General features: G+C 44.7%; 7 protein-coding genes across 23 annotated transcripts; 5 read left to right on the top strand and 2 right to left on the bottom strand.

The window, feature by feature from the left end:
* The first annotated feature begins 27,685 nt into the window (after window positions 1–27,685).
* agtr1b (angiotensin II receptor, type 1b) lies at window positions 27,686–75,267 on the top strand. Of its 9 annotated transcripts, XM_061266177.1 has the most exons (5): window positions 27,696–27,737; window positions 27,815–27,856; window positions 28,079–28,197; window positions 41,911–42,014; window positions 73,521–75,267. In XM_061266177.1, exon 5 carries the CDS (start codon window positions 73,596–73,598, stop codon window positions 74,688–74,690), a length of 1,095 nt encoding a protein of 364 aa, XP_061122161.1. In that variant the 5' UTR covers window positions 27,696–27,737; window positions 27,815–27,856; window positions 28,079–28,197; window positions 41,911–42,014; window positions 73,521–73,595; the 3' UTR covers window positions 74,691–75,267. The 9 variants fall into 9 exon arrangements, 7 of the variants coding, with proteins under 7 accessions (XP_061122158.1, XP_061122161.1, XP_061122159.1 ...); XM_061266174.1 differs by having other exon boundaries at window positions 27,686–27,737; window positions 27,815–28,197; XM_061266175.1 differs by having other exon boundaries at window positions 27,702–27,856.
* Window positions 75,268–75,465: 198 nt separating this feature from the next.
* On the top strand, window positions 75,466–78,364 carry cpb1 (carboxypeptidase B1 (tissue)). The gene is made up of 11 exons (XM_061265777.1): window positions 75,466–75,536; window positions 75,891–75,966; window positions 76,038–76,162; window positions 76,246–76,345; window positions 76,417–76,518; window positions 76,589–76,693; window positions 76,762–76,872; window positions 76,935–77,025; window positions 77,099–77,301; window positions 77,758–77,842; window positions 77,967–78,364. Exons 1-11 carry the CDS (start codon window positions 75,472–75,474, stop codon window positions 78,152–78,154), a joined length of 1,251 nt encoding a protein of 416 aa, XP_061121761.1. The 5' UTR covers window positions 75,466–75,471; the 3' UTR covers window positions 78,155–78,364.
* A 2,002-nt stretch (window positions 78,365–80,366) lies between these two features.
* Window positions 80,367–90,456, top strand: gyg1b (glycogenin 1b). 5 transcript variants are annotated; one of them, XM_061265656.1, is made up of 8 exons: window positions 80,367–80,528; window positions 81,619–81,754; window positions 81,827–82,001; window positions 82,064–82,226; window positions 86,096–86,222; window positions 89,440–89,639; window positions 89,769–89,801; window positions 89,963–90,456. In XM_061265656.1, exons 1-8 carry the CDS (start codon window positions 80,522–80,524, stop codon window positions 90,052–90,054), a joined length of 933 nt encoding a protein of 310 aa, XP_061121640.1. In that variant the 5' UTR covers window positions 80,367–80,521; the 3' UTR covers window positions 90,055–90,456. The 5 variants fall into 5 exon arrangements, with proteins under 5 accessions (XP_061121640.1, XP_061121638.1, XP_061121636.1 ...); XM_061265654.1 differs by having other exon boundaries at window positions 89,440–89,644; XM_061265652.1 differs by having other exon boundaries at window positions 89,440–89,646; window positions 89,738–89,801.
* A 19,143-nt stretch (window positions 90,457–109,599) lies between these two features.
* Window positions 109,600–119,201, bottom strand: LOC133143498 (zinc finger CCHC domain-containing protein 12-like). The gene is made up of 2 exons (XM_061265424.1): window positions 119,091–119,201; window positions 109,600–114,662 (listed from the first exon to the last, which is right to left on the bottom strand). Exon 2 carries the CDS (start codon window positions 113,567–113,569, stop codon window positions 112,112–112,114), a length of 1,458 nt encoding a protein of 485 aa, XP_061121408.1. The 5' UTR covers window positions 113,570–114,662; window positions 119,091–119,201; the 3' UTR covers window positions 109,600–112,111.
* Window positions 116,796–119,536, top strand: LOC133143501 (clusterin-associated protein 1 homolog). The gene is made up of 11 exons (XM_061265432.1): window positions 116,796–116,911; window positions 117,035–117,119; window positions 117,213–117,392; window positions 117,477–117,572; window positions 117,648–117,731; window positions 117,802–117,935; window positions 118,028–118,166; window positions 118,304–118,370; window positions 118,447–118,545; window positions 118,942–118,982; window positions 119,098–119,536. Exons 1-11 carry the CDS (start codon window positions 116,811–116,813, stop codon window positions 119,242–119,244), a joined length of 1,173 nt encoding a protein of 390 aa, XP_061121416.1. The 5' UTR covers window positions 116,796–116,810; the 3' UTR covers window positions 119,245–119,536.
* Window positions 119,537–119,602: 66 nt separating this feature from the next.
* bdh1 (3-hydroxybutyrate dehydrogenase, type 1) lies at window positions 119,603–124,228 on the top strand. 2 transcript variants are annotated; one of them, XM_061265429.1, is made up of 5 exons: window positions 119,603–119,838; window positions 120,133–120,243; window positions 120,407–120,548; window positions 120,619–120,771; window positions 121,100–124,228. In XM_061265429.1, exons 1-5 carry the CDS (start codon window positions 119,626–119,628, stop codon window positions 121,558–121,560), a joined length of 1,080 nt encoding a protein of 359 aa, XP_061121413.1. In that variant the 5' UTR covers window positions 119,603–119,625; the 3' UTR covers window positions 121,561–124,228. The 2 variants fall into 2 exon arrangements, with proteins under 2 accessions (XP_061121413.1, XP_061121415.1); XM_061265431.1 differs by lacking the exon at window positions 120,133–120,243.
* Window positions 122,452–139,705, bottom strand: nck1b (NCK adaptor protein 1b). 4 transcript variants are annotated; one of them, XM_061265426.1, is made up of 4 exons: window positions 139,449–139,705; window positions 130,657–130,898; window positions 125,100–125,845; window positions 122,452–125,026 (listed from the first exon to the last, which is right to left on the bottom strand). In XM_061265426.1, exons 2-4 carry the CDS (start codon window positions 130,880–130,882, stop codon window positions 124,826–124,828), a joined length of 1,173 nt encoding a protein of 390 aa, XP_061121410.1. In that variant the 5' UTR covers window positions 130,883–130,898; window positions 139,449–139,705; the 3' UTR covers window positions 122,452–124,825. The 4 variants fall into 4 exon arrangements, with proteins under 4 accessions (XP_061121410.1, XP_061121409.1, XP_061121412.1 ...); XM_061265425.1 differs by having other exon boundaries at window positions 139,453–139,704; XM_061265428.1 differs by lacking the exon at window positions 139,449–139,705 and adding an exon at window positions 127,208–127,283 and having other exon boundaries at window positions 130,657–130,871.
* Between the last annotated feature and the right edge of the window lie 3,056 nt (window positions 139,706–142,761).

The raw sequence follows: 142,761 nt of genomic DNA, 5'->3' as shown, positions 1-142,761 counted from the left end.
AGTGGTTTGATAGCAAATGAAAAAAGTGTTGAAGTGATTTTGAAACATGTTTATATAGAGGCTTAAAACGGCTTCATCTGCAAGTCCTGAGTCATAATTTGGTCAATAACGGCTCTTTGATGGATCGTTTCGAACATAACCGCACATACTATATAATCTTGCCCTTCTCAGACGTTAGCATTAAGGTCAAACAATGGATCCTAGACACATTTATTTTCCCTTCCACCTCAATTACCCCCTCTATGGTGACACAGCCATTTTTTAAGGCTGCACAGGCCCGGTATCGCTTAATATTGATGTGTTAATCAGCCACATACTACAGTCAATAGCCATTACAATGAAAAGTGCATAATTTTTCTGCACGTTCTTATTTGCAACACATGTAGTCCTCCCCCAAAAACAAATAAGCTGGAATTGTCCCAGTGGTATGATCCAAAAACACATGGCCGTTTGTTACCTGAAATTTGCATTGATTAATCTCTAAGTGCGGCGGTGACGTGCTGATTGCCTCAAGTGCGGGATACGGGAAATCTACTCGCAAAGGCACTTGGTTAGTTCAAACGAACAGTACTAGATTAAAAATAAATCAATGGAGTTCAAGTGTTTGCGACTAATATCGGACTGTCTTCGGAGTCACCCGTATTTGTTGTATCTGACGTTAAAACTAGACAGGAAGAATGTCTGACAATGATCTTTTTAATTGACTACATTTACTGTATCCAATATAAAGAGTGGCAGTTTTTCTTTGATATACACAAAAACAAGATTGGCATGGAAAGAGGACGTTTTGAACATTCGGAGAACTTTTCTAGAGTTAGTCAACAGATGAGTCACAGATGTAAGTGTGTAGACAAAGTGTATTCATTTCAGGTGGTAAACAGTCGTCAGGGAGCACCGGACTGTTATTGAGTTGTGGCCCCTGGCGGAGGATTGATCCACTTCAGTCCAGCAGCGGGGAGGCGGGGAGCTATGGAGGGGCTCAGCGGGGCTCCAAATCAATAAGGTTAATAGATGTGGGGGCCACGCAGTCAGAGGTGCGTGGTCTGGCATTTTCGGCGGCAATGAGGAAAATTCCCGATGACGAGGTGTCTCTTTTGGAGGCTGCATTAACGTCACTCTGATTACCTGCCGGCCAGGATGTCACATGTAGCGCTGCCCAGCCCCCCAGCCCTTGGCCATTAACCGGAATTAGCTTTCCAAGGGGACCCTTCAGACAGAAGACTAACTTGCCTCCTCTTCATCGGCTGTCCATTGAGAACAAATTGCCAGCGCCCACCCTTTTTCCCGACTCCATTCTTTGCACCTTGATTTCTATAATGCCAACAGCTTCATAATCACTTGATGAGTAATTTCCTCTCATTTGGCATTTGGAGAGTAAGATTTCATTAAGAAGTTGCCCCTCCTTTCCCACAAAAAGCATGAGCAGAGGATGGAAAAAAATAACGGCATCTGGACTTGCATGAAATACAAAGAATAACACAGCAAGGAGAAGAAATAGAAGCTAGGCTACCACCAACGGATAATCGTAGAGATGCTTTCATTGGTGCGCATACATTGCTTAAAGCTTTACTGGTGCAACACCTACAATTAGCCCCGCACCTGCATCGCACCAAATTTAAGTGTGCAAGCAGGAGTCATGCTAGCTCAGCACCCAAACAAAATACTGAAGTCATTTGCAATAAAAGTGTCGCCCCCTGATTCTGCACCCCACCCCCTCCCCCAAAGGCCCCTTTGCATAGGAAATCAGTTGTCTGTGCCTTGGTGGACACCATGCCGAGTGAGCTCCCATGGAAATGAGTTTTGGCATTGTTGTGGAGAGGCACTCCCCCAATAATAAATTGAGGAGGATTAAGGGAGAAGAATGTAATAAAAGGATAGTCATTTCATCATGGCAGACTTTTTTTTTTTTTTTGGAGGGGGGAGGGTTGAGGTTGTGGGAGATTTAATGGATAATCAGCATTTGGTTTATTTCCATAATATGCTTTACAATCTGCTTCTTTGAGCTTAGGTTGGTCAATTTGGGAGGGGGAAAAAATTATATTATAAAATGTTTGGTATTGGAGAGACGAGGGACATATTAAAGACATCTAAGTGAGTTGTTAAACCGTTACGGTGTTTGGAGATTACCGAGCATCAATCGAAAGGCTTTGAAGAGTATGTTTAAGAGCCTTGCATGTTGTCACTTTGAGAAAGAAAAAAAAAGGAATCAACGGAAGGCACCTCAAGTGGCCGTTTGAATATTTCAGGTCTGATCTCGGTGCCAACATTTCATGTGGAAGCCATGCGGCAGTTGTTTGTTTAGTCCTGATTGGAAACGCGTCATGCTTTGGATTGGCAGGCTAGCAGCAGGTGACTGTGACCGGCACTTTGAAGTTCCCGAACCCTTATTGATCCGCCGCATATCCCTGAAAATCAAAGGCGACCTCAAAGGCATAGCTAAACTCTTAAAGAGGCATCAAGCACCAAAAAAAGGGCACCAGCGACAGTGTGAACAAGCAAAGCAGGTGGTCGGCTGCCGGTTAGGGCCATCACCCCGACGACCCCGTCAACGACACACACAGACAGACTGCCCAGGGCTCCTATTTTAATGTCGTACAGCAGGGAGGGTCTTGCTTGACTGACACTCGTCTTTCATCAGCGCAGGAAACCAACTGGACTGAAACGTTGAAATTATGTCTCAACACTTTGGACACTGGATTTTCACCACAGGTCCCAAGGCCATTTACAAGTGATGCAATATCGACTACACTGCGTAACAAAGGGGGTGAGGGGGGACAGATGGTCATAGGTGGATGGTGTCCTTTCTTGGTGACAGGCAACAGTGTACAGAAATAAAGGCTCCTCTTTCAATGAATCCACTATGGGCACGATTGATGGTGCTAAAACAACGGGGAGAAGGCGGGGTTGCCGCATTTGGCACGTCTCTATAAGGAAGTGTAAGACAAATCCGCTCTGCCTTCCGCATCCAGTCTGCCATCTGATCCATGGCCGTCCTCTCTGCTCTCCTTGGCTGACTTATTGAAGGTGTGTTCTGGGACCAGCAGGGGGTCGTGAGACTGCCACACCAGCTCACTGTTGGATTTCCCTTTTGCGTGCATCGGTGGCCCTTTATTTTTTTTGCCTCCCTCTCTCGTGCCACAACACGGGGTCGAGTTGGCGTGGGGCTGATTTAACTTATTCACCGCAGTGCGTTGCCACTAGCCACATGCCTGCCAGCCCAGAGAACCAAACACAACGCTAAGTGCTCCTGAAATGAGGAGGCATAATGCTTCTACGAGCTGATTCAGAAATATTCTTTTTTTTTATTATGCAGAGAGAGAATGGGGTGATGTGTTGATTTATGCTGAGTCCTGAGGTCTATTATCTCACAACTGCAAATGTTTATCTAACGCTTTTTCATATTATTCCCACATGAGGTTTGGATGCAATTTAACTCGTTTTGTGAGATTTGTCAACTGACAAAGTGTTCCAGTATTTAATGGCTCATAGGAATGATGGGCTTGGTAATTGATTTGTTGGTTGTTAAAGGGGAAGCCAACCCCACTAGGTTCTTTGTAATAAGTTCTGTGCAGCCAAACTAGTCGAAATAGTGTTTTGATTATTGTTTTGTTTATGGAATATGAATAAGACCGAAAAAAATCCACCTGTTTTTATCCATCTCAGGGGGGGGCGGCCAAGTCTCAGGTCAATGGTTGTAAAATGTTTCTCACTCCAAATCAATTTGCCAAGCATTCTTACTATCCTACGAGGTATTAGCATAATATCGCAAGCACTAAATCTTTATTTTTATGCTTTTATACGGACTTTATAAGGCACCCGTTTTTGGTTAGAGTTCAACAACACAATATTGTGAGTTAACATTGGCCAATCGTCTCCTCCGCTTTGATGTGTGTGATCCATGTCATGTAATTAAAAGAGAGCTTTTGGAAGAAGGGATACGCCTTAATTGGCATCTTTTCAGAAATTGTTCTCGAGTGAAGGGTAAAAAAAAAAGAACGAGAATAGAAGCTGAACTTCAATTTTGACATATTTGTATACCCCAACAGACTTGAGTCACAGTTCTTCAGTGTGGGACAATTGAGGGTGTTTAAGAAGAAAAAAAAAGCTTGTGAAAAAGTCTGCTGCCTGTGGCCAAAAGAATGAACTATGGCAGACTGGAGATTGTGAATAGGCCCTTTTACAGGTCACAGAATCCATTCACAAGCCTGACATTGTTATTATCCGACTGTCATAGATGGGCCTAATTAATATTCCTATCGTAGGCCTTCAACAAAACATCCATCCATCCATCCATCGTCTTCCGCTTATCCGGGGTCGGGTTGCGGGGGCAGCAGCTTCAGGAGGGACTCCCAGACTTCCCTCTCCCCAGCCACTTCATCTAGCTCATCCCGGGGGATCCCCAGGCCAGCTGAGAGACATAGTCTCTCCAGCGCGTCCTGGGTCATCCCCGGGGTCTCCTACCGGTGGGACATGCCCGGAACACCTCCCCAGGGAGGCGTCCAGGAGGCATCCTGATGAGATGCCCGAGCCACCTCATCTGGCTCCTCTCAACGTGGAGGAGTAGCGACTCTACTCCGAGTCCCTCCCGGATGACCGAACTTCTCACCCTATCTCTAAGGGAGAGCCCGGACATCCTGCGGAGAAAACTCATTTCGGCTGCTTGTATCCGGGATCTCGTTCTTTCGGTCACAACCCATAGCTCGTGACCATAGGCGAGGGTAGGAGCGTAAATCGACCGGTAAATTGAGAGCTTTGCCTTTTGGCTCAGCTCTCTCTTTACCACGACGGACCGGTACAGAGTCCGCATTACTGCCGATGCTGCACCGATTCGCCTGTCGATCTCGCGCTCCATCCTCCCCTCACTCGTGAACAAGACCCCAAGATACTTAAAATCCTCCACTTGGGGCAGGATGTCATCCCCGATCCGGAGAGGGCATTCCACCCTTTTCCGATCGAGGACCATGGACTCGGATTTGGAGGTGCTGACTCTCATCCCGACCGCTTCACACTCGGCTGCGAACCGCTCCAGTGAGAGCTGGAGATCAGGGCCTGAAGAAGCCAACAGCACCACGTTGTCTGCAAAAAGCAGAGACCCGATGCTGAGGTCCCCAAACCGGACACCCTCAACGCCTTGGCTGTGCCTAGAAATTCTGTCCATACAAATTATGAACGGAATCAGTGACAAAGGGCAGCCTTGGCGGAGTCCAACCCTCACTGGGAACGAATCCGACTTACTGCCGGAAATGCGGACCAAACTCTGGCATCGGTGATACAGGGACCGAACCGCCCTTATCAGTTGGCTCGGTACCCCGTACTCCCGAAGCACCCCCCACAGAACCTCCTGAGGGACACGGTCGAACGCCTTCTCCAAGTCCACAAAACACATGTGGACTGGTTGGGCGAACTCCCATGCACCCTCGAGGATCCTGCTGAGGGTGAAGAGCTGGTCCACTGTTCCACGGCCAGGACGAAAGCCACACTGTTCCTCCTGAGTCCGAGGTTCGATCTCCCGACGGACCCTCCTCTCCAGCACCCCTGAATAGACCTTACCCCAATCTGCCAATCCAGAGGCACTGTCCCCGATGTCCACGCGATGTTGTAGAGACGTGTCAGCCGTGACAGCCCCACAACATCCAGAGCCCTTAAGAAATCCGGGCGGATCTCATCCACCCCCGGGGCCTTGCCACCGAGGAGTTTTTTAACTACCTCAGTGACTTCGACCCCAGAGATTGGAAAGTCCGCCTCAGAGTCCCCAGGCCCTGCTTCCGCAATGGAAGGCGTGTAGGTGGAATTGAGGAGGTCTTCGAAGTATTCTCCCCACCGACACACGACGTCCCGAGTCGAGGTCAGCAGCACGCCATCTCCACTGTAAACAGTGTTGATGTTGCACTGCTTCCCCCTCCTGAGACGCTGGATGGTGGACCAGAATTTCCTCGAAGCCGTCCGGAAGTCATTTTCCATGGCCTCGCCAAACTCCTCCCACGCCCGGGTTTTTCCCTCAGCAACCGCCAAAGCCGCGTTCCGCTTGGCCACCCGGTACCTGTCAGCTGCCTCCGGAGTCCCGCAGGCCAAAACGGCCCGATAGGACTCCTTCTTCAGCTTGACGGCATCCCTTACCGCCGGTGTCCACCAGCGGGTTCCGGGATTGCCGCGACGACAGGCACCAATAACCTTACGGCCACAGCTCCGGTCGGCCGCCTCAACAATGGAGGCGCGGAACAAGGTCCACTTGGACTCAATGTCCCCCGCCTCCCCCGGGACGTGGGAAAAGCTCTGCCGGAGGTGGGAGTTGAAGCTCTTCCTGACAGGGGATTCCGCCAGACGTTCCCAGCAGACCCTCACCGAGCGTTTGGGTCTGCCAGGTCGGACCGGCATCTTTCCCCACCATCTGAGCCAACCCACCACCAGGTGGTAATCAGTTGACAGCTCCGCCCCTCTCTTCGCCCGAGTGTCCAAAACATGCGGCCGCAAATCTGATGACACGACTACAAAGTCGATCATCGAACTGCGGCCTAGGGTGTCCTGGTGCCAAGTGCACACATGGACACCCTTATGTTTGAACATGGTGTTCATTATAGAAAATCTGTGTCGAGCACAGAAGTCCAACAATAGAACACCGCTCGGGTTTAGATCGGGGAGGCCGTTCTTCCCAATCACGCCCTTCCAGGTCTCACTGTCATTGCCCACGTGAGTATTGAAGTCACCCAGTAGAACGATGGAGTCCCCAGAAGGAGCGCTCTCCAGCACTTCCTCCAGGGACTCCAAGAAGGGTGGGTACTCTGAGCTGCCGTTTGGTGCATAGACACAAACAACAGTCAGGACCCGTCCCCCCACCCTAAGGCGGAGAGACGCTACCCTCTCGTTCACCGGGGTGAACCCCAATGTGCAGGCGCCCAGCCGGGGGGCAATAAGTATACCCACACCTGCTTGACGCCTCTCACCGTGAGCAACTCCAGTGGAAGACAGTCCAGCCCCTCTCGAGAGGGCTTGTACCAGACCCAAACTGTGTGTGGAGGCAAGTCCAACTATGTCTAGTCGGAACTTTTCTGTCTCGCACACCAGCTCGGGCTCCTTTCTAGCCAGAAAGGTGACATTCCATGTCCCAAGAGCCAGCTTCTGCAGCCGGGGATCAGACCGCCAAGGTCCCTGCCTTTGGCCGCCGCCCAGCTCGCACTGCACCCGACCCCTTTGGCCCCTCCCACAGGTGGTGAGCCCATGAAGGCCCGGCCACCAGACGCTCGCCTTCGAGCCCCGCCTCCGGGCCTGGCTCCAGAGGGGTGGCCCCGGTGACCCGCGTCCGGGCGAGGGAAAACGAGATCCATATATTTCGTTCGTCATAAGGGGCTCGTGTGAGTCGTGCTTTGTCTGGCCCCTCACCTACGACCCGTTTGCCATGGGTGACCCTACCAGGGGCATGAAGCCCCAGACAACATGGCTCCTAGGATCATAGGGGCACCCAAATCCCTCCACCACGATAAGGTGACGACTCAGGAGGGGTTCAACAAAACATTGTACGCAAAATAGCCCGCTAAATAACGTTAGCTTATTGTATCACTCTGGGAGAAATAAAGATAAAAAATAAAAATAAATAACAAATAAATAACCAGAACAGTCAATCTTATTTTGTTCATATAGACAACAAAAATATGTTTTTTTTTGATAAAAATAATGATAGTAGATATTAAAAGTGTACAAAAATAAGATTGGTTCAAGCCCAATGCAAACGTCCCATTTTTGAATGAACATATGAGCAATGTACTGTATTTCAGTAACAGATTTGTCAAAGTATGCCACAAATAAGCTTGACTGTAGCTTGTCACTTCTCAGCTCAACGTGTCAGTCCGCATGGGGAGTTTATGAGTTATGAAGCGTCTTGGCAAGGAGCACCTCGAGTCACCAGGCCAACGCGCTCACACGGCGGAAGACGGGAACGCAAATTTCCATACGATGATAAATATGCGGTATGAAATTGTCGTTGCAACGTTCTCAGCCCCGAGGCCTGGTGTTATTGCTTTATTCTATTAGTCAGTTATTACCAGCAATCACAGTCAGCCCCCCACTCCCCTTGCACACAAAGCCCCCTTTTACATTACATTTATCAGGCATTGTACAAGCGCTGAAAACATATGATGGGGTTTTGGAGGGGAGAGGAAGGTGGCGGTCGTGGTGGGGGTACAGCCAGCTGGCCCATGCTGCATCTGTTCATGAAATGGGCGGCAGTGACACCATGAGGACCACTTCCAACGTCGAGCTATCTATTCCCGGTTTGCTATTTGATGACGAGAGCTTGCCGTCGAGCCATTTTCTGCTAACGCCTCTGTGATCTAGCTAATCCTGACTGAGCACTCGGAATCGTGTTGCCCAGATGTTCAGGCTCAGTCGGCACCTGAGAGCTGCGGCCCCCGAGGCTGGCTCGCGACGTCACCGAGTAATTACCATACCGTTTTATATAATGTCGAGGCAATCACGAGGTGATAACATGCAATTAAGGCGCGATCCCCGATTTGTACAGTCTTGCATCTCCGCAGACATTAAGATAAATTGCCCATTTGAAAATGTCAAAGACCAGTACCTTAATCTGATTATTTTCAATTAATATGCATGCCCTTCTGTCTCGGAAATGCTGCACCTATCGACATTGATAAATTGAGCTCATTGTGACTGGAATCCAGGCCAGATATACTCTATTTTCTTCCGTGTCATCCATTTTACTCTGCCCTTAAACTTGCTGCTTTGATTAAATCTCGAGCACGCCAATCTGTTGTAGAACTGGTAGCAACATAGCCATTGAGAGGTGTTGGGAATTAATTGTCATGTCATTTCAGCGCCGTGTGTACTCCATTTGAGTCCTGTTGGAAGGGAGCAGGCAGCCGTGGATGACAGGTTCCAGAGAGCACGGGGGGGTTTATAGTGTCACTTAGGAGGGAAGTGGCGAAGTGGCCTGAAAAGCCGGTGAGGTCAGAATCTCCACAATCTCACCCACAGATGAGATTTGCAGTGAGAAATAAGGACAAGCGAGTCTCTGGTGACGTTAGTACAACCATCTTTGCAGTTGAATAGACATTCAGAAAGAATTTCCCCCCACTCATGTTAAAAAAAAAAAAAAAAAGCGTGAAGGCAGCGCCGTCACATTCGAGCAGATCCTTCCATCTAGCCTGAGGGAGAGCGGTGCTCAACGATTGAAGATTAAAACATCCACTGTCATTTCCTGCTCCAGTGGTTGCTTTGGCAGGGAGAGCGCCGATATGAATTGTATTTCCACCCCCTTCGAGGCTGATTATCGGGATCCGGCCTTTCAGAAGCCCCCCAATGTTTCATGGTGGTCCCAGGAACAAGCCGTCACAGAAGCAGAATCAGAGGGGTGCGGATCAGCTGGGTGTTGTATTTGTCTAAGCCATTGTTCCAGGCGGGTACAAAAGGTGAAGCATGGCTAAATCCTGACTACTTCCGTTCCAACTTTTTGTATGTGCGTTCATGCGAGCCCATTCCCTCCCATGAATCCATTTAGGTGCATTTTTCAATGTGCTTGCTGGTGTGTTTAGAAGCTCCATTTGGTCGTCTCCCTCAGCCCTTCACTGTGTTAGCAGCAGTTGGCATGGTCCGAAGTCTAGGACTGGATGATGTCTAATAGAGCCGTCAGTCAAGTGCCTGTCCAGCCGACCATACCGCGGGGTGCTAGCGTTAATGCTCCGGCAACGTGGCGTAAGCACCGTGGATGGAGTAAGGCAGTTTGTCAAAGCGCATCCAATGTGAAGGAAATGGCTTAGTGGGTTGAGCCCGGCCGGCATCACCGCTGCACGGTCGTGGCACAACAGACTTTTCTTGGGTCGACTTCCATCTAAGTGTGACTCTGCTCAAGAAGGCCATTCAAGAACAGATTTGTTCCATTCGTAACCTTGAAATGTCTTTACTCTTTACTCCCCTATTTGTAAATGGCACAACCATAAAAAGTGCAGACCATAGTGCCTATGTCAAGAATCACAAGCTCAGCAGATCTGCCGCATGATGAATTGGGTTCATCTTTGGCCCACTCTCCCAAATCTAAAGTTCTACAAAAGTCAAGCTGGTGGTTTTTTGGTAAGTCATCCTGTAAGCGTGTAGAACATCAATCTATGCCCAGAACCGGTGAAAAAAAAAAAGAATGCTGATTTTGTTAAACAGAAAAGCTTTTGTGTTCAGGAAGCCTGCAGCACGTTCAGGTAATTGGATCATTCAAACAAGGAAGTTAAGGGTGAGCAATAAAAAGTAGACCTGGAGTTTCGCCCTAATTAAATCTGAATGTCCCAGCTTTTTTTTTTTTCAAATCACTGCGGAGAGCATTTGTTTCTACACGTTCTGATCAGTCGCACGGGCTTCTCAAGGCTATTTCAGGACGGGCTCGAGCTCCGTGGGCACGCTCGTGGGCACTAGCCAATTTCTGCGTGACCTTGGAGAGTGTGAGAGCAGCACCAGTAAGAGTTGGCATGGCGCAGCTACCCCACTTTGCATCTTGGAGAGCTCAGCACGCACTTTTGCCACTTCCAGGGTTATTTTTTGCTCGTTGAAAATCCCCTAACTCTTTTCCGTGAGCGCTTTAGTTTTCATATCTAATTATTGGCATCCTGTGCAAATTGCCAGTAACACCATCAACGGATATGGTGAGCGTGGTTTTGCACAGCTTGGCGGATGAAACAGATGAGCGTATATACGGTGGCTTCTTTTCACGCCCGTCGTGTTGTTGCAAATGTATATTTTTAGCAATTTCTGACATGAAACTAAGAGTGGAGTAGGTAAAAAAAAAAAAAAGGAAAATATTTCTGCAATGGATCTTGACACTTTTTTTGAGAATGTTGCCTCAGGCGGATTGTGAGATGCTTCAGCTGTTTCCAATACAAAACTCTCCTTTAGCAAGAACAGCAGTGGAAATGCAAAGATAGCTAGCACATGTCGGAGGCTATGGATTCCGATTCGCTCGGGAGCGGCTGCTTGTTTAGAGACTCGCTGATCAAAGCGCCCCCCCCCTGAGAACGGCTCTATTAGATTTCACAGTTTCCCCCCAGGAGCTCAGAAGACAACACAAAGCATGCTTCCCTATGTCAATAAATACTAATTTTATGCTTGGATAAAGCCCCTTTTTTCCAACACAACATGTTAAAACTGATTCGATCAGATTATAAATATTTTCAGAATCAATTCCACAGATTGCACAATATAGTTTAATATAATTTTGGGTCGAATGAGATCTGGGCACGACGCCAGATGAAAGGAAAACTGGACTCGGTTCCACTCGACTGGCCGGGGAAAGTCCCCATAAAGCGTTGAATTAGATTTGATTTTTCTGACAAGAACCTCTATTTTGTGTTGGAGCTCGGGTGGGATTTTGGGTACGGGAAAAACACCTTTGATTTCCATGTTGAGGAGTGTTTGACGCGAGGTGTTATCCAGAAACCAGATAGGGGAAATGTACGCACACACAAAAAAAAAAGAAAATATATAAACTTGCCAAAGCCAGAAACCGCTTAAACGTAAATCTGCATCAACTCTTTTCATCTCGTTAGTTTAACTGATAAAAACGGTTTACCAGAGGTCTACAATTGTCTGCATCTGTGTGTTTTCCCTTTTCATTCCCCTCCCGCCCTGCCTGGCCCCGCCCAGCCTGGATGCCAAGCTAAAATCAGAGGTTAGAGCTCTAGTTCCTTGTCTGGCTGCTAAGTCGCCATGACAACAGATACGGAAAGTCTCCTGCGGAAGAAAAAGCCAGGCGACACCACATCACAGAGGCACTTTTGGAGAAGTAGAAGAAGCCGGGTTCACGCAGATGAGCCAGTCAAAGATGAGCATTTGGCGTTCTGAAAAGGAAAGCTCGAGGAAGAAGCCCCCCCCCTCCAAAAGAAAGACTACAACAGTTTTCCGCCTCACCTCAAAGTCTTGAGAGGCCTCTACTGGCTGCCAGGGGTCCTAACACATGTGTCTTAGTGGAGAAACAAAGGCATTTATTTACAGGAAGCAGCTACCGTAACATGCTAAATCCGAGCTTAGCGACGTACAGCGCGGCTTATAAACAGGTCTGCTTTCGTCACATTCCGTTGATGGATTAAATGTAAGAAGAGAAAGTCTGGAGCTTGGTGTTTAAGAGCATGTGTGTGAACACGTTCAATAAAACAGTCAAAGGCTTCACACAGCTCGCCGAACAATAAAAATCGATACCATTAAACACTTCTTTAAGGAACCTAAAGTGTTTCCCCCAGACGCCTCTGTCAGCTTCTATAAATTGTATCTTTTTACAGACACTTGTCAATAAAACATTGGGAGCATCTTAAATTCTTCATTACATCTCAGAGGAAGCGTGTTTTTGAAGGTTCCGGTAAGCGTAAGATCAATAGAGAAAAATCTCGGAAGGAGCGCAAGCGCCTTTCATGCAGCTCTAACTTGTTTCTTCCCGTCTGGGCCGCGCGTCCAATAAGAACGGTCCATGGCAAAGCGCTCCGACTGACCGCAAAGGCCCCGATCATCCGCTTCCCAAAGGCATTCCAAATCCTTCACAGGCATATAAGCAATTTTTACAGTAGTTAAGCAGAGGTGGAACTGGTTCGCATAATCTCGCTTAGACCGTCTCCACTGTCGGCCCACTGACAGATCCTGTTAAAATCCTCAGGCTGAGCTCAAGCACAAAGTGGAGTAAGCTTTTTTCTTCTTCTTCTTCTTTGTGCACTAAACACTCTGGGACGGATGGAGCAAATGCTACCGGCATCGTTGTTATCCGTAAAGCTTAAACAAGTCACGTCTCGTTTGAACGTCTTTTCCGGGAAGTAGCTAGAGTTAAGCGTCTCCGTCTATACCAAGTCAACTAGTCATTTGCATGGCTAACTTGACACTAACTGGATCCGAGGAGGCAGCTTTAATTGTTTAACCTAAAGCTGACCATGACAAAGTGGGCCTTTCACCATGTGCCAACAGACTTAGTCAACAAAGACGGGAACAAAGAATGTCGGATTTCAACTCAAATGCGTCGAATGTTTCGGATAACGTGCTGACTCCTGAGAAGACCTCTCCCCGCCCTTTCCTTACCCCTTCACCCTATCCCGCCTGATCTTCATCAAAGCAGAAGGATGGCTAATGCTTCAGATGGTAGCGCCCGTGCTAACAACCCAAAGAGGTTTAAGAATTCTTTGCAGCGACCTAAGTTCATATTCTCTTCCTCTCTCCACCTTCTTGATCACCCCCATCCCCTTCAAAAGTGCTTTTCTCTATTAAATCAGAGCTCTCAGTCTTCAACTCCCTTCCCAATCCTCACTAAGCCTGTCATTTCTGACCATTATTTACTTTAATGGGCTTCGGCTGATCCCTACGCCAAAGCCTCGGATGGGAGAATAAAGCGTCAGAGGCTAGTGGGCCCAGACGCAAGCGCGGAGCTGCCCGTAGATTAGCGACTGCAGATGGGCTTTACACGTGCTTCCTGTGAGCGGTCGTCTTGATTGAGAGGGCATAATGAGAGAGGTTGTGTCCTCACAATGGACCTCGCCGCACCTCTTGCGGCCAAAAAAAAACAGTTATCGGAACCCCTCGGCGCGCACTACCTTTACTTGCGTCACCTCCGCGAGGAATTTAGGAGTGCAGAAATGAACACAAAAGCAACTGTAAATAGGCATCAATGCCAATCCAGCATTAATTGGTTGCATTTTAAACTGGGTGTGCATTCCGGCGAGGGCCCCTTTTCTTCATTGTTGACTTGACCTGCTTCCGTTAGGAAAAAGATTAGCTAAGGCTAAAACAGTAGTCAAACAAATACTCATCTTATGTTTCTGTTCAAGGCTCAAGTGAAGATTGATCATGGATTATATTTGTGGAACTTCTCTGTTCTCACTGCGGAGTTACTGACGGTCGATCCAATACATTGACTTTCCTTCAGATTGTCCGTTGAACGTTAAAGCTACCTAGCTAGCTAGCTAATGTTGACACTCGGCGAAGGTGGAGGGGACCCCTCAGCTGCTCCCGAGGGTCAAGTTTGTGTACAAAAGTTAAAATTCACTTGCATCCAGCACTCTCTGTCTCCGGCTCGGGAAGTTTCCACACAATCGGCGGCCCCCCAATTATCCCCTTCCTCCGAGCGCCTTGCAGCAACTTTTTCTTAACTCCTTTCACTGGGCTCTTGTCAAGCCATGAAAGAAAAACTAACCACCATGTCAAGAGAAGTCTGCTGCCTAGCAACAGGGCCACGGTTGAGGTCTGATTTGTTTCAGCATTTTGAGTAATGGGGATTGACAATGTTAAGGCAGTCACAAGTGTTGTTTGCCACCAATGAAACGCAAACAAAAAAAACCCATTGTTTTTGCTAAGTATTGAGCATGATTGATGTTTTGGGCTGCACAATGGCATCATTCATTTGCCCCCTTCTGTTTTTGCCAGGATTGATGTCATATCTTTTCATGGCCGGTTAAAGGTTTGTGAAGGGCCATGAAAACGTGCAGCTTTTAGTCTCGCTTGCAGACGGCGTGTACGCATTCCTATAACTGGTGAACTTTAATGATGCCATTCAAGCCGCTCTTCATCTCACCCAGAAATAATTCAATAAGAGACTGTGGCCTTCAGAAGTCTCTGTGTCCTGTCACAATAGTGGACGGGCGCACAAAAGACAACGCCGATGCAACAAAGAGGGCGGCCTGAATGTCACCGCCTTTGATTCGTTTGTTCACTGACTTTTTTTTCTCTTGGGATTTGTTTTTTATGAGGCGCCTTCACTCTCAGCTTAACACTCCAAAAAAAGAGCTTGGATAAAACAAGTACGTTTGGTAAAGTTAAATTATTTTGATGGATACTAGAAAATACTTTGGCATGTGTAAAGTACGTCTTTCAATAAGAGTCTGCTTACATAATTTAAGATTTATTCAAGCATTAATAGCATCAAATATTGTTTTTTAATACTCATCGATAGACTTCAAGCCAAAAAATTGGCTTACTTTGCCACTGTAGGAATAAAACCATCATAAACAGAAGACCTTCAGTAATCCTACAAAATGTATTTATTCAGATAACGTGTACCGTAATTTTCGGACTATAAGTCGCTCCGGAGTAAAAGTCGCACCAGCCATAAAATGCCCCAAAAAGTGAAAAAAAAACATATATAAGTCGCTCCGGAGTATAAGTCGCATTTTGGGGGGCAATTTATTCGACAAAATCCAACACCAAGAACAGACATGAACGAGCAACAACAGGCTAAACGATACGGTATGCTAACGTGACAAACACAAACAAGGAGCTGAGAACGGGCCTGACGTAACAATCAGTTATTTTAAAAAAACTATTACATAAATAACACGTTTATAAAACCATCTGTGTCACTCCAATTCATTAAATCCATCGATCGTCCTTTGTCAACAACGCCGTGTGCCGCGCCGCAGTTCAAATTATTCCACAGGCCCATACAACAATATATAAACTATATTTTAAATAACTATTACATAAACAACAATATTATCAAACCATTTGTGTCACTCCAAATCATTAAATCCATCGATCAAATTTCTCGTCTTTTATCGATCGTCCTTTGTCAACAACCCCGTGTGCCGCGCCGCAGTTCAAATTATTCCACAGGCCCATACAACGATATATAAACTATATTTTAAATAACTATCACATTAACAACAATATTACCAAACCATTTGTGTCACTCCAAATCATTAGATCCATCGATCAAATTTCTCGTCCTTTATGTCATCCTGGTGACAGAGGATATGGCGCTTTAAAGTGTTAGTTACTTTATTTGTTTTTTTCTCTCTATTTTTCATGTTTTGAATATGTTCAAGATAAAGATATCAAAGCATGTGAAGCAGGGCTGTGGACTCGGACTCGGGGACTCGGACTCGTCGGACTCGGTCATTTTTGCCGGACTCGGACTCGGTGCTGATTTTGACCGAGTCCATCGAGTCCAACAATAAAAAAAATACGTTCAATTTTATTTTCACCATGCTGCTGAGAATGCGCGTAGGAATACTGTCCACAGCCCTGCTTGCTTGTTATGAAGACAAATTTAGTTGTTGCATGCACGCCCGCGCCCGCCTGCCTGCGTGCGTGCACGTACAAGACCCACAATGCCCCGCGCGCAGCCAAGATGGAAGAACCCGGGAGCAGCGAGAGAACAATGTTTTGCCTCTAGATTTGGGGGGGAAACAGAGCGTAAGTTACGATCAATGCGGCCACGTTGAGTTGCACTTAGGCTAATGTTTACATTATGTACCAATGTCAAGGACGATTATGTCACCCGGCTTATATCATTGATGTGTTTCGATAGTTGTGGGGTCGTCACTAATTAGTAATTAATGATTAAAACTTGAAAGTATCTGTTTATTGTATTCGTTTATATGTTTAATAAAGACAAAGCCATCACAAAACTTTTGTAATTATTTAGATTTTGATCTAAATTAGCCTTGGATAAAGACTAAGCAGTCACATGAATTAACAGAAAAAATGGACAGCCGGACTCGGACTCGGTGCAAAAATCCGACCGAGTCCACAGCCCTGATGTGAAGTGATCAACTATACTAAAAATAACATGTGAAGTGGTCAACTATACTTGTAAGTAAGTGATGTGTTAATGATCAAGTAAAAATTTGTGAAAAAAAAACATATATACGTAAGTCGCTCCTGAGTATAAGTCGCCCCCTCACCCAAACTATGAAAAAAAAAAAACGCGATTTATAGTCCGAAAATTACGGTAGTTATTCACATGGTATTTGAATCAAGATTCCAATTAGTTTCCATTTACAAAAAAAATCTAACTTTTAAACAGTTAAAAAAAAAGATCAATTACTTATACCAGAAATGTTTGCGAAGTGATTTAAATCAGTGCATAAAGATAATTAATTTTAGTTACATGAGTTAAGTTTTCAATTATTTGTATAATTTGAATACGAACAGTATTACGTATTTAACTTTAGTATTTTTTTTTTCCAGCATCACTTGAAAATAAAATGTTGAAGCATTTCTCAAATGGGATCCATCCATCACAAAGGAAAATAAGTGCAAAAATAAGGCGGTGACCTATCTGCCTTCTCCGCTCCCCTCGAGGAATACGGAGGCCGCCGAGGCATCAAACGGAGTCGACAATAAAATCAAAAGGCCCGGGAAGCAATGGTGGGCGAGTCCGTAGAGGGCCGGCCGCGGCCCAAACAGAGCTATCAAGCATTCAATCTCCATCTTGAAAGTGCCCCTCCCTGCATTTTTACTTCACACTATAGATGTATATAAAGCTTAATCTTAATATATTTCTGCTGCCCAGGGGTTAACATGGCCTCAGTGATAATACTTATCCTGGTTGGGCATGAGAGAGGAAGGAGCAGGGAAAAAAAAGAACTAATTATCTTAATTGGACGTACAAAGCCCCACTGTTCACTTTATGCGTCTCACACGTCCTTTCAAAAATGAGTTTCAATATGCGCCGGCTAATCTTTGCCGCCGCTCCGCTTTATATGTCTGTATTATCAGACACGAGTGTAATTTCATCAGTTTACATCATGGCGACCCCACCCTGCCTTGTTGGATCTTATCACATGACTGTATGGCGCAATGAAGGCACATCAATTCAAATAATAACATTCACGGATCTTCAGTTTTAAAATCACCATTTAACTGTTGGATAATTGAGGAGAAATGTGAAAATGCAAAAATTTTTAACCTTTTTCTTATCGTTGGTTACGGCCCCCGTAGCGCGCAAGACATCAATCTCCATCCAAATTCTTAATGATCATTTAATCCCAACCCTAATCTGTAACAAAGGCAATTTCCCAATATATACAAACACGGCTAAACTAGTCAAGAAGCAGCAGCAGCACAACAAACACTTCTTCTCTGCTTGTGACGTGGCATGAGAAAATCTTCCCGCGTTGATAACAAATGGCTTCTAGCACTCACGCCATCTGTCCTTAATGAGTCCATTTTCTCCCCGCGCCATTTCCATACTGTATTGTGCATCGCTGTACCGGCATTTGCATAATTGTTCAAAGATTTTGCAGCAAAATAGACATCCATGCTGAGCGGGAGTCCAAGGATGACAAAGAAAAGGAACAAGTGAAGATGTTTGGGAGTAGAAGAAAAAGAAAATCCATATTTCTCCTTTCGCTAAAGCCTCCACGGTAACCTAATCAGGAGTTGCTAATCCACATTTAAACTTTAACCTGTAGGGTGTCTCTTTGTGTTACTTAATGTAAGTAGAAAGGCAGAGGCCGGGCGACCGGGCGGCATGAATGACTAATCAGATCCATCATACATTGTGAGGGCAAATAGCGGCTCACAACGAGCGTGACTTCCAAACTTGAAATAAAACAATGGCCACGTAGGAAGAGAGGAAAAAAAGACGAATACATTAGCACTCAAAAAGAAACTTCTTAATCAGCTCAGCTATACAGAAAAACGTGGATGTTGGGTCATTGGGTAGATGGAGAGTAGGAGTAGTGGTGGTGGTGGTGGTGGTGGTGGTGGTGGTGGTGGTGGTGGTGGTCGGGGGGGGGGGGGGGGTCTACGGGCAGCTGCTAATGGAGCCAAAGCGGGAATAAAAACCGGACGGACAGGCATATTAAAACGGGAACAAATGTGTGGAACTTAATAAAAGTAATTGGAGGGAAATCTTTACACGCTCACGGGACACGCCGCCGTGACAAATGACACTCACGACAGATGACATATTAGGCTTTTAATATTTCACAAGCGGCAGCCTCAACCAACAATCGCTCATTCACCATGCTATTTATAAACGATGGCGTTTTCTATTGAAGAGGGGAACCAATTGGATTATTACAAAAAAAACATCATTTCGTCTGGCGCGATGAAAAAGCAGCGGTTAATTCAAACATACAATCTGAATATTCATAAAGGCCCTGTGGAAGGATGCATTATTTACTCGCGTCATGCAAAACACTCCAAGTCAATTACCTGTCACGAGTGGCGCATGCTAAACGGTGCAATCCACGCGAGAGATGGAGTCAAACTGTAGTTATTGCACTGGCCTCTTTTTGTGTGTGTGTGTGTGTGCCTCATTTCACAGCATTGAACGTCCACTAAGTTGCCTCCTGTGGGACGAGTTCTTAAATATGTTGTGTCAGACAAGTGACAATATGGGTGGGTCCCAGTGGGCTTTTTTGCGACTATTGTTTCAACACGCTTCAATCATAACAATTTATTCTGCTTTTATCAGCACTTAATTAGGCCCCTTTGGATATTCTTGAAACTTCATCCGCGGGGGGGGGGGGGGGGGGCATGCATCTCTTTCTATTTTATAAGATATCGGTGGCAATCGTAGCTATTTGAGGTGGTATTTAATTAGCACACTTCTAATCCAATCTTTCCAATCGCCACCATTTTCTACATACCTACGTCTTCGAGGATAATCCAAATACTACAAAAAAAAGTGTTTGTAATTCTCACTATGACCAAAAAAAAAACATTCTACGGGCTGTGCTTCTCCAAGGGTGTGAGCCCACTGGAAGACGAGCTTGTGGTCAGAGTGTAAGTCTGTGGTGTCCTGTGCTATACTTTCATGGGCTTCTTAGGGGGTCCCAAAGATCTCCCGAAGGATCTGACGCCATCTAGCGGTTCTAAAGTAGCTCTTCAATAAGCCTCCTCCCCCCTACACACACACACACACACACACACACACACACACACACACACGCACGCACACACACGCACACACACACACTCAAAAAAATTCCATCTTTTTGGAAAGAAAATGCTTGAAACAGACGACATAATGGCAGAAAACTACATTTGTAGTGTATTTGCAATGCAGGTCCAAGTACCCTGTTCCTTTTTTTTTTAATATAAATTTGTATTGACAATCCCATGACAGGTATGAGAATTGTGCGACTTTGGGTAAATAAATAAATTGTGTTTGTTAGTTCAGCCTAAGCAATTATATTTGTTTAGGTGTTTCACTAAATCCCTCCTAGTGTTCATGGCCTTAAAATCCCTTAAGAATCCGGAAAAAAGTTAAATATATGTATAGATGATGTTTATAATTTTCCTACTACATTGTACTAGAAATATAGCTTCTGATTTTGTCTAAAAATAATTCAACCTGCATTGCCACTCACTGGAAAAAAAATTAGCAGGCTAGTGTTGACAACAGCTGAGCTACAATACTGCAGTAGTTTTCTTAAAAATATTAACCAACTAGCATGCTGATAATCACACATTTTTAGATCATTTCTTTTTTTTTTTTTTTTTTTTTAGAAACTAATCCGGTACAGTTTTTGGAGGTGAGCCCCTTAACCTTAAAGTTAAAATTGAATCATAAAAGAAGCAATTTCAATAATCTTTTTTACAGCCAGTAAATCTCATTATTAGCATAATACTGTAAAATAAAGTTGTCGCTGTCACATTAGCACTTTTAGGATTCCCAATGAAGTTATCCGATCTATTTTCAATTTTTGCAGATTACGATATGTAAAGAAACAATAAGGCAGGTCGAGGCTTTTCTGCTGTAATCACGCAATTTAGCAGCGCTCCCAGGTCTCATATGACAGGCCAATTTTCACACTTATTAAGCCTCTGACACACTTGAAATAATCGTATTAGCATTTTTGGGTGAAATTAGCCCAATTTCTGTGGGGACATTGACGTAATACAAGTTGTGATGTCTCTATTGGCGCTGGGTGCCAGGCAGGCAAGGGGGTGAACGCTACCAGTCCCGCCGGCCCTCTCGCTGCTACGCATTCCTTTGGAGGCGTTCTAATCACGGATGTGGCGCTAAATCGTTTCATTTTGCTAGCTAATAAAAGACGTATGATTTTAACACGTACGGTGGCCGCCCCCCGCGGTGATGGTCGGAGGTGAATTTAAGAGCAGCGAACATCTTACCCGCGCTACCTTTAACGTGGCTGACATTTTACCTATTGGTAAACACAGCCAGTAAGTAGAAGTTGTGGTGTCGTAAGTCTCGGCGGAGAAACGAGGCCTCCGACTGCGAGCAGGCGTAAGAAGAAACGCAAAGCACTCGGCTCGTCGGCCCCCCCCCGGTGAGGAATGCACACACTGCAATTGCCTTGGAGTGGGGGTACCGCCACATCCTGGTACTTTTATCTTTAACCCTTGACCCCTGGCACATCTGGAAAGCTAGTTGGGAGTCCGACATGAGGACGTGTGCCTTTTCTGTCCCTCAACAGCGATGCTCTCGGCCAGCCCGACATTAGGCTGTGTTTAATGGCGTCGCTAACTATGAACTCCGGGATACTGACCGTTTGCGTGGAGCCGAGCATGGGACACAGATGGCGAGGGCCCACTATTGATCCTCTTGGCCGGGTAGCTTCAAGACTTGGAAGCAGATAAACATCTCAGCTGGAGCCCGACAGCTTTGATGTCGCCAGCGGACGATCTGGACACCGCGCAAAACAAGGCCAATCAAGATGTTTTGAAGTACAGACACCTTTTTCTTCTTTTCACGCCCCCTTTGGATCGACTGTTTCCAATCAGTTCTTTCCAATCAAGCTCTTTCAATGCGAGCAGGGGAAGGGGGGGGGCTGTTTGAGGGGCATATGGCAGAGCATTGGTGGGAGTTTAAAGAGCGAGACTGTGCGGGCGCGTGCGCGCGGGCCTCAAATGATTGGGACCCAGTGTTCCCTCTAATTTTTCAAGTGTCTGTGCAAACACACAAGCTCCCTGTGCACACTGCGGACCACTGTGTGCAACACCAGATTAAATAAACAAATAAATAAATAAATATTTATTGTCAATGAGAACTTTAACTTGCTCGGGGTCGGATTTTGTTTTGTGTGACAGCTCATTCCTTTTCTGTCGATCTTTTGCGCTCTCTCGCATTAATGTACCGATCCCCTGTGCCATCTTAAGTCTTTGTACAATTCCAACAGCTTTCAAATAACATTTCTGCTGAATGTGACGCTTGAGGTAGTCCAACTTCCATTCCTTCCATATTTTTCCCTCCATAAACTCGCCCGCCACTTTGGCTTCACTGCATGTTTTGCAGAGGAGACCTTTCTCATTCGAAAAAGAGAAAATCTCACCCAGTTTCACCGTTTCCTCTTGTAGTTGCACACACGCCGACAGCCATCCAATCTTAAAAGAACTGCTGCATCTCTTATTTATTTTGGCTTGGTGAGTGGATGTGTCGCTTATCATTCGTTTCGCCATGATTAGCTAATTTAGCATTTGCATTGCTTGACTCTGCCGCACTGTCGTTAGCTAGCTAACCTGCGCGGCACGGATGGGCAGGACACATATGTATGTGTCATACATATATGCAGTGTAAGTGAACCATATCATATCATTGGCTGGACACCTGTCAATTACTGATTTACACTACAAAAAGGCACAGAAAGAAAATCATTTGTCCACTTAATTAGATTACATTACGTCTAACATTAGAAATGTATCAATCAGTTTATGCTGAATTTTATTTTGTGCGCAGCCTGGAGTTTCTTGTGCGCAAAGACTGCGCGACCAGTGTGCAATTGCGCAGCTGCGCAGCTTAGAGGGAACACTGCTGGCAGCCATTTTGAATAGAGTGGGTTGGCATCCTCGACAAGCGTCCGGGATGATTAGGCTTCGGAACAAGTCGTAAAAAACTACCGTGGGCTACAATTATCAAGAACAGATCATGTTTTATCTTCAGAAAATATCTTTTGCGCTTTGTCAAAGAGAGTTTATCAACTAATAATCCCGAAAAATACTTTTTATGTTAAACAAATATTATCCAAGTCACTTAATGGCTTCCTGATACATTTAACGTCTAAGATGGGATCCTAAAGACAAAGTTGAACATACCAAAATATCTTTTTTTTTTTCAAAGTTAAAGTCTGCTCTATTGTCAATCTCTTCACATGTCAAGACACACAAAGAAACCGAAATTACGTTTCCTCTATCCCACGGTGACGAGACACAGCACACAATAGACATACAAGTAAACGCAAACGTAAACACAAAATAAAAACAAGAAGGCACAAACAATAAATACCATTTTTTCCCATGTATAATGCGCAAAATTTAACTAATTTATTGTCCTAAAATCTGGGGTGCGCATTACACATGGGTACAAAAAAAAAGGGTTTTTTTTGTTTTTTTTTATCCGGATATGATACGGAGGCCGCCATTACAGATGCGCTTTCTTTTCTGCTGTTCACTTCAAACACGCTCCATACGAACACAATGCTCTCGTATCAGACGCTTGCTCGATCACCTGCTTGTTTGCTGTCACAATGTACCCTACACAAATCCGAAACATTTCTTCGCTATCGAGTTTGCTAGCGCATGCGCAGTGATACTGACCGGCAGAATAACATCCGGTTGTTCCCAAAGATGATTTTTTTTCTCAAATAATTTTACGTTTACGGACTTAAGTAGGAGTCAAAATTTGGGTGCGTATTATACATGGGTACAGGCTTTTTTCCAGCATCAACATGCCATTTTTAGGGTACGTATTATACATGGGGGCGCATTATACATGGGAAAAACGGTAATAAGAGTGATGAATAAATAATAAATAAACAAATAACCCAATAAATAAGAGGAGAGAAAACGGAGCAAGTGTGCATACAGCAGACAGTAAGCATAGCGCAAAAGTACAGGACACTACGCAGAAAGGGGGAGAGAGTTCAGGATCCTAACAGCCTGGAGTATGAAGCTGTTGGTGAGTCTGGTGGTGCGGGAGCACAGGCTCCTGTACCTCCTCCCAGAGGGCAGAAGATCGAACAAAGAGTGAGCGGGGTGACTCACATCACTCTGCAGTATCTTTAAGTAAAAAGTCTGGCCTAATCTTCCATCCGGTCACAAAATGTGCTGGCTTTTACGGATGGAGTGATCCTCAGCAACTTCCACAGGGAATCTGTTTCCATTAGGGGGTGGGGAAGTCGGGGGTTTCCACTCGTAAATGAAATTAATGAGATTTAGAAATGGTGGCAAATGTCTTCTTACTGCTGCACTGTAAACTGAAGCTATTCACCCCAAACCATTCTCATGTATTGCAAAAAATTTATGATGTACGCATTTCTCTCACTTACTGTATACGGCGGTATCAAGGCTTTACAATCTAGCTAGGTGGGTTACTTTTGCGTGAATAAAACTGGCCAGGCATCCACTCCAAAGCGCGCGTGTGTGCGTGCGTGCAATCGAAAGCTTTCTCCATAGCACGAGAGAAGCTCGCCCTCTTCATTCCAGACTGTCCAAATTAATTTTTTAAATGACTTTCTTCAGAAAACTTTACAAGGTCTTTGAGTGATGACTTAAGGGAAATAAACCCCCACCCACCCCCACCCCCCGAAAAAAAAATCAATTGAAATGAGAGGTCACTTCATGCTAATGATGGCAAAATATATGAATTGCTGGGTTGTTTACAAGATAAATTAATAGCGTGACACCACTAGAACTTGACCTTTGAGACGGTTTGGTCCTCAGCTGTCCTTTCTGTTTTCTCGTATGAGACACAAAATGGCTAGGTGCCGCGCCAGATCAACTTGCTTGCTTGTTATTTGATAAGCTTCGGGCGCAGACATGCGCCTATTATCACCAGGAAGTGTTTGGCTGCGTAATTAGCAATCATCAGACGAGTCTCTTTGCCACAAAGGACCTTAATTTTCCTAAAGTTTGGGTGCCCTAAAGCTTTCCCCTCAACGCCGAAGAATATTTGCTCTTTATGAAATGAGACGAGTTTAATTGCTGGGCAAAAGAAACAAACTCCCCCCTCGATCACAGACGTTCTAGAATGAAGGGTAAGATCAGGCAAGCTAATTATGCTAATAAGCAATTGTTCAGCTGTGGTGGTATGTTTACTGGCTTGATGTGTTTCTTATGTTGTGTCATGAGCAGCCAGTCTTTCTTTTTTTTTTCTCAAGATGGCTACACCTGAAGGCAACAGGACTGTTCCCTCATCCATCGTACCCAAGTCATTACCCTTGGACGGGGAAGAAGATAAATACTGTTGCAGATGCTTAACTCTCTGCAAATGAGATTTTGCTAGCCAGATTTATCAAGCCTTGGCGGGGTGTTTAAGGCTCCCAAATTTGGCCCTCGGCATGATGAAATGGCAGCACATGTTTCTGAATCACACACCACCGTGTTGTTGCCAAAGGCTTGGATGATTTAGTCAACTGCTTTTGCCCCCGCCCATGTTGTGCCTTTGACATTCTCGCATTTGGGTGTGCAAAGGTGTTCCATAGTATTAGTAGTGAAGAATCCATCTAAAAATGGACTTGACTTGCGCGGGTCAGGTTAGCAACGATACGTTGAGCGGGAACGTAGCCATCTAAATCAAATTTTCTTTGGTATCGCCTGTCATCGGGCACCTTTTTTAAGGCTTCTGTTAGCCATGCGGCTGCCGAACATTGTTAAAGTGTAACGCAATAAGATCCGGTAACACTAGGTGCTCTATCAAGTGCTGCAATTTGATAGGCTGCTTAGCAAGACTGTACAAAAGATATTCAGGCGGATCTACGAAAAGATTAAATATTTCACGGTATTTCTCCGAAATCCATTGGCCCGACATCAAATCCATCCGTAGGCAGTGAATAGCCAACAGTGTTAACAGGCGCAAACTAGTTACACTGTCGGGGCCGAAGCTTTAAATCATCATAGGCGCAAATCCACGCCGTTAAAAGTTTGGCGCAGTATGTGGCGTGCACTCGCACCGAGCGCGCAGCCAGGTTGCCGATGGGAAAATTCATAGGCCGGCCATAAAATGATGTGCATGTGAACCTGTTACTGCGGAGCCTCGCTTTTTACGTGCCACGGCGGAGGGTCCCGCTGTGAAACGCCATATTTATGCTGGCATTATATGTGAAAGAATTAGGATCATAAAAACGTGCAGGCCACACAAAAGCTTTAGAACACCGACTGTTGCGTGAGGCCGACTGTTTGCGCAACTGCAGCCTACGGAGTGGAGCTCGTCTGCTTTATATCACAACCAAAACAATGTTTTCTTTGTTGCACTATTTATCCACTGTTTACAACTGGACACACAACAGAAGATGAAAGCGATGACGCTGCTGGAGGGAAAGGGGGGCGGGGGGGACCATGTACAGCTGAAAATATATCATTCAAATCTATGAACGGTTTATTTTTATCAATGCACAGCGCAGTGAACTACTTTTCTACTAGATGGCCGAAGGTGCATTTGTGGTGTGCAAGGACTGGAGTCGGGGGCGGAGTGACAAACGACGGTGCCAACGGCAGTTGTTTTAATGACATTTATAATTATTCTCATTCAACAACGGGCAGACTCTTTTCCCTTTGATGGGGATGGGCGGATCGATACCAAAATATCGATATATCGATCCAGGCTGCTCATTTTTGAGTATCGATCCTCCTAGCTAAAATATCGATACTTACAATTATTTTATTATATTTTTCCTCATTTTTTTCTGCTCCAATTTGACGACTTGCACTCATGCTAGCACTACTTTTCCTTCCGCCTGCTGCACCGGCGTGTCCTGCTCTGTTCTGCTCCCGCCCCCTTTTCTCACAAGCCAAGCCCTCCTCCGCCTCCCGTTCCAATCCAAACACAAACAAGCATTGCCACGGCGGCGGCCCAGTCCGAACGTAAGAGAAGTCTGGTTTGGAGGTATTATATTTTAGTTAATAACAACGAGGCAAGATGTGAAATATGTCACAAAACGATTAAATATTGTGGCAACACCACAAACTTAACAAAACATTTAAGTAAAATTCACCCCACGGTTCATGAAGAGCTGCAGTTGAAACGTGCCGCAGACACCAAGGCAGCGACGGAAAACCCTGCAGCCACACCGAGGCTAAGGTACCAAAGTACCTTAGAAGCAGCGTTTCAGAAAGGCAAGACATATCCAGGTATCAGGTGCTAACCAAAAATTATAAGCATTCGTGGTTGATCTGCTATTTGAAGCAATAATTACTGCGCTTTAGTCAGTCATTTATAAATAAAGTTTTCCCCTTTTCAATTTGTGGTCGAACGCCATACGTTTTATTTGTAACTCCACTTCCTATAAACAACACTAAAGTATTACAATATTAAATGTAAGTATCCAGCGGCTTTACAAATTGATAGTTTTGCTGCTCATGACGATTAAGCCCTGCATCTCTGTTGGTACCATGTCTCTTTTTACAATATACTAAAAGACAAAACTTTTTCCCAACAACAGAGAGAGAGAGAAAAAAGTAAAGAATAGCTCCTTTTAATTAAAGTTATACTATTAATATGCATCTTCCACTAATGTTTTTCTAAAAAGGTTAATAATTCATGTACATGACGTAATACTTTTTTCTACAAAATTCAATAGATGACTCTCCAAGAGCAAGAATGCCACTGCATTTAAATTGTTTTTTTTTCGGCGGGAAATTACACTTTCGGTATCGATATCGGATCGATATCGGGTATTTTGGGGCAGGAAATACTTGGTATCGGATCGAATCCAAAATCATTGGTATCGCCCATCCCTACCCTTTGAGATCCTAAACCCACTCAACCAAACAGGAAAGTCCCACACTTGTAAACTGTCCCACCGGAACTATGTAATGTGAACTTAGGTTCCGGGTGAATTATGTCAACCCACTACACATTCACCTTTTGGGACATTTGTTTGGTGCTTTTATTTTTCCTCACGGAAATTATGTAGCTTAACTCAATAAAGGTTGCAGGTAAACAACTCCAAATCCAGACACTTCTCACCCACCCATTTGTCTTTTACCTCTAGGGGGAGCTCTTACCACCCAGTAGCTAATGCATTTAAAAAAAAAAAAAGTCTCTACCACACCCCTTGGGCCTGGATAAAGCAGGAATGCATAGAGTAAGGAAGATATGGTACTTCACTGCGGACGCAATAAACGGAAATTCAATTGCAATATGAACTTTAATGTCTTAAAGCCATCCGCAGCGGACGGACACCAGAGCAACGAGTGCAAAGAGGTGAGACTCGGCGGTGCAAATCAACACTCAACTCCCTCACGCTCAGCTCCGGTCGACGGGGAGCCCCGGAGTTTCTGCAAATGAACGATCTGTCAGGAGGCTGTTTGTATCCTCTCTCCCGGTCCTTTATTTAACACTCTCACGGTTAAAAAAAAAAAAAAATGGCGGGGGGAGCTTTTTAATTAGCTGTGGACTCTTCTGTTTTAATCAACTCGCACAAAGAGTCCAGCTGTGACAGCCTTGACAGGCGAGGACTGCTGACGTTCCAACTAGTGACTTTCCTCGCGGAAGGGGGGAGAGGCGAGAATAATCGGTGAATTCTGATCGTGACAGGAAGTACGGTAAGCAAAGCAGTTGGGTTTTCATATTTTTCCATTTTTAAAGAAAAGCATTATTGTTTATACTCAAGTAAAATTTAACTAAATACACTGTGATGTAATGTGTATTACTGCCACCTATATGACCAGAGTGGAATCGCATCCTTCACGATATCCGCTTTTCAGATTTACAATAATCATTGAACGAGCTTGTTTGAAATGGTACAGGCACGAGTCAGCTATTTCTGCAGAATTAAAGTTGACATGTTTATCATATGTTTTTGCACAAACATTTACTATAGCTATGACTTAACTATTGCGCTAGTTGAACAGAAGTGAGATAACCCTACGATACAGTACACAATCTTAGGTGTAATGAAATATAAAACAAAGGATTTTGTGCCTTAGCAAGGCACCATTTTAGTTTGAATATCGTTCTTAAACGCTGCCAGCTTTTCATGTCAGACTGCAGGACGTCTCGGATCACATACAACAAACATCTTTACAACACTTCACATAATGAGCAAGTAGGGCCTGTTGGATGTTTTGGGCCTGGTCCAAGATAACCTTCATATCGGCCGCTAAATTGACTTTTGTTCATCAAAAGGATTTGAACAATAGAAAAGCAGAAGTGGAACTCATTTTGGGCCATTTGATGAGGATGCCAGGAAGCCAGTGGGATGCTTCCACTTTGAATTGATTTCTTTTCAACTCGCATCTTTTATTTACATGACAAAATGGAACAGATTGCGTCGGATATGAGGGCCAAAAAAAAAATTGGACAAATGAAAGGCGATATTTGCCAAAGACAATTAAAAATAATAAGATATGAAATGGACGGCTGTGTTGGTGTGCGGTGATTGCGCCCACTCGCTGCATCCGCCGGTGACTTTTGGATCTTTTATTACACATAGGAGAGACGCCTACTGTTAGACTGTGATGTGCAATCTGCTCTCATGCAAATACAAGAGCTTAAGAGAGCCCCCCCCCCACCCCCACACTGTACTCTCAGTGGACAACACTCATTAAACTAATTACACAACGAACGTAAAGTGAGTGGAGTGGAATGAGATATGTGATATTCACAAAAAACTTGTGCCACTGGGAGCCTTCCAGTAGAAAGAGTTTGTCGACACTGCCCACCAAAGTCACACATCAGGTTTCTCGGGAGAAAACGAGGGGTTGGGATAAATGTCGCTTACTTACAACGCCAGTTTACGTCGTCTTCTGATTGCGAATTATGAGCAAGTGGCACTAATGGAGGTTAACAAATCATCATTAGTGTCGACGTAAAGATGCGCCACTGCTGCGTGAAATCGGGGCGAGGTGAAAAAGGGCGTAAAGCTGTGTCACAACACCAGCGCAAATAACCCAAGTGGTGATATACCACGAAACTAATAAAGACGTCAATTAATTCTGTGCACGGAGAATTACCTCATTACTCTTTATACATAGCTAATAAATACATTTGCGATCTATTTATGACCTTTCATGCAGAGTAGTGTGCATGACATTTGTTCAAATATGTTTTTCCTACCAACTCTGGCTTCACTTTCCAAGCAATTGTAACCTCCTGCCACAAATATCACTTCACTCATCACTGGGTGTGCTGGAAGTGCGCCATGCATCATAATTGTTTCGCTAATGTACTATGCTAATTGACTAATTAAAACACGGGGACAAGGGTGAGATTAGAAATAAACAACCCAGGCTAAGCACGTTACTGCGGGGGCCTCCCTTTTGTTGTGTTGTTTTTTGTTTTTTGTTTTTGTTGTGACATTAGGGATGCACACTCATTCCGGCGCCTTCAGTGCATGTTCGCCCGAGGCAAAGGTTTGAAACACAATGATAACTGCTCACCATGAGACTTGCAAACATCCACGCATCAAACTGCTTGAAACAACACACCCATCACATTCATGGACTCCTACTTTACAATTACGCTGCGGTGCAACGTATGTAAAACGGGCAGTCCTGGTGTGGATTCATAGCAATAATCCAAAAACTATTTTCCCAATAAAGTTAGACATTCATACCAAAAAGGGGGCAAGTCCGTAGTTCATTCGCAGTTGAGGTCAAAAACCACAAGATGTCACCAATCACATTCTCAATGTGATGCTGAAACGGCAACTCTTCACTCTTATTAAACATGTAATACAAAATTGCTCTCAAGGTCTTGCTGTGTTCTAATTTGTTCTAATGAATACAAGCCCTGCAATGTACATACTGTACTTTATGATAATAACCTAGCCAACATTTTTTTTTTTATAACCCCTGTGTTTATTGTACAAGGACGCACTATGATGCTGGAAAAAAGCCTGTACCCATGTATAATACGCACCCAATTTTCTAAATTTATTTTTTAATTTTTTTAAGTCCTAATGATCGTCACACACGCAGGGAGGCAATGGGTCCCATTTTTATAGTCTTTGGTATGGTCTTAACTAGGCTGGATGTAATTTTTTTTTGTTGGCGTTGATTTCTCCGACTGCCCATAAAGGCACCACCGCGATCAGTGTGGACATGTGAAAAAGGCGTGCGGACGTGAAAAAGGTGGCTCTGTATGGGAGAGACGTTAAAGAGGAATAAAAACACCCTTGGAAACCAAAACTTGCCCCTCGTCGTGACTCGGAGCCGCAACAAATGTTTCGGATTTGTGTAGGGTACATTGTGACAGCAAACGAGCAGGTGATCGAGCAAGCGTCTTATACGAGAGCATTGCGGTCGTATGGAGCGTGTTTGAAGTGAACAGCAGAGACAAAAGGAACAAGGCAAAGTGTTGTGAAATAAAATATTACCTGTAATACGCATTTTGTTATTTGCTGATTGTATTAAACTATCACATTCATTGTCAGTCAAGAAGAGAAGAGGACTATTCGCATCGGATCCATAGTGCGCATGCGCAGTGATACTGCCTCGGTATGACGTCCGGTCGTCGATGGAGATTAAAAAACAAACAATAAAAACAACACACCATCAAGGATTGCACCATCGCATCAAATGATGTGTCGTCAATTCTGAATTTTACTGACCAAGTGTGTTGGGCAGGATGGCTGAATGCAATGCGCGATTGACAACAAACAAGAAGAAAGGTGATTTCAAGATTTATTTCGAGGGAGATTTGTCATGTCTCGTCCACAGTTTTGCTATGTGTCTAGGTTGCCATAGTTTCTGTTCGCGTCGCCCCTCCCTTCCTGTGTCACCTCAATCAATGTAACGTGTTTTGTATTTTAGTCCTGTCTGCCCCTCGCTCACCGTCGGATCATTGCATGTGTTACTGTCATGATGTCTGTGTGGTTTCTGTTCCTGTCTTTGGTAATGCCACCCTGTCTTTTTGTTCCACGTCTTTGTCGGTCAGTCCTGTTGTTGGTTTTGTTGTACCATGATTTTCTTAAAAAAAATAAAATAAAAAAATTAAAAAACATTTGTACCCATGTATAATGCGCACCCCAGATTTTAGGACAATAAATTAGTTAAATTTCGCACATTATACACGGAAAAAAACGTTACATTGTAGTGGGTTGACATAATTCACCCGGAACCTAAGTTCACGTGGCCGAGTTCCGGTGGGATGGTTTACACGTGTGGGAGTTTCCGGTTTGAGTAGTGTGTGTTAGGATCTCGAAGAGAAAAGAGTCGGCCCGTGGTTGAGAGAAGCAAGATATAAATGTCATTAAAACAACTGCCGTTGGCACCGTCATTTATCACTCCGCCTCCGACTCCAGTCCTTGCACACCACACTGGTGACCCTGACATCAGTCCCGCTGAGGATTCCGGGACTGAACAGAATACCGTCCGAGACGGCATGGCGCATTCCGCCGTCCTTAGGCTGCCTGAGTTTTGGGAGACTTCTGCAGCAACGTGGTTCGTACAGGCGGAGGCTCAGTTCGCCCTCCGGGGAATTACGGATGACGCCACATGCTACTACCACGTTGTCTCGGCACTCGGAAGCTCCACCGCGGCCAGAGCCGTAAGTTTCATCACTTCCCCTCCGGCCCAGGATAAATATGCAGGGCTCAAGGCTTATCTCCTCAGGATTTTTGAACTGTCGCGATCCGAACGAGCCCGGCGCCTGCTTGCTATTCAAGGCATGGGGGACAGCAAACCCTCGGTACACATGGAGATGATGTTAAACCTGCTGGGTGGGGAAGAGCCGAATTTTCTTTTCATTGAACTGTTTCTGCAACATATGCCGCCGCACGTCCAAACGGCCCTCGCAAATACGACTATTACGGAGCCGCGTGCTCTGGCAGAGGAAGCGGACCGTTTCTACTTGGCCACCCAGCGTTTCGCCCCTGGTGTGCTGGCCCCAACACGCGGCTACACGTCCCCAAGCGCTGGCGTTTCCCCTGGCAGAGGACACGCTGCAACTGACGGCCGCGCCAGCACAGGGTTGTGCTACTTCCATGCACGTTTTGGCGCCAAGGCTAGAAGGTGCCGCTCCCCTTGCAACTTCAACACGACGGGAAACGCCAAAGCCTGCGCTCAGTAGTGGCCGTGACCGCAGGCAAAAAGAACCGGCTGCTGTTCATTGAGGACTCCCTCTCTGGTCGCAGATTCCTCTGTGACACCGGTGCCCAGAGGAGCGTCCTGCCGGCTACGGTGGACGACGCCGCTGGAGGGTTGCACGGCCCGCCCTTAACATCCGCCAACGACACCCCCATCAGGACGTACGGCACAAAGACTGTGGACGTATGTTTCGGGGGTCAGCGTTTCACATGGGACTTTGTCACCGCCGACATCTCCTTCCCCCTGCTCGGCGCAGATTTTTTGTGCGCCCACGGACTGCTCGTGGATGTTAAGAACGGCCGCCTGGTGGACGCGTTAACCTTCTCCTCTTTCGCATGTGTCCGCGATGAGGGGAATTATGTGAGTCTCTCTAGTTCGCTCTCCGAGGGCGACGTGTACCAGAAACTCCTCGGGGAGTTCCCCAGCCTTACACAGCCCACTTTTGCCGCCACCACAGCTAAACATGGGGTCGAGCACCACATCGAGACCAAAGGCCCCCCCATCTACGCTAGGGCCCGACGGCTCAACCCGGAGAGACTGACGATTGCTCGGGCCGAGTTCGCCAACATGGAACGCCTTGGCATTATTCGCCGCTCTGACAGCCCGTGGGCCTCCCCACTCCACATGGTGCCTAAGCCAGACGGTGGTTGGCGCCCGTGTGGCGACTACCGCCGCCTCAATGATGCCACCACGCCCGACCGCTACCCGGTCCCCCATGTTCAGGACTTTTCGGTACATCTAGCAGGGAAGCACCTGTTCTCCAAGGTGGACCTGGTGCGGGGTTATCACCAAGTCCCAGTGCACCCTGCTGACATCCCTAAAACGGCAGTGGTGACTCCTTTCGGGCTTTTCGAGTTTCTTAGGATGCCCTTCGGTCTGAAAAATGCGGCCCAGTCCTTCCAGCGGTTGATGGACTCTGCGCTTAGGGACATGCCTTTCATCTTCGTCTACTTGGACGATGTCCTCGTCGCCAGCTCCTCGGAGGAGGAGCATGCGGCACACCTGCGGGCCCTTTTCACAAGGCTCGACCAGCATGGCCTGATAATTAACCCGGCGAAGTGCGTCTTCGGAGTGCCGTCGATCCAGTTTCTTGGGCATCTCATCGGCAGTAATGGGGCCACCCCCCTCCCGACAAAGGTGGAAGCGGTCTCCGCTTTTCCCCGCCCACGTTCGGTCCGGGGGCTCCGGGAGTTCCTTGGGATGGTTACATTCTACCACCGATTCATACGCCGGGCGGCCCATATTATGCACCCACTGTATGAGGCCCTTAAGGGTAAAACCCCCAACCAGGACATCGACTGGACCCCCGAGGGGATCAAGGCTTTCGAGGATACTAAGGCTGCGCTGTGCCAGGCCACCATGTTGGTCCACCCGTCGCCTGGAGCCCCGGTCGCCCTCACGACCGACGCATCTGACTACGCAGTTGGTGCTGTATTTGAGCAGTGGGTTGGTGGCGCCTGGCAACCGCTCGCCTTTTTCAGCCGCCAGCTGGTCCCTAGAGAGCGCAAATACAGCACATTCGACAGGGAGCTACTCGGCGTCTGGTTGGCGATCCGCCATTTCCGCTCCATCCTGGAAGGCCGTGAGTTTACGGTTTTCGTCGACCACAAACCCCTCACGTTCTCTATGTCCAAGGTGGCTGAGCCGTGGTCCGCCCGCCAGCAGCGTCAGCTGTCTTTTATCTCCGAGTACACCACAGATATCCGACACATCGCCGGCAAGTCCAACGTGGTCGCCGATTGCCTCTCTAGAGCGGTCATCCACACGGTTCAGCTGGGGCTCGACTACTCAAGTATGAGTGCTGACCAAGCCTCAGATCCTGGGATCCAGTCGCTCAGAGACTCGGACACTGGGCTGCGTCTGGAGGAGGTCGCGGTTGGCGACTCAGGTGTCAGGCTGTGGTGCGACCTCTCCACCGGCCAACCTAGACCACTTGTCCCTGCCGGCTGGCAGCGGGCTGTCTTTGAGGCGATACACGGCCTGTCCCATCCTGGCAGAAAAGCGTCCGTGAGGCTGGTGGCTCAGAAGTTCGTCTGGAAAGGGCTGAAGAGGGACGTGCGGGCCTGGGTCGACTCGTGTGTGGCTTGTCAGCGTGCGAAGGTGCACCGCCATACCAAGGCCCCGTTGGAGCCGTTCACTGTCCCCGAGAGGAGGTTCGACCACGTCAACATCGACCTTGTGGGCCCGCTCCCCCCTTCCCATGGTTTCACCTACCTCCTCACCATGGTGGACAGGACGACCCGTTGGCCTGAGGCCGTCCCCCTCTCCTCAACCTCGGCTGCTGACGTGGCCCGGGCGTTTATTGGCACATGGGTCGCGCGCTTTGGAACACCTTCAGACCTCTCCTCGGACCGGGGTGCACAGTTTACTTCCGAGATCTGGAATGTGGTTGCTGGAGGCTTGGGCGTCAAGCTGCACCGCACCACCGCTTATCACCCCCAGGCTAACGGGCTGTGCGAGCGGTTCCACCGCTCCATGAAGGCTGCTCTACGCGCCAGTCTGGTGGATGGCAACTGGGTGGACAGACTTCCCTGGGTCATGCTGGGCCTCAGGACGGCCCCTAAGGAGGACTTGCAGTCCTCGTCTGCTGAGCTCGTCTACGGCCAGGTACTACGAGTTCCTGGGGACTTCATTCCGGACGCCACAACGCCTTGGTCGGCGGCCGGGCAGCGGTCCTCCCTGCTGGAAGTTGCCGGGACGTTCGCACCTGTCCCCACGTCACGGCACTGCACCCCTGTTTCCCGGGTGCCCACCAACCTACGCTCGGCGGGTTTTGTGTTCATCCGCCACGACGCCCACCGCGGGCCGTTGCGTCCGCCTTACGACGGGCCTTTTAGGGTCTTGCAGCACGGGAGTAAGAGCATGGTCGTGGACATCGGCGGTAGGCCTGAGACTATCTCGGTTGATAGGATTAAGCCTGCCCACGTGGATGTTTCCCGGACATTGGAATTGGCGCAGGCCCCACGCCGCGGACGCCCCCCAGCGCCTCGCCCCTCCGACCTGACCGAGCCCCCGCCTGCCCGACCGACAGCGCGACCGTCCAGCCCAGCGGTCTTTCCGGCGGCGCCCCCTACCCTTGACCCCCTGCCAGCCCCTGCCACCTACACCCGCTGTGGTCGGGCTGTCGTTCCTTTCCGGCGCGGGGATTTTGACTATGGGTGAATTCTGGGGGGGCATGTGTAGTGGGTTGACATAATTCACCCGGAACCTAAGTTCACGTGGCCGAGTTCCGGTGGGATGGTTTACACGTGTGGGAGTTTCCGGTTTGAGTAGTGTGTGTTAGGATCTCGAAGAGAAAAGAGTCGGCCCGTGGTTGAGAGAAGCAAGATATAAATGTCATTAAAACAACTGCCGTTGGCACCGTCATTCATCACTCCGCCTCCGACTCCAGTCCTTGCACACCACAACATACAATTAGACAAATTGAAGAGAAGGTTGTTCTTTTAAATACATCAGAAATAAAATACTTGTATGTGTCAAGGGCCAAAATAAGCCAGCGGCTCATGAATGTTTCCACCAGGTGGCAGAGTGACGACATGGCCGTGAAAAGAGTAACAGCACTCACTAGTAGCCCAAGCAGAAGACTACAAACCATGTGGACAATTCAAGTCACACCAAAAAAAAAGCCAGATGACATAAATATCCGGCTATAGTCACAGTAAAAGTGCGGAGAATAATGTAAAGAAATTTAAACAATGCCTGGAAGTAACTGCAGTGACTAATCCACAAGCTGCTCTATTTGTGTGAGCCGTGCCGAATGTTCGTTTTCATCCTGCGTTGTGCCATGACTGCAGCCTGGTTACAAGCGCACGTAATGATCCCCGCCTGCTTGCTGACGTGCTCCACATGAGTGGACTGATGGACGTAAAGCTCGAGAAATATGGCACAGTATGGTCCTTTTCATGTGGGGACACTTTAAAAAGAAACAGAATGACGTCAACAGTGGTTTGGAGCAGATGGTGTACCCGAGTGATAGGTATAGGACACATTTCAAAAAAACACAAATGCAATGATGACCCTGGCACAAGTGTTTGACTAATTTTGGCCAACAAGCTCAAAAAATAAATCATTGAGAAATAGTTGCTCATTGGTGCTGTATTATGTGCTCAATTTAACTTCATTTTTAGTCGTGGTGCAACACAAAACACTAATAATAAATAATTAATAATAATAATTAAATAATATTTAATCAAAATATACATAAAAAAACTATGCAGTGTGTCGGAATAACAGGTGTTTAGTTTTGTACAAACTCCTGCGATGGATTAAACTGTAAAGCATACCACATCTGGATTTTTTTTGCACCCCGCTGCTCATGTGAAGTACATCTCTCAAACTAATTGCACAATAGACATGGGAAACATGCATGGGAAACAGCCTCTTGCCAACACACATGTCCCTCCCCCACCCGCCCGCCCTATCCACAAATCCAAATTTCCCAGTGGCAGGATACAAACTGAACGGTTAGTACCCAATGGTTATATCGAGTAAAAGATCACAATAAATTGTATTTGTTGTGAAGAGAAGGAAACCAAAATGTCCCTCAAGCAATAATATTGTCGTGGAATTTGCCCTGGGGAGTGTTTACGCTAAATGAAAAATGAAACATATGTTTTACAAACGACGAGTAACGACAATTGTCCTTTTGCAACCTACGTGTGTTATTGTGCTGGAAAGCGGTGTTTTGGGACATGAACACTTCTTTGGAAGTCGCTAATAATTAACACCGTGTTGCACATCCCCGGCGACGCCAATGAGTGACTATCCGTAGAAAATATAAACCTCACTTGGATAAAGATTGAAAAGCGGCATCTATACCTTCTAGTGTAAACCAGAGGACAGGCTTTGTTTTGATGAAGGCTGGCCGGTCCGCCGTGCGCTGACAAACAAATCCAGATAAGACCCCAAACTATTTGAAGCTTAGCAATAACTTGTGTCTTTCTATTGCCTTGTTAAAGCTTTTTAATGGCTCTGAATCAATGTAATGGTCAACGGCAGCGCCGCCGTCCTCGTTCAAATGCAATTAAGACAGCGACTGAGCCAAAAGGCTAATGAGGAGTATGTGCTTTGCAGAGGGGTTAGTGACGGACTCTGTGTACGAGCAGAAAAGTGATGGAGATAAGGGGGAAATGCGTGTGCGTGTAATAACAAGATCACAGGTACACTCGGGGATCAATGCAAGTCGCCGTCTCGTGTCCAACTCTCGATGGGCCTTTTAATGCAATGAAAAATGAGATGAGCGCAGTAATTCTGTTACAAGTGGCTAATGTAGCTAGGAAGATGGAACAGAGGCCGCCGCTCCCTGGGTCCCCCATCACTACCACCACCACATTTGGCGTAAGAGCTAACCTGATTAGCGCTATGCTAGCTACGAGTCCAATATCTGCGTGCATCACCCAAAGCCCATCAAAGTGGTATTACGTAAATGATCGACGCTTCTACAAAGAATGTTTCCATGACAAGGCTCATGTGACACTTTGATACCATACAACCTAAGTTCTTTCAGCGCACTTAACCATTTGGCATCAGCTGATAAAAGTGGCGTCATTTTGGAAACTTCAATCCCGTAGTGACCAAGCTAGCATGAATTTAGGAGAAAAATATTCAATGGACTAAAATGCGACATAGGAGGTTTGGGCCTGGCTACGTAACTGTCATAAAAACAGAAGCACCTGTTAACCATCACAGCCTGTTAGTTTGATTGGGTTTAAGGATCTGTTCTACGAGGTCCAACATCCCTGAAAGAGCTGACTCACTGTCAGTCCTTCAACATGCCATGAGTGCACAGGATAGTCCTTTCAAAATATTTCAACATGTTTGGGATCGAAAGTTCAATAAAGATTTTTGTAACCATTACAAGATAATTCAAGATTTTTTGGAATCTTGTTACAAAGGTCTTTGATTAATTGACTAATCCGGGAATGAGTATTTATATCAAAGGAATTCCCGACCAGAGTTTTGTTTACATGCCTGTGCATACGCATGACTCCGAGCACGAGTCAAGGTCGTGCCGCGTACCAAACGCTGATAGATGGATGCTTTCCAACACAAGCATTGCTGACCAGTTGTCCAGTTCCTCCCGACTCCCAGCTGATTAATTAGCCAGTGGAATTAGTCTATCGGCATGCTTGCAGGAGGGGACGAAAATATTTCCAGAGCTCCCCGTGCCGCCTTGTGGCGAGACACCTTCTCTACAGTAACACATTGACAGCTGTGAACCTTGAACGCACGGATGGTAAATGGTGAGCACCAACAGAAAAAAACACATTTACATCCATCTAAGGGCTAATGTTTCACACTTTGCCATGCGTTGATTGGCATGAGATTCCCCGCTGCTGCGTTATTTCCTCTGGCTCTACTTCCTCCTCCACACAGCGGGGGTGAGCTGACCCCAGAAACAAACAGTACGAGCACCGAGGTGGCCTCTTGTGATTACCACTGGGAAAAGACAGCGCAATTTATGACCAATTTAGGAGCTTAGCTCATTCTACTTTGTGATAACTATGAAATATGAGACAAAGTATTTTGCTTTTTTCCTACAATAATTAAATCAAATAGATGGTGCCAAGTGTATTAATTTTCACTGTGATGGAATATAATTGAGTTGTTTTTCTTATTTGGGAATAAATTATTCGAGATATCAGCCAAGTACAAGATAAATGGCCGTGACGACAGAGCTGCCGAGGAAAAATCCTTGCAGTGGTGCATGAAGATGTAACAGAGAAGGTGGGTAAAGTGTGTTGGACTCCAGATCAATTACTTTCAAACTATGCTTTGGATTTGAAATCGATCAGTCCTGGAAATTCTCTGCCTGGCCTCAATAATTGTCTGGTGCACCCCAGATGACCACCACAGTAGAAAAAAAACAAAGTGCTACAATATGGACCGATGGTTCTTATATTATTTTTCCCAAACTCAGAAGACCACCAAGTGGATCTAATGTGGCTCACCCTTGTGATTCACTGCAAGAAAAAAAATGAGAAAAAGCTCCTTCACTCTTATTAGACAAGAAAGGTCAGACAAGAAATTTCGTTGGACAATTGTTTTCGAATTGAAAGGTAAATACTCTGCAAGTTACATACGTCAGAACGTCATTATATGAGTACCGTTTTTTTCCTTGTATAATGTGCAAAATTTAACAAATTTATTGTCCTAAAATCTGGGGTGCGCATTATACATGGGTACAAATTTTTATTTTATTTATTTTTATTATTATTTTTTTTAAGAAAGTCATGGTACAACAAAACCAACAACAGGACTGACCGACAAAGACGTGGAACAAAAAGACAGGGTGACATTACCAAAGACAGAACAGAAACCAAACAGACATCATGACATCATCCGACGGTGAGCGAGGGGCAGACAGGACTTACTAAATACAAAACACGTTACATTGATTGAGGTGACACAGGAAGAGAGGGGCGACGCGAACAGAAACTATGGCAACCTAGACACATAGCAAAACTGGGGACGAGACATGACAAATTTCCCTCGAAATAAAACTGGAAACCACGTTTCTTCTTGTTTGTTGTCAATCGCGCATCGCATTCAGCCATCCTGCCCAACACACTTAGTCAGTAAAATTCATAATTGACGACACATCGTTTGATGCGATGGTGCAATCCTTGATGGTGTGTTATTGTCAAATATTGTTTGTTTTCTAATCTGCATCGCGGACCGGACGTCATACGGAGGCAGTATGACTGCGCATGCGCACTATGGATCCGATGCGCAGAACGGATGCGCAAGACACGTCAGCTCTATAAAGAGCGAGAGTTGTTTTCTTCCTATTAGTTTCAATTCACAGTTTAATTAGCAGTTTCAATCAGCAAATAACAAAATGCGTATTACAGGTAATATTTTATTTCACAACACTTTGCCTTGTTCCTTTCGTCTCTGCTGTTCACTTCAAACACGCTCCATACGACCGCAATGCTCTCGTATCAGACGCTTGCTCGATCACCTGCTCGTTTGCTGTCACAATGTACCCTACACAAATCAGAAACATTTGTTGCGGCTCCGAGTCACGACGAGGGGCAAGTTTTGGTTTCCAAGGGTGTTTTTATTCCTCTTCAACGTCTCTCCCATACAGAGCCGCCTTTTTCACGTCCGCACGCCTTTTTCACATGTGCGCACTGAGCGCGGTGGTGCCTTTATGGGCAGTCAGAGAAATCAACGCCAACAAAAAGAATTACATCCAGCCTAGTTAAGACCATACCAAAGACTATGAAAATGGGACCCATTGCCTCCCTGCGTGTGTGACGATCATTTGGACTTTAAAAAAAATAATAATAATAATAATAATAATAATTAAATTCTTTTTCTTTTTAAATTGGGTGCGTATTATACATGGGTACAGGCTTTTTTCCAGCATCAACATGCCATTTTTAGGGTGCGTATTATACATGGGGGCGCATTATACACGGAAAAAAACGGTATTTTTCCTAGAAGTGAAGCAATGCCAATTGTCCCAATAAAAATACAAAATGGTAGGAAGTGGCACACCCGACATCACTTTGGGTATTTAAGCAGATACATGAGGGAATTTCATTGTTCCATTACAATCATCAAAAATGTTAAAGGAAGCACAACTAAGCACAAGTTTCCCAAGCGATTGTAAACGAGTACAGTACACACACAAACACAAACATGAGTTGAGAAAAGGGAAAAGGTCACTGGGAGAGCCCGAAACAATCTCTCGACCTATTACCAGAATCAGGTCAAGTCAACTACGTGTTGACGAAAGGCAGCTTTAAAAGATGACCGGCTGGCCTATTTATTACAACAACCATGTTAACCATTATTGCCACTAATGAAGCAGTGTTTACAGTATACACCGTGCTCATGTTCAGAGGTTATTGCCTAACAGTGTTTAAAAAAAAAACAAAACAAAAAAACACATGGCTTAAATAACCAGCCACCAATTTTGACTTTTTAATGACACAAAGAATGCCCACAATAATGAAACCTAATCCAGTGTGTTATGGGGACACAATTGGGTGCATTACATGCCAGTTTTCCACAACATGGAAAACCAGACCTTATTGACACGTGACACGGCAATAAAAAAAAAAAAAAATGAGGGTCTCCTCTATTTACAGCTCTCAATCAAGCAGGGCAAATTTCATCCAGGAGGAGACTGACTAGCAACAGAACGGAGCACTGTGGTGAAAAGGAAAATGCCAAATATATCGGCTCTGTGTGATTTGTTTTCCCTTTCTTCCTAAGCTCAAGATTGTCATCAATGGGTACGACTTCAAGATAAATGGCCGTGACGACAGAGCTGCCGAGGAAAAATCCTTGCAGTGGTGCATGAAGATGTAACAGAGAAGGTGGGTAAAGTGTGTTGGACTCCAGATCAATTACTTTCAAACTATGCTTTGGATTTGAAATCGATCAGTCCTGGAAATTCTCTGAAGGGCCTCAATAATTGTCTGGTGCACCCCAGATGACCACCACAGTAGAAAAAAACAAAGTGCTACAATATGGACCGATGGTTGTTCATATATTATTTTTCCCAAACTCAGAAGACCACCAAGTGGATCTAATGTGGCTCGGCAAGCAAGCTAGAGAGGGAGATCAGCCTAAAATGAAAAATGCCTCTAGTCAAAAAGTCAAATAAATACTCGATTTGTTTAACATAGACAACAAATGAAGAAGAAGCTGTTGAGTGGATTATTAGTTGGATGATTGGCTTGTCGAGGAGTGAAGAAAAGGTTCCAAATACATCTGTCAAATCTGTTGCCGCGCCAGATGATAAACGCGTGACATAACATGGCCAGCATGGCGCGAGTCACCCACTTCCCCCGAGGACAGGCTTGTTTATGTGCTCTGGAGGGCCTCGCGGCTATTGACTTAGCTAGGCCTCCCCTGCAGAGCCTGAGAGGAAAAGACCAGAAGATATTGGCAAACACCCACGGGAACCAGAGACAACTTGAGTTTCACACGTACTTGTGCTACGCCGCAACGCTGTCATTTTATCAGGGCTGCTGAGGAAATGTACGACAAGAAACTAGCAACTGTAGGCTATCATACAGCAGTGCGCAGCACTAATGCTAGCATGTGTGCGCTTGTTTTTCTCTTTTCGAGCTGTGTAACCATCAGCCTTTCAAGGAGCCAAATTTAGCTTGTGTTTATTTTGTCCCTTAAAGCGGTGTATCCTCGTACGTTATGACAAGGATGAATTTTATTCAACTTGTTATTTGTACTATACAAAGACACTAATACTTTACAACGCAGATGCTAATGCTAATGCTTGACGTACAAAGTGCTTGATATAGATACATACCGTAAATTCCGGACTATAAACTGCACCGGACTGTAAGCCGCACCAGCTAAAATTGGGGGATATTTTAGTTTTTTTCTTATATAAGACGCACCGGACTATAAATCGCACGTGCACACGCATTTTTTTTTACAAAGAAAGACCGTTCACAGAAAGCCTTTTTAAAGTTTTAATAACATACTTTAACATGTCTTTCTAAACATTGCCTGTGACGAAGGGTTTAGAGCCCTTTGACGCAGGTCACCTAGCGTGCATTCCTACTAAAGCTCATAATAGTCACAAGCAACACAGCCAGAATAAGCAGCAGCCATAGTATAGTTTCAAAATAGTATTTTTGTTGTTGTTTTTTTCTTCAAGATACCGCAGTGTATAAAAGTGATCAAGTCATCACAAAAATCACGAAACAAAATCCTTATATAAGCCGCACCTGACTATAAACCGCAGGGTTCAAAATTTTGGAAAAAAGGCGCGGTTTATAGTCCGGAATTTACGGTATATGATTTTATTTTTTAATGTGTACTTTGCACAATCATGAAAGCAATCAGGAATCACAATCTGACCCGAGAAAGACAAAAACTGAAACCACTTTGGGAATACATGAGTAAAAATATTTGAACACTTCAATTGAAGAGCCTTTAGATTAGATTAGATTATCATTTGTTTGTTTATCATTTTATAATGGTCGTCTTGTGTACTTGAAAGATAAATGTCTTTCATAAAAGCCCGACCTCCTGCTCTATGGCAGCAACAGCTGCCGACGCAGTGACGCACGACAATTCACCCTGTTTTCAATTCAAAATGTCCCCCGCTGAAGCTCAAAGCAACTGAGGGAAGTATAAATCTCATCATTTTCAAAAAGATGGCATCACGTCCTTCGGAAACGTACGTGCAAAGGAACTGACAGACTTTCCCATCCTTCCCTTTGCGTAGATTTAAAAAGTCAATCTTGGGGAGCCCAACGTAAACAATGTGACTCTTTGGAGGCCCATAACTGGCTCTTCCCACCACCGCCCCCCCCCCCCCCCTCACCATCCACCATCTCAAGGGGGGGGCGCTTCCTGTTTGTGTAAAACATTAGTTGTCTTTCACATATCTGCAAAACAGAAGAGTGTGCAACGGCGACAGCTCAGTGGCCTAGTGGTAGAGTGTCCGCCCTGAGGCTGGAAGGTTGTGGGTTCAAACCCCGGCCGGGTCATACCAAAGACTATAAAAATGGGACCCATTGCCTCCCTGCTTGGCACTCAGCATTAAGGGTTGGAATTGGGGGGTTAGATCACCAACTGATTCCCGAGCGCGGCACCGCTGCTGCTCACTGCTCCCCTCTCCCCCAGGGGATGGATTAAAATCACACGGGGATGGGTTAAATGCAGAGGACAAATTTCACCACACCCAGGTGTGTGTGTGACGATCATTGGGACTTTAATATTTCATGGGTCAGAGACTTCCATGACGTGACACGGGTACATGTAAAATGGTATAAAATAAATGTTTAATGTTGGATTTATAAAATATTCCCCAGTAAATACTACAAAATCTTGGCCAACCGAAAATGCTTGAGATTGTAATCTCTAAGTGGTTGATTTTGCGTCATCCTGACACGGAAGAACAGGTTGAGTCACGCTAATCAAGATAGCAACGGCAACAAATATTGTCCAAGCCTTGACATGAGTCAAGTCAAGTCCGCCCTTGAGACGTGCACTACCCACGTACATACAAAACACGAGTATTGTTCCTGCCCAGTCGGAGTCCTGCACATTTTTGTTTGTTATGTCTGGCAAAAGGAGACAATTGTATTTGTGGTTACTTAGTAAATGACTGTGGAAAACTTGACCACAATCCAATTGTAATCGCATTACTCCAAAAAGAACCATTTACCAAACCTCAAATCAAACTCGCGTCAAATGATACAAGCGTCACAGAATTTATGAACCCTCCCGTACTCCAGTGGGTGGTCTTTGCGAGCAGTTGCTGTCTCTCCAAGGTATGTCTCTAACTGGATATCTTCAGACATTTAATCAAATTGATGATGTTGAATGGGCGAGGCTTCACCCCTCCTGTTGACAATTTTGCGGCGCATAATTCGAAGTCAGATTTAGTGCTGTCATTCTGCCTTGAAGCATTGCCACACTAGAAGAAGAAAAAAAGCAATAAACGCTAGCAAATATTCTTATTATGGCATTATTCTGCATAAGTTGAGTTATTGTGTTATTTTAAAAGGCTATGATGCTAACCTTGATGCTGACTTGACAACAATCTCGTCGACAAGACCAAGGAGATTGTTGTGGACTTCCGGAAGGGTCACACCCAACACCTGCCGCTGACCATCAACGGTGCTGTGGTGGAGAGAGTGAGCAGCACCAAGTTCCTGGGGGTGCACATCAGTGAGGATCTCTCCTGGTCCACCAACACCGCATCACTGGCGAAGAAAGCCCAGCGCCGCCTGTACTTCCTGCGGAAACTCAGGCGAGCGAGCGCTCCTCCGGCCGTCATGACTACATTTTACCGCGGCACCATTGAGAGCGTCCTCTCCAGCTGTATTGCTGTTTGGGGTGGCGGCTGCACTGACTACAACTTGAAGGCCCTGCAGCGCATAGTGAACACAGCTGGTAAGATTATTGGTGCTTCGCTCCCCTCCTTGAAGGACATTTACACCTCCCATCTCACCCGCAAGGCGACCACGATTGTGAGTGATGTGAGTCACCCCGCTCACTCTTTGTTTGATCTTCTGCCCTCTGGGAAGAGGTACAGGAGCCTGCGCTCCCGCACCACCAGACTCTCCAACAGCTTCATAGTCCAGGCTGTTAGGATCCGGAATTCGCACCCCCTTTCTGCGTAGCGTCCTGTACTTTGCGCTATGCTTACTGTCTGCTGCACGCACACTGGCTCAGTTTACTCCTCTTATTTATTGGGTTATTTGTTTATTATTTATTCATCACTCATTTTATTCATTTATTATTTATTGTTTGTGCCTTGTTTTTATTTTGTGTCGTCAACTTGTATGTTTATCGTGTACTGTGTCTCGTCACCGTGGGATGGAGGAAACGGAATTTCGGTTTCTTTGTGTGTCTTGACATATGAAGGGATTGATAATAAAGCTGACTTTGACTTTGACTTTATGGCATTTTTGAAATGTTAGCAAAAAGCTTGCAAATTAATTTACGAAGAAACTATGCGTTTAAATATTTATTTATTTATTTAGTTAGTTAGCTTTTTAGTTATTTATTTATTTGAATAGGGACAATGCACATTAATGAACATCAGTATAAAACCAAATATAAATGAGGGATTATAGCTGTAATTCTATACAGAAAATAAAGAACTTTATCACAATATTAAATCTTTCTGAGACAGCCCTGTATGTTTTGTGATACTTTTGAAGTAAAATTCAACTAAATCCAACGATTAAAAGAAAGCACATCATGTTTGCTTTCTTCATGTTTAGGGGGAGTTAGAATAGTGACGTTTCTTGTAAGAAATGTTGGGCAAGTTCCAAGATGAAAGTGTCAGTTGTAATATCAGACATCAGGTTCATCTACTTGCTCTTATGCGTATGTGTTCGTTCAATAGTTGAAAGTTTGATCTGGGTGAAAAAATGTTTTGACGTTGTTAGCGGGCCATTCAAAGTATTGCGTTACACTGGTGTATGATATTTATTTAGGTTGAGAGGGGTTTACACTAGATTGCTCTCATCTGAAGGGATCTGGGAATAGAATATTAAATTCAAATAGAGTGGAATTCAGTTGAAGACTAACAAATGTTATATAACGCTTGAAAATGGGAGAAATGCTTATAACGTTTCGACATTTATGGGGTTGGAAAGGGCGGTGGTGTGCAAATCAAAACATTATTCCAACGTCAAGCATATGTTGTGGCCGTGTGTAGACAAGACCACCATTGTTACTTACCTTGTCACAAGGTTTACCATAAACAGTCGGGATTGGTTAATCCGAAACTTACCTCCAAAAAAGGGGAAGCGAACATGCGGCTGTGGTAAAACATGGAATGTTCAGCAAGATTTTTTTTTTTTTTTAAGCATTTAGAAACACTATCCACAATCATAGCGATGGTATTTTAAGAATTTCTGAGGCACCAGTACAGCAAAGGAGTAAAACAATTTAGTCAGCAATAGGGATGGGTGAGTTGGCCAATTGATTTGACAAGACTTTTTTACAGTAAACTTTTAAACTGACCGAGCTGCAAATACTATTTTGTTTATGCTGCCATTAGAAAACAAGTGATTTTTTATTTCTATTTCAAGGACTGTGCATGTTTTGATTCAAGGAAACACTTATCTGTTAAAAAAAATTTAAAAAAAAATAAAATAAAGGAAATTTTTCTGCGGGAGTTGCTGCTAGGAAAAAACATGAGGGAAAACTGTCTGTGCTTGATTAGTAGTATCAAGATTCAAGAGTTTTTTATTCGCCATGTTTGAACGTGCCAAACAAGGAATTTGACTTCGATAAAACACAGCCTCTGTTCAAGTTTAGGTGACTAACAACACTCAGGACATGTGAAAAATGGCAAAAACAGTGTAGACAAATTCAAAAAAGGTGTGAAGAGCAGAATGTTATTGCACAGTAATGACTCTGAGACTCTAAGAGTGGTGTGAGTTCATCAGAGCAACAGCCTGGGGGAAGAAGCTGTCTCTGTGTCTGCTGGTTTTGGCGTACCGAGCTCTATAACGCCGTCCGGAGGGGAGTAGTTCAAACAGACTGCAACCTGGGTGAGAAGGGTCTGTAGAGATGTTCGTTGCACGTTTCCTGGTCCTGGACAGGTACAAGTCTTGGATAGATGCGAGGTTGATTCCAATGATCTTTTCTGCAGTCCTGATTGTCCGTTGCAGTCTGTGCTTGTCCTGTTTGGAGGCCGATCCAAACCAGACAGTGATGGAGGTGCAGAGGACAGACTGGATGATGGCAGTGTAGAAGGTCTTCAGAACTTCTCGCGGCAGGTTGAACTTCTTGAGCTGTCTCAGGAAGTACAGCCTCTGCTGGGCCTTCTTCCGGACAGAGTCTATGTGACCGGTCCATTTCAGGTCCCGAGAGATTGTGGTTCCCAGGAACTTGAAGGTGTCTGTGGAGAGAATAGTGTTACTGCGGATAGTGAGGGGTAAAAGTGGTGAAGGGTCTCGCCTGAAGTCCACTGTCATCTCCACGGTCTTGAGCGGGTTCAGCTCCAGGTGGTTTTGGCTGCACCAGTGGACCAGCCGCTCCACCTCTTGTCTGTACGCAGTCTCATCACCGTCCTGGATCCGATGAGAGTGGTGTCGTCTGCATACTTCAGGAGCTTCACAGGAGAGTCACCTGAGGAGAAATCATTGGTGTAGAGAAAGAAGAGCAGTGGGGAGAGGACGCACCCCTGAGGGGCTCCAGTACTGGTGGTCCGGGTGTCAGACGTGATGACCCCCAGCCTCACACGCTGTCTCCTGTTGGACAGGAAGCTGGTGAGCCACTGACAGGTGGAGGCAGGCACCGCAAGCTGGATGAGCTTCTGTTGGAGGATGTCAGGAGCGATGGTGTTGAACGCCGAGCTGAAGTCCACGAACAGGATCCTGGCGTACGTTCCTGGGGTGTCCAGGTGGTGCAGGATGTAGTGCAGTCCCATGTTGACCGCATCATCCACTGACCTGTTTGCTCGGTAGGCAAACTGGAGGGGGTCAAGCAGGGGGCCCGTGACATCCTTCAGGTGGTTCAGCACTAACCTCTCGAAAGATTTCATGACCACAGATGTCAGTGCGACAGGTCTGTAGTCATTCAAACCTGTGATGGCGGGTTTCTTGGCCACTGGAATGATGGTGGCGCTCTTGAGAGAGAAATAAAGCAAATCCCATCAGGAGAAAAAAACAAAAAGCAAAACAATGGCATTGTCACTCGCTTTTTCCGTTATCAAAATTGGATTGGCAAGATTTTAGTGCTCTTTTTTTCAAAGCCGTATCACCCAGCCTTAGACAGCTGGTTAAAAACTTCAGTTTACAAGGACACAGCATCACTCTTAACTGGACACAAAATGGTGGAAAAATGGGTTCAAGCGAAAAGTTTTCAAATGTGGAACTACAGCAGATGGTGTTTAGCATTTCAACAATGTATATAATGTGTCAAGTCTAACATAGTGAAAATGTTACAAAAAAATGCAAGTTTAAAAACTGCAAAAAAAAATGCAAGTTTAAGTTTTAATATTTATTATTAATATTTATTAATTATATTTAATTACTTGGTTATGTGTGGCTTTCTGGAAAACAATACATTTTTTAAGCTCCCCTACGATCGTCACACTTTTTCTGTTACAAACTGACGCCGGCCCCCCATCAGAGAAGGGAAAAGTTATGTGGCCCTCACAGGAAAAGGTTTGGGGACCCCTGGTCTAGGCCAAAACATGACCAAAGTTCACTAACGCCGTAATGCAAAACTTTGATTGTGCAACAGCAACAAATAAAAACAAAATTTACGTTTGGATATGTGAAGAAGAAATCTTTCTGGGGATGAGCCATTTTTCTGCCGGTGACAAAACGTCGGGTGTCATCTTTCCTTGGGCAGGTGACCGAGGGTAACGGTTTGGCATTTCGAAAAAGTGCCTCCGCTGCCGGTAATCGCCGATTTGTCGGATGGCTCGCTTAAGCGTGAATGCGGCTAATGGTGTAATAGGGGATCTGATTAGCGGGAACATGGCCGGAGTGCCGCAGCTCCAGGCGAGGTCGAGTCTCGCCCTCTTCGCCTCTTCTTCAATCAAAGTGTTTTCCAAATGGAGCCTGCAAAGTGAGATGAAAAATATCTTGGAACGTTAGTCATCACAATGGATTCCCGGCACACACAGTACAATGAATCGAATAATTATTGAATTACAGTGTCAATTCAGAAGCAAGCCCACAAGGACAAACAAAAAGAAAAGCTTCTCACAATTTTTTTCTTGACTCTGAAAAAGCGGCCATCTGTTTGGGCTCGTTGCACCCGAAGGGGTGTAAATCGGTGTTGCGGCGCAGCGCTAGCTAGCAATTGCCAAATCATCCTGGCTCCTCTGTGGAGTATTTGTTTTGTGAAGAGACCCTCTCGGAGATGCCCCACTCCATACATAACAGACATCCTGAGCCTTCTCGTGGGTCAGATCCATGTTGTTTGATAGTCCGGAGTAGGTGCGGCGGCTAATGAGGGGGATTCTTCATTGGCGGGCATAATGGAGGCCATACGAGACTCGGGAGGTGTAAATTGCTCGGTTGCCGCATTTCAGGCCCGACCTGACTAATGACAGGCATAAAGACTGAAGAGGCCTCAGGTACATGGCTTCACAAACAACTCTCCCATCTCGCCGTCACCTGTCGGCTTTGTGAGCCGATGACTCTGTCACACCTGAGTGCCGCAAAGTCGCCCGGCCGGACTTTTAAAAAGCCTGTTTGTTTTTCCTTTCTTTCCTCGTTTGTCAATACTGCCTTTGCCGCTGACGGACAACTCATCTATCACAATCCATTCATACTGTCACGGTTTCGGACGGTGCGGCCTGAGAAGCGAGGACGAATGTGACCCACTTCTCACACCTTTAGAAAGAAAAGAATGTTGTTTAGCACTGATGGATGGATGGATGGATGGATAAAATTGACACGGCCATTTTTGACCTATTCATCTATTTGTTAGCATTTCTTGTAAAGCACGTCGGAGAAAAACCCTTGATGAGTGAGTGACAACTGAATGGTTCTGGAAATATCATCAAGCGAGAGGGAAAAAAAAGTTGTGTCACGGATGGATGGTGGAGATGGAGCGAGGCGACCAAGTGCAGCTTGGACCAGGGTTTATTGCAGCAAACCCAAAAGACATACTCGGCAACTAACATAATTTACTGGCAAAATCAATAACAGGAACCGAACAGCGTCGTGAGACAAAACGGACAGAGTGGCATTCCATGACAGCAGCAACAGCATGCAATGCTCCGACAGCGAGTGGTACACAAACAGAACTTAAATACAACACAGGCAACAAGAGGCAGGTGAGCATGATTACCATTTTTTTCCGTGTATAATGTGCGAAATTTAACTAATTTATTGTCCTAAAATCTGGGGTGCGCATTATACATGGGCACAAATTAAATTTTTTTTTTTTTTTTTTTTTTAAATCATGGTACAACAAAACCAACAACAGGACTGACCGACAAAGACGTGGAACAAAAAGACAGGGTGACATTACCAAAGACAGGAACAGAAACCAAACAGACATCATGACAGTAACACATGCAATGATCCGACGGTGAGCGAGGGGCAGACAGGACTAAAATACAAAACACGTTACATTGATTGAGGTGACACAGGAAGGGAGGGGCGACCCGAACAGAAACTATGGCAACCTAGACACATAGCAAAACTGGGGACGAGACATGACAAATCTCCCTCGAAATAAAACTTGAAATCACCTTTCTTGTTTGTTGTCAATCGCGCATCGCATTCAGCCATCCTGCCCAACACACTTAGTCAGTAAAATTCATAATTGACAACACATCGTTTGATGCGATGGTGCAATCCTTGATGGTGTGTTGTTTTTATTGTTTGTTTTTTAATCTCCATCGCGGACCGGACGTCATACCGAGGCAGTATCACTGCGCATGCGCACTATGGATCCGATGCGAATAGTCCTCTTCTCTTCTTGACTGACAATGAATGTGATAGTTTAATACAATCAGCAAATAACAAAATGCGTATTACAGGTAGTATTTTATTTCACAACACTTTGCCTTGTTCCTTTCGTCTCTGCTGTTCACTTCAAACACGCTCCATACGACCGCAATGCTCTCGTATCAGACGCTTGCTCGATCACCTGCTCGTTTGCTGTCACAATGTACCCTACACAAATCCGAAACATTTGTTGCGGCTCCGAGTCACGACGAGGGGCAAGTTTTGGTTTCCAAGGGTGTTTTTATTCCTCTTCAACGTCTCTCCCATACAGAGCCACCTTTTTCACGTCCGCACGCCTTTTTCACATGTCCGCACTGATCGCGTTGGTGCCTCTACGGGCAGTTGGTGAAATCGACGCCAACAAAAAGAAATTACATCCAGCCTAGTTAAGACCATACCAAAGACTATAAAAATGGGACCCATTGCCTCCCTGCGTGTGTGACGATCATTGGGACTTAAAAAAAAAAAAAAGAAAATTGGGTGCGTATTATACATGGGTACAGGCTTTTTTCCAGCATCAACATGCCATTTTTAGGGTGCGTATTATACATGGGGGCGCATTATACACGGAAAAAAACGGTACACTAATCATGGGCACACAGGAAGGGAGGGGCGACACGAACAGAAACCATGGCAACCTACACACAGCAAAACTGGGGACGAGACATGACAAGTTGAGCAAAGAAAACTGCCCGGCTCCACCCTTATAATAGCCCCGGCCGGCCGTGAGCAAACTAGCATTGGCTGTTAATACAAAGTGATGACAGATCTTGTCACAATCAGAATGCTTGTCGCTTGTTTTGTGGAGGGGAGGGGGACGTATGGGGGGGGGCACAATTGATGAAAGTTGGGCACAAAAGAGGACCAAGTGAGGAGGGTGAAGATACTTGAAGCACTCGGGTGGGATGATTGTTCTGCGTTTGGTCTTGGCCAATGCATCTTGTCCAAACTAAGTACAGTAAAGCACAAGGATAGAAAGCGAGTTCTGCCACCAATAGTGAAGAAGAAAAAAAATGCTCTTTCAATTTAGAGTCTTCAGTGAAGCTAGGCTGCACGTTTTGGGAATGTGGTAGAACCTGGTCGCTGTTTAATGGCAAGGGATAGACAAACAATCAGTCGCACATCTGGACATGTCCACCGTTTCCATGGAGCTAACACGCATGTTTTTGGAGAGCGGGAAGAAGTCAGACCTGCGTGGTCATCAGTAGATGGCGTAGGCACATACAATCAAGCCCTTCACACATATGGAAACTTTAACATGTTTTTGGAATGTGGGAAGAAGCCGCAGCATCTGTAGAAAACGAGTTGGAGGGAAGAACTTGTAAAATACACAGTGGAAGCTGAGAGTCGGACCTGGAACCACGGCACTGTGATGCAAACGTGCTCACCACTTTTGTCCTTCCGCTTCCAAATTTACCTTCAATTCTGACCTCAATATAATTTTCTTATGCATTTTGCTTTTTAGAATCAATTTCGATTTTTTTTTTTTCGTTTACTACAACAACCCACATTTTCATGTCACATGATGACATGGAACCGCCTTGAAAGTGTAATTTACGAGCGAGTGTTGATTTCTAAAAGCCTGCAAGAAAAAGCACACTTCATATGAGAGAGAAAGTGAGTGATTAAAAGCAGACATGGAGCAAAGAGGAAGGGCTGGATGGAGAGTTGCTGTTGTGAAGGATTGTGTTTATTTGTGTGTGGGGTTGTGTGTGTGTGTGTGTGTGTGTGCGTGTGTGTGTGTGTGTGTGTGTGTGTGTGTGTGTGTGCAAGTGTGTGTAAGTGTGTGCGCGCACTCAAGAGATGGGCCAGCATAATGTGAGTGTGTAAAAGCTCCAATGTAACTCATTCATCACTTTGTGTGTGTATGCGAGAGGGAGGGGAGGGGTGGTTTGGGGGAGCAGTGTGTAGGGCCTGCGTGGGTAGGGTGGGCGGTCAGTCCGAGTTGGTGTGTGTCAGATGGTATTCCTGTTCGTCTGGCTGCGCCAGTTAAGTCGAATCAGAGGCAACCGGTGGTACACGGCACGGCGGTGGTCTCTCTCTCTTTTCCGCTCTCACAGCATCTCTTCAGGTAAAGACTGAGCTCTCTTTGATTTGAACTTTATTCATTATCAGGGGGCTACATTGAGCGACTGCTTCTTTTCCACCTGTTGTTGTTTGGTCAAGTAGTTGATGTGGAAGTAAAAGGGAGTGGAAATACCAATCCGGCCTGATGAACTCCTCACTTTCCCAGTGAGAGAGTTTTAAGAGCAAGGAAATGGAGACTAGTGTCAATAAGGGCCTCTTCTAATGTGGCTTTTAAAGGGGGTTGATGTTTTTCCACAGAGTGACTTGCTTTTTGAAGAGGACCTTGTTTGAGGCAACGTTCATGCCTAACATCATGTTTTCAAACTCTTATCGGAGTTCATGTAGAGAGACGGGCTGGGCTCTCTTGCTCGCTCAGGACCGTTACCAGTTGTGATATAATTGTGAAACAAGGACTTTAAAACAAAAAGGTCTGCGATTCATGAGAGCCAAGTGTATCGTTGTAAATGGCATTTCAATAAAAAAAAAAAAAACTGTAGTAGAGGTGCAAATTAACAACTAATTGATTCTCAAATGACGCAAGTATTTTTAGAAAATCGATTCGTCTGACCTTTAATTTAAAATTGTCCAGTAACAGTAAATTTTGTCCAATTTCTGTCGCTCTCCATGAAAGCAGACTGGTTATCTTTAATTCATCAAATCAATTCAAATATAAAAAATGGCAAACATTGTACCGTTTTTTTCCGTGTATAGTGCGCCCCCATGTATAATACGCACCCTAAAAATGGCATGCTGATGCTGGAAAAAAGCCTGTACCCATGTATAATACGCACCCAATTTTTATGAATTTTTTTTTAGATTTTTATTTTATTTATTTATTTTTTTTTAAGTCCCAATGATCGTCACACACGCAGGGAGGCAATGGGTCCCATTTTTATAGGCTTTGGTATGGTCTTAACTAGGCTGGATGTATTTTTTTTTTGTTGGCGTTCATTTCTCCGACTGCCCGTAAACGCACCACCGCGCTCCGTCCGCGCACGGGAAAGACGCGTGCGTACGTGAAAAAGGCGGCTCTGTATGGGAGAGACGTTGAAGAGGAATAAAAACACCCTTGGAAACCAAAACTTGCCCCTCGTCGTGACTCGGAGCCGCAACAAATGTTTCGGATTTGTGTAGGGTACATTGTGACAGACAGCAAACGAGCAGGTGATCGAGCAAGCCTTGTCTGATACCAGAGCATTGCGGTCGTATGGAGCGTGTTTGAAGTGAACAGCAGAGACGAAAGGAACAAGGCAATGTGTTGTGAAATAAAATATTACCTGTAATACGGATTTAGGTAGAGAACTGAACTCTCGCTCTTTATATAGCTGACGTGTCTTGCGCATCCGTTCTGTGCATCTGTAATGGCGGCCTCCGTATGATATCCGGTTTGCGTGTGTGCGCGTGTGTACGAGAGCGAGAGAGAGCGAGAGAGAGAGAGCGCGAGAGAGAACGCTCAACCGTAGCGCGCCGCCGACCGCCCAACTGCACCGCGCTGGTCGCATTATTGTGACAGAGCCGTCGCTGAAATTTAGAAGATATTTTTAAAGTCCTGATGTACTTTCTAAAATTTAAGTGGACCTCAGTGCGCACTGCGCAGGGAGCTTAGTTTGGTGCGGTCGCGCAACCGCAGCGCGCCGGGCGCTCACTGTCGCATTGCTTAAAGAGCGCCTTTGTGTTTTAGGATGAACAGCAGAGACCAAAGGAACAAGGCAGTGTTGTGAAATAAAATACTACCTGTAATACGCATTTTGTTATTTGCTGATTGAAACTGCTAATTAAACTGTGAATTGAAACTAATAGGAAGAAAACAACTCTCGCTCTTTATATAGCTGACGTGTCTTGCGCAGCCATTCTGTGCATTTTATTTCACAACACATTGTTCCATAAAGTCAACCGGTGGTACACCATGCGACCGCAATGCTCCATGCGACCGCAATGCTCTCGTATCAGACGCTTGCTCGATCACCTGCTCGTTTGCTGTCTGTCACAATGTACCCTACACAAATCCGAAACATTTGTTGCGGCTCCGAGTCACGACGAGGGGCAAGTTTTGGTTTCCAAGGGTGTTTTTATTCCTCTTCAACGTCTCTCCCATACAGAGCCGCCTTTTTCACGTCTGCACGCGTCTTTCCCGTGCGCGCACGGAGCGCGGTGGTGCGTTTACGGGCAGTCGGAGAAATCAACACCAACAAAAAAAATTACATCCAGCCTAGTTAAGACCATACCAAAGACTATAAATATGGGACCCATTGCCTCCCTGCGTGTGTGACGATCATTGGGACTTAAAAAAAAAATAAAAAAATACAAAATTATTTTTTTTTGTACCCATGTATAATGCGCACCCCAGATTTTAGGACAATAAATTAGTTAAATTTTGCGCTATACACGGAAAAAAACCGTATTTTCTGACATCTCATGGACCAAAACAGAAAAGGAATCAAATCATTTTTCTTTCTCAATCAAAATAATCTAATAATCGACAACAAATGGTCAACCGATTATTAAAATAATCTCAACCAATTATTAAAATAATCGTAGTCATCAAATGTATCAAATTTCTGAAATCAGTGATGCAAGTAAACTTTTTCTAGATGAGCCGTAGACAGTAATGAAAGGCATTTAAATAATGTACACACTTAAAAATGTCCGTCTGTCTGTCTGTCTGATATGTCTGCGTCCCAGTTCTGGGGGTTGTGGCTTCAATTTGCATGTTTCAACGGCGCTTTTAGTAGTAGTCTGGCTTCCTCCCACATTCCAAAAAACCTACATGTTAAGTTCATTTGGTTAGATCCAGTTGGACTTAGCGTCTGTGACCCGCTAGACCAAAAAAGTGGTCATCGTTTTATTTGATTTTGATTCAAAGGCTTCGTACTGTTGTTTTGAAATGTGCTCTATGAATGGATGTGAGCTTTGGATGGCGCAACATCTCTAGCCGCATTATGATGCTTATCTTGATGCTTGCTATTCCAAACCATGCAGAACTGCACTGAATCATATTGACAACACTTTGGAGTCATTTGCAGCCAATCAAAATTAACGGCGTCTTTGTCTTTTATTGGCTCTCATGGGTGAAACTGGCGTCAGCGTGTTTCGTTATTGGTTAGCATGTCTGACCCACTGTTGAGTTTGGAGGCTCTGGGGTTTTTTTTAGGGGCTGAGTGATTCTTCTAGGCCTCGAGTAACTATTTTTACCCTCCGAAAACTGATGAGCACCAAATGTAGTGACATTTTGGAGTTGGTGAGAGATGGATTTCCTCCCTCCCTACCTACCTCCCTCCCTCCCTCCGCTTTGAGACTGAAAATGAATGGCGCGTGCTCAAAGTCACCACTGAGTAATTTCGGCAAAATTACAATACAGTTCACTTGCGGTCAGATTTAGAAATCGGCAGCAAACAAAAGATGGACGATTTCACACTTGATGGGTGGCCTCCGTGAGTTGTCACCTTACCGTAGTGGATGGGTTTGCGCGACCCAATGATCCTAGGAGCCATGTTGTCTGGGGCTTCATGCCCCTGGCAGGGTCACCCATGGCAAAAGGGTCCTAGGTGAGGGGCCAAACAAAGCACGGCTCACACAAGCCTCTTATGAAGGAAAAACATAAATGGACTTCGTTTTCCCTCGCCCGGACGCGGGTCACCGGGGTCCTCCTCTCGAGCCAGGCCTGGAGGTGGGCCTCGAAGGCAAGCGTCTGGTGGCCGGGCCTTCGCCCATGGGGCCCGGCCGGGCACAGCCCGAAAAGGAAACGTGGGTCCCCCTTCCTATGGACTCACCACCTGTAAGAGGGGCCAAAGGGGTCGGGTGCAGTGTAAGCTGGGCGGCGGCCAAAGGCAGGGACCTTGGCGGTCCGATCCCCGGCTGCAGCAGCTGGCTCTTGGGACATGGAATGTCACCTCTCTGGCTGGAAAGGAACCTGAGCTGGTGTGCGAGGCAGAAAAGTTCCGACTAGACATAGTTGGACTTGCCTCCACACACAGTTTGGGTCCGGTACAAGCCCTCTCGAGAGGGGCTGGACTCTCTTCCACTCTGGTTGCCCACGGTGAGAGGCATCGAGCAGGTGTGGGTATACAACACACTAACCGACCCGCACTACTGCCTGAGCCACAGCCGCCACAGCAGCTCAGAGTAACCACGTTTTTAGAGTCCTTGGAAGAAGTGCTGGAGAGCGCTCCTGGATTTACAAACTGCACGTGTCTTGTCCGTTGAGCCATCTTTTCTTTGCAATCCAAAGTGCTTCCAAACGAATGACTTGAAGCCTAAAGGGGAGCAAATTTCCTCGTCTTTTTGGACACTAGCCATAGCACCAGCCCAGGAGCCGCGTACTAGTTGTCGACTCCCCTTTCACGTGCCTGCTCTGCTCACAACACAACAACGCCGCACGCACTGCTCCCGGAAAGAGGAAGCGAGCAACAATGAACTGGATTTCAAAATAAAGTCGCGTCTAATGTCCGAGGTCAAACACGGCGATATAAATCGATGTTTACGTTTAGCATCAATGCCAATAAATCGTAGAGCATTATATCAATTAATCGATGTGTATCGATGAATCGTTACACCCCTACTGTCAACTGATCAGCACCTGGTGGTGAGTTGGCTCAGATGGTGGGGGAAGATGCCGGTCCGACCTGGCAGGCCAAAACGTATTGTGAGGGTCTGCTGGGAACGTCTGGCAGAATCCCCTGTCAGGAAGAGCTTCAACTCCCACCTCCGGCAGAGCTTTTCCCACGTTCCGGAGGAGGCGGAGGACATTGAGTCCGAGTGGACCATGTTCCATGCCTCCATTGTTGAGGCAGCCGTAAGGTGTGGCCGTAAGATGGTTGGTTTGGCCTGCGGGACTCCGGAGGCAGCTGACAGGTACCGGATGGCCAAGCGGAACCCGGCTTCAGCGGTTGCTGAGGCAAAAACCCGGGCGTGGGAGGAGTTTGGCAAGGCCATCGAGAACTACTTCCGAACGGCTTCGAGGAAATGTTGGTCTACCATCCGGCGTCTCAGGAGGGGGAAGCCATACAGGAGGCAACGCATAAGAATGGAAATACCTTAGATCTGGTATTATCCCGAGGACTTGCAACCTCAAATATAACAGTACTGCCATACACTACTGTTTTGTCTGATCATTACTTAATAAAATTTGAAATTTTAGTTCTTTGTCAAAGACAAGAGAGCAATCAGAATTATAGCAGCCGTAATATTAACTCCATGACTGCAACTGCGCTATCGGAGTTACTGTCGCCGGCAACTGCCATATTGTCCGCATATGTCGGCTCTATTGATAATCTTACAAATGAATTCAATACGACATTGTTAAATGCCATCGACTCTGTGGCGCCGCTACGTCTGAAAACTCGGCGTAGATTGCCTACTCCGTGGTTCACAGATGAAACGCGTACGCTTAAGCAATTATGTAGAAAGCATGAGCGCAGATGGCGTTTAACCAAACTTGAGGTTTTCCATCAGGCATGGCATGACAGCCTCCTGAAATATAAAGATGCGCTTATATCTGCCATCTGCTCTGCCCTCCACTCGGCCCTCACCCACCTGGAGAGAAGGGACTCGTATGTGAGATTGCTGTTTGTGGACTTCAGTTCTGCCTTCAACACCATTGTGCCACAACGCCTCATCAGCAAACTTGACACGCTGGGCCTCAGTACCTACCTCTGCAACTGGCTACTGGACTTCCTCTGTCAGAGGCCACAGGTAGTACGTGTTGGTGACAAAATCTCCGCCAGCATCACGCTGAACACGGGGGCCCCCCAAGGCTGTGTGCTCAGTCCGCTGCTCTTCACCCTCCTGACGCATGACTGCACTGCAACCTACAGCGACAACCGTATAGTGAAGTTTGCTGACGACACGACTCTGGTGGGTCTCATCACCAAGGGAGACGAGACTCAATACAGGCTGGAGGTTGACCTTCTGACCACGTAGTGCAGGGACAACAACCTCCTGCTGAACGTCGACAAGACCAAGGAGATTGTTGTGGACTTCCGGAAGGGTCACACCCAACACCTGTGGCTGACCATCGACGGTGCTGTGGTGGAGAGAGTGAGCAGCGCCAAAATCCTGGGGGTGCACGTCAGTGAGGATCTCTCCTGGTCGACCAACACCGCATCACTGACAAAGAAAGCCCAGCGCCGCCTGTACTTCCTGCGGAAACTCAGGCGAGCGAGCGCCCCTCCGGCCGTCATGACTACATTTTACCGCGGCACCATTGAGAGCGTCCTCTCCAGCTGTATTGCTGTTTGGGGTGGCGGCTGAACTGACTACAACTTGAAAGCCCTGCAATGCATAGTGAACACGGCTGGTAAGATTATTGGTGCTTCGCTCCCCTCCTTGAAGGACACTTACACCTCCCATCTCACCCGCAAGGCAACCACGATTGTGAGTGATGTGAGTCACCCCGCTCACTCTTTGTTCGAGCTTCTGCCCTCTGGGAAGAGGTACAGAAGCCTGCGCTCCCGCACCACCAGACTCTCAAACAGCTTCATACTCCAGGCTGTCAGGATCCTGAACTCGCTTCCTCGTTCTGCGTAGCGTTCTGTACTTTTACTGTCTGTATGCACACTGGCTTTTATTCGTTGTGTTATCTATTTATTTATTATTTATTGTTATAAAAATATAATACGCACCCAATTTTTATGATTTTTTTTTTATGATTTTTTTTTATTTATTTATTTATTTTTTTTAAGTCCCAATGATCGTCACACACGCAGGGAGGCAATGGGTCCCATTTTTATAGTCTTTGGTATGGTCTTAACTAGGCTGGATGTAATTTTTTTTGTTGGCGTTGATTTCTCCGACTGCCCATAAACGCACCACCGCGCTCCGTGCGCGCACGGGAAAGAGGCGTGCGGACGTGAAAAAGGCGGCTCTGTATGGGAGAGACGTTGAAGAGGAATAAAAACACCCTTGGAAATCAAAACCTGGTGATTTCAAGTTTCATTTTGAGGGACATTTGTCACGTCTCGTCCCCAGTTTTGCTATGTGTCTAGGTTGCCATAGTTTCTGTTCGCGTCGCCCCTCTCTTCCTGTGTCACCTCAATCGATGTAACGTGTTTTGTATTTAAGTCCTGTCTGCCCCTCGCTCACCGTCAGATCATTGCATGTGTTACTGTCATGATGTCTGTTTGCTTTCTGTTCCTGTCTTTGGTAATGTCACTCTGTCTTTTTGTTCCACGACTTTGTCGGTCAGTCCTGTTGTTGGTTTTGTTTTCTAAAAAAAAAAAAAAAATTAAAAAAAAAAAAAAATTAAAAATTTTTTGTACCCATGTATAATGCGCACCCCAGATTTTAGGACAATAAATTCGTTAAATTTTGCGCACTATACACGGAAAAAAACGGTATTTGATACAGTCGCAAAGCTAACACTACGCCAGCCGACCCTCGAAAGCTCCTTCCACTCAGCTGACAAGTTCATGAAATTTTTCGCTCGAAAGATTGAATCTATTAGGGATGAGATCAAGATGACCATTCCAATCGCTCAGTCGAGACCGCAGATTACCGGCGCTGACGATCATGCAATAACCCTCTCAAATTTTAAAAGCGTGTCCCTTGAAAGGCTTACACAATTGGTTAGTGCGGCTAAACAAACAATTTACTCGACCCGCTTCCAGCCAAACTATTTAAATAATTATTTCAAATTTTAGGACCGTCCGTCTTAAATATAATTCATCTGTCTGTCTCCTCTGGGATAGTGCCAACAGCCTTTAAAACCGCTATCATTAAACCGTTACTTAAGCGATCAAATCTTGACCCGGACTGTCTCAGTAATTATAGGCCAGTTTCAAACCTCCCATTCATAGCAAAACTTCTTGAAAAAGTAGTAGCGCAGCAGCTTATTGATTACGTCAATGGTTCCCAAACTTTTGCAGGCTGGCGCCCCCTTGGCTCCCCAGTGAATTCCTAGCGGAACCCCCCCCCCCCCACACACACACACACACACAGACACATATGGAAACAAACACCTCTTTCTTGATATTTAGTATGCTGCAATTTGAAAAGAGAAAGGTTAAACACAAATGTGTATTTCACAAATAAAACCCAATTTAGTAAACCAATTTATTTTTTAGCAGTTTTAACTGTTTCAGCAACATAGAATAGTAAACAAACATTCCACCAGTAACCTTCATTGTCTCACACTTAATATTAATGGGATGGATGTGCTTGGTGCAGGGACATAAGCTTCTCAACAGCAGGCTGGAACTCACTAAGAAGAAGTCGTAGATCCCCGCGGTCAGTAATTTTCAGTCGGGTTCTTTGCTTGGAAAGAAGCAAGGCGACTGCACTGAAGCCCCGTTCTACTAAATATGATGTTGGGAAGGCAATTAAGTACATCTTGACCTTGTTCCACAGCACTTGATAGCAGTCAGAGATTTTTCTTTGTAACCAAAAATCTTGATATGACTTTTTGAACTTTGGCCTTAGCTCAATGTCATTTTGAATTGAAATCAGTTCTTCCTCTGCCACTCCAGTTTCTTCACCGTCGACATTTAGGAATTTATCACCCAGTCTGGTATTTCAAGCAATAAAATGTCCTCAAATCTCTCAGACATGTCTCTGTGCAGTTCATCCAGGTGTGTACAATACACTTGAAGGTCATCGTCTGATATGCCTTTTTCCTTATCAAATTCAGAGAGGCTTGGGAACTGGTAGATTGCATGGCGAGCTATGTTTCGTTTGAATAACTGTAACTTGGCCAGGAAGGTGGAGATAGCTGATTTGACTTTAATTAGGTTAGCCTCATTTCCCTGCAGCTGCAAATTAACTTCATTGAACTTTGTGAATATATCTGCCAAATAAGCAATGTCATGCTTCATGTTTCTTAGTTCATCACACAGAACAGAATTGGAGTCTTGGAAGAATTCAACAACTGTATCAAACAGTGAATAGAAAGGTCTCAGGCAGCTTCCCTTTGACAGCCATCTAACTTATGTGTGCAACACTAAACGTTCAAACTCTTCATCATTATCAGTGCACAGCTGTCGAAACAGTTGGGAATTGAGGGCATGTGCCTTGATTTTATTTATTGCTGTGATAACAGTACATTGATTTGTGTAGTCTACCACTCAGGTTTTTTGCGACCAGTGGATTACACAGTGCACTGTAAGTACTCCAGGTACAGCTTTTTTCAAGAAACTAATGAAGCCACGATGACGACCTACCATTGATGGTGCCCCATCTGTTGCACAAGCAAGAATGTTAGAAAGTGGGATGTCTTTCTCTTTGAAAAAATCATCAACGACACGAAATACTGACTCCCCTTTTGTGTCTGTTTCAAGCTGTCTTGCAAATAACAGCTCTTGAACCAAGCTTTCATCTTTGACGAAACGAACATAAGCAAGAAGCAAAGATCCATTGCCTGGCAGAGTGGACTCATCTAACTGTAAACTAAATTCTGTTGTCCTAAGCATGTTACACAATGTTTCTTCAATATTTTCAGCCATTTCATCTATTCTTCTCTGAACAGAGTTATCATTGAGAGGAATAGCTTTTATAATTTGGTCAGGTGACTTGTGTAGAACTGTGTGTAGAACCTCTCTTACTGCTGGTAGAATAAGCTCTTCTCCAATTGTATGAGGCTTACCAGAACTAGCAATCAGCAAAGAGATGTTGTATGATGCTCGCAAACCGTCAGTAGATTGTTGTAAAATGCTGTCAAACATATTTCCGATGGTTTTTCGTTTCCGAACGTTGTCTCGGAGTGACTAAAAATATTCCAAGTTTTTGTCTGCTTTATCAGAGTGCATTTTCTTAATGTTCCAAAAGCCTCGAAGGTTTCATAGCTTCATTTGAAAACACTCTATCACACAGTAGACACATTGGTTGCTGTTGGTTGTGTGGTGCTGCGACAAATCCATATTTCAGATATTCCACACTATATTGCCGACACTTCTTTTTTGCTTGCTGTACCAAGGCCATACTTTATTCTGGAACAAAAAAATAAAACCATGTAAAATACAGCATTTTATCGCATTTCATAAATAGGCCTAATTAAAGACAAAAATGGCAACATTGAAGGTATGAAAAGCAAGTTTACCCTCTCATGTATTCATTTTCTTCCATTTACTCACGGAAAATGGTGGCAGACGTGATCTAAGGCACGCCACCCTCGCCACCCACACAATGACACACGCATATATGCACACACACACCCACACATGCACACACAGGTAATCATTACATGGTCGCCAATAATCGATATGAATCTTTTCAACACACACCCACACATGCACACACAGGTAATCATTACGTGTTCGCCAATAATCAATATGAATCTTTTCAACACACACCCACACATGCACACACAGGTAATCATTACGTGGTCGCCAATAATCGATATGAATCTTTTCAGTCTGGTTTTAGAGCTAATCATTCCACTGAGACAGCACTTGCTAAAGTGACTAATGACCTCCTCATAGTTATAGATTCAAAGACTTCATCTGTATTGTTACTACCCGATCTTAGTGCTGCCTTCGACACTATAGACTTCGATATTTTATTAGAGCGTCTTAAAAGTTGTGTTGGTATTTCAGGGTCAGCACTAGGCTGGTTCTATTCCTATATATCAGACAGGACGCGCCGAGTGGTCCATGGCGATACGTCCTCTGAGCTCTATAATGTTACGTGTGGTGTCACACAGGGATCGGTACTCGGACCAATTCTATTTAATTTGTCGATCTTTGTCCTTTATGTAAACAACTGCCGCGCTGCTGACGCGACGTCGCACTGCTGACGCGCGAGCGCGACGCTCTTTCACTTCCGTGGATTAAAGTCGGGGGCCGGCGCTCGGCCGGGTGGCTGTCCAGGGACGGTGGATGGGGCTCGGACAATGCTTTTACGCACGCCCAGTCCTACTCTACCGAGCTGTCTTTCATCTCCGTGGATGGAAGTCGAGGGCCGGCGCTCAGCCGGGTGGCTGTCCGAGGGCGGTGGATGGGGCTCGGTCATGGCTTTTACGCACGCCCGGTCCTATTCTATGGAGCTCTTTTCCACTTCCGTGGCTGGAAGTCCACGGCGCCACATGCCTGTCAGTTTGTTTTGTTAAATAAAGAGCCGTTTACTAAACCCACGTCTTTCCTTGAACTTTGTTAACGCTACAATATAGTTATATAGTAGATCTGTGGAATAACGACGAGGCTGACGTCAGGGCGCACACGCGGCGATGTTGACAAAGGACGAGGAATTTGATGGATGGATTTAATGATTTAGAGTGCACAGATGGTTTGATAACATTATTGCTTATATACCGTTTTTTTCCGTGTATAGTGCGCAAAATTTAACTAATTTATTGTCCTAAAATCTGGGGTGCGCATTATACATGGGTACAAAAAAAAAGTAATTTTTATTTTTTTTATTTTTATTTATTTATTTTTTTTAAGTCCCAATGATCGTCACACACGCAGGGAGGCAATGGGTCCCATTTTTATAGTCTTTGGTATGGTCTTAACTAGGCTGGATGTAATTTTTTTTGTTGGCGTTGATTTCTCCGACTGCCCGTAAACGCACCACCGCGCTCCGTGCGCGCACGGGACAGCAAACGAGCAGGTGATCGAGCAAGCGTCTGATACGAGAGCATTGCGGTCGCATGGAGCGTGTTTGAAGTGAACAGCAGAGAAGAAAGGAACAAGGCAAAGTGTTGTGAAATAAAATATTACCTGTAATACGGATTTAGGTAGAGAACTGAACTCTCGCTCTTTATATAGCTGACGTGTCTTGCGCATGTTTTTTTTTCACTTTTTTGGGGCATTTTATGGCTGGTGCGACTTATACTCCGGTGCGACTTATAGTCCAAAAATTACGGTAAATATAATATTAGTTTTCAATGTTACGCGGATGACACCCAATTATATATGCCATTATCGATGACAGATCCGCGGGACTGTTGTAATCTTGAGGCATGCCTTGCGGAGATCAAGCAATGGATGTCTCTCAACTTGCTCCGTTTTAACCCAGATAAAACTGAGATGTTGATAATTAGTCCAACTCGTTATCAACACTTATTTAAAGAAACCACTATAACTACAGATAACCGTACTATCACTCAGAGCGATACTGTTACTAATCTCAGGGTATTATTTGACCAAACGCTCTCCTTTCAAAAGCACATTAAGAATATAACCAGAATTGCGTTTTTTCACCTTCGTAATATTGCTAAGATTCGTCCGATCCTCTCGTGATGCGGAAACTATATTATACATGCGTTCATCACGTCGCGCCTGGACTACTGTAATGCATTATTCTCTGGTCTTCCTAAGCATCAAAAGTCTACAGTTAGTACAAAATGCTGCTGCAAGGCTGCTCTCACGGTCAAGGAAATTTGATCACATTACCCCAATATTAGCCAACTTACATTGGCTCCCGGTCCATTTAAGATGTGACTTCAAGGTTCTTCTATTAACCTATAAATCATTGCATGGCTTAGCGCCTTCATATCTCGTCGACCTAGTTGTTCCTTATGCTCCGTCTCGTAACCTTCGTTCGGAAAACGCCAGTCTTTTAGTGACACTGAGGGCCAAGAAAATGTCTGCAGGGTCTAGACCAGGGGTGGGCAAACTTTTCGACTCGCGGGCCGAACTGGGTTCTAAATTTGGACCGGAGGGCCGAACCAGGAGCAGATGGACGTGGTGTTTGTGTGAAGTAATATAAGCGACCTGGAAAGGTCATTGCATAAAAGACTTTGGCCTTTAGTAGGTAGTAAAGCGTGGATATTCCAAACAAGTTTTTTGAAAACAAATGCATTTACAGCATTAAAAAAAAAAAAAAAAAAATCACTAAAAACCTGCTATCAGTGATTCTCATAAAATACGACACTGTTATTATGAATAAGTCTCCATCACTTCAGTGCCTGCAGGTCAGATTAATGAAAGATGTTTATTTTATGAGATCACATCAAACGGCAAACATTCTGACCAAATATATCATGATCTTGAAGAATCGGTGAAAGCATACATCCAAATAAAGTAATCAAAACGGCAACACAGTGAGGGGTATCTGAAAATCAGAGCAGAGTTTTAACTCACAAACACCTGGTAAAAGAGGCGAGGAAACGGGAAACACTTCCTTAAAGTAAGCCTTAAGAACTTTACAGATTAAGATTAGTTGCAAACAGGTGGTGCATCAATGTCCTTGAGCATCCTGCATTGTTTGAAAATGAGAATGGTCGCTAGTTTCAATCCCTGCTATGTGTACAAATCATATTCAAAATGCATTATTTTTACAACAAACTTGAGAGCCTCCCCTTCATTTTCAGTGGGAACAGTGTTGTTGGTCTCCGTCATAGTCTGGAGTAAAATTTGTTGTGGTAATTCTTAGGAGAGATCCGAGGTGTTGGTCCGTTTACCTCGATCTGTGACGGGTTGATGTTGATGTGGCTGAACGTCACGTCACGTACGTCGAGCCAAATTGGCCACTCTTTTTTAAACACTCGGCACTGTGGCCACCTTGCTTTTCCTTGGGCAACTCATTTTAATAGAAGGTTTGTGGGTGGCTTTAGAGTAAAACTGTATCTGAAAGCTCAGCGCGCGAATTACAAGAATGCTGTCGTCACAGCCCACGCTCTAATTTCGGGACTGATACAAATAGTGCGCGAGTGCGCCATGTCCGTACTACTGAGTACAACACGCACTTGAGTGTGCACCGAGCTTTCTGACACGGCTTCCGGTAGTAAATGCGCAGGCGAGCGGTTCCCCATCTACTGAGGAAACGCAGTCATTGCAGGCAAAATGACCAAAACCAATGTTTAATAATACAATTTATTCAGGGTTGGCGGGCCGGATTAAATGGTCCCGTGGGCCGGATGTGGCCCGCGGGCCGTAGTTTGCCCACCCCTGCAGAGGTCTCAAACTCCAGTCCTCGGGGGCCGCATTCCTACATGTTTTCCAAGTTTCCCTCGTTAAACACACCTGATTCAATTGATCAGTTCATCCTCACGTTCTGCAGCAGCCTGATAATTGAATCAGGTGTGTTTAACGAGGGAAACTTGGAAAACATGTAGGAATGCGGCCCCCGAGGACTGGAGTTTGAGATCCCTGGTAGAGCATGATCTATTCGAGCTCCAGAGCTTTGGAATGCCCTACCAATGGATATTAGAACTGCTACCTCACTAGAAACATTTAAGACACGTTTAAAGAGACATTTCTATTATATGGCTTTTAATTAACCTGTAGTAGCCGATTCGGCTGGAGTTTGTTTTCGTTCCCTCTTTTTGAGTTTTTCCTTGCCCTTTTGGGAGCTTAAGATCAGGGGATGCTTTGAGAATAATTGTCAATTGTTTGTCTAAGTGAAGCCCTTTGAGACTGCTCGTGATTTAGGGTTATACAAATAAACTTGACTTGACTTGACTTGACTTACAGTAGAGATGGCGTGCTGCTCGGGACGTCGTGAGTCGGTGGGAACAGTACTTCGAAGACCTCCTCAATTCCACCTACACGCCTTCCATTGTGGAAGCAGGGCCTGGAGACTCTGCGGTGGACTCTCCAATCTCTGGGGTCGAAGTCACTGAGGTATTTAAAAACTCCTCGGGGGCAAGGCCCCGGGGGTGGCTGAGATCCGCCCAGAGTTTTTAAAGGCTTTGGATGTTGTGGGGCTGTCATGACTGACACGCCTCTACAGCATTGCGTGGACAGACTTGGGAGGTGGTTCCCCTCTTTAAGAAGGGGGACCGGAGGGTGTGTTCCAACTATAGGGTAATCACACTCCTCAGCCTCCCTGGTAAGGTCTATTCAGGGGTGCTGGAGAGGAGGGTCCGTCGAGAGGTCGAACCTCGGATTCAGGAGGAGCAGTGTGGCTTTCGTCCTGGCCGTGGCGCAGTGGACCAGCTCTACACCCTCGGCAGGATCCTCGAGGGGGCATGGGAAATTGCTCAACCAGTCCACCTGTGTTTTGTGGACTTGGAGAAGGCGTTCGACCGTGTCCCTCGGGAAGTTCTGTGGAGGGTGCTTCGGGAGTACGGGGTGCCGAGCCAACTGATAAAGGCGGTTCGGTCCCTGTATCACCGATGCCAGAGTTTGGTCCGCATTTCCGGCAGTAAGTGGGATTCGTTCCCAGTGAGGGTTGGACTCCACCAAGGCTGCCCTTTGTCACCGATTCTGTTCAAAACTTTTATGGACAGAAGTTCTAGGCGCAGCATTGCGTCTCTGCTTTTTGCAGACGACGTGGTGCTGTTGGCTTCTTCATGCCGTGATCTCCAGCTCTCACTGGGGCGGTTCGCAGCAGAGTGTGAAGCAGTCGGGATGAGGGTTAGCACCTCCAAATCTGAGGCCATGGTCCTCGGTCGGAAAAGGGTGGAATGCCCTCTCCGGATTGGGGATGAGATCCTCCCCCAAGTGGAGGAGTTCAAGTATCTTGGGGTCTTGTTCACGAGTGAGGGCAGGATGGAGCGCGAGTTCGACAGGCGGATTGGTGTAGCATCGGCAGTAATGCGGACTCTTTACCAGTCCGTCGTGGTGAAGAGAGAGCTGAGCCAAAAGGCAAAGCTCTCAATTTACCAGTCGATCTACGCTCCTACCCTCACCTATCGTCACGAGCTATGGGTCGTGACCGAAAGAACGAGATCCCGGATACAAGCGGCCGAAATCAGTGTCCTCCGCAGGGTGTCCGGGCTCTCTCTTAGAGATAAGGTGAGAGCTCGGTCATCCGGGAGGGACTCAAATAAGCCGCTGCTCCTCCACGTTGAGAGGAGCCAGATGAGGTGGCTCGGGCATCTCATCAGGGTGCCTCCTGGACGCCTCCCTGGGGAGGTGTTCCGGGCATGTCCCACCGGTAGTAGACCTCGCGGATGACCCAGGACGCGCTGGAGAGACTGTCTCTCGGCTGGCCTGGGAACGCCTTGAGATCCCCCGGGATAAGCTGGATGAAGTGGCTGAGGAGAGGGAAGTCTGGGAGTCCCTTCCAAAGCTGCTGCCCCCGCGACCCGACCCCAGATAAGCGGAAGAGGATGGATGATGGATGGATGGATGGATGGATGGATGGATGGATGGATGGATGGATGGATGGATGGATGGATGGATGGATGGATGGATGGATGGATGGATGGATGGATGGATGGATGGATGGATGGATGGACGGACGGACACTGGAGAGCCAAATATTTATATCCAAACAATCCATCAGCTCTCTCTAGTGTCTAATTATTTCTCATTTTCACGACAAAAGTGAACCTTGGAAGCATGGAAACGATCAATGAGCTAGCCAGTACTATTTCGGCAATAACGCATGCACATATACTTGAATGAAGAATGCAGATGGTGTGCTGCCTTTTAAGCGGCTGTCATAGTCATTGTGTGGATGGATCCCATTGGCCCCTCAGTCACGTTTGCTTCCGTCCATTACGGGTCGGGACTTCACACCCAACTTGAAACATCACAATCTGGAATCAGATGGTTATCAACAATTGGGTTGCTGACAGGAAGTAAAGAATTCAATATAGACACAAAAGTAGATGGAAAAATACACAAATATTCAGGAAAAAGAAATATATATCCGTATATATATGTAAATGATAAAAAATAAAAAATGAGGCAACAATAAAAAATTAAATAGCAAAAAAACTTACACACAAATGCAGTGCCGGAAAAAAAATACAAAAAAAATAGGAAATATTGTGAATGTTTAATTGGGCAGCATTCTAGCACGTTTGATGGGAGCGCCCGTGAAGAGAAAGCCTACTTGATGACGGCCTACTTGATGATGGCCTGGTATCAATCATTAACTCCATCAAGCCCGCATCACGCTTGGCTGTGTGTGTGGTCAGACTCGCACACGCTACGCAGGTGGCGTGTGGAAAGCGTGTGTAAGGCGGGAGCCAATGCGCAGTCCAAGGGCAGCCTTGCATATCTCCGTTGATGGGAAGCATGTTTTTTTATTTACTCGCTCAAACCTGGGCTGTGATTTCACTTGGACACAAACTTCCCATGATCCCAGGAGGAGGTTGTTTATAAATATAGTGGATATAAAAAGTCTACACACCCGTTTAAATGCCTGGGTTTTGTCATATATTTTAAAAAATACCCCCAAAAAATATACTATATAAAAAAAAAATTTTTTTTCAAGGGGGAGAAAAACATGTCAACTTTGTTTGTAGACTTTCTCTTGCCACTGTACTGTAAGTAAAAATGTTGGCTGTCAATGGTAATTTTTTCAGGCAGTGGGTTTCTCACCCCCAACATCCTGCTATTGCTGTCTTGATTGTTTACCATAAGCCTTGCCTGACCTTTATGCTTCTTCCCTGGAGGAGGAGGATGCAGCTTCGACCTCCATGTTTGCCTTCCTGTTTTGCGGTCACCCTGGGTTTATGGCGCCCATTCTGTAATGTGTCATATCGCCATATGTCCGCCGTTAAAAAATCACCAACTTCCGAGTACCCACCTCCCGTCTGTCACACCTCGTTGTTTGCCTTGATGCACTTCCCTCATGGAAAAACACTTCGAATTCTCATAAAATCATAAACTGAGCACATGGTGGAGATTTTCAGACCTTATTTACAGAGGCGCTTATCATAAATCCCTTGTGAAACGAAAGATTCTGTCAGAAATGCCTCAAAAGTGAAATTTGAACATTTCATTAAGAACACCTGTGGCACAAACTGCTGCCTTAAAAGGAGCCACGATCGATGCTGAGACCTATACACAGTTTAAAGTTACCCCAAATAAAGTTCTGCTGTTCTAGGAGGCTTTTTATGGCCACCTGCAGCTAAACTGCTACTCTAATCATTAACAATGGAAAACAACATACTGTACAATTAAATAACAAAGCAATGACGTGCAATGCCAGGCCCCTGTGCAGAAAAGCGTGCAAGATAGCCCATCATTGTGTTGTCGTTGGCAGTGCCAAGTCGACCTGCGTAAGCCACAACCTTAACGATACGCTTGTTGTTCCTCACCAAAGTTGGGAAGATTAAATTGTTCTGATAGAATGCTGTGGAATCGGCTTCCATCACTTGTGATGAATTGTACATTACCTGAAAATGTTTATTATTATGTAAAGTTAATTATTGGACTAACATTTTTGACATGCCACTTTATTGTTGACAAGAAAAATAGCAAAGCGCTCACTCAAAAAATTCCGTTAATGGCGACTAGCATTAATATTTACTTGTGTATTATAGGAATGAATGCATAAATGTAACACTTGATTTATGTTGTCTTCACAATTATTCAATTACAAAATTTTTGAATATTTATCATTTATGATATATACAAAAAAATACAGTAATATAAAACGAACGAGCCATTGCCACTGAACTACAATATTAGCTTAGCAATACTGACCTCTTGTGGTCATAGTGAGCTGTCAAATGTCCGCTTGAGCACTTTATAAAAATGGCAATAATAATATAGTGTACACCCCACAAAAAATATATATTCATAATTTTGTTTTTAAAATTGTATTTTTGTATACTTATAATTATACTTCAGCTTGAATTTTGCCACAATACTTCACAAACGCGGATTTAGTAAGTGATCCACTGACCAATAGAGTAGGTAGTTTTTGGTGAATGAATAGATTTAACGCAAAAATGAAATAATAATCAAGATTTAGTTCCAATGTTCACATCTAGAGGGCAGTCCATTTGCACACTCAACTCTTTTTTTTTTTTTTTTGATAGAGCCGATGGGTGTTTGGGCTAAACTTTTGGTGGTAGACATTCAAAAGGCAAACAAAACTTTAAATCACTTACCCACAAAGCTGCATTTTAAAAAAAAATGGAGTTAGCCCACAACAGTGACTCATTTATTTAGTGTATGCCGCGACAATTATTTTAGGCCAACTAATGAGGCCCACAGAGCCAATAAACATAAAACCAGGTAGTTTAATATCATCTCTCTTGCCCGTACGAATGGAAGCAAAGGCTCACCACCCCCGGGCTAATTTTCCACCACACGCAGGTTTGGTTTTCTCACCGGCGGGCCAAAAAAAAAAAGTTTCCAGAGAGCCGAATCCCCGCTGTCTTGTTTGTTTAGGTGCACGCTGATTAGACGTTCTCACGCTGAGGCACGACGTATCAAGGCGAGCATTTTTCAAACGTGTCTTCTTATACCTTTTGTGCTTTAATGACGCGCTAAGCGGATCTTGAGAGCTTTAACACAGGCCGTAACGCACAGGGACCGGAAAGGAAACTAAAATCCCTGATGCTGCTTTCCTGGACATTTAAAAAAAAAATAAAAAATAAAAAAAGAACTCCGCAAGCAACATCTGCTCACCAAAGCATACAGACACATTTTATCCTATTGAGCAAGAACTGGACATTAAATTTCACATTTTATATTGCAACAATTCATTTCAAGGCAGCCTCAGTTCTCCAGCACTTTGCGCAGAAATGAAATTGTCGAATTATTAATAACGTTATCCTTCTGGGATCCACCCAGGTGGACGGACGGAATGTCGCCATTCATTAGCCTATTCATTAAATGACGAGTCGGGACGTTGAACATCTGAGTAACGATGTTCCTCAGGAGCATTTTTGGATTATACGGGCATTTGACATCTGTTTTTTTCACGCCCTCCTCTTTTAGCGAGGTAGCATAAAGCGTAAGGATGCTTTTAATGCCGGGCTCGGTAATGAGCTCGTGTGTAGGGATGAGCGCTTTTGTGTGGATTTAGCGTTTATGGGTCGTGCTGGTGCCAGAGGTGGCAATAGTACTAGCATTAAAAATAGCTTCTTTCTTTTATTGACTTGCATAGTGGTCATACTGAGAAGACAGACGGTGGGGGGCTGGACACGTTATCCAAACATCTTTCCATAATTTTTTAATGTTTATTAAAAAAAAAAAAAGAAATTATCATTGAACAAAAGACTCTGCCACTTTCTGATGTCTTTTTTTTCTTCTTCTCGTGACTTCTTTATAGGACAAGCTACAGCAACTCAAGGCCCAAGGCTTGTTTTAAAGTTCTAACAGCTGTCAGCGGAATCCAAGCGGCAAAATGGAGAACGTGACAGCAAGGACGACCAAGGAGATCAACCTGACATGCGGCATGTCCGGAAATCACAATATCATCTTCACCTTGGTGCCCATTGTGTACAGTTGCAATTTCGTCATCGGCATGGTGGGCAACTGCATGGTGGTGGCCGTCATCTACTGCTACATGAGGCTCAAGACGGTCGCCAACATCTTCGTGCTCAACCTGGCCGTTTCCGACCTGACTTTCCTCATCACGTTGCCCATGTGGGCCACATTCACCGCCACAGGCTACCACTGGCCGTTCGGTGGGTTTCTGTGCAAGACCAGCGCCGGGCTGGCCATGTTGAACTTGTACACCAGCACCTTCTTCCTCACGGCACTCAGCATCGACCGCTACCTGGCCATCGTGCACCCGGTGCGCTCACGACGCTTCCGCACGGTGGCCTACGCCCGCATCACCTTCGTGGTGGTGTGGCTGGTGGCCTTGGTCCTCAGCGTGCCCACAGCCTTGACACGGGACGTGCTCAACGTGGCCAACACCAACAACACATTGTGCGGCGTCCTGCACCCAACCTCGGAGAACCGCGAGAGGCTCAAGGGTCTCCTCCTGGCCATCAGCCTCATGAAGAGCCTGATGGGCTTCCTGGTGCCCTTCGTCATCATCATCACCTGTTACTGCCTGATCGGGCGGGCGCTGGTTGGCGCCAGGCATATCCAGAAGAGCTCGAGGTCTCGCGACGACGAGGTTCTGCGGATGCTGGCCGCCGCTGTCCTGGCGTTCTTCCTGTGTTGGATGCCGCACCAGGTCTTCCACTTGCTGCAGGTTCTCACCCAACTCATGAAGATGGAAAACTGCACCTTGGTTGAAATCATCGACACGGCCATGCCCTTCACCATCTGCCTGGCTTATCTCAACAGCTGCGTCAACCCGATCGTCTACGGGTTTGTGGGACGCAACTTCCGCAAGAACTGCAAGCGGCTGCTGCGCTGCTCGCCGTCCAGACCCACTGGGGGACACCCCAGCATCAGCTCCAAGATGAGCGCCTTGTCCTTTCGGGCCTCCGAGGCTCTGAGCCTGACTGCCCTGAAAAGCAAGGCTTCGTCCGATGGGAAGTAACAGGGGCGGGGGAGAGGGGATTACAGAGGCCGAAGAAGAAGACATTCCACGGTTGGAAATGCTGAAGCATGCTGGTCTGTCTTGATGTCCTGTAGCATGCTGGTCCATCAGTTACAAAGAAAAAAGCATTTTCCCTCCCTTGTGATCTAAGTTAGAAAGCCCAAAATAGTTACCTAAAAACAAAATGGTGGACTTCGTGTCTAATTTCTTGCATGGGTTTTTTTATTTGCATGCAGCATTTGAAGTGGGGGCCATAAGGACACGGTGTCGTCATGCTTAGAGGTCATCAAATGTTTCGTGTGTGCAGTCAGAAGTTAAAAAAATAAAATAATTTGTCAAGCGACAAATGTGGCGTCAATGTACTGTACGACAAAAATATTGAGGACGCTTTTTGGTGGTTGTACTGTCCAATGTGCTCCTCGTGGCGATGTCCAAAATATAGTTGGTTGTAACAATGTAAAAAAAAAAGTAGTAAGGGTCTGTGGTATTTAAATATGTCGATATATTGTTTTTTACCTTCTATGTGTACAGTTGTGAATATGTGAGAATATAAATAAAAATATAACATAAAAATGGATACTAATCTATCTTTCTTACTTCTTTGCTTGATTATGAAATGTGTCATCATTCCTAAAAATATCACCTTGCAAGTTTCAACACCTCGGTTGTATTAATGATTGACTTATGCATGTCGGAACTGATGACGGGGGGGGGGGGGGGGGGGGGGTCGTGCCCACGCTTATAAGAGCCTTGCAGCGGCCACGTCAGCCGACTTGCCAACATGAGAATCCTCCTGCTTTTCAGACTGGTCGCCGTGGCCCTGGCGAACGTCGCTCGCTTCGACGGGTAACGTTTCCCAATCTTCAGACAATTAAATTTTTCTTTTCCATGCCAAATACACTGAGCAAATCATACTTTTTGCTCATGCTGCATACTGTGACAAGTGGCTGCGATCCATCATGGCTGGCGCTGGCTTCTGATCCAGTTCAATTAGCCTCCCATCAACTCGGAGTATTACAATTTTCCATGCGGCGGCAAACAAGAAATTTGTCATCTTCGGGAGGTCTTCGTTACACCCCGCTGTGATGCACTTTATCATCGGTGTATCATACCGAGAGCCTTTTCTTGTATTTTGCCAAGTTTGACTGAGCTTGAAGAGTTTTCTCCGGAATAAATTCATGAATACAATTTTCCCGCCAGCGAACAAGTGCTGCGTCTGAAACCAGTTTTGGACCAACATGTGACCCTCATCAAGGACCTGGCACAGACCATCGAGGTAGACTTTCAACTCTAACGTAACTTCACGTGCCGTCCCTGTAGCTCAAGCACGATTGTCTTTTTTACTAGGTGGACTTCTGGAGACCCGAGAGCGTCGAGCTGGTGACCATCGACACGGACGTGGACATCCGTGTGCCCGCTTTGTACCAGGACATGGTGCTCATCATGTTGCTGCAAAGTGACATGGAGCATGAGTAAGATTCGGATTTAGTCGTCTTGAGAAATTCTCCCGTCAACCTAGCATTAGCATTTTTTGGCTAAATGCCTTTTCTTAAAGGGTGCTCATTGACGACCTGCAGTCTGCCGTTGAGGACCAGGCCGACAATGAGGCTTCACCCCGAAGCCACAGCTACATCAATTACAACAGCTGGGACAAGGTAAGAAGAAGTGGCATGCCTCTTTGTAGCTTCCACTTTTTTCCTCAATCTGCAATTTTTTGTTCTGTTAGGTCCAGGCATGGATTGCATCCATTTCCTCTTCCAACCCGAGTCTGATCAGCAAGCAGGTGATTGGTAACACCTTCGAGGGACGCCCCATGACTCTCCTCAAGGTCAGGCCTTTTGAGCAACAGATCTCGCCATGGAACATGATTGCATCTGACCATTTGTCTGCCACGGCAGCTCGGCAAAAAGTCCAGCTTCGCCAAGCCCGCCATCTTCATGGACTGCGGCATCCATGCCAGGGAGTGGATCTCGCCTGCTTTCTGCCAGTGGTTTGTCAAGGAGGTCCGAGCCAAAGAACCCCCCCAGTTTCAAAATGAGGGATGTTTTCCTAACCACTTTTGTGTCTTCAGGCTCTGTCCACCTACGGCAAAGATTCTCAGATGACCAATCTGCTCAACCAGATGGATGTCTACGTCCTTCCAGTCTTCAACATTGACGGCTATGACTACACCCACAAGAGCGTAAGTGCCCCCCAACCTCAAAAAAAAGATGACTGACTGTGTTTGCTCTGTATGCTTTTCAGAACAGAATGTGGAGGAAAACCCGCTCCAGGAGATCTGGATCCAGCTGCATCGGAGCCGATCCGAACAGGAACTGGAACGCCGGCTGGTGCAGTGAGTAGGATGAAAATGATGGAGACACACTTTTAGGTGTCAATGGAGACGACAATCTGGGTCTTCATTTCAGCCATCGGAGCCTCCAGCAAGCCCTGCAGCGACACCTTCTGCGGCTACAAACCCGAGTCAGAGATTGAGGTCAAGAATGTGGCCGACTTTATCCGCGCGAACAAGTCGATCATCAAGGCCTACATCACCATCCACTCATACTCGCAGCTGCTGCTCTTCCCTTACTCGTACACGTATGAGCTGGCTGCGCACCACAGCGAGCTGGTCAGTACCAAACTTCTGGCTCTCGTTTGGGAGGATCCAGTTAGTTCACACTCGCACCTCCAGTCACTAATGCTTGGCATCTTTTTGACACTTGAAAGGAGATGAAGAACAAAAGAAGTCTCGCAGATGAGGAATTTCATTTCCTGAGCGTGCCTTGATTTCATTTCCTGCCGGGTGCCGGCGCAATTTCCGTAATAATACGCTATACGTGCGTACGCGCGTGTTTTTTGCCGTTATCATCTGGATTGAGTTCATGGCTTCTCGTCCATCTTTAAATCCTAACTTGCAAGTATTTCCACTCATAAATCCAAGTGTGTGTGTTTTTTCTGATCACCAAAGTCTGTTCCAAGTCGAGGATCCCCCCCATGCAAACTTCTCCTGATCTATAATGACTGGTAGTGTAAGAAGAAAACATGCCGAATCGTGTCTTTTATTTCTCCTCCGTATTCATTGCAGCTGAAGATCGCACAGGGAGCTTCTGCCGCTCTTCGTGGTCTGTATGGAACCCGCTACACCAGTGGACCTGGAGCAGCGACCATCTGTGAGTAAAACTGACCCACCGTGAAAGGCTTGAGAGTCTAGTAACTAGTTGTCTCGGCGACCAAAACCATGCTAGGCTAACCTTAGCTTCTTTGTATACAAAGCTTCTGTTTACGTGCCCTCAGACCCCGCCGCCGGAGGCTCCGACGACTGGGCCTACGACCTGGGTGTGAAATACTCCTTCACCTTTGAGTTGCGCGACACCGGTCGTTATGGTTTCCTGCTGCCTGAGTCTCAGATTAAGCCCACGTGCGAGGAGACCATGCTAGCCGTCAAGCACATCGCTGCTTATGTGCAGAAGAACCTCTATTAAAAAAAAAAAAAAAAAAAAAAAAAGAGTGGGACCAGAGAAGCAAAGGACCCCCGCCAACAAGTTCTCCAGCCTCCCCCCCTGCCCCTGGCAACCTCTCCGCCATCTCCAGCCCCGTATCCATGGGAACGGTCACCACCCGCCATGTTTCCTTGCTGTGCTTGAGAGAATGTCAAGATGAGTGTGAACAATAAAATCAATGATCTATCCCCACGTGCTGAATCAAAGCTTTATGTGTGTATGATAATAGAGTGTCTGCTGCTTCGTCTGATGGGAGGGGGGAACAAATGTAGAATAAAACACTCATGTATAGCTAGTAAAAACAATGGGCCCACTATACAGGCTTCACTGTATTCAATTTAAAATTATATAGTTTAAAAGTCAAAGTCAAAGTCTGCTTTATTGTCAATTTCTTCACATGCCAAGACACACAAAGAAATCGAAATAACGTTCCCACTATCCCACGGTGACAAGACGTAGTACACAATATACATACAAGTAAACAACACAAAAAACAAACAAACAAGAAGGCACAAACAATGAATAAATAAGAGTGATGAATAAATAATAAATAAACAAACAACACAATAAATAAGAGGAGCAAAAATGGAGCAAGTGTGCATACAGCAGACAGTCAGAATATAGCGCAAAAGTACAGGACGCTACGCAGAAGGGGGGAGAGAGTTCAGGATCCTAACAGCCTGGAGAATGAAGCTGTTGGTGAGTCTGGTGGTGCGGGAGCGCAGGCTCCTGTACCTCTTCCCAGAGGGCAGAAGATCGAACAAAGAGTGAGCGGGGTGACTCACATGACTCACAATCGTGGTTGCCTTGCGGGTGAGATGGGAGGTGTAAATGTCCTTCAGGGAGGGGAGTGAAGCACCAATAATCTAACCAGCCGTGTTCACTATGCGCTGGAGGGCCTTCACGTTGTATTCAGTGCAGCTACCACCCCAGACAGCGATACAACTGGAGAGGACGCTCTCAATGGTGCCACGGTAGAATGTAGTCATGACGGCCGGAGGAGCACTCGCTCGCCTGAGTTTCCGCAGGAAGTACAGGCGGCGGTGAGCTTTCTTGGCCAGTGATGCGGTGTTGGCGGACCAGGAGAGGTCCTCACTGATGTGCACCCCCAGGAATCTGGTGCTGCTCACTCTCTCCACCACAGCACCGTCGATGGTCAGCGGCAGGTGTTGGGTGTGACCCTTCCGGAAGTCAACAACAGTTTCCATGGTCTTCTTGACGTTCAGCAGGAGGTTGTTGTCCCTGCACCACGCGGTCAGAAGGTCAACCTCCAACCTGTACTGAGTCTCGTCGCCCTTGGTGATGGGGGTCAGGGTGACAATACACTACATTTATTTAGAGTCAGCCTAGGCCTCCGTGGAGTTAAAGAGAAAAAAAACTGCGCCAATAAAACTGATTGCTGTGGATAATTTCCAATACATTTTTTGAAACTGCACAACAAAAACATTTATAGAAAAAATAAAAATATTAATTAACAAGTAGTACCTAAACAAAACGAAAAACAAATACTAACTCCATATGCGTTTACAGATGACATGTACATCCGTTTTTTCTAACGTAAAATACACCAAGCCTGTTGATGCGATAAAAGTTGGGAAACACCAAGTGCATTTGCCGTACTTCCCTGTGTCCACAAGGTGATGCCAAAGCATCATATTTAGGCATCATACGCTTTATGGACGGTTCCTTGATATGTCCTCCAACACTGCAACATTCTTCAAATATTTTCAGAGCACCGCAACACTCTGCTTTACACATTCCGATGTGAAGCAGCTTAGTATATATAAAATTAAATATAGGGTCTAAGATGAACCCTTCTAAGTTATAGTGGAATCGGATCAAGGGTTTCTAAAGGACTGGCCGTATTTACCATTTATCATTTAGCTGTCACTCTGCGTCATTTGCGGAGCTGTATTATCACGCTACTTCTGGTCACTTAACTACTCTATTTATATAACTTGTGCTAAAAAATATGTAATTTGGGGTAGTGTTTGCTTTGCTGGAGCGGCTCCAACCACTCTGCTCTCAGATAGGGGGTCAAGGCAAGTGATTAAGGATTGTAAAGTTAATTAGCTTTCAAGTTGGGGTTACTAGCCGGTGTTAGTTACGGTTTCAAATCACGGTTTGGTAGCATGTGTGCGTGCGTGGACAGGAGACAGGACATACGGGACACCCCCATTCCCAGTCACATGACGCTGACCACTGTCCCACTGCTATAAATGCACCACGCCAAAATTTAGTCGCTCCTTTTCGTTTGCACGCCAAAGCTGCCCTGAGTGTACGTGCGTGCGTGCGGTGGTCGTGTCCAAGAAGCTACGAAGACGTAGCTTGGAATTTCTTCCTTCGGTCATGGCAGGTATGGGACAACGGAACGCGACATTTTCTCCAAATAACGCGATACTGTCCAAGGGGCGAGACCTGACACTTGAAGTGCGTGCGACGAGCGTGGAAAAGTTTGTACTGAAATATAAAACGAGGCGCCGAGCTAAAATGTCACCGGAGTGACAAAGCGCGATTTCTACTTGGAGTGTGTGTCGTTACTTTAAACTCAAACTCATGTGTGTACAGGTTTTAAGTGATCTTTTTTAGGTTAAATGTCAGTAGTGTGTCGATCACCTGACGTCATCACTCGTGCTGTCATCACAAGACGCAGTGACATCAAACAATTGAACAATGTGCAGTATTTGTTACTTTAATTTTGCATTTGAACTATTTAAAAAAGGACTGTCAAAAGTGACAAATACTCTATTGAATATTTTCAGTTGAGTTGTGTTGCTATGACGTCATAACCCTGTCAGATGCAATACAATAATTACGATTATTATCGTCTAGCGCTGTCTTTGTGCATATAAACTGCCAAAAATTGAATGAGATATTTTTTATGCTAGCCTGTATGGTTGCATAATTTGGTAACATAACATCTGGTCGCCATGACAACTGAACATGGATGACAAAATATGTAAAGTCGGGTTGTGTCGATTAGTATTGTTCAGGTTCGCCTAACGTTCTTTAAATCCAATTCGACAAATAATTATAGCAACATGTAAGGCCGTTTCTTTAAGAATTACGACTGTGTTTTTGTCACTTTGTGTGCTATACAAGACATCACTCACTTCACGTCAAACAAAATGGATGCCAAATGTCCCTGTCGGAGAGGGTGGTTGGCAGTTTGATGTATTGTTTAGTATTTTCTGCTATTATTTGACAGCTGGTCCAAAGCCCGGATATAAAATGGGTGGGTTGCGTCAGGAAGGGCATCTGGCATTACGACCTGTGCCAGACAAATCATGTGCGTGCCTCGCTGGGGCGACCCGTGACAGGACAATCCGAAAGTAGCAACAACAACCACAACAACTCCATAGCTGTCACTCTTTTCATATTTCAAAGGTTATTAAAACACAAGGGAGCCATTTGAAATGTTGCTTAAGAATTTACAACGCCCACAGACCAAGCTTTTGTGACGTTGGCTACCAATGACAGCTATGCGAAGGGAGCCATGGTTCTGGGTCAGTCCCTGCGGTGCCACAAAACCTCCAAAAGGTTGGCAGCCCTCATCGGACCCCATGTGTCTGAAGAATGCCAGTAAGGAATCTCCATTCCCATCCCATCCATCAATCCTGTGTTGTTGTTGTCTGACGCTTGAAAAACTGTCAGGTCCGTGCTGAGGAGGATCTTCGACGAGGTTCGGCTGGTGGACGTGCTCGATAGCGGCGACGTGGCTAACCTGGCGCTGTTGAAGAGGCCCGAATTAGGCATCACTTTCACTAAACTCCACTGCTGGACGCTCACACATTACTCCAAGTGTGTCTTCATGGATGCAGACACTCTGGTGAGACAAATTGATGTCAAATCAATTTGAAAAAAAGTGCCTGAGCATGTTTTCCATCTCAGGTGCTTTCGAATATAGATGAGCTCTTTGACAGAGAAGAACTGTCAGCTGCCCCCGATCCCGGCTGGCCTGACTGCTTCAACTCGGGCGTGTTTGTTTTTTGTCCGTCTGTGGAGACTTATGACAAACTCCTTCATTACTGCACAGAATACGGCAGCTTTGACGGTAAGCAAACTTGCACAAGTCGCGGGAGGTGGGGGGGTTGTGTCAGGTTTACCGTCAGGATCCTGGAAGCTGCATACCTTGTTTATCGCTATCAGTGTATCAAAAAGTCAGCATTGGTGTTTTGTGCAACACGTGACTGGAAGCTGCTTTGCCCTTTTAGCCAGAATGGCACTTAAGTTTTCCATCACTCTTCAGATTATGAATGATATTTTTAAAAGACAACAGAGATAGCGATGTGATCCGGTGTGTCCTCTCCCTGCGTGCATTGATACTAGGGGTGTAACAATTCATCAATACACATCGATTAATCGATATAATGCTCTACGATTTATTGGCATCGATGCTAAACGTAAACATCGATTCATATCGCCGTGTTTGACATCGGACATTAGACGCAACTTTATTTTGAAATCCAGTTCATTGTTGCTTGCTTCCTCTTTCCGGGAGCAGTGAGCGGCGTGTTGTGTTGTGAGCAGAGCAGGCACGTGAAAGGGGAGTCGACAACTAGTACGCGGCTCCTGGGCTGGTGCTATGGCTAGTGTCCAAAAAGACGAGAAAATTTGCTCCCCTTTAGGCTTCAAGTCATTCGTTTGGAAGCACTTTGGATTCCAAGGAAAAGATAGCGTAACGGGCAAGACACGTGCAGTTTGTAAATCCTGCCATGCGATGATCAAATATTCAGGGACCACAAATCTCTATATTTATATTTAAAGAAAAAACACGACATCAAAGTTCAGTGTTAAAATAAGCACTTTGTATACTACTACTACTTTGTATACTCTTGTAATTTCCTAAATAAAGAGTTTGCAGTATCTTGTTGATTTTGCGTATGAATTGTTATAAATCAGGATATTGTTATATATTTTTTATTTAAAAAATATATATATATTGATCGTAGAGCACTATATCGCGATGTATCGTGATATTGTATCGTGACAAAACCCGCGATTTACACCCCTAATTGATACACAACAATACCGTTTTTTTCCGTGTATAGTGCGCAAAATTTTACTAATTTATTGTCCTAAAATCTGGGGTGCGCATTATACATGGGTACAAAAAAAAAAAAAAAAAATTTTTTTTTAAAATTTTTTTTTTTTTTTTTTTTTTTTTAAGTCCCAATGATCGTCACACACGCAGGGAGGCAATGGGTCCCATTTTTATAGTCTTTGGTATGGTCTTAACTAGGCTGGATGTAATTTTTTTTGTTGGCGTTGATTTCTCCGACTGCCCGTAAACGCACCACCGCGCTTCGTGCGCGCACGGGACAGCAAACGAGCAGGTGATCGAGCAAGCGTCTGATACGAGAGCATTGCGGTCGCATGGAGCGTGTTTGAAGTGAACAGCAGAGAAGAAAGGCAAAGTGTTGTGAAATAAAATGCACAGAACGGATGCGCAAGACACGTCAGCTATATAAAGAGCGAGAGTTGTTTTCTTCCTATTAGTTTCAATTCACAGTTTAATTAGCAGTTTCAATCAGCAAATAACAAAATGCGTATTACAGGTAATATTTTATTTCACAACACTTTGCCTTGTTCCTTTCTTCTCTGCTGTTCACTTCAAACACGCTCCATGCGCACGGAGCGCGGTGGTGCGTTTATGGGCAGTCGGAGAAATCAACGCCAACAAAAAAAATTACATCCAGCCTAGTTAAGACCATACCAAAGACTATAAAAATGGGACCCATTGCCTCCCTGCGTGTGTGACGATCATTGGGACTTAAAAAAAAAAAAAAAAAAAAATTAAATTTTTTTTAAAAAAAAATTCATAAAAATTGGGTGCGTATTATACATGGGTACAAGCTTTTTTCCAGCATCAGCATGCCATTTTTAGGGGTGCGTACTATACATGGGGGCGCACTATACACGGAAAAAAACGGTAAATTGGCAGGATATCAACAACTACATACCAGAAATCCCTGAGTCATTCAACACAGAAAACATAACAGAATTTGAAAACGTGATAGACTGCAAAAAAAATATGGACACGGCAGATTTGTCATGAATATGACTAGCATTTTTTTTTTATTAATAGTATCGAGATATGGCTGATTGTTCTCATTTGCAGGATACCCCGTGTTATTTGGAGTCACAGAGTCACGCCCCCCCCCCCCACACACACACACACACACTCAGGGACATCAAACTTCAAAACAAACGTTAATGAAGAGAGTACCGTTTTTTGCCATGTATAATGCGCAAAATTTAACTAATTTATTGTCCTATAATCTGCATTATACATGGGTACCAAAAATATATATAATATATATATTATTATTTTTTAAATCCGGATATGATACGGAGGCCGTCATTACAGATGCGCTTTCTTCTCTGCTGTTCACTTCAAACACGCTCCATACGAACACAATGCTCTCGTATCAGACGCTTGCTCGATCACCTGCTCGTTTGCTGTCACAATGTACCCTACACAAATCCGAAACATTTCTTTGCTATCGAGTTTGCTAGCGCATGCGCAGTAATATTGACCGGCAGAATAACATCCAGTTATTCCAAAAGATGATCTTTTTTCTGAAATAATTTTACGTTTACGGACTTAAGTAAGAGTCAAAATTTGGGTGCGTATTATACATGGGTACAGGCTTTTTTCAGCATCAACATGCCATTTTTAGGGTGCGTATTATACATGGGGGCGCATTATACATGGAAAAAAAAACGGTAGTTCATTGAGTTGACTGCTAATATCAGTAAATCGGCGCCGGTGCGTTACCTGAATTATTCCCATCCCTTGAAGGATAATATTATTTTTTCAGGGGGGAAAAAAATAATAAGTGCACTAGGTATTATCGCAATAAAGCAAATGAGGGATGAAACGATGCGCTTGAAACTTTTCTGAAGCAACGGAAGTCAATTAAGACGCCGGCGCTAACTACCTTCCTCGCTTGATGACTTACAAGCATTATTTGCAGAATATTTCACGACGGGAAGTTGGATATGGCTTCTATAATGGAGTAAAGGGCAATTAAAAAAGGAAGACATTACAGCCAGTATAATCTTTAAGAGTGCGCACTGCACCCCAGTTGGCATTTAACAGATGCTTTGAGTGTAAATGTGTTTTGTGTGCTCTTTTAATTTGTTATTTTTTAAATTTATGAAGGAAAATGACTCATGAAACATCATAAATGCAATTAAACCATGAGGAACGGTAAAAACTAATAAAAAACCCAGGGCGCGCCCGCTCGGATGTTTTCACTTTAGGCTGATTGTTTGTCATTTTGGAAATGCAATAGAAAAAAAAATGCACGCTACCTGCTAAGCAATGATGCCCTCAGGAGTGGGTGGAAACTGTCAAAGAACAACTTTGGAGTTTAATCACACACTTGGACGCAAATGTAACTTCCAAGAACTCCAAAACTGCAAAATTCACAAGCTTTCCACTTTGATAGTGTTGGGATCCATCCTGAGTTGTCCCGATCAGTCATTGTCAAACCTCCCATTGAATAAAAATGTAGTGAGCAGAAAGTAGGCAAGCTTTCCTATTTCTAGCAACACAGTGATCTTTGATATTTGCCATGCTGAGGAAGAGGCTTAGGTGTCAACTGTAACGCTCGTGTGACACATACTGTAAAGCTCTGGCCGCCAACTGTGAAATGTAGCAGCATACATGTAATGTACACTGTGTATTAAATAGTCAGCTTTCATGTCCAGATGATTGCGTAAAAATCATACCGACTCATAAGGCAACTCATTCACTCCCATTGACTGCTATAGACGTCAACAATTTTAACAGAGCAGGTAGAGGAATTAAGAAGTCTGGCTTTCACGCTACTGGGAAATATAAGCAGCAGTTGTTTTTGGTGCACGATTGTTCAACGGAGCTAATACTATCCTGATGCCTCCCTTCTGTTTCAGGGGGAGACCAAGGAGTACTAAACGGCTTCTTCAGCGACTGGGCTACGGCTGACATTTCAAAACACCTTCCCTTCATTTACAACCTGAGCAGCATCGCCATTTATACGTACCTACCGGCTTTCAAGCAGTATGTGTCTCACTTTGCTGACATACTGGAGCGGGTGCCTTGAATATTTGGAACGTGCAACGGGTGGGGTGATAAATGTAGCCGTCAGTGGCGCACAAAAGAGGTGCTGGGCACTGAGTTATTTTTATAAAGTTGCAGAGTAAAATCATACGACAGCCAAGTGTCTGCGTACGCCGTGATGAGGCGTACGCAAATCACGGCCTGGTAATCACACGCTGACACGGAGTTGAGAACGACTTGAGTATTGGGACGGCTGCATCTCCGGATAGGGTTTCTACCCCAACAGCTGATTGCAAATCCCCAAATAGAGCTGTTTATTTAAAGACCTTTTATGTTTACCACTCAGCCAGGTCATTGTGGGTCCACTCTTGTGGCTGTGCACCCCCCACGTTGGGTGCCAAAATGTCAAACGCGCACTTTTTATAAGCCGGGGTGAAGGGACTCGTCCGTTTCTAACCACCCGAGTTAAATTAATTCTACCAGAATCAAACTAATTTCTTTACGACGCCAATCCCTCTCAAGTCATCTGACGCGCGAGCCGAGTAACTCAATTCGAGTTGAGTCGTCAAAATGACCGCGCCATGATGATGGCTCCCTTCGGGTGTTTGATGCTTGTGTTATGTTACGGATATTTTTAGATGTCTTTGTTAAGACCTCAAGGATTCGTTAATTTACTAGAGCGCCCTTGCCCTAGCTGAGCTCAAGATAACTACTTCAAACCAGATCTGACAATTCCTGATGTTAAGGATTAAAGCTGTCTTCACTTTAAAAATAATTGAACGGATTTAAAGAATGACTATGATAGGGAAATAAAGACATTTTAAAGTTGTAATTACCGCATAGAAAACCATGCTCAACATAGTTAACACAAAATAATCGATACCGAATTAAGGCTTAAGAAGAGATTTAATGAATAAGTAAGAAAAAGAATTACCGTTTTTTCCACGTATAATGCGCAAAATTTAACCAATTTATTGTCTTAAAATCCGGGGTGCGCATTATACATGGGTACAATTTTGTTATTATTATTTTAATTTATTTATTTATTTATTTTTGAAGAAAATCATGGTACAACAATTTTTGAAGAAAATCTTGTCACGGATGGAGTGTGGAAAGAAGCAGGGTGACCAAGTGCAGCTTGGACCAGGGTTCATTGGAGGAACTCAAAACACAGACTTGGTAAACTAACATAACTCTCTAACAAAACCAACAACAGGACTGACCGACAACGACGTGGAACAAAGACAGGGTGACATTACCAAAGACAGGAACAGAAACCTGTGTTATTGTCAAATATTGTTTGTTTTTTAATCTCCATTGCGGACTGGACGTCATACGGAGGCAGTATCACTGCGCATGCGCACTATGGATCCAATGCGAATAGTCCTCTTCTCTTCTTGACTGACAATGAATGTGATAGTTTAATACAGCAAATAACAAAATGCGTATTACAGGTAATATTTTATTTCACAACACTTTGCCTTGTTCCTTTCGTCTCTGCTGTTCACTTCAAACACGCTCCATACGAACGCAATGCTCTCGTATCAGACGCTTGCGAGATCACCTGCTCGTTTGCTGTCACAATGTACCCTATACAAATCCGAAACATTTGTTGTGGCTCCGAGTCACGATGAGGGGCAAGTTTTGGTTTCCAAGGGTGTTTTTATTCCTCTTCAACTTCTCTCCCATACAGAGCCGCCTTTTTCACATGTCCGCACGTCACTTTCCTCTCTTCATTTTAACCTAACTGATCGCGGTGGTGCCTTTACGGGCAGTCGGAGAAATCAACGCCAACAAAAAAAATACATCCAGCCTAGTTAAGGCCATACCGAAGACTATAAAAATGGGACCCGTTCCCGCCCTGCTTGGCACTCAGCATTAAGGGTTGGAATTGGGAGGTTAGATCACCAAATGATTCCCGAGTGCGGCGCCGCTGCTGCTCACTGCTCCCCTCTCCCCCAGGGGATGGATCGAAATCACACGGGGATGGGTCAAATGCAGAGGACAAATTTCACCACACCCAGATGCGTGTGTGACGATCATTGGGACTTAAAAAAAAAAAAATAAAAAATTGACATGTCATTTTTAGGGTGCGTATTATACATGGGGGCGCATTATACATGGAAGAAAACGGTACAAGTAAAAAAAACAAAAAAAAACAAGACTCACCCACTCAGAACAAAAGAGGAGACTAAAGGTCTAAAATCCTATTTGGTTGAACAAGTCGAGTGATCGGCTCTCCTTTGTTCCGAAATCCGAATTCTGTTTAAAAAAGAGGAAAGGTCTGGCTGTGAGGAGCATAGCCAAAAAAGTGAAATTGGCCTCTTCCTCTTTCTGCCCGGAGCGGCTGTCTCCTCTGCCTTCCTCAAAGCTTAAAATTTGACAAAGTCCAATGCGAAGACTCTGGAAATTCATTTGAGTAGTTTTTGGTTCAATCTCAAAAAGAATGAAAAATCCATCTTCGTTCTTTTACTCCGGGCCATCGCCCTGACCAGGAAGAAGCGCGCCCGCTCTGTGTTCGGGCAACATATTTATAGGCTTCTGGCATTACCTCATCGTAATATGTAGGTGCACCACTGGTTGTCTTGGCAACCTTGCTTCAAGCAGCAACCACTGCGCCTGACCACAGTCCGTCACCGGATGCAGATGTTTCCTGTTTTGCTCGTTCTTTCTTTCACTATTAGCCCTTAATGTCTCCTCTCAACTTAATACATTCAGGTATGGATGGAACACCAATGTTAAATACAGGTTGGACAAAACATTGCAACATGAATCACATATAGTATCTTGTCTAATAAAGATCAATCTCAACACATAATAGTACTTAACACAATAATGGGTTCCTCCAACTTAAACACATATATTGATATCGCTCAAGCTGTTACATCTTAAAATTATGGCATAGCAAACTCATATTCCAAAATTGTGCGTTGCTACGTGTTTGAACAGGTCGTGTCCTCCCAATTGCTAACAATTTAATTTATTAGATTTGTTAATTTCCATCAGGTCACCCCTATGTCAAGCTTTCACACCATCTCTTATTGAAATCTTGAACTACTGCATGTTTTGGGATAGGCAATATGCCTGGGCCAAATTCAATACCTAAATACCTTGCACCATCCCGTACCACCATGCCACTTGACACTGGCAATGCAGGACTGATGAGCGTGTTTTTCCAAATCAAAACCTTCGTTGACTCCGCTCGGTCTTCTTTCAGCTACGGCGCCAAGGCCAAGGTGGTCCACTTTTTGGGGAAGACGAAACCTTGGAATCACAGCCTGGACACCAAAAGCAAAGGGATATCTGGCGGAGCGCACCCCTCCTTCCTCCTGGACTGGTGGGCCTTGTACTCGGCCAGTGTGGTTCCGATGCTCCAAGAGCAATACGGAGAGCGGGCCTTCCACTCGGAATGCATCGGTGAGGTAACTATACCGTCCGTATTTTTTTCAATGTGATGCACTTTGTTTCAGTCATGACAGATGATGTAAATATAATTGTTGTTATGTATTTCTGGTGGTGGATGATGTTCCTGATTTTCCCGTAAAGTTCTCCTACATGGTTACTTTTGGCAGCGTACAGGTATGGAAGAAGCTCAACTCAAGCAAATCAAAGCTTGTTGGCTTTGCTCCCACCTCACATCAGAGCTTCTGCGACATTCATTTCTTCTGATGCTTTTTTAAAACATTTTTTACAAAGTACCTTATTTGGGACTCATAGGCTGTTTTCACTGGTTTCCTCAGGCCATGAAGGAGAACCTGGCGACCGCGGCTGCAGCGGTCCACCTGTCGCCGCCGCAGCTGCAACAGCAGAAGGAGCAGCAGCCGTCTTCTGAGGAACGCAAGCAGAAATGGGAGCAAGGCCAGGCGGACTACATGGGAACTGACTCCTTTGACAATATCAAAAGGAAGCTCGATACTTTCCTCAAATGAGGGGGGGGGGGTGGAAGTGGAAGGATGCACTTATACAGCCACAAGTGCACTTCGATAGAATTGGAGAGGAGTTCATTTATTTCACTAGCTGGATATTTGTACCCCGGCATTCATGATTTCACCTAGTTGCAATTTTTTCTCCCTTTCTATTGAAATGAATTGAGTTTTAGTTAGATAAAAGTAATGCTTTGCCGCCATGTTACAGCCACAAGAACCCTCTTGAAATTGGTGCATCAATTCCTTGCAGGTTTTTTTGCGTGATTCCTTTCATAAATAAAATACTATAATAATGTTTTTCAATCAAACGACTTGACTATATGTTTTTTTTCTATCGCTTTGTACCCACCCTTCTTGGAGTCCCTGGCAGAAGTGATGAAGAGCGCTCCTTCTGGGGACTCCATCGTTCTACTGGGTGACTTCAATGCTCACGTGGGTGATAACAGTGAGACCTGTAAGGGCGTGATTGGGAGGAACAGCCCCACCGATCTGAACTCGAGCGGTGTTCTATTATTGGAATTCTGTGCTCGACACAGATTGTCAATAATAAACACCATGTTCAAGCATAAGGGTGTCCATGTGTGCACTTGGCACCAGGGCACCCTAGGCCGCAGTTCGATGATCGACTTTGTAGTCGTGTCATCGGATTTGCGGCCGCATGTTTTGGACACTCTGGTGAAGAGAAGGGCGGAGCTGTCAACTGATCAACACCTGGTGGTGGGTTGGCTCCGATGGTGGGGGAAGAGGCCAGTCCGACCTGGCAGGCCCAAATGTACTGTGAGGGTCTGCTGGGAACGTCTGGCAGAATCCCCTGTCAGGAAGAGCTTCAACTCCCACTTACGGCAGAGCTTTTCCCACGTCCCGGAGGAGGCGGGGGACAATGAGTCCGAGTGGACCATGTTCTGCACCTCCATTGTTGAGGTAGCCGACCGGAGCTGTGGCCGTAAGGTTGTTGGTGCCTGTCGTGGCGGCAATCCCCAAACCCGCTGGTGGACACCAGCAGTAAGGGATGCCGTCAGGCTGAAGAAGGAGTCCTATCGGGCCGTTTTGGCCTGCCGGACTTCGGAGGCAGCTGACAGGTACCGGATGGCCAAGCGGAACGCAACTTCGGCGGTTGCTAAGGCAAAAACCCGGGCGTGGGAGGAGTTTTGTGAGGCCATAGAAAATGACTTCCGGACGGCTTCGAGGAAATTCTGGTCCACTATCTGGCGTTTCAGGAGGGGGAAGCAGTGCACCGTCAACACTGTTTACAGTGGAGATGGCGTGCTGCTGACCTCGACTCGGGACGTCGTGAGTCAGTGGGGAGAATACTTCGAAGACCTCCTCAATTCCACCTACACACCTTCCATTGTGGAAGCATGGCCTGGAGACTCTGAGGCAGACTCTCCAATCTCTGGGCTCGAAGTCACTGAGGTAGTTAAAAAAACTCCACTGTTCAGGGCCCAGGGATGGATGAGATCCACCAAGAGTTCTTAAAGGCTCTGGATGTTGTGGGGCTGTCATGGCTGACACGCCTCTACAACATTGCGTGGACATCGGGGACGGTGCCTCTGTATTGGCAGACTGGGGTGGTGGTTCCCCTCTTTAAGAAGGGAGACCAGAGAATGTGTGCTCCAAAAACAGGGGAATCACACTCCTCAGCCTCCCTAGTAAGATCTATTCAGGGGTGTGGAGAGGAGAGTCCATCGGGAGGTTGACCCTCGGATTCAGAAGGAGCAGTGTGGCTTTCGTCCTGGCCGTGGAACAGTGGACCAGCTCTACACCCTCAGCAGGATCCTCGAGGGGGCATGGGAGTTCGCTCAACCAGGCCACATGTGTTTTGTGAACTTGGAGAAGGCGTTTGACCGTGTCCCTCGGGAAGTTCTGTAGAGGGTGCTTCGGGAGTACGGGGTACTGAGCCAACTGATAAGGGCGGTTCGGTCCCTGTATCACCGATGCCAGAGTTTGGGCCGCATTTCCGGCAGTAAGTCGGATTACCGTTTTTTTCCGTGTATAGTGCGCAAAATTTTACTAATTTATTGTCCTAAAATCTGGGGTGCGCATTATACATGGGTACAAAAAAAAAAAAAAAAAAAAAAAATTTTTTTTTTTAATTTTTTTTTTTTTTTTTTAAGTCCCAATGATCGTCACACACGCAGGGAGGCAATGGGTCCCATTTTTATAGTCTTTGGTATGGTCTTAACTAGGCTGGATGTAATTTTTTTTGTTGGCGTTGATTTCTCCGACTGCCCGTAAACGCACCACCGCGCTTCGTGCGCGCACGGGACAGCAAACGAGCAGGTGATCGAGCAAGCGTCTGATACGAGAGCATTGCGGTCGCATGGAGCGTGTTTGAAGTGAACAGCAGAGAAGAAAGGCAAAGTGTTGTGAAATAAAATGCACAGAACGGATGCGCAAGACACGTCAGCTATATAAAGAGCGAGAGTTGTTTTCTTCCTATTAGTTTCAATTCACAGTTTAATTAGCAGTTTCAATCAGCAAATAACAAAATGCGTATTACAGGTAATATTTTATTTCACAACACTTTGCCTTGTTCCTTTGGTCTCTGCTGTTCATCCTAAAACACAAAGGCGCTCTTTAAGCAATGCGACAGTGAGCGCCCGGCGCGCTGCGGTTGCGCGACCGCACCAAATTAAGCTCCCTGCGCAGTGCGCACTGAGGTCCACTTAAATTTTAGAAAGTACATCAGGACTTTAAAAATATCTTCTAAATTTCAGCGACGGCTCTGTCACACTAATCGACCAGCCCGGTGCAGTTGGGCGGTCGGCGGCGCGCTATGGTTGAGCGTTCTCTCGCACGCTTTCTCTCTCGCTCTCTCTCGCACACACGCAAACCGGATATCATACGGAGGCCGCCATTACAGATGCGCAGAACGGATGAGCAAGACACGTCAGCTATATAAAGAGCGAGAGTTCAGTTCTCTACCTAAATCCGTATTACAGGTAATATTTTATTTCACAACACTTTGCCTTGTTCCTTTCTTCTCTGCTGTTCACTTCAAACACGCTCCATGCGCACGGAGCGCGGTGGTGCGTTTATGGGCAGTCGGAGAAATCAACGCCAACAAAAAAAATTACATCCAGCCTAGTTAAGACCATACCAAAGACTATAAAAATGGGACCCATTGCCTCCCTGCGTGTGTGACGATCATTGGGACTTAAAAAAAAAAAAAAAAAAAAAATTAAAATCTTTTTTAAAAAAAATTCATAAAAATTGGGTGCGTATTATACATGGGTACAAGCTTTTTTCCAGCATCAGCATGCCATTTTTAGGGGTGCGTACTATACATGGGGGCGCACTATACACGGAAAAAAACGGTAAATGGAAAGAAATTACAAATAGCTTCTAAAAGTAAAATAGAGAATAAATCTGACAAGTAAGATGAGTAAAAAGGTGTTCTTAGTGCGTTCTATGTGATCATATATGTTGTGCGTCATCCTTTTGTGCTGGTGTGTGTGTGCGTGTGCGCGCAGAGGATCCTCATGAATGGGTGTGTGTATGAGTGCGAGTGAGATGTGTGTCCTATGGAAGAAATCAGTAATGGAGAATGTTCAGGGGGCTGTTGAAGCGATAATAGGGAAATTGAGAAGTGGACAATGATGTGTTTAAGTTGGTTGGAGAAACTGAGATGAGCAGTGTGTGGCAGTAGAGAAAATAAGACGTGTGTGGCAGGAAGTGACTAGAACGGTGGCTTGATAGGACGAGAATAAGAGACAGCAAATGTTGTGTAGAAGACGGTGAAAGATGTCGAATGTGATAATGATGAAGGGTGCAACAGCAAAGTTGGCCTGCCCTTTGAGAAGGTGAAACTGATAAGCGTGCCTGCGCTCGCGCGTTGTCACGGGGCGGGGCTGTCCGCGTGGGCCATTGCTATGCTCGTGTGGGCGGTGGGCCAGCATTATGGTTGTTGCAGGAAATGGCCAATCAACATTGATGCTGCGCCCCCCCCCCTCGCACGAGGAGTGCTGTGGCTGCGGGCGAAACAGGGAAAGTGTGAGTTTCTCAGAGAATGTTTGAATATTTGAAGCAGGGTGATGCTTAAGGAAGATGTGACAATATTTGCATGAAGGATAAAAGGCACTGAGAAGACAAAAGTATAACCAAAACGTCAAAATAGAGGATGACGTTTGCGCAGCGTTGTTTGTTTGTATTGTTTGTGAGCTGTGTCTCTGCTGTTTTTTCTGTGTGCTGTCACTGTTATGTGTTGAATTGGCTAATGTAGGTGCACAAAAGAATTTGCTAGACTGTAGTCTATCTGATTTGCACCGCAAAACAAAAGCAATTTTGTGAAAATAAGAAGAAAAGAAAGGCAAGCAATTTTTTTTGTGGACAGAAACTGGTCCACACTGCATTAATGCCTAGCCCTGATGAAACAAAATTTGAGGGATGGAAGGAACTTGCTTTCTGGAATTGGATGAAGCAAAATTATTAAATAACAACATTTCAAAGCTAAATTTAGAAGGAATAGTCGATTGGTTGTGTCAAGACTACACAAGTTTTTACATTTGAGAATAAGAGAGTGATTGAGTTAGTTAACAACAATTGACTATTATATTAATTTACTGGCGGTTATTTTGTTGGTTTTTATCTTTTATCTTGATTGGTTTGACACCTTGAGGGAGGAAAGATTAGGATGTGGAACACGGGTTGAGACAACCAGTTACACACGCAAAGCATGTATGCACTGGGACACTGAGAAGCATTTTGGAAGTTCTGTCAAATTAAATGAACATGAAATCATATGTAGTAATACAACACTTTACTACATATGGATTCTCTAAATCATACAATTGAGTAAAATAAAACATACATTTTGATTTTTATTCAAATTGCTAAGATTCTTGTGATAAACAATGAGAAAATGATTGATAAGAAACTAAAGAAACTACAACTAAGCTCGTTGTGGAAGCAGTCCAATTGCCACGAAAAATAGCTATATGCACATGTGCAGGGCACGCACGAGACTGATAAGGTGTCAAGAGGTAACAAGCTTGCAGATGAAACAGCATAGCTGTAGTGCAAAAGACACTTCAAATTTTATACATACAAGAAGAGGGGCAAGAGTGGAGAATGGTATCTATGAATGACCAGAAGACAGACCTGTCCTACCATAGAACCTATACAAATAGGCAGTAATATTGAGCCATGGTGCGTGTCGCATGGCTCAAGAGGAGGGATAATGGGGCAGTTCAGTCAGCTTTATACAACATATGAATTTGATTCATATTCAAAACATTTATAAAAAAAAAAATTAAAAAAATTGTACAGCTTGTTTAACATGTGCTAAACACAATCCACAGGGTTATAATGCCTGGTCATAATAGATGCATTCTCAAAATGGTTTGAATTGGCTTCAACAAAAACACTGAATGTCTTAACAGTGGCAAAAACGTTATGTTGCCTCCCTGCTTGGCACTCAGCATTAAGGGTTGGAATTGGGGGGTTAGATCACCAACTGATTCCCGAGCGCGGCATCGCTGCTGCTCACTGCTCCCCTCTCCCCCAGGGGATGGATTAAAATCACATGGGGATGGGTTAAATGCAGAGGACAAATTTCACCACACCCGGATGTGTGTGTGACGATCATTGGGACTTTAACTTTAACTTAACAGTGGCAAAAACGTTATGTAAAGAAATAATACAGAGATATGGGATTTCGGAAATTAATTCTCGTGACAGAACTGGTATAAAGTGTGAAAATGTGCATGGAAAAAATGGAAGATCATGTACAAAATGTTTAGACCTGGTCAAACTGTACATAAATATTGCGTTTAACCCCGTATGAAAAATTGTTTGGGCGACAATATAGATTACCATGTTTTAAAACCAAGTGGGAAACTAAGGATGATTCAAATTTGGCATTTACATTTTTAATTAATATTTTAAAGGCAAAAAGAACAAAGCACGTTCTCATTAAGAGCCTTGAAAACGAAACACTGGTGTTCTTCCAAGGGGGAAGGGCCACATTGAATATTGATAATTACATCGACTGCCATTAAAAAAACCGAAAGGTCAGTTGAGGTGGTCTTAGCAAATTACAAAAGGGTCATTTCTTTTGAGGTAACGTTCAATCGGAAAAAGTGACCCAAAGGAAGCCTTACCTCTTAGAGAAATGCCGGGAACAAGAAAATGGAACAATGCCGTTATTGCATGTAAGGTGGCTATATTTGTTGCCACTTTGTTAACTTCAGCAATATGGTATTTGTGGGAACTAAGTCATAATGAGTAGGGGAGAGATGAGTGAACAACTTATATTGATCACTCCAAAAAAAATTATGCTGCATTGTAGCAATTTAAAAGATCAATTTGACCTTTGCAGGATGATCTGCTGTGTCAGATCTGGACTGCCATGAAAGTATGATGTTTATATCTGTACTTTGTCAACAACTGCTGTAGATGTTAAAGAATGGGATAAATATATCTAAAATGAATGTGGATAATTTGTTTCAGGTAACTATAAGAGTAACTGAAAAACAAAACAATTGATTGCTAATGGCAAAACAAGCTGTAAAGACAAACAAAAATTGAATATGTCATATGTATGGGTTTGCGACCATTGCTTTATGTTGTACCGTCACCATTGATCAAAGATCGTGTGAAATCTATCACGTCTACTGGATTGTGAAATCTGTGACAGAGCATTCTATATAACATCCATTGAAAAAAGAAAAAGGAAGCCATTGCTTTCAGAGAATGTAGTCAAGCTAAATTGTATAGGTATCAACATCCCAAGATCTGGGAAAAAACTGGAAAAAACAAAATATCTTTGAATTTGAGAGCCGACGATGATCTGACCGAAATTGATGCAATTGGTGTTCCCAGAGGAGTACCGGATAAGTGTAAGCTGGTGAATCAGATAGCAGCTGGTTTTGAATCCACCCTGTGTTGGTGGTGTACTCTTAACAAAAATGTCGACAGGATCAACTACATCCACTATAACGTGCAGAGGCTTGGAAATTGGACCGAGGCAGGTTTCAAGGCGGTCCACTCCCAACTGGCCGCTACTTCTCTCATGGCTTTCCAGAACCGAATGGCCCTTGACATGCTACTCTCAAAAGAGGGCGGTGTCTGCGCCATGTTTGGTGAGCAATGCTGCACGTTTATTCCAAATAATACTGCCGCTGATGGAAGCCTGTCCCAGGCCCTTGAGGGCCTGAGGACCTTGAATGGGAAAATGAAGGAACACAGTGGAGTGAACACGGAGGTTTGGAACGACTGGCTAAACGTATTCGGAAAGTACTGTACCCTGGTTTCCTCAGTCCTAGTCTCCCTTGCTGTTTTTTCTGCTGTTTTGACCTTGTGTGGATGTTGTTGTATTCTCTAACAGGTTAATAACAACATCTCTCCAGCAGCTGAGACTTTTCCGTTGCTCCAAGGGGACGACTTTGCGACTGACGAGGGTTGTCGCTCTGGCGATGGCTCCATCTTTGAAGCTCCTGTGGTAAACCTGTCCAATTTGTTTCCCGACTCTGACATTGATTATTAAGGCTCAATCTCCTCCCGGGTGTAAATTTGTTCTTATGAATTGTGATCCTACGGCTGAAAATCTTTTTGAAGTGGCCGCTTTTAGGTGATGAGTTGGTCTCTGAGAACTTATGATAAACAGGGGGGTGTTGTTAGAAAAATGTATATATATGTTATCATGCGTTCTCTAATCGATGCTTTACCGCAATAGTACTGCAATATATGCTTGCTGTTTGGCCTTGCTGTTTTTATGACGTACCACAGAAGAGAGGTTACAGCTTGCTCAGACAAGACGCAGCTGACGACTCAGCAAAAAGAAGACATCTACCGAGACAGTTTCTTTCTAACAAAGACCACTTTGTTAGACAACATGCCTCATTGCTGTCTTGCACCCCAGATGAACCTACAAGTGACCATCATTGTCAGGGTTTTCCTAACTATCTTGATCGTGGGATTAGGTTGGAATGTATATAACCAGTAATAAATAACCTGGCTTGTCCCATCCTACACAATGTCGTAAAACTTCCCTTGCTATGTTTTAACTAGAGGTCAAAGGTTTTCTCTTCTGTATCCAGTCCACTCAAACTCATCTTCCCAGATGTTCTTATCAGTATGTAAACACCTAGTGATTTTTCCTTACAAGGCAAAGCCCACATGCTTTCCCCCTCCCTTCCTTAGGGGCTTGTCTCACAAATTGTGGGTAGGGCAAATCCAAATAAAAAGAGCGGGAGTGTATACAGATATTTAGTGTAGTGAGATTGTTGTAAGCTATCTGTACTGCACTCCTCGCGAGAAAAGACTCAATATTCTGTCTCGCTTGTGGTTTGTTTGCTGTTGCTCTTCTCTTAATATTATTCAGTCAGCGAATTAAACCTGACAGTCAGATTATTAGAACATTTTTTAGATTATTAGAGCTCCTGTCCATACAAGAAGTATGACAATGCTGTTTGTTTGCCCAATGACAAATGAGCAGAGATCAAATTGTGTGCACACTAAAGTTAAAATTTGCAAATCAAGTGGTAAATAAATGCAACTTGCTTCTAGAAGATAAATAAAAAATTAGAATGTGCTGTCCTCGTGTGCGTGGGAAGGACCAGCTCAGGATCGAATGCAGGAAATTGCCAGCCTGTGACGAATCATTGATGCTGGGACCTACCTGTCGCACGCAAGAGCTGTGCATGTGTGTGCGTATATGTTAAAATTATGAAAATTGGCTAAACTTTTAGTGTAAAGAAATTTGCTAGACTGTGGTCTATCCAATTTGCACCGCAGAACAGAAACAATTCTGAAAGATGAAAATGAGAGGAAAAGAGAGAAATCTGTTTGCGAGCAGGAACTGATCCACACGAGTGCATGTTAAGTGTCGAGCCCTCATGAGAAATTCGAGAAAAAAAAAAACGACAGAACATGCTTTCAGGAATTGGAAGAAGCAAAATTGTGAATTTAAGACATTGCAATGCTACATTTAATAGAAATAATTGATTGGTTGTGTCATAAGATTATATAAACTATATGTGAGCTAAATCTGAGAGTTTGAGTTCTTTAAATTTAAAAACAAAGAAAAAATTCTGATTACCATGTTTTCCGCCCTATAAGGCGCACCTAAAAACCTAAATTTTTATCAAAAGTCGACAGTGCGCCTTATAGTCCGGTGCGCCTTATATATGGATCAATTGATGAATTTGTTGATCCATACTGGTTGTACACAGTGCTCTGCCAAAATGTTTTAGTACGTTTTAGTACGACTAGTAAATTACAAGGTCGCATCGCTTCCCAACATTACGGTAACTGTAGTCAGGGGGCGTCACCGAATAGCTGATGTACCCGCGAGGCTATTTCATTTCAAAATAGGCTGCTCCGTTAATGTTTCGAGTAAATCTACGGATCAATATGGAAGGGAAACATAGGTAAGTAGTAGGGGTGTAACGATTCATCGATACACATCGATTAATCGATATAATGCTCTACGATTTATTGGCATCGATGCTAAACGTAAACATCGATTTATATCGCCGTGTTTGACCTCGGACATTAGACGCAACTTTATTTTGAAATCCAGTTCATTGTTGCTTGCTTCCTCTTTCCGGGAGCAGTGCGCGCGGCGTTGTGTTGTGAGCAGAGCAGGCACGTGAAAGGGGAGTCGACAACTAGTACGCGGCTCCTGGGCTGGTGCTATGGCTAGTGTCCAAAAAGACGAGGAAATTTGCTCCCCTTTAGGCTTCAAGTCATTCGTTTGGAAGCACTTTGAATTCCAAGGAAAAGATGCCTCAACGGACAAGACACGTGCAGTTTGTAAATCCTGCCATGCGGTGATCAAATATTCAGGGAGCACAAATCTTGCCGCACATTTAAAGAAAAAACACGACATCAAAGTTCAGTGTTAAAATACGCACTTTGTATACTACAATACTCTTGTAATTTCCTAAATAGAGTTTGCAGTACCTTGTTGATTTTGCGTATGAATTGTTATAAATCAGGATATTGTTCTATATTTTTTATAAAAAAAAAAAAAAAAATTGATCATAGAGCACTATATCGCGATATATCGTGAATGAATCGCAGCAGGCTTTAAGATATCGGCAAATATCGTATCGTAGTTCTTTGTATCGATATGATATCGTATCGTGACAAAACCCGCGATTTACACCCCTAGTGGTTATCACTTCTTTTATGTTTTTGAGTGAGAAACGTTTTATTTAAAAAAAACAAAAAAAGACAGCCACAAACACGTTCATCCTCCTAAAAGAATGTGTCAGGCTTTGGTGTGTGGAGGAGAAAATTCATGTCAAGTTTTATTGCAGTTATGTGATGGCTCAGCAGTCCATTGGTAGCCAAGAGGAAAACATTTACTTTGAATTCCAAAAATTGGCCACCCAAAAATAGCTCAACGCCTTCCTTTTACGTCTTTACATCTCATTTTCTTCTGACTTGAGCACCCACCACTCCAGCTCCTTCCTTCTTCCCCTCTCCATGAGGGCCTCCCCGGCTCTAAATCTTATTGGCTCTTCCCCGGTCACATGGTCCGGGGAGTGGGCGCCCCCCCTCGCTCCAGCTCTCTGGGTGTTCAAATGGAATAACTCTACAGCTGCAGTAAGCAGCAAGAGCAGCCGGGCGACGGATACCGAGAGGCTGGGCGGTGGCGGCGAGCCAAAAATGGACATGGCTAACCTATTCAAACACTTGTTGATTTTACGTATGAATTGTTATAAATCAGGATATTGTTCTATATTTTTTATAAAAAAAAAAAAAATCGATCGTAGAGCACTATATCGTGATATATCGTGAATGAATCGCAGCAGGCTTTAAGATATCGGCAAATATCGTATCGTAGTTCTTTGTATCGATATGATATCGTATCGTGACAAAACACGCGATTTACACCCCTAGTAAGTAGTACCAATGCGTTAGATCGAACTTTAGTCAGTTCCGATCATTTTATAGGAGATCGTTTGAGAAACGCGATTGTTTACACTTTGCTGAGGCTCATGGGAGATTGCGAGCTGAGGCTCATGGCATTTTGCGGATGGCTAATGCTATAACGATAGCTGCTATACGCACCAAGCTATTTCATGTCAAAATAGGCTGCTCTGTTAATGTTTTGAGTAAACCTACGGATCGATATGGAAGGGAAACATAGGTAAGCAATACCAATGCGTTAGATTGAACTTTAGTCAGTTCCGATCATTTTATAGGAGATCGTTTGAGAAACGCGATTGTTTACACTTTGCTGAGGCTCATGGGATATTGCGAGCTGAGGCTCATGGGATTTTGCGGGTGGCTAATGCTATAACGATAGCTGCTATACGCAGCAAGCTATTTCATGTCAAAATAGGCTGCTCTGTTAATGTTTCGAGTAAATCTACGGATCGATATGGAAGGAAAACATAGGTAAGTAGTACCAATGCGTTAGATCGAACTTTAGTCAGTTCCGATCATTTTATAGGAGATCGTTTGAGAAACGCGATTGTTTACACTTTGCTGAGGCTCATGGGAGATTGCGAGTTGAGGCTCATGGGTTTTTGCGGATGGCTAATGCTATAACGATAGCTGCTATACGCAGCAAGCTATTTCATGTCAAAATAGGCTGCTCTGTTAATGTTTCGAGTAAATCTACGGATTGATATGGAAGGGAAACATGGGTAAGTAGTACCAATGCGTTAGATCGAACTTTAGTCAGTTCCGATTATTTTATAGGAGATCGTTTGAGAAACGCGATTGTTTACACTTTGCTGAGGCTCATGGGATATTGCGAGCTGAGGCTCATGGGATTTTGCAGATGGCTAATGCTATAACGATAGCTGCTATACGCAGCAAGCTATTTCATGTCAAAATAGGCTGAGAAACGCGATTGTTTACAGAGGGCTCGTTGGTTATTGGCTAGTGGGTGCATACCGCAACCCTAGTCAACCTCAGTTTGTTGCAGTATAGCTTCTATTTTATGCGCCTTATAGTCCGGTGCGCCTTATATTTGGACAAAGTTTAAAATGGGCCGTTCATTGAAGTTGCGCCTTATAACCCGGTGCACCTAATAGGGCGCAGAATACGGTAATTTGCCAGTAGGTTTTTTTGTGTTGTTTTTTTTGGATTGGTGGAGTGTTCTATCAGGAACCTTGAGTTGAAAATGGTATATGAATGTTGTGTGGACTGTGGAGAGCTTGGATGAATTGGGACCAATGTGATAGAAAGACTCTTTTTGGAGACTGTGTGTGAGATGCAAATGAGCATGGATGATTGATTGCCTGAATAAAAGGAAAATACAGGTTGAATGGTTGAAGTTGTTGGAGACTACTATGGAAAATTAGTAGAGCGACTTAGTAAGATAAATGCTAAGGGGAAAAAAAAGGTTGCTTTTGGATTGATAATTAACTAGAGAATAAAACTGGAGAACCAGTAACACGTGCAGAAGATGTGTGAACTGGGAAATTGAGAAGCGTTTTGGGAAGAAAGTCAAATTAAATGATGATAGAATCATACGTAGTAAAGAACACTGTCAGGGTTTTCCAAACTATCTTGATCGTATGATTATGTTGGAATGTACTTATCTCCCTGTGCGTTATGTACTTAGTAGGGGTGTAAATCGCGGGTTTTGTCACGATACGATATAATATCGATATAAAGAACTACGATACGATATTTGCCGATATCTTAAAGCCTGCTGCGATTCATTCACGATATATCGCGATATAGTGCTCTACGATCGATTTTTAATAAAAAATATAGAACAATATCCTGATTTATAACAATTCATACGCAAAATCAACAAGGTACTGCAAACTCTTTATTTAGGAAATTACAAGAGTATTGTAGTATACAAATTCCTTACTTTAACACTGAACTTTGATGTCGTGTTTTTTCTTTAAATGTGCGGCGAGATTTGTGCTCCCTGAATATTTGATCACCGCATGGCAGGATTTACAAACTGCACGTGTCTTGTCCGTTGAGCCATCTTTTCTTTGGAATCCAAAGTGCTTCCAAACGAATGACTTGAAGCCTAAAGGGGAGCAAATTTCCTCGTCTTTTTGGACACTAGCCATAGCAGCAGCCCAGGAGCCGCGTACTAGTTGTCCCCTCCCCTTTCACGTGCGTGATCTGCTCACAACACAACAACGCCGGGCGCACTGCTCCCGAAAAGAGGAAGCAAGCAACAATGAACTGGATTTCAAAATAAAGTCGCGTCTAATGTCCGAGGTCAAACACGGCGATATAAATCGATGTTTACCTTTAGCATCGATGCCAATAAATCGCAGAGCATTATATCGATTAATCGATGTGTATCGATGTATCGTTACACCCCTAGTACTTAGTGTACGTTGTCACAGTTCATCAGCCAGCCAAACTCATGTATAGAACACATGAGCCAGGATTCAGAGCGTCTTGCTCCCTTTATTTCTGTTCAGTGTTAAACACAACGAGTGAAACTGCAAGTAAAACAACAAACCGTTTCTTCTATGAATATTCTTATCTTATGGGCTTACCAGCTCAGTGGGCTAGTGGTAGAGTGTCCGCCCTGAGGCTGGAAGGTTGTGGGTTCAAACCCCGGCCGGGTCATACCAAAGACTATAAAAATGGGACCCATTGCCTCCCTGCTTGGCACTCAGCATTAAGGGTTGGAATTGGGGGGTTAGATCACCAAATGATTCCCAAAGCATGTATGCACTGGGACACTGAGAAGCATTTTGGAAGTTCTGTCAAATTAAATGAACATGAAATCATATGTAGTAATACAACACTTTACTACATATGGATTCTCTAAATCATACAATTGAGTAAAATAAAACATACATTTTGATTTTTATTCAAATTGCTAAGATTCTTGTGATAAACAATGAGAAAATGATTGAAAAGAAACTAAAGAAACTACAACTAAGCTCGTTGTGGAAGCAGTCCAATTGCCACGAAAAATAGCTATATGCACATGTGCAGGGCACGCACGAGACTGATAAGGTGTCAAGAGGTAACAAGCTTGCAGATGAAACAGCATAGCTGTAGTGCAAAAGACACTTCAAATTTTATACATACAAGAAGAGGGGCAAGAGTGGAGAATGGTATCTATGAATGACCAGAAGACAGACCTGTCCTACCATAGAACCTATACAAATAGGCAGCAATATTGAGCCATGGTGCGTGTCGCATGGCTCAAGAGGAGGGATAATGGGGCAGTTCAGTCAGCTTTATACAACATATGAATTTGATTCATATTCAAAACATTTATAAAAAATAAAATAAAAAAAATTGTACAGCTTGTTTAACATGTGCTAAACACAATCCACAGGGTTATAATGCCTGGTCATAATAGATGCATTCTCAAAATGGTTTGAATTGGCTTCAACAAAAACACTGAATGTCTTAACAGTGGCAAAAACGTTATGTTGCCTCCCTGCTTGGCACTCAGCATTAAGGGTTGGAATTGGGGGGTTAGATCACCAACTGATTCCCGAGCGCGGCATCGCTGCTGCTCACTGCTCCCCTCTCCCCCAGGGGATGGATCAAAATCACATGGGGGTGGGTTAAATGCAGAGGACAAATTTCACCACACCCAGATGTGTGTGTGACGATCATTGGGACTTTAACTTTAACTTTTAACTTTATAAACAATAATTAAGTTATCCAATAAACAATGATAACTTACAGCCGTTGATTCCATGAGGATAAGGAGAGGAGAAAAATTCGTTTAGATGACACAAGTAATGCTAACGTCTCCACTCATCAGTTGTCAAGTCGCTTCAACAAAAACATGCGCAGCTTCCGGTGCATTTCAAAATACATTTAAATAAACCTAGCTAGATTAGTTTTATGCTTATGTTGGAATGCAACCAGTAATAAATAACCTAGCTTGTCCCATCCTACACAACGTCGTAAAACACCCCCTGCTATACTTTGACTAGAGGTCAAGGGCTTTCTCTTCTCTATCCAGTCCACTGTCACCCCCACCCTGTTTCTCTTAATAAAAATGCTCTTGCAGGAGGCCAGAGTCAGACCTCATTCGATCATCGCTGTACGCACAGCGACGAATAGACTCTCCACCTGCAGGTGTCTAAAAGGACTTAATTGTCTCCCGTGTGGTTCTTGCAAAATAAGTTAGAGTGAGCACCACTCTAACATTTTGGTGCCGAAACCCGGGACCTCTCATACCCGCCATCTGGCTGACGGAGGACGACACGCTGTACACCGTCAACGGGCCAGCGTCCATTTAGCTGGACTTGGTAAAGAAAGACCTGGGAAGGAAATTCTTCGCTGGGCCAGCATCTTAGGTCTGCCTTCGTCTGACAGAGGTGGATTGACGGGATCCAGCAGTGCAACGAACCAGGGGACAAGTAAGTTAAAGCCCTAAAGTTTTGTGATTGGGTTGTTGTGAAACGCGTAAAAGTAAAAGTGCACAGGGAAAAGTACAAGTAAATAGGCAGGACAGAAGATTTTAAGTCTTGTGGAAGAAGGGGGTGTTGTAGAGTCCCTCTCCGGATGAAGTGGCTCTTCTGGAGCAGTGGTTCTCAAACAGTTTTATATATTTTTGTAAAATCTCCCGTACCCTCAAGAATACCTCTGTGTACCCTCATTTGACGACCACTGTTCTAAAAGAGTACTACTTCGCGTTGGCAGGGCTGGGTAACTGGACGGTTGTCTTTAGTTCCCAGGGAAGGAGGGGGTGTTGTAGAGTCCCCCATCCGGATGAAGCAGCTCTTTTTTAAAGAGGACTTCGCGTAGGCAGGGATAATAAACTTGTACGTTTGAGAGTGTGACTGGTAGGATAAATCGACTAGATACCAGTTCTAGCATTGATCAACGGCAATAACACAGGGTAGTAATTTGTTGAAAGGTCAATTTAAACCTGCATTGAGGATCCTCAAAGAAAGAGTATAAATTTTTGAAAAAGATTGTATAAACCTAAAATACCTAGCTAAGATGGGAAATAAAAATGGTAAATCTCTAGCTCTTGACGGAGATGAGAAGTACATGGCGAGTATATTTTTTAATTGTATGCAATACATGCCGAAGTGGAAGAAAAAGTATGGAGTAGAAGGGAAGTTGAAAGTTGAAGTGTGGAAGACAGTGGTTGATCTTTTGGAGGAGAGTGTGGATAGGAAGTCAAAGGGACTGAAAAAGAAAAGAAAAGAGAGAGAATTGAATTGTGCTAGAATGTGGTTGAAAGCTTCACAAGAGAGAAGAGAACAAATCCAAAAGACAAAAGATAGAAAGATGAAAAGCGATGAGGCTGCGACTACCGTTTTTTTCCATGTATAGTACGCACCCCTAACAATGGCATGCTGATGCTGGAAAAAAGCTTGTACCCATGTATAATACGCACCCAATTTTTATGAATTTTTTTTAATTTTTTTTTAATTTTTTTTTTTTTTTTTTTTTTAAGTCCCAAAGATCGTCACACACGCAGGGAGGCAATGGGTCCCATTTTTAAAGTCTTTGGTATGGTCTTAACTAGGCTGGATGTCATTTTTTTTGTTGGCGTTGATTTCTCCGACTGCCCCTAAACGCACCACCGCGCTCCGTGCGCACACGGCGGCTCTGTATGGGAGAGACGTTGAAGAGGAATAAAAACACCCTTGGAAACCAAAACTTGCCCCTCGTCGTGACTCGGAGCCGCAACAAATGTTTCGGATTTGTGTAGGGTACATTGTGGCAGACGGCAAACTAGCAGGTGATCGAGCGAGCGTCTGATACAAGAGCATTGCGGTCGTATGGAGCGTGTTTGAAATGAACAGCAGAGACGAAAGGAACAAGGCAAAGTGTTGTGAAATAAAATATTACCTGTAATACGCATTTTGTTATTTGCTGATTGAAACTGCTAATTAAACTGTGAATTGAAACTAATAGGTGGAGAACTGAACTCTCGCTCTTTATATAGCTGACGTGTCTTGCGCAACCGTTCTGCGCATCTGTAATGGCGGCCTCCGTATGACGTCCGGTCCGCGATGGAGATTAAAAAACAAACAATATTTGACAATAACACACCATCGAGGATTGCACCATCGCATCAAACGATGTGTCGTCAATTATGAATTTTACTAAGTGTGTTGGGCAGGATGGCTGAATGCGATGCGCGATTGACAACAAACAAGAAGAAAGGTGAGTTTTATTTCGGGGGAGATTTGTCATGTCTCGTCCCCAGTTTTGCTATGTGTCTAGGTTGCCATAGTTTCTGTTCGTGTCACCCCGCTCTTCCTGTGTCACCTCAATCGATGTAACGTGTTTTGTATTTAAGTCCTGTCTGCCCCTCGCTCACCGTTGGATCATTGCATGTGTTACTGTCATTCTGTTCCTGTCTTTGGTAATGTCACCCTGTCTTTTTGTTCCACGACTTTGTCGGTCAGTCCTGTTGTTGGTTTTGTTGTACCATGACTTTATTTAAAAAAAAAAAAAAAAAAAAAAAAAAAAATTAAAAAAAAAAAAATTTTTTTTTTTCTTCTTTGTACCCATGTATAATACGCACCCCAGATTTTAGGACAATAAATTAGTAAAATATTGCGCACTATACACGGAAAAAAACGGTATGTTTGTCAGGCCGGAAGACAATGAGGTCAAAGTGCGCAGGCGCACTGTCCCGGACGCAGCTCAAAAGCAGAGGAGCAAGAGAGGCTTTCCGCCCGTACCCAAAACTTGTATCCAAGTTTAACAGACCTGCACCCTCCCCCATATAACAGCAAAAAAGGTCAGGGTCACATTACTAGAAGTCCTACCCAAATATTATCCACCAGCACTGAACGAACAATGCAAACCAAAAAAACGCGCAGTCTGCTTCTAAGTTAATGAGTGAGCACCACTCTAACAAACACATTCAACAAAAGAAAGTTTGTCAAGGTGTGAGGCATGGGTGTTGCCAAGCCTCAGAAGGAGGGAGTGAGTAGGACAGATAGTGAAAGACAGTAAAAATACAACACTTTACGACATATGGAATCTCTAATACATTTGGCGTCATACCATTAAGTTAAAATTTTCTCAAGCTTTTCAAACTTTTGCTGTAAACAATTGGAAGATTATTGAAAAATGACTAAAGAAGCTATGAGGAAGTGGTGTATGTGTTTGGAAGGGCACGCGCTTATGCGCTTCCCTGGCTAATCAACATTTGCTACAGGACTTAAAAAAAGTCAAAGTCAAAGTCAGCTTTATTGTCAATCCCTTTATATGTCAAGACACACAAAGAAACCAAAATTCCGTTTCCTCTATCCCACGGTGACGAGACACAGTACACGATAGACATACAAGTAGACGACACAAAATAAAAACAAGAAGGCACAAACAATAAATGATATCCATCCATTTTCTGAACCGCTTAGTCCCCACGGGGGTCGCGGGAGTGCTGGAGCCTATCCCAGCCATCATCGGGCAGTAGGCGGGGGACACCCTGAACCGGTCGCCAGCCGATCGCAGGGCACACGGAGACAAACAACCATTCGCACTCACACCTAGGGACAATTTAGAGTCTTCAATCGGCCTACCAAACATGTTTTTGGAATGTGGGAGGAAACCGGAGTGCCCGGAGAAAACCCACGCGGGCCCGGGGAGAACATGCAAGCTCCACACAGGGATGGCCGGAGGTGGAATCGAGCCCGCACCCTCCTGACTGTGAGGCGGACGTGCTACCCAGCGCGCCACCGAGCCGCCCAATAAATAATAAATAATAAATAAATAAAATGAATGATGAATAAATATTAACCCAATAAATAAGAGGAGCAAAACTGAGCCAGTGCGCTTACAGCAGACAGTAAGCATAGCGCAAAGTACAGGACGCTACGCAGAAAGGGGGGGCGAGTTCAGGATCCTAACAGCCTGGAGTATGAAGCTGTTGGAGAGTCTGGTGGTGCAGGAGCGCAGGCTCCTGTACCTCTTCCCAGAGGGCAGAAGGTCAAACAAAGAGTGAGCGGGGTGACTCACATCACTCACAATTGTGGTCGCCTTACGGGTGAGATGGGAGGTGTAAATGTCCTTCGAGGAGGGGAGCGAAGCACCAATAATCTTACCAGCCGTGTTCACTATGCGCTGCAGGGCCTTCAAGTTGTAGTCAGTGCAGCCGCCACCCCAAACACCAATACAGCTGGAGAGGACGCTCTCAATGGTGCCGCGGTAAAATGTAGTCATGACGGCCGGGGGAGCGCTCGCTCGCCTGAGTTTCCGCAGGAAGTACAGGCGGCGCTGGGCTTTCTTCGCCAGTGATGCGGTGTTGGTGGACCAGGAGAGATCCTCACTGATGTGCACCCCCAGGAACCTGGCGCTGCTCACTCTCTCCACCACAGCACCGTCTATGGTCAGCGGCCGGTGTTGGGTGTGACCCTTCCGGAAGTCAACAACAATCTTCTTGGTCTTGTCGACGTTCAGCAGGAGGTTGTTGTCCTTACACCACGTGGTCAGAAGGTCAACCTCCAGCCTGTATTGAGTCTCGTCTCCCTTGGTGATGAGACCCACCAGAGTCGTGTCGTCAGCAAACTTCACTATGCGGTTGTCGCTGTAGGTTGCAGTGCAGTCATGCGTCAGGAGGGTGAAGAGCAGTGGACTGAGCACGCAGCCTTGGGGGGCCCCCGTGCTCAGCGTGATGCTGGCGGAGATTTTGTCGCCAACACGTACCACCTGTGGCCTCTGACAGAGGAAGTCCAGTAGCCAGTTGCAGAGGTAGTGTTGTGTATTTTTATTCTGGTATCATACAATGTTTATCTCACTAGTAAGCCTAAGTGTGACCGGGTCATGTTCGGGTCAGGTTCGTGTGGGATTGTTTGGGGCTTGGTCCAGGAAGGTAGACTCATTGGCGCCAGACACATCTGGTTTCCATTAACAACTGCTAAGATACACACCGGGTAGAGATAGGGAGGCGACTGTGGGGTCATAGGTCAGCCAACAGCCCCATCTGCGCGCTCCCGCGTGGAGGGAAGCGCAAGAGTATAAATTTTAAGGCGAGGGTAGACAAAGGAACTCGACATCTTGGCTAGGGCGCGAGACACTTCTCTCTGACATCGGTTGAATAAAATCTTTCCCCAATCAGCCATGTGTGACTGAACTTTTCCTTCCCCAAGCCAGCCACTTTTTCCCCATTTTGTTTGGAAGACCAGCTGACTATCGAAGAGAATTCACCACAGTAGGTACTGAGGCCCAGCTTGTCAAGTTTGCTGATGAGGCGTTGTGGCACAATGGTGTTGAAGGCAGAACTGAAGTCCACAAACAGCAATCTCACATACGAGTCCCTTCTCTCCAGGTGGGTGAGGGCCAAGTGGAGGGCAGAGCAGATGGCATCCTCAGAGGACCGTTTGAGGAAAGAACGTAGCTCTTTCAAACTTTTGGGACTTGGCCATGTTTTTAAAGCGTTAACTTTCTCAGGGTCTGTTTCAACACCATGTTGGGAAACGATGTGGCCCAAGTACTTCATGGATGTTTGGAAAAACATGCATTTTTCAAGGGAAAGTTTTAGGCCATATTCTTTGAGACGATTGAGTACATGGAGAAGTCGGGTTTCATGTTGTTCGAGTGTTTCTGAAAACACTATGAGGTCATCTAGAAAGACAAGGACTTCTTTCAGATTGATGTCACCCATGCATTTCTCCATCAGCCTTTGGAATGTGCTGGGCGCATTTGTAACACCCTGAGGCATCCTGTTAAATTAAAAAAATCCCATCGGGCATGTAAAGGCTGTCTTGTGCTTGTCTGTCTCATCGACTTCGATTTGGTAGTATCCGCTCTGGAGATCAAGGACCGAAAACCATTTCGATCCTGTGAGTGCAGAAAAGGTTTCTTCCAAATTAGGAAGTGCATAGGCGTCTTTGATCGTGTTTAAATTCAGCTTCCGGTAATCGACACAAAGTCTTATATCCCCGTTTTTCTTCCTTACCACAACTATTGGCGAGGAAAATGGTGATTCAGACTCGCGGATTATTCCTGTTTCCATCAGCTCTTGCAAGTGCTGACGCATTGCATCGATGTCTTGTGGTCGTATTAGTTGGGGTCTGTGCTTGAAAGGGGTTTCGTCACTTAGTTTGATTTGGTGCTTGACTTTGTTCGTGCAACCGAAATCTGTGTCATGTCGTGCAAATACTTCTGGCATAGCACTCAGCTTCTGTATGATTCGCTCCTTCCATTCAGCAGAAATTGGAGAATCAGAGAAATTTAAATTTAGCTCTGTGGACTTCAAGTTGGATTTCTGCTTGGTTTGCATCACTTCTTGCACAGCATGAATTTCTGCAATGACACTTTTTGCAGGAATACTTATGTCATGTTCACCTTAATTCCTTAGGACAACTGCAAGCTTTTGTGAGCGGTTTTCCGGAAGGGTAAGTAAACAATTGGTGACTACGACACCACCAGGCAAGGAGGATGAGGAAGGTGACTCGACCACTATCCACTTCCCTGGCGTTGCAGTGTTTACATGGACTACTCCCTCCAAAACTCGACCAGCAGGAAGTAATTCAGGTTCTTTTCCCGACAGTGTGACAAGACCAAGACTGCCGTCATCTTTCATTTTGTGTCTCTGTTGTAACACGCTCAAGACCACTCTGTAACCATGTGGGAGGACACGGAGATCTGTATCAGTCAAGGGAAGGTTTTCAAAAAGAGGGTCAAGCGTGTTAGTGCCAATCAGGAGAGAAGACTGGACACTAGAGCGTGTGTCTGGAACAATTAATGCAAGAGAGGACACAGTGAGTTCAGTTCCAAAACAGTCTTTTGGAAAAGTGATATCAACACCAATGTAGCCTGAATAGGGAACATTTTCACCATTTGCAGCTTCAACTTCCAACAGATCTTGTATTGGATGGATTGTCAGGTGTGAGAGATAGCTTTTGTAGAAAGACTGGGACACGGTGGTCACTTGCGATCCGGTATCAAGAAGACAATGGCAAGCGTGTCCATTGATTTGTACTTGAGCAGTGTATTTAGCTCCAATCAGACCTTTAGGAATTTTCACAGTGGTGAAGCGGTTGTGGAAGAATTGTCTTTTGGCTTTTTGTGAATGTTCAGTGGGACTAGTTTCCGTTTCAGCACCCATTTGTCCCGCCATGAGTGCTACTTTTAGTTTAAAGGTGGGGTCTGGTTGTTTTGCTTATCCCACAGTGACTGTTTCTCTCTCAACTGTTTCTTTTTTTTTGCAACTAAGGATGGGTTTGGCTCACTGGTACATGTCGAGATGATGTGACCATCTTCACCGCACTGGAAGCAGTACCAAGGCTTTGATCTTTTACTTGCAGCTTGAGGTGGCAAGAGAGCTTGTTCGGGTACTTTGTGTTCAGGGTTTGTCTTGGTATTAGCTGATGGTTGATTAAGTCTTTTCTTGCTTCTTTGTGGCTGTAGCTTAGTGATGTGGCTCTGGAGTTCAGCGATTTGTGCTCTCATTTCTTTGAAGATGTCATTTTGTGGAATTTCCGTTGGTTGTCCCTTTTTAAGTTTCAGTTGTGTCAGTTGAGTTTGTAGTTCAGCTATCTGGTTTTGCATTTCAGCAAGATCAGTTTGCATTGGAGGATCTGAGATGTTCGCGCTAGCAGCAATAGACTGTGCTGTTACTTTTGGTCTGGTTGCAGCAAAATGTTGTTTCATCCTACTTTCCTTTGCAATATGGTTGTCTTCTTCTACTCTCAACTGTAGAAGTAGATTAGTGAATGTAGGTGGTTTGTCTTTCAATTTTCCAAGCTGAAGATCTGTTAACAGGGCATTATTGCAACAGCCGCGGCAGAATTGACGCAGAAGGTGTCGGTCAGCTTCACCGGCTACTACTCCACCTCTGTTCAAGGATTTGGATAGCGCTGTTTGCAAACGATGGAGATAGTGTGAAGGCTTTTCACTTGGGTCTTGAAATGTGTTGAGAAATATGGCAAAGAGCTCATCGCCGTCTTCCACTGTGCCAAAAGCTGAGTTCAGCAGTTCAAGATAGGCAGATGGTAAGGCATTAGGCCCAAGAGGTTTCACCAAATTTGCAGCAGGTGATACAAGACTGTCTAAGATCTTCCGTGAACGATGCAAATCAGATAAATCAGGATCTTGCAGTATGAGCTCAACACTGTGACGCCATGTATCAAAATCAACCTCGTGACTGGGATAAGGTATTTTACCTGAAAACTGTCTGAGGCGGAAAGAAGAATTTATCGGTGAGACAGGAGCTTCACTTCGCACTGTGTGTTCCACAACAACCTTTTGAACCTCTGGAGGAGTTAAAAAGCGTGCTGGTATGTGAGATGGTTGGTCACTTTGTGGTTGGTTAACTGTTACAGGAGAACTGAAGCTTATATTCGGATTAATTGGTTTCATAGTTTCATCTTGACATTGGTCAGTGACTTTTGGTGGTCTTTCAACAGTGGTTGTTGGCTCATTTTGGTTCTCTGAGACGGAATTCATATCTTCGGGTGTTTTTGGGTTGCTTACAATCGACTGAGCACATTTGGAAAGGTGTTCATGCAAAACATCTTCGAAAGATTTGCCGCTTATTCTGGCAATTTTCTGCAGTTCACTGAAAGAGCTGTGGGTGGCGCTGTTCATAACAGTTGATAAATACTCAGTTGACAGAGCTCTGATGTGGTAAGAGACTTCATTGGAGCATTCAAGTGTATGGGGCAGTAAAGGTTCAAGTGCGGTCAAGGCAGCGCCGCTCTCATATTCCACAATGGCATTTCTGTGGTAGGAAGACTGGGGTTCATCTATTTAAATTGTTCTAGCAATCTGTCCGTACCTAATCAGGAAGTCAGTTAATTCTTCATCAACATCAGTGTCAGTGAGCCCACTAAATATAACTGAGTTTGGGGTTTTAATATTTTCTTTATCAATGACCTCCATTTTTTTTCCGGCTTGGTCTATTTTAAGGTCTGGGTCAGGTAATATTATTTGAATTAACCACCACTCCTGGCTCGCCACTTCTGTAACACCTATATTGTTTTGGACAGTGCTTACAGTAATTTAGATCATGGACCAATTCTAAGTTCGGCTATATTTGTAGTGGTGATAGAATAAGCAAAATAAATGACCACAGACCAAGGTTTGAATTGAACTGCCGGCTTATTTTAGAAGAGAAAAATAAAGGAAAATAGTTGACATACAATTTACAACAATAGACATACAAGTCTAGTTAGTTGAAGAAAATAAGTTTCCTTTCAGTAAACTTTTCAGTTCAAAGAACTTCAATTTAAAACCCGGGTTGTTTTATTAATTCTAAGGTTCAATCGGTTTAGTTCCCTCACTTTGTGTTGTTTGAATAATATTCAATACGGGTAAGTAATTCGAAAACAATAGTAAATCTAATTTGAGTTCAGTAAAGCCACTTTTAAATTCCCTCAATTTCACTGGTTTTGTTCACACCAATCAATATTTCAATAACACCATTTCAGCATCATCGTATATATAGTTCACAAAAAAATTAAAGTGACAAAATGTACAAAACTCAAAACAATTCAGCAAAAGACTGAACGACTTTCGTTACCCAAATGTCTCTATATCCCTTCAGTTTGTTTCTCCTGCTTTGTTCCTGAAGAGTCAATCAATCCTTTCCGAAATCCACCTCGGTGTAGCAGTGGGGGAAAAAATTATGGATAGATCCTACCAGGTTCGATAAACCTCGTCCAGCAAGTGCTCTCCGCTCCTGCGTGAGAAAAAATTCAAAGGCCTCTTTGGTGGCTCGCCATCTTGCGACTCGCACAAGAAATCAGCTTCGTTATTAGTTCAGAGGTTTCTGAACCAACTCTCGTGAATCAAGTTTTGTTCCGCACTTAGTGCATCAGCAAGGTGAAAAAAGTTTGGAAACAGAAAAATAAGTCCATCAAATAGAAAAAACGTTATATAATCTTGTGTCACGTTCCCTCTCTCTCTTTAGTTTAACGGACTTACTCCCGTATCACCTTCGTCATCATCTCTCCAAAACAAAAAGACGGCGGGAAAGAGAAAAAAAAAGTAGAGTTTGCATTTTTGGTCACATGGGTCTTTTCCTACGTCATCATGTCTCCTTCAAAATAAAAGTGAATGTTCACACTTTTGTCATTTTATCAAATACAAAACATTAATAAAATAATAAATTTGTATTGTTTTAATATTTTACATGCTTTTAATCTGTGTTGGTCTGTTTAGAAGATATTTACAATGTACTTTCTTTTGACTGTTTTTATTACAGGCTCTTATTTTACAAGGCTATGTTAACCTGGGTTACACGCGCCCACAGGAAAAAAAATCGAACATCACCCACGCCGTTCGCTGATCGCTAAAACAACATCCGGGTCCGGGAGGCAAACGGTGAATGGATAACATCGCGCACATAGAATAGCGCAAGCACATTCGCGCAAGACCGAAAGAAAAAAACGGCATGAAAATGAAGAAACGAAAAAGCTCGATTTCTTTCAACCGGGGCGCAGGGAGTCCTAACCGGGGCGCCGCCCCGGCTCGCCCCGGCTTGGCTACGCCTCTGTCTCACGGCGCACCAGTGTGCCGCGGCACAGTGGTTGGGAAACACTGCCTTAATTGCCCTGAACATTTTCCGGAAAAAGCCGTCTGAGCCTTTTCACATGTTCTGTCGAACTAAATCAAATGTTTACAGCACTTCTAGAAGCCTGGTGAGCATAGGCATTTTGACGTTTCGTTTCGTTTATTTATTTCAAACATGTGAAAAAAGAATAAGATTATTGTACACAATAAAAGACATGACAAAATACATGCATATACACATACAGACATACCTACATTCATACATATAGCATATAACCGCAAAAGAACCATAAGTCACATTCACATGTCTGAAAAGGAGTAGGAAGAAGTATAATTGATTTAATCCCACCCCCTATTTAATAATCCCTAATTACCCAGCCATAAATCATTTTGCCTCAGTTATCCCAACAAAGTACTCAATTACTAAAATATCTCCCACCTGCTGCTCGCTAGACACTAAACATGTACCGACACACTATTAATACGTACGTATATTTTACACACAGACACTTAACATACATACATACCTCAAATACAACACAAAATACCTGAATGGTAGAAATAAACAAAAAACAAAAAATAAAAACAGCCTGAACAAAACATGACAAACATACAAACAAAACCAACAAAGAAACGTAAATCAATAATTACGAAGCACCCCTTGGTACTCATACACCCTAATTTCTGTACCTTGTAAAAATAATTTCTTCTTTATATATTTTTTTAAACTGACATTCCCTGAGCGTTTCCCCCAAAGTATTCCATAACTTAACTCCACATATTGAAATACAGATACAATACGTTTTACTTGACCAGGACGCGTGACAATAGCCTTCATCCGAAAGTATTAATTTAAATGAATGAAAACTTTTGAAAATTGAAATCTGCTCAGGGGCGCTTATTTTAGTTGAAAGTCGTTGTTGATTTTTGTTGCCTGGGGAAACGCTTTGCATTGCGGGTGTGACGGAGCGGAATGTACCCGCCGGCTTGCGGCAACGAGAACGTAAACAAAGGCTTTTGAGCTCGCTGCGTCGCCGTGCAAGACACATTTGCAAGGCCAACAATAACAACAATAAAGATCACAAATCCGAAGCGCAACATGTTTTTATTGTTTTCAAAACTGGTCATTTAGTGTGCACATCTGTTTTCAGAAACAAACGGATGGACGTTTGCATTTCCTAAATTTTGTTTTTATTTTTGACAATCCGTGCCCATTGACAAGATGTCTTTCAGGGACTTGCGAAGTAAGTAGTCATATACACCACACTGATGATGTTAATGAAAACCAATTTTTTTTTCAATAGATTTTACGGAGATGATGCGAGCTTTGGGCTTCCCTCGCTTGATATCTGTGGAAAACTTCCGAACGCCCAACTTTACACTCGTTGCGGAAATCCTAATATGGCTTACTAAATGGTATGTTTACAAACAATAGGAGAAAAAAAGTATACGATGCAAATTACGGGATTCATCTTATTCTAACCAAGATGTATGTTAACTCATGGAACGACGGTATCTCCTTTAACCTCTCAAATGTAGTTATGAACCCCAAATGGAAATTGCGACCGACATGAACACTGAGTCAGACCGGATATCGCTCATCAAGACTGTGGCTCAATTCATGGTAACTCCTTGAATTATGAAAGAACCAGAAAATGTCGGGGGTTTTGTGTTTTTGTTTTGCTCATCAACGAATATGCATCTCTTCATATGACAGGCAACTAAAGCTCACATCAAAATGAACACCAAGCGCCTTTACCAGGCTGATGGTTACGCAGTCAAGGAGATGTTGAAGATCACTTCGGTATTGTACAATGCCATGAAGACCAAGCAGATGGCCCAGGAGGACAGAGTGGAGGAGGAAAACACCAAATTCAAGTTTGAACTGGGCACTCGAGTGAGAACTTTATTGAAGCTTCAGATAACGGCATTGAATCTTAGTTCGTCAAATTTATCATTTCATTTCTGTATTTCCCCCCAGATTTCAGATCTGAAAGTAGCTCGGCAGCTGGCGTCGGAGGCCACGTCCAAAGGAGCGTCTCTGTATGATTTATTAGGAAAGGAGGTGGACTTGAGGGTGAGATAAAAATATTTGCTGACACGGACGGGTTCAGGAATTGATAGAGTTCTCGGGGGATTTTTTTTTTTTTAGAACTTGAGAACGGCTGCCATTGCAAGACCTCTGGAGATCAGCAAGATAGAAACGGCCTTGAGACAAGCCAACAAGGAGGTCTTGGTGTGTATCCAGGGCGTTGGGTTTTCATATCATCAACTATCCTTGCTTAAAATCTTTGTCATTTATGAAGGAAAATGTGGAGAAGACCAAAGTGATGATGAAGAATGTTGTTTCTGACGTCACCAGTCTGGATGCCAAGAAAGAAAAGAAACACTGGCAGTTGGAGATGAATCAGAGAAGACTCCAGACACTACAAAGTGTCCGGTGAGTTTTGACAATGAACGATTAATGACTTCATTCCCGTTAATGACTTGGCAAGAGGAGAAATGATGGCTATGTTGCTTTGGATCTCTCAGGCCATTATTCATGGATGAATACGAGAAGATCGAGGAGAAGTTGGAGGAGCAGTACAAGTTGCAAGTGGAAAACCTTCTAAACGTTTATTACCTTGAATGGCAGCAGGAAAAACAGATCAGACAAGAGAAGATGTTTGAGGTACGTGAATCTAGACAGGATTCTGTTTCACAAATGATGGCAGTATTAAATACTGAAAGAAAAACGGCCTGTCAAATGAGAAGGCTCTACTTGGAAAATGTGAATGTGTTCTAGCGTGTTTCTTCGTATACCCGCAGGAAGAAAGTAATCGAAACAGGATGATGCAACCACTGAAGGAGAATTATGGGGATTCGATGAGTTCAAGTGAGGCAAACAACTGATAAAACTCAGATTGACTTTGTGGTACTAACTCGTATTATCCAATTTCTATTTATTACAGTTAATGAAGAGGACACTCTTGAGGACAAAGGCCTAGATGGAGACACTGATGAGTGTCAAATTTCTAATCCAAGACTTCCTCTAAATGACATTGTGGCAGGTAAAGAAGAAAAAAATATGCTCCCGATGCCAGTGATTAGTTTCCAAAGCAAGCTAAAAATAGATTTTCAGTTTGCTAAAAACAAAGATCCTCAAAATGCATAACCCATCACACAGATTATCACCGCGTCTACATAGATTGAGTATATTTATGGTTGTACTAGGTTCATCTTGTTTTTTCTTTTTCAATTACTTCTCTGGTTCTTCTATATCAAACAAATTTGTTTTAGGTTCATTTACCTGACATGTTTCGGCGGAATCTTCCGCCTTCAGTGACACTCTGATGAAGGCGGAAGATTCCGCCGAAACATGTCAGGTAAATGAACCTAAAACAAATTTGTTTGATATAGAAGAACCAGAGAAGTAATTGAGTATATTTATGGTTTGTTTGATTTAGGAGCAGCCCTTGGGACCATGCTAGGTGATGACAGTGATGAGGTAAAACTATTAAAACATTAAAAATGCCCTCCCCATGTACTGCAGTTTGCTCCAACATTTACTTCATTTTGACTGGAGTTGAGTTTGACAAGATGTGTGGAATTATACCTTTCAGTCAGAGGAGAGCGAGAGAGATGAAGACGAAGAAGATGACGGCCTGGGATTGGATGGCTTTTTGGGGGGTCAAGAAGCGAGGACGTCTTGCATTTCCAGGGGAGGCACCAAACGCCATCTGCTGCATAAGAGTGATGATGACTTTTGAATTCAGAATCTAATTGTGGGTACGCTTAAAATAACTCAAAACATTATTTGATGGAAAATATTTTAAACTTAGTTGTCTCCACGTTTTAGACGTTTTAATATAACACATAAGAAAATAGCGTGAAGAATCTGCACTGTACTTATACTCAATGACGCTCACGCCCAAGAGAATGTCCTCCCCTGCACTTCCAGTTTCGGTTTTTCTATTTTCTCAAATCATTTCGAATTTATGTTAATTGATGTATTGACACATGACAACCACCAAACAATGTGAATAAATTTGTTACTCCATATTGAAATCGTCACAAGTTTTTTTTTTTTTTAACCAAATGTCATTGTGAGAGAGGCGTGTCCCGGAATGTAAAGGCATCATTCGGCTAAGATGGCGCCGCTTACAGCGCTCCGAGTCTGTCTTCTCGTCTTTTTCTCCGCGTTCGTGACCGTGTCACTGGGCTTCGGCCTACCCGTCCTGCTGAACGCCGTCACGGGGCTGCTGGGAGTACCGGAGGCGAGCGTGAGCGAGTGCGTGGTGGTCTCCTATTTGCTTTTCGTCCTGTACGTTGCGACACCTCGGATTCCCAGAGGACTGGTGGAGGTAACAAGTGGTTCCATGGATGCATCACGGGCAACACTTTACATATACGGAGCCTTGGGACACGAGTTCTAACCAATTAAAATGAACTGTTTTCAGGGGAGAAAAAAAACCCTCTCAGATATTTTTCTACAATAAAGTTTAAGTTAAAGAGTTTAACAAGAGAAAAATAAGCCATTTTACTATGTGAGTTTTAAAAATATTTTATTGCAGTGGGTTCAGGGGAACGCAGTTTGAAAACCTGTGCCTCAAGGAATAGAACACCCCCGCATTACATTGGTGTTTTATCTTGTGCAGGCAACAGGCAAAGCAGTGTTCCTCACAAGTTGTGACAGCAATTTTGGACTGGCTCTCGCCCAGCATCTGCACAAACTTGGTTTTACCGTCTTTGCGGGATGCTCACTTAGGGTGAGTGTGCACTCAACTGTATAAGGGTGGGTGGGAGACATTTTTGGAATCACGGTAACTAGGGATGTTGCTATAAAACGATTAATCGGATAAAATTTGCATACGTTAACAAAATTAGATTATGGAGCGCCTGCGTACAAAATGGAGGATAGTTTCTTTGCAGGATAAAGGTGGAGAGAGTGCCAAGATCCTGGAGGACTTCCACTCAGAGCGCATGAAGGTGGTCCAGCTGGACGTGAGCAGCAACGAGCAGGTGAACAGAGCCGCCCACTTCGTCCGAGACAACCTGGAGGACTCAGAGAGAGGTAGAACAATCAGAGTCGACGGACATCTTCGCTTGTCTTGTAACATTTCATGTCCGGGTTGGGCGTCCAGGTTTATGGGCGCTTGTCAACAACGCCAGCGTGTCCACGTTCGGAGGAGTGGAGTTCACCTCCATGGAAGCCTACAAAGAAGTTTCCGAGATTAACCTGTGGGGAACCATTCGGGTCACCAAAGCGCTTCTGCCGCTTATTCGCCGAGCAAAAGGTGGGGGCAACTAATCTGTCTGAATTAGCGCACAGTCATCGCAAATGACAAGGTTGTGAGAATTTGCGGTTAGGAAGACATTCCTTGCAGTTCGCTGCCGTTAAGACGCCACTTGTGATTCACTTGTGAAGTCACAGGCAATATTGGCAGGAGTAATTCTCTTAAAACAGCTCAGCTTTGGGCCACAAGGCTTAACTATTATACGTATTTGGAACAATGCTGCCATTCTGTGGCCTCATTGTGATTTTTATTTAAATATTTCCTGCAACTCCAATTTTACTACATTGTAGACATCTCGTTGCAGACTAGTCCTATATTTCACTTTCAGGTCGCGTGGTAAACATGTCCGGGCTGTACGGCCGGATGGGTAATATCGCTCAGTCGCCCGTCAGCGTGTCCAAGTACGGCATGGAAGCATTCTTCGACTGCCTCCGCTACGAGATGAAGTCCTGGGGCATCAAGGTGTCTGTCGTGGAGCCAGGGAATTTCGCCGCAGAGATCCTGAGCCGCGACGTCCTGGCCAGCGCGGCCAACAAACAGTGGGCCGAGGCCTCACCGGACGTCAGGGACGATTACGGGAAAGCCCGTTTTGATCAGATCATGGCGTTGATTCGCTCACAGTGCAATGGTGGACAAAAGGATGTGGGTCCTTTGCTGGACGCCATGGTGGACGCCGTTATGTCCAAGCATCCGTACACCAGGTACAACGCCATGGAGCCGTACTGGTGGATCCGATTGCAGCTGATGACGCACCTGCCCACCGTGCTTTCCGACTTGCTGTACTTCTAACTGGCGACGTGCCAGCTCTTCGCTATTCCTCAGCACTTGAAGCCTTTCACTGATCAAGCCTTAAATTTCAAGCCTTATTAAAGAGTAAATTATTGCACTTTATATTGTGTTTGTGGTAGCCCCAAATGTAGCACAAAATGATAAAACAGGCAAAGTTATCTCAATGGTACGTTTTAAAATTGTGGCTAGCGACAAAGCAATAGAAAAGTACAGTTATTAAAATTAAAGCGATGGCTGTAAACCACTAAACAACCACTGGAGTTCACTCTTCTACAATATTTTTTTATACAAGGCCAGGTCCAATGGTAGCAGTCAAGTGCAATACAAACACTAAACTCTTAGCATGAGAATATTTCCATTCAGGAGCCAAAAACGAACACAGCAAGCATAAATCTTCTGGTAAATTAGTTCAGTGCTCGTCTACACGGGCTATGAATGACGACATAGCTAACTTTGAGGCGTTCAGGTGCTGTTGTTGATTGTTTAGGAAATGAAAAGTGGAACATGTGGCTCTACTGTTTGAATACATACTTGTTGGTTAGTCTCGTCAAAACGTCAGGGCTTTAAATTAAGCTAAAAATTTCTCAATGGACCCTCTAAATTTTACACTTTGTTCGTCCACTTCTTCCATTGCGGGGAGCAGCCATTTTACTCTAAAAGTCAACGCCACAAGCAAAACGCGATTGCCTAATTGGAGTGGACCAATCAGTGTTTTCCAAGGTAATAGACCAGGAAGTTGTGGGCGTGGTTAACGTGATACGGAAAGGTAAACAAACAAGCAAATAAACCCATTAGAGTAGACTGACATCAATGTTTCCCTTTGAAGGCACTGACAGGAGATGATTTAAACGACATAGAATGTTTGGGCACATTAAAATACAATCGCATGGCTTAGTTTTATGTTGTTTATTACGTCTTTGAAACATTAATAAACTCTTCTAAGTAATAAACACTTGAAGACGATCTCCCCTCCGTTGAAAACAGCATTTAAAGAGCATGACAATTGACAATAAATTTCACAGCACTGCTTTTTATACTATTCCATATCAGCATGGATGTGTTTGCTTCACTCTGGCGCACAGGAAGAGGGGGAAAATAAAATAAAATGTAAGCAACACAAAAGCACCAACGTTAACACGGGTCACTTGTTTAGAACATTTGTCTCAAGTGTCTACTGATGTTTTTTAAGCAAACTTTTGTTCTTCACAGCTGCTCATGCCGTCTGCATTGGTGCAGAGACAAAAGCTACATCTGTTATATTCAAATCTCAAACGTTGGCAGAGTCTGTCATCCTTCTATTTGAACAACCAACATTTACATGAGACTTTTACAGGTCATCTATTGTATGTGGTTACACTGTAAAAACAAATAAACATGAAAATTGAATGAAACATTCAAACAATTGTGACACTTGAGGTGCTCCGGCCGTGATTACATCACACCTGTATGTCCTCTCAACTGTACATGTGGGCATTCACTTCAGGTTTGCAATGTAAGGACACTTGAAAACTACACAACAGGCATTTTATGCAAGTGGGTGGGTGGTGGATAAAGCAAGGACGAGCATCCATTAACTCATCCCATGCAACATGGAAAGCTTTAAAGCAGAGGTAGAGAACCTTAATTAAGTCCTCCATGGATCATATGCATGACATATTAGGAGGGGAAAAAATGAGGCATATTTGGGGTTAAACTGGTTTTTTTGTTTGTAAAATTGACTGGCCAGCTAAGTAAAATGCTCAGACTTTGGTTGGCCACATATGACCCTAAGGCCATTATGTTCCTCACCCCTGCTTAAAAAACAAATGTCACGCAGCATTACAAGTGAACACGGTAGACCGCCAAAAACAAATAAAACAAAACTTTGGTTGACAGAAAGCTGTGAAGGCACATTACAAAAAAAATAAAAATCTCCCAAATCCTCCAATGTGTTCAAAAGACTCTGCAGTGTCACAATGATGTAAGAGTCATTCATAATAACGGGGCAATGTAACGTGAATCCTGTGGAAAATTTGATTTTTGCAGGGAGAAAAAGGCGTTTACTGGATAAAAACCTTCCGGATGTTTCCTCCTGGAATGTGAGCCAGATCAGCTCATCATAAATCTAAAAGCGGGAATGGACTGGGCTCTTTAGCAAGTCATCGCTCACCTGTAGAACACAGAGATAGTCTCCCCTTCTCCCTGCCCGAGCAGAATTCCAGATGCGCTACTACACGGGACGTCGTTCTCCTCTTCCTTGGCTCCTCTTTCCGCCCCCTCTTCCTCCTTAACCAGATGGACAAATCATCATCCAAAGAAACACAGATGCGCAGCGCTCAATCTGGATTACGACACGACACTTTCAATGAGACAAATAACAGCACACTCCCACACTTCCAGCAGATGGACTCTCCCACTTGTAACGTACAGCCAAGCAAGCACATCTAGTGACCTCCCCTACTTGGTTCCCCTGCAGCCATGCTAATTTAGCGCAGTGACATCATCTTTGGGACTCAGTTTAGCCCGCGGCTCTGCTGAGATGACGAATGTTTTGACGACCCCCCCACCCTCAGGCTAACCCACCAGACCCATTTCCAGAGCTCCATAGAGATTTGGCAAAAAAAAAAAAAAAAGCACAAGTCTCCTTTTAAGGATGAAATAAATATAATGCTTTTGCCCCCCCAAAAAAGTATTCAGATCATTTGTGGCTTTGAAGTTTCTGGGATCCCCCTCAAAAAAATACAGCAAAAAAACTAAAAACAAAAGCTGTCCATTATTTGCACAACCAAGAGAATCAATAAATATATTTTGGTCGCTTCACTAGCAGATGTTAACACCTTCTGATCTAAATCCGGGGGCTTCATACCGGAGGGGCTTGCTCTATAGTTAAAATAAAAGTCACATTTTAAAAGGTAACAGTTAAAAAGATTATATATACGTTTGCGACAAACTAAATGTGACTAAGCTATGGAGGTGGAAATATACGACTGCCAGTGAAAACATCTGGATCACATCATAAATAAGTGGCCAAGAGGTCCATCGTCTCCTTTCAGGAGTCCTTAGTCTTTTTTTTTTGGTGTCTCCCAACACTCTTCCTCCTTTCGCGCCTTTTTTCTCGTCCGTCCTCCTCTTGGAATGCTCAACCAGGCCTACAAAGTCCTGATGACGTGTCAAGCCTTCAGTCTTGATGTCAGTGTGTGTTCCGGTCTCTGTTTGTGTGTGTCATTTACAAGTGTGTGTGTCAAGATGGGATTGTGTTTTGTGTGTGTGTGTGGGGGGGGGGGGATCAGGAGGCGGACAAGGCCTTGACCAGATAGAGTTTGTCGCCCTGCTCACTGGTGAAGATAGGCGCTTTTTTGTAGTGTTCCACAAGCTCCTCCATGGAGTTGAACTTGCGCTGTCCGATGCAGTAGAGGCTCTCCTTCAGCTGCACCTTGAAATGCTTGTTCTTGCTCTGCGCCTTCAGCGAGATGGAAAAGTCGTTTGGCTGGAAGACATGACCAATCGGTTTACAGACGAGATTCTCAAAAATCACCCAACGGCGGCCGATATTAACTCACCGATGACTCGCTGTCTCGAATGAGGAAGTCTCCCTCGGTGCCTCGCTGGTTGAGTGCCACCTCCGCCTGGTGGCGCGTCACCTTACCGTAGTACCACTCCTTGCCCGCGAATCGCCCGCTGATCGACGGCGAAATGTAGTCACAGTCGGGCGTGGGCGGGCCGGCGGGCCCCGCCGTGGTTTTGTGGGAGCCCGAGTCCAGCACCGTCACGTAGTTCTTGGGCACCAGGCCAAGTTGGCCGTCGGCCTTGCGGCATTTCCACCACTCGGGGTCGTTCTCGGGCTTCTCCACCACCTCCATCACCTCGCCCTTCTCAAAGTTCAGCTCCTCGTCGTTGTCCGAGCTGAAGGGGTAGAGCGCCTGCACCGTGTGTAAGACCCGGTTCCCGTTGGCTGTGCTGTTCACCACCGCTGCCAGCTTCTCCGAGAGCGACCCCGACGGGTCCCCCAAGCCCCCTCCCCCCGCCGTCCCGTCCACGTCCTCCGTCACGTAGTTGGACGGGAACCAACCGGAGCGTCCATTGTGGCTGCCGCGCCACCAGCCGTCGCTGCACTTCTCCATCACCACCACCCGGGTGCCTTTGACCAAGGAGAGCTCGTCCTCACGCTCTGCCGTGTAGCTGAACTTGACCAGGGCAGGCAGGTTCAGGTCGTACAGCCGCTCGCCGTTGTCTGCGTACACGTCGGCGTCCACGTTGGAGGCCGTGTCCCTCATGCCTCCCTTCCTGCTCTTCACCTTCCCAATTCCTGGAAAACCATCAATGGCGAGAGTTAGTTAGCATTAGCAACAGGAAGGTACACATTAATCAGACCAGAGATACCTGAAATTGTGTGTGTGTGTGTGTGTGTGTGTGTGTGTGGGGGGGGGCAACTTCAGTCCAGATCTTATTGAGAAATCCAAATGGATTAGCCCCCTGCAAGGGATTGTATTTGAGTTCGGAAGGTCTAGTAGAATCCAAAAAAGGGGATTAGCAGATCCTCTGGCCCACCCCTCTCTTCCTCTGGCGGAACCCTGAGGCCAAGCTTTGGCACGCCTGTGATCTCAGTCTTACCGGGACAAAAATTTCCACTTGGCAGCGTGGCGCGTTTGCAGATGATGAGGGTCACGCTTTTGTTCCCGCTTTCCGGGAGACGGTAGAGCGCTTCCAACCAGGACTCCGATTGCAACCTACGAAACGGCGAGCAACGCGACGGGGCGGCGATCATTCTTGGAGCCAGAACGACTTTGCTCTCAACGCTATCAGCGGGGCGATGACGTGATGTAGGAAAACTCTTGTTCTGATTACGTTTGCAAGACTCACATAATCAAAAGTCAGCTGGTTGAAATTACACAGGGTGGACTTTCCACAACGATGCTGGCTGGATGGATGACGTGTTTATTTTCTGAGAAGCCGCGGACGAATTCTCCGGAAGGGATCCGAAGCTTGGACAAAACGCGACACGAGTGCAAAGAGGCCAGACCGGTTCCAGGTAGAGCCTGTTATTAGTCACGGCGCCGCGTTTAAGAGCAGACTTCAAACAGGTCAGCTTCACTGACTCATGCAACACTTGTCCACCAAGTGATGAAACATGTTCAACCGCAACATGCCTGATGGGATGTTTTATCAGGTGCGCGTTGCTGGAAGCCCCGTCGTCACTGCCTGCCGGAGCTCAACACAAGTTTTTGGGGTCAGCACTGCAGAAATAAAATATCTTTAGCTCTGGTTGCTGAACAGAGAGTTTTAGCTTAACTGGCCGGGTATTCGATGCTTTGTGAGGGATTCGTTTCTGCTTCCTTGTATGAAGCCTTTGCATGGAAAAGAGAATAGTGCCTAAAGCCACTTCATTTGATTAGCTGCTTAAACTGGGTCAGTGTGATAAAAAAAAAAAAAAGTTAGGATTTGCATGCAGCACACAGCTCCAGGTAGGCAGTCTTTATTGATTTCTATTTGCATATCTAAACTGACAAAAAAAAGTCAGCATAACATTTGTATGCTAATGAGCATCAAAAAGCCCACAGGAGAATGTTTACTTTTGCGGCACCAGGGGGGGAAGAGCGAACGTGTCCCGAGCGCCGACGGGTGTTTGTTCGGCCAACAGGCGCACACAGGAACTGCTTTTGTTTTGTACCTTTACTGGCAGCTTGTCCATTGTCTGTCTCCGGCCCTCTCGACCCCCGGCTTCCCTTCATTTCAGGGCTCTTCCTCTGTGGACGTCAACACCCCGCGTCAGGCTGTCTGACAAAAAGCCAGGACATCCCCCAAGCTTGGGACACAATGGGCTCACTCGGACTGGCTGAAAATTGCAGCATTTTGCGTAAAGCCTATATGACCACCCGTAACAATTTTTTACAATCTTAAATCTCTTCTCTTCATTAATGACTATTTAGTAAGGTGACTGAAAACATTGTCATTTAAGTCATGAGTTTGGCCACTCAAATAATATATCAAAAAGTCTTTACGGCCCAACGCCTTGATAAAAATCAAATTCACCCCTCAGGGAATACGGAGCATTTCAGTATCATGCATGAAGTGGAATGACAATGCGGTACTTTACAAAGCACATTAGATGTGATAATTATCAGTTCATACATGCCAACTGGGCTCTGTCAAGAAAGGGCAACGAGGCGAGCGACCGTCCGCCCGCCCGAGGCTGCTTGTCAGCCACTTCAGAAGTGCGTCTCGTGAAGTGGCCGGCGTGTTGACCATGAGACAATGACAATGAGAAACTTCAACTACAAATTTGATTCGTTGCGTTCGAGAGACATAGCGCAACGCCGCATTCTACCATCGGCACTAGCATAAAACATCGGGAACATGCAACTCCCTGCACAATGATTCAACTTCCTTCTGACTTGTGCACTTCCTCTCCGGCCAGCTCTCCTCCAATACAGCGGAGGTAAGAAATGTGGCTCAAATTATAGAGTTTCCGCTCACTGAGAAACAGGAAAACAGAGGGAGGGGACAGAGAAAACTTCCCCCCCAGTTGCCCCCCCCTCTGGAAAAATACTAGTTTATTAGCTGATCTTTATGTAATCCGTTTCGACAACAACATGGTAGTAGCCTGAGATGATAGAGAAGCGTGCGCGACAGAGAGCCTGTAAAAGATCAACAGGGCTCGAACTAAAGACATTCCTCTGATAAGTTTGTGAGGGGCAGGAGATGGCAAGAGGGAACGGGAGGGGGTTGTATTTCAATAGATGGCACCCGACACAATGACCACACTGTTCTACGTGAGCAGCGATAGCTCATGACCGGCGGGCGGGCGATGCGTGCGTCAGGGCCCTCCCAGAATCAAATGCAGAGGGGGGGCATGAAAGGAAACGGAGCGTCTTGAGATGTTCTCCAAACAAAAGTGGCGCGCGGGTCTTCAACAGCAACAATGCTATCTGTCGAGTTGCAGGACACGAGTAGCGAGCGAGCGAGGGGGCTGGGGTGTGGGGTTGCGGCGTGGCTATGTACTTAAAAGCAAGACAGAAGGATAGCTGAGGCAATTACAGGCTTCAGCTTGGGCAGAAGGATTTTCAAGGGAATATCCACCCAGTGTGTGTGTGTATGTGTAAGACGCCCCTGCCCTCCTCCCCTCCAACATATTAGCACAAACATTTGCTTCTAAGAGAAGACTTGACTAATAAAGCTTTAACGGCAAAAAAAGCAAAAGGGAAAACTGGTCAAACCAGGCAAGGTGAGAAAGCTATAAAAAAAAACAAAAAAAAAACAAAAAAAACAAAAAACAAACCTAAACCACCAACGTTAAAGGAGGACCCTGGCGTGTACCGAGCAAAGTGTAGAACTTACGAAAGAAGTGTTTGAATAGGTTAGCCATGTCCATTTTTGGCTCGCCGCCACCGCCCAGTCTCTCGGTATCCGTCGCCCGGCTGCTCGTGCTTCTTACTGCAGCTGTAGAGTTATTCCATGTGAACACCCAGAGAGCTGGAGCGAGGGGGGGGGGCGCCCACTCCCCGGACCATGTGACCGGGGAAGAGCCAATAAGATTTAGAGCCGGGGAGGCCCTCATGGAGAGGGGAAGAAGGAAGGAGCTGGAGTGGTGGGTGCTCAAGTCAGAAGAAAATGAGATGTAAAGACGTAAAAGGAAGGCGTTGAGCTATTTTTGGGTGGCCAATTTTTGGAATTCAAAGTAAATGTTTTCCTCTTGGCTACCAATGGACTGCTGAGCCACCACATAACGGCAATAAAATTTGACATGAATTTTCTCCTCCACACACCAAAGCCTGACACATTCTTTTAGGAGGATGAACGTGTTTATGGCTGTCTTTTTTTGCTTTTTTTTTAAATAAAATGTTTCTCACTCAAAAAAATAAAAGAAGTGATAACCACTAGGGGTGTAAATCGTGGGTTTTGTCACGATACGATATCATATCGATACAAAGAACTACAATACGATATTTGCCGATATCTTAAAGCCTGCTGCGATTCATTCACGATATATCGCGATATAGTGCTCTACGATCAATATTTTTTTTTTATAAAAAATATAGAACAATATCCTGATTTATAACAATTCATACGCAAAATCAACAAGGTACTGCAAACTCTTTATTTAGGAAATTACAAGAGTAATGTAGTATACAAAGTGCTTATTTTAACACTGAACTTTGATGTCGTGTTTTTTCTGTAAATGTGCGGCGAGATTTGTCCTTCCTGAATATTTGATCACCGCATGGCAGGATTTACAAACTGCACGTGTCCTGTCCGTTGAGCCATCTTTTCTTTGGAATCCAAAGTGCTTCCAAACGAATGACTTGAAGCCTAAAGGGGAGCAAATTTGCTCGTCTTTTTGGACACTAGCCATAGCACCAGCCCAGGAGCCGCGTACTAGTTGTCGACTCCCCTTTCACGTGCCTGCTCTGCTCACAACACAACAACGCCGCGGCGCGCACTGCTCCCGGAAAGAGGAAGCAAGCAACAATGAACTGGATTTCAAAATAAAGTCGCGTCTAATGTCCGAGGTCAAACACCGCAATATAAATCGATGTTTATCGATGCCAATAAATCGTAGAGCATTATATCGATTAATCGATGTGTATCAATGAATCGTTACACCCCTAATAACCACCCACAATTCGCCAGTTAAAAAATTCTCAAATCTACTAATAGATCAGGTCGGCGTATTTACAAGCTCCTTACGACTGTAATTATAATTTTACAAGCTGCTCGGCCCTCTGCAGCTCAAGTTCGGCGGATGTAAACCTGAGAGCCGAGCGTGTCTACGGGCGGGTTTAGTGCGCCGCCCGCTCGTGCAGCTGTTCACCTGCGCTTAGCTCACGGACCAACGCCACGGCAGGTGGGGGAGTTCCGGCGAGGCTTGCGTTACGCGCTTGCACATAACGGGCCGGCTTCCAAGTGCGGCAATAAAACAATCCCGTGCTTGTAAATTAAAAGGTCATCAGAAAGGGTGCCATTAAAAGTCATAGGCGAGATCAAATCGGTTTAGGCCCGTTGCCACGCTACCGGGAAGACAATGTTCCCACAGCCTGAAGATAAGAGATTTGCACACTGTGGCACCAGATACGGGTCAAACTCCACCATGCTTCCTGTAACGACGTGTGAGATCTTTACCCAGTGTGTCCTTGAGGTTCTTGACAATGGAAGCCTTCCTGGCACTGTTCTTCCTCTCCACATAGTTGGACGGCACAAAGCCCGTTTTGTTGGTGGCGTTGCGGACCCTCCACCAGGACTTGGAGTCGTCAAGGAGCCAGAGACGCTCGTTTTTCTTGATGTCCAGCTCCTGGTCTTGCTGGGCCATGTAATCAAACTTGGCGATGACAATCACCTCTTCCGTCATCTTGCGCGAAGGGGAACTGCACAGAAAGCACAAGGAACAGATGGAAGTTCTTTACATGATCTCATGTTAGCTCGTTTTGCAGACGTTTGAACTAAATGACAGATGGATTTGTCCAAATACAATAAAAGGGAAGAATGCGGAATCATTACTCTTGAACTCAAATACTGGATATTTGCTTTCTTTAAGTGAGTTTAGCTGTGTGTAGTAAGTCAAGGAAGGTGAGGAAGTTGCTCATTATAAGAGCAAGAACGCTGCCCAGGCATTTTCAAGAGGGTCACTACCAGCTTTTAAAAAACACAAAGAGCAACATTCAATCGGAGGTCTTGTGACAAACTCCACCATCAGCACTGCTACGCCGCACGTGCTAATGTGAAAGGGTTGGCTAGCATTGGCGAGAGCGAGAAGGCTGCTCCGATGTCACGAGCAGCTCGTTGGTTCTACCTTTAATCTCGGCACTCCATGACTTATGGGACCAGACGCCAATCTCATTGATCGAGAGTTCTTGGCTTGGTTTTCATTTGAGCCACTGATGTTAGGTCTAGGTTTCAACCACAGCTGGCGTTGTGACCGGCCCAGAACATGATCCTTGGGCAAACGCAAGGACCTCGGGGAGCTAAAGCAATTTTCAGCACGATTAGCCACGAGTGGGAATATAAATAAATAATGGCAAGGCAGCAACTGAGATTTCCTCGAAGATCTTTAGGTGTTGAGACATTTATGGATACAGTCAAAAGACTACAAAAAAAATACAGCATTATATGTAAAAAGTGGTCCTTTGTTTACAATGCTGACATATGTTTTATGTAAATTCATCCGTGTTGTGTGGTAAAATATAAATTATCCTCTTACAACATCCCCTCACGTCATCATGGCCTGTTGACATTTTACTCTTCCTTCTCTTTATAATAGATAGTTCAACATTTCAGTCGCCACCCGAGTCTCACTTCTCTTCAGCTACTGAGGCAGCTGAACGCTAACTGCACATCAACTCTGCAGTGACTTGCCGCCGTGCAGATGTAAGGGAGGATCAAAAATAGAAAAAAAAAACACAGTGACAGATGCTGCAAGCTAATCGGTCAGCTGCACAGCCAGCCAAGGCCGCCTCTTGGCGAGCCAAAGCCCTAAAACACCGGTGCAGACAGGTCAAACTGTTCCAATGGTGTCGCCCCCCCCCCCTCCCTGCTTTCTTGAAAAAAAGAAAAATTCGCTTTTAGCTGGAATCTTTTTCTTTCCATCATCTCAAAATAATAACTCTGAAAATAGTTCAAGCAAGTGTGCAACAGCACCCCCTTTTGGACAATTTCCTGCATGGAAACCTGTAAAAGCTGTTGTAAGAGGTTCTATTTATTCGGAAAGGCATGTCGATGAGGTGAAAACAAGATTTGCCAGGTATGGAGGGCACAAAGGAAATGATGTGCTAAGTCGGTGGTCCAAGTCAAATAACCTTTGACGTTTGCGAAAAATAGGTCATTACCGTAATTTTCGGATAATAAATCGCGGGTTTTTTCATGGTTTGGGTGGGGGGGCGACTTATATAAGTCTGTTTATTTTCTCACAAATTTTTACTTGATCATTAACACATTTCTTACTTACAAGTATAGTTGACCACTTCACATGTTATTTTTAGTATACATGCTTTGATATCTTTATCTTGAACATATTCAAAACATGAAAAATAGAGAGAAAAAATCAAATAAAGTAATTAACAATTTATCCTCTGGACATGTCCTCTGTCACCAGGATGACTTAAAGGACGAAAAATTCGATCAATGATTTAATGATTTGGAGTAACACAAAGGGTTTGATAATATTGTTGTTTATGTGATAGTTATTTAAAATATAGTTTATATATCGTTGTATGGGCCTGTGGAATAATTTGAACTGCGGCGCGGCACACAGCATTGTTGACAAAGGACGATTGATAAAAGACGAGAAATTTGATCGAAGGATTTAATGATTTGGAGTGACACAAATGGTTTGATAATATTGTTGTTTATGTGATAGTTATTTAAAATATAGTTTATATATCGTTGTATGGGCCTGTGGAATTATTTGAACTGCGGCGCGGCACACGGCATTGTTGACAAAGGACGATCAATGGATTTAATGAATTGGAGTGACACAGATGGTTTTATAAACGTGTGATTTATGTAATAGTTTTTTTAAATAACTGAATGTTACGTCAGGCCCGTTCTCAGCTCCTTGTTTGTGTTTGTCACGTTAGCATACCGTATCGTTTAGCCTGTTGTTGCTCGTTCATGTCTGTTCTTGGTGTTGGATTTTATCGAATAAATTGCTCCCCAAAATGCGACTTATACTCCGGAGCGACTTATATATGTTTTTTTCACATTTTTGGGCATTTTATGGCTGGTGCGACTTATACTCCGGTGCGACTTATAGTCCGAAAATTACGGTATATAGGTATGCCGGAAAACCGGGGACTCTGAAAATAACACAGAGAAGAACGTCAAGTCAAGGTCAATATGGGCAGTCAGACCACATGGAGTGGTGGTTAAGTATGGTGGCAAATGAAGGCTTTTGTGTGGCTTTCTCACTTTCCATCCATGATGGTGAAGTGACAAAAACAAACAAATGAAAGTGCACCACTTCCTGTTACCTGAGGAAAGCCAAATGGAGCCTTGCGGCAAAGCTTGCAGTCAGAGGCCAACTTTTGCACTGAACAACACAGACGAGTGAACACACGACAATCAAGTTAGACTTAGACTTGTCTAAGTTGTGATACAAGGTTGTTGCTTTGAAACTGACATTACCACATCCAGGAAACCCGCCGCAGCTGCGGGCACGACCCGGTTGTCTCTGCAGCGCCAACGTCTGCCGCCGTTCAAAGACATCTAAAGCGACTCAGTGTTGGATTTCACTAAATGGCCCCTGACTGTCCTAAAAATGATGTCACGAGCAGGCCTGAAGCCTAATGGGACAAATATAGATCCATCTTTGTTAGGGAGCGATGTTGGTGTATTTGCCGCATAGCCAGATTGCTGAGGCACTGACACAGCAACGGCGTGAGCTCACAGGGGCAGACAGTAACCTAATCCCTGTGACAGGCCGCTAAAATCACAGGGCTCTCGCCTTTTGGAATGTGCTCCGTGCACGCACTCGACCCCACTGCCACTGCAACACTTCCCGCAATTTACAATCCTGGATTTTTAGCCCGCTTTGTACAGGTGGAATTGAGCCCCGCGAGGACGGCACCTCATGGCTAGATTCTCACAGCAGCATCACAGCAAAGGGGTCATGGGAGACTCGGTGGGTCAGCTGTGACACAGGAAGTGTGGACGCAAGGCTGAGCAGATGATGGGAAAGTCATGTGCTTGACCAAGCCACAGATTGTAGCCTCGTTGCATTCGGGAAAACTCCATCATTGCCTTCAAAAGTGCCTGTTGACAATAGCAGATGGGGGTTTGTTGAAATGAATTCGCCGACTTCCGACATCCCGGCTAATACGAGCCCTCGGGTGCTGTCGCGACAGGACTAAATAAGCCACTTGGGAAAAGGAGGTGTGCCTGTTGAAACTTGTGGAAGAGTATCTTGAGAGCGGGAGGCATTCCAGGTATGGGTGCTGGTGAAACAAACGTCAGACCAACAACATGCAGACAGGTTGGCCACAGATTGCTATCAGCAGTTTGGGGCAATCGCGGAGGACATTTTAGATATGTGGTGTCATTGTGAAACTCAAAATGATGACCACATTTTAGTGCACATTTCCTCATTTTTACACCAAGCCGGCGGTAATAAATGTACAGAGTGAGTCAATAAAGAAAAACAAAATTGAGAAGGGAAAGTAAGATGTCCTTGTCATTCATTTCAAAATCAAAACATGTTAAATATTTTAGAAGCATTTACAAAACTTGAAACAAGCTCAAACAAAACATATGGCTGAAAAGGAAACTTTCCTAAGCCACTTTGTAGAGGAGCGCATCTCCAGCTTGTCATCTGACTGTGGAAATTTTGAGCCACATTAGCTTTTTCTTTTTGGGCTGTCACGAATAAGCGCAGTTGGGGCAGATTTGGGGCTGGCGAGCGTTTTCACAGAGAAGGCCTGAGCTGACAGAACAGCTAAAAAACAAAAAAAAAATAAAAACAGCCCAGTTATGGTCTGAGTCAACACCTCTCGGCCTCTGGGTGAGTGGATTAACGTTTAAAAAACAAAACAAATTGGCCTCGTTGCTGTGTCAACACACCAAACTGAATAAAGCTTTCATGCAGTTACGAATTCTTCAAGGTATGAGAAAGTGAGTTATGTCAGGACCTGGTAGCCCAAGAAAACAAAACAAAGAAAATACAGCCCAAAGGTCTCTCTCTTTAGGGGTTCCACATCCAAAATGTCTCAATGGGCAAATAAAAAACAAAGAACTCTAATTGGTCTGCAGTATCCATGTGTGAGGTCTTCCTAACCTCCTACGAGAACGCGTTAAGTCGACCAAATGTCTCTCACTCCTCCCTTTGAAAAATTTAATAAGAGACTGTCAAGAGGATCGTCAACCAGTCAGACAATAATTACACAAACTATGAGGGACTATTAAAGCTACGTTGACAGAAGTATACATAAGGATAAAGTTATACAGAAGATCTGACCATAAATATATGCATTTAAAAAAATTCAAATAATTGACGCGCCCTTACAATACCCATTGGAAAAAATACCTGGGGGAAAATAGAAAAATAACTAGGGATATATATAAAACTTTCAACCTCATAAAAAAAATGTAATCACATATAGATCTATAAATGTTTTTTCCAAATTAAATAATGAATTCAACTAGAGCAGAGGTCCCCAACCACCGGGCCGCGGACCGGTACTGGTCCGTGGGTCACTTGGTACCGGGCCATCAAGCCGCACAGCAATTTTTGTTTATTTTTTTATCGACGAAGAATTAATTCAGGTCAAGACGCTCGTCCCGGTCACGTGACAAGTTTTCTCAGTCGAGCCCGCAAAGCTAGCAAAAATGAGTAAGGATTTATTTTGAAAAATGTAAAAAGAAATTGGCGATTCTCTCCCAATTACATCCGTCGGTTAAGGTCAAGACACTCGTCTCGGTCACGTGACACGTCACCTGAGTCGAGCCCGCGAAGCAAGCAAAAATGAGCAAGAAACAGAGATGTTTGGAAATCTTCTTAGGAAAGGGGAAAAAAGCCCAATGAGGAGACGGAAGAAGAGGCTACGACTTCTGAGAAAAGGAAAGCTGCATTTAAAAAAAGATCATTCTGGAGTCCTACTTAAAATATGGATTTATTGCCACAGGTGACTGACGCGCCAAGCCCACTCTGCATATTATGTGGCGACAGGCACAGGCAAGGAAGCCTTTAAACTAGGGGTGTAAATCGCGGGTTTTGCCACGATACGATATCATCAGAGGCCACAGGTAGTACGTGTTGGCGACAAAATCTCCGCCAGCATCACGCTGAGCACGGGGGTAGAGATGCACCGATCCGACTTTTTCAGTTTCGATACCGATACCGTGGCTTTGCGTATCGGTCGATACCCGATACCGATCCGATATTATGGTTGATTTAACAAGCTACATACCTCTACATGTGGAACAGAAAAGACTAAAGGCAATGGCATCAGGCATGACTACACAGTTCTTTGCTCTAAATGCTCATTTAAGCAGCAATGAGAAGTGCTCCCTGAAAACAAGCTCTGCTTAGTCGAACACAAAAAAAAAAACATTCAAAATTATTTCTAAATACTGAAAGTACAGAGTGGACTTAAAAATCAAATATAGCATCGGGACAAGAGAATAAACAACTGACTTGGTCAAATACAATAATCAAGCAATGTAAACATGTCTCTACATAGTTGTGACGCTCATGGCATCTACATCTCTTAATTCTTGTGACAAGTGTTTGCACACTTTCTCATACATTTCTGACAGTGCGGTCTCAGAAAAATACTTGCGCGATGGCAAATAGTACCGTGGCTCCAGGTGCTCAAGTAAACGTCGGAAGCCATCGTTTTCAACAACACTCATCGGTTGTCCATCTAAAACCATGAATACCAGTGCTTTCTCAGTAATTCTTATAGCTTTTGCGCTATTTCCTGGGAATTTCTCCCGTCTTTGCAGTGCATCTGCTAACGTTAACTGCTGTGTAGGTCCACCTTCCGCTCCCTTTGATCTGCTCAACTGCTGGAACTGCTCCGTTGCGTGGTGTTTCTGGAGATGCTTAATTAAATTGGTAGTACTATAACTGGCAGTACTACCACCACCCCTGGCAACATTAGCTTTGCAGACATTACACACGTGCTGCTGACGTATGATTGACGTCAGATTGGTGCATCTCTACACGGGGGCCCCCCAAGGCTGTGTGCTCAGTCCACTGCTCTTCACCCTCCTGACGCATGACTGCACTGCAACCTACAGCGACAACCGTATAGTGAAGTTTGCTGACGACACGACTCTGGTGGGTCTCATCACCAAGGGAGACGAGACTCAATACAGGCTGGAGGTTGACCTTCTGACCACGTGGTGCAGGGACAACAACCTCCTGCTGAACGTCGACAAGACCAAGGAGATTGTTGTGGACTTCCGGAAGGGTCACACCCAACACCTGCCGCTGACCATCGACGGTGCTGTGGTGGAGAGAGTGAGCAGCGCCAAGTTCCTGGGGGTGCACATCAGTGAGGATCTCTCCTGGTCCACCAACACCGCATCACTGACTAAGAAAGCCCAGCGCCGCCTGTACTTCCTGCGGAAACTCAGGCGAGCGAGCGCCCCTCCGGCCGTCATGACTACATTTTACCGCGGCACCATTGAGAGCGTCCTCTCCAGCTGTATTGCTGTTTGGGGTGGCGGCTGCACTGACTACAACTTGAAGGCCTTGCAGCGCATAGTGAACACGGCTGGTAAGATTATTGGTGCTTCGCTCCCCTCCTTGAAGGACATTTACACCTCCCATCTCACCCGCAAGGCGACCACGATTGTGAGTGATGTGAGTCACTCCGCTCACTCTTTGTTCGAGCTTCTGCCCTCTGGGAAGAGGTACAGAAGCCTGCGCTCCCGCACCACCAGACTCTCAAACAGCTTCATACTCCAGGCTGTCAGGATCCTGAACTCGCTTCCCCGTTCTGCATAGCGTCCTGTACTTTTACTGTCTGTATGCACACTGGCTTTTATTCGTTGTGTTATCTATTTATTTATTATTTATTGTTACTCTTATTATTTATTGTTTGTGCCTTCTTCTTTTTTTTATATTGCGTTGTTTACTTGTATGTCTATCGTGTAATATGTTTTGTCACCGTGGGATAGGGAAAACGTAATTTCGATCTCTGTGTGTCTCGGCATGTGAGGATGTTGACAATAAAGCAGACTTTGACTTTGAAAAAAAAAAAATATATATATATATATCGATACAAAGTAGCACGATACGATATTTGCCAATATCTTAAAGCCTGCTGAGATTCATTCACGATACATCACAAAATAATGCTCTACGATCGATATAGAACAATATCCTGATTTATAACAATTCATACGCAAAATCAACAAGGTACTGCAAACCCTTTATTCAGGAAATTACAAAGTGCTTCCAAACGAATGACTTGAAGCCCAAAAGGGAGCAAATTTCCTCGTCTTCTTGGACACTAGCCATAGCACCAGCCCAGGAGCCGCGTAGTTGTCGGCTCCCCTTTCACGTGCCTGCTCTGCTCACAACACAACACGCCGCGCACTGCTCCCGGAAAGAGGAAGCAAGCAACAATGAACTGGATTTCAAAATAAAGTCGCATCTAATGTCCGAGGTCAAAAACGGGCGATATAGATCGATGTTTACGTTTAGCATCGATGCCAACAAATCGTAGAGCATTATATCGATTAATCGATGTGTATCTATTAATCGTTACACCCTTACTTTAAACTGCTTCGACACATGGAGACCAAGCATCCTGAAATAAAAGACAAACCACTTCGAGTGTCATTGTCTCTGATTAGATGGGACCGGCTCGTTTCTGAGAAACAAGCTCAGTGCTCCCACTAATTCAACGTAATGGTGAGTTTTATTAATAAACAATAAATAAATAATTACTAAAAAATAAATAAATAAAAAGTCGTTTATACTTGTTTTTATGCTAGTATTTTCTTGTTATAAATGTATTATTTATATAAAAGATTTTTTTTATTTTTTTTTATGTAAAGGCCGGTCCGCGAAAATATTTCTGACACGTAACCAGTCCGTGGCGCAAATAAGGTTGGGGACCACTGAACTAGGGCGTCTCATTGGAAAATTCTAGAAATTCGACGATGCGAACTGCCTTCTTTCCCCAGCAGCATAATAATAATAAAACATATTAAGACAATTGCGACAATTTAACCTGCGGTAACTTCCTACAAGCACGTCGCGTTACGTTGCTACGCCAATAATACGACTGTTGAGTTTTAGTAACAGAATAAGGTTAATGGAGTCATGAGAAAGTAGCCTCTGATTAGCCACGTTAGCCGCCGATGTGATGGAAGGTTACGTACGGTGAAGTCTAAAAGAGCTAGCCTCGGGGCTTGTCTCGATAACAAGCCTCACTGCGGCACCACTGATTTTACAAGTCACGCCTTACCTACCTTCTTCTCGCCGACAGCCACCTTTTTTGTCTCTCCCTCCCAATGCAGTGCTCCCCAAACCGGCCCGGAGACGTCGTCGGAGAGCGGCCAAGGTAAAGATTCTCCACGTCAAGGGGCTACGTTAGCCGTCGTTGCAAGTAAGTAGCATGGCTGTGTGTTTGCAAGCATGTCATAGCTCGGCGGCGTTAGCTTATGCTAGGCTAGCTGTAGCTAGCTCACCGCTATCTGTTCAGACGCCAGGTCCCACCTAGATCTCTTGCCATTGGCTGGTTTTAGGAATGAACGCCCTTCTGATTGGACGAATGGGTTGTAGGCCAATCTCTTGACATCTGTCGACGTCATTGCACGAACGTAATGATTTTGCACACATTATTAGAAAAACTGGCAAGACATTCTACATTAACAATTTTTAATTTACTAATCTTAAATGGGGGGAAAAAACTAAAGTTAAAGTTTACCCTAACCCCTAAACGTATTTGATTGAAAAAAACCTGTGAGAGGTAAAATCTTTTTTTGCCAAATTCACCTTTTGGATTTTAGGTGATCAACATTGACTAAGGAAGCAAACATGCAACGTGACATATTATTTATTCTAAATTGAATTAAAGTTGTACCGATTGTGATGGAGTTTATCGCAACTGTGAATGTTTAAAAACTGAATTATTTCATAAAACAACACTAAATGCTTTGTGATGAGTAAAAATGACATACAGTCCACATCTGTGCTATGACAGCTGCAGCAGTCAAAATGAAAACATGGTGTGTGACATAAATGCATTCATTTATCATCGGCAAACTTGACAAGCCTCAGTACCTACCTCTGCAACTGGCTACTGGACTTCCTCTGTCAGAGGCCACAGGTGGTACGTGTTGGCGACAAAATCTCCGCCAGCATCACGCTGAGCACAGGGGCCCCCCAAGGCTGCGTGCTCAGTCCGCAACTCTTCACCCTCCTGACGCATGACTGCACTGTAACCCACAGCGACAACCGCATAGTGAAGTTTGCTGACGACACGACTCTGGTGGGTCTCATCACCAAGGCAGACGAGACTCAATACAGGCTGGAGGTTGACCTTCTGACCACGTGGTGCAGGGACAACAACCTCCTGCTGAACGTTGACAAGACCAAGGAGATTGTTGTTGACTTCCGGAAGGGTCACACCCAACACCTGCCGCTGACCATCGACGGTGCTGTGGTGGAGAGAGTGAGCAGCGCCAGGTTCCTGGGGGTGCACATCAGTGAGGATCTCTCCTGGTCCACCAACACCGCATCACTGGCGAAGAAGGCCCAGCACCGCCTGTACTTCCTGCAGAAACTCAGGCGAGCGAGCGCTCCTCCGGCCGTCATGACTACGTTTTACCGTGGCACCATTGAGAGCGTCCTCTCCAGCTGTATTGCTGTTTGGGGTGGCGGCTGCATTGACTACAATTTGAAGGCCCTGCAGCGCGTAGTGAACACGGATGGTAAGATTATTGGTGCTTCACTCCCCTCCTTGAGAGACATTTACATCTCCCATCTCACCCACAAGGCGACCACGATTGTGAGTGATGTGAGTCACCCCGCTCACTCTTTGTTTGATCTTCTGCCCTCTGGGAAGAGGTATAGGAGCCTGCGCTCCCGCACCACCAGACTCAACAACAGCTTCATACTCCAGGCTGTTAGGATCCTGAACTCGCTTCCCCTTTCTGCGTAGGGTCCTGTACTTTTGCTCTATGCTTACTGTCTGCTGTATGCACACTGGCTCCGTTTTGCTCCTCTTATTTATTGTGTTGTCTCTTTATTTATTATTTATTCATCACTCTTATTATTTATTGTTCGTGCCTTCTTGTTTTTAAATTGTGTTGTTTACTTGTATGTCTATTGTGTAATATGTCTCGTCACCGTGGGATAGAGAAAACGTAATTTCGGTTTCTTTGTGTGTCTTGACATGTGAAGAGCTTGACAATAAAGCTGACTTTGACTTTGACTTTGATCTGCATAGTAGTCATGTTTAAACAATGTAAACTACTAAATTACCTTCATAACATTAGCATTACGTCACTCTAGGTCAGGGGTGTCCAAACGTTTTGCAAGAAGGGCCAGATTTAGTAAAGTGAAGAGGCCCGGGGGCCAATAGTTTTTTCAGACATTTTTTAACGACAAAAATTTCATGCAAATACACACCTGCGTGAACTTGGCCCCCCACCCCCCGCAAAATTTAAGCAAAATAGTCTGTTTCGTTTGTGCTTCGTTTGTGCTGGTTTGTGCAGCAAAAATTTTCGTTTGTGCTGCGATGGTTTTTTAGTTATGAACGATTCTTTTATAGGTCATCCAGAGTTCACCCAGCCCCCCATCTGCTCAAAATGGACCCAAAATGGTACCGTTCGTTTGTGCTTCGTTAGTGCTGGTTTGTGCAGCAAAAAGTTTTGTTTGTGCTGCTTCCGTTTCGGAGATATTGGACATTTATTTTATAGCGATGACGTCACCCAGCCCCCCACCTGTCTCCAAATGGACCCAAAATGGTACCGTTCGTTTGTGCAGGTTTGTGCAGCAAAAATTTTCGTTTGTGCTGCTTCCGTTTCGGAGATATTACACATTTATTTTATAGCGATGAAGTCTGGTAGGCCCGCCCCCTTGTTTACTTCCAAACGACCCAAAATAGTGCCTGTAAAAAAGCCCCCCCTTGTGGACGCCAAGTACGACACCCTTTACTGTGACTTTCTCTCTCCCTGCTGATGACGCATCGCTTCAACTAACGTTCAGCCAATCAGCGTACAGTTTGGGCTTGCGATATTACGCTGTAGTAATTCTACCGAAGACCCCGCTCTAACAGCGCCGATTTAGTGATCCAACCTTGTACTCACAGCTGTCCGTTTTATGTGCGTCTTTGGCAAAACCACACATACACAAACCCTACATACCTGCAAACCTATGTTGCAATAAACCAGCTGTGAAGCAATAAAGAAATTGAGGGAAGACATCTGTGTGATTCTGACCGGTCACCCGATGCGAGCTCTACTCAACGATCCAGTATAATATATCATAGGAAGCCATCCCTTCTGTACAAAGTGGTCCTTCGAGCCGGATCCAGAGCCCGCAGCGGAATAAGATGTTTACCTCACCACAGAATGATCCCAATGCGCGGAGTCAGAGGCAACAATCCCTCCCCACGTACTTGCAGGATTACGATCTATCTGATCTCCCAACCAGCTCACAAACTCAGAAGCCTTATTCACTACAGTCTAGACACCATCTAGACCAGGGGTGGGCAAACTTTTTGACTCGCGGGCCGAACTGGGTTCTAAATTTGGACCGGAGGGCCGAACCAG

This window comes from Syngnathus typhle, linkage group LG19 (assembly GCF_033458585.1).
Source record: "Syngnathus typhle isolate RoL2023-S1 ecotype Sweden linkage group LG19, RoL_Styp_1.0, whole genome shotgun sequence".
In the NCBI taxonomy this organism is placed as follows: domain Eukaryota; kingdom Metazoa; phylum Chordata; class Actinopteri; order Syngnathiformes; family Syngnathidae; genus Syngnathus; species Syngnathus typhle.
Note: the sequence above shows the minus strand (reverse complement) of the source record. Positions and strands in the feature narration are given on the sequence as shown.

What these genes read in the sequence shown, in the direction of transcription:
- gyg1b (XM_061265652.1), top strand. An exon ending in CATGTGTCTGAAGAATGCCA is followed by an intron (nt 81,755 to 81,826) that starts GTAAGGAATCTC and finishes AAAAACTGTCAG; the next exon opens with GTCCGTGCTGAGGAGGATCT. An exon ending in TCATGGATGCAGACACTCTG is followed by an intron (nt 82,002 to 82,063) that starts GTGAGACAAATT and finishes TTTCCATCTCAG; the next exon opens with GTGCTTTCGAATATAGATGA.
- agtr1b (XM_061266174.1), top strand. Translation starts at nt 73,596, where the DNA reads ATGGAGAACGTGACAGCAAGGACGACCAAGGAGATCAACCTGACATGC.
- nck1b (XM_061265426.1), bottom strand. Translation starts at nt 130,882, where the DNA reads ATGACGGAAGAGGTGATTGTCATCGCCAAGTTTGATTACATGGCCCAG. An exon ending in GAACCTCAAGGACACACTGG is followed by an intron (nt 125,846 to 130,656) that starts GTAAAGATCTCA and finishes ATGGTTTTCCAG; the next exon opens with GAATTGGGAAGGTGAAGAGC. An exon ending in TTCGAGACAGCGAGTCATCG is followed by an intron (nt 125,027 to 125,099) that starts GTGAGTTAATAT and finishes CATGTCTTCCAG; the next exon opens with CCAAACGACTTTTCCATCTC.
- bdh1 (XM_061265429.1), top strand. Translation starts at nt 119,626, where the DNA reads ATGGCGCCGCTTACAGCGCTCCGAGTCTGTCTTCTCGTCTTTTTCTCC. An exon ending in TTCCCAGAGGACTGGTGGAG is followed by an intron (nt 119,839 to 120,132) that starts GTAACAAGTGGT and finishes TATCTTGTGCAG; the next exon opens with GCAACAGGCAAAGCAGTGTT. An exon ending in TTGCGGGATGCTCACTTAGG is followed by an intron (nt 120,244 to 120,406) that starts GTGAGTGTGCAC and finishes GTTTCTTTGCAG; the next exon opens with GATAAAGGTGGAGAGAGTGC.
- LOC133143501 (XM_061265432.1), top strand. Translation starts at nt 116,811, where the DNA reads ATGATGCGAGCTTTGGGCTTCCCTCGCTTGATATCTGTGGAAAACTTC. An exon ending in GACAAGAGAAGATGTTTGAG is followed by an intron (nt 118,167 to 118,303) that starts GTACGTGAATCT and finishes GTATACCCGCAG; the next exon opens with GAAGAAAGTAATCGAAACAG. An exon ending in TGGGGATTCGATGAGTTCAA is followed by an intron (nt 118,371 to 118,446) that starts GTGAGGCAAACA and finishes TATTTATTACAG; the next exon opens with TTAATGAAGAGGACACTCTT.
- cpb1 (XM_061265777.1), top strand. Translation starts at nt 75,472, where the DNA reads ATGAGAATCCTCCTGCTTTTCAGACTGGTCGCCGTGGCCCTGGCGAAC. An exon ending in ATTACAACAGCTGGGACAAG is followed by an intron (nt 76,346 to 76,416) that starts GTAAGAAGAAGT and finishes TTGTTCTGTTAG; the next exon opens with GTCCAGGCATGGATTGCATC. An exon ending in ACCTGGAGCAGCGACCATCT is followed by an intron (nt 77,843 to 77,966) that starts GTGAGTAAAACT and finishes ACGTGCCCTCAG; the next exon opens with ACCCCGCCGCCGGAGGCTCC.
- LOC133143498 (XM_061265424.1), bottom strand. Translation starts at nt 113,569, where the DNA reads ATGAACAGCGCCACCCACAGCTCTTTCAGTGAACTGCAGAAAATTGCC.